Source organism: Cinclus cinclus, chromosome 13, assembly GCF_963662255.1.
Source record: "Cinclus cinclus chromosome 13, bCinCin1.1, whole genome shotgun sequence".
Lineage (NCBI taxonomy): Eukaryota > Metazoa > Chordata > Aves > Passeriformes > Cinclidae > Cinclus > Cinclus cinclus.
Window position 1 is genome coordinate 3,844,122 of NC_085058.1, and position 109,981 is coordinate 3,954,102.

Genomic DNA, 109,981 nt, shown 5'->3' on the forward strand with positions numbered 1-109,981 from the left:
GTTGGTGGTGCACCCCAGGGGTCAACTCTGTGTCCAGTCCTGGTCAACCTCTTCCTTACCGGTCCAGTTGATGGGGTAGAGTGTATCTGCAGTGACAGGGAGTGAGTCACCAACCCACAGTGATCCTGGCACCCCTGAAGTGCTGGGTCCTGTGCTGGGCTCTCCAGCATGAGAGACACAGGGACATACAGGGGAGACACCACAAAGGGCCACCAAAGGTCTGAAGCATTTCCCATTGGAAGGGGAGCTGAAAAAGCTGAGGCAGCTCAGCAGGGAGAAGGGAATGTCCAGTGGGATTTTATCAGTGTTTATAGGGGGGAAAAGAAGGTGGAGTCTGGTTCTTCTCTGTGTCTCCTGAGGGTTGGAGTCTCCAGGAGAGCGGCAGGGTCCCCAGGAAGGTCTGAGATCCAAGCAGGGTTGGGGTCCTCGGGAGGGCTGTGGGGTCCCAGGGAGAGCTGGAGTGAGTGTGTCTCTGGGCTGAAGATTAATTGCTGTCCATTAATTAGATGCTTTATCCAATTCTGCTACTTGAACCATGAACCATTTTCCCTCGCTGCCTCACTCCTGTGGGATGGGGTGAGTGCCTCTCCATCTGCATCAGCTCCGGGGCTGGTCAGCTGCCTGGAGAAATGACAGGGGGAATATCTGCCAATAGTACAAAGTATATGAGGAAAAAAATAAATCAAAGAAATGCAAACAAAATCTCAACTATAATATCAAAAACGGTATCTTATAATAGATATAACTTATAGTAATGTATTATATAATATATTACTGTATGAAACATTGTAATATGCATGGCCATATCTATAATAATATTTGTATTTAACATCTGTAATATAGTTAATATAGGATAGTATATCTAGTATATAATAATTCCTGTTATTGATAATAATATTACATATAAACAGCAATATATATAACAATATCTATAAGAATAATATAAATTAGCACCATACCTAAGAGAGTTAACAATTCAAATAGCATGCATCACATATACTATAATGTGGAATACAGATCATAAAATACTAAATTTTATCATGCAGTAGATAATACACAATACACGATATGCAACATGTTCTGCATTAAATGCTATATACTATATACTTGAATGAATATAATCTGCAATATAACATAGTATGACATACAGCATACAGAACATATTGCACATATCATATACAGAGTGTAGAATGTAGAATGTTTTATGAATTATCTATAATGTGGTATGATTGAATATGGCAAATATATAGTGTTGTGTAATCAGTGAAATCTGTAATATATTATAATGTCATGTAATAAACAACATACAATATATGGTATACCGTATGCAGCCTGTAATAGAATATATAAATTATGTGTAATATAGAAGTAAGCGTATATTCTGTATACTGCACACAGTGTTACACACAAAGTAATAATAAAATGCAATACGACAGCATATAACAATATGTATTATAACATCCGAACATATACAATTTACTATAACGTAATGCATTTTAAATATAACTATGATCTACATAATTGTGTTGTGTACATTTATTATAATTGTTATGTTATAGTTTTTTAAATTAATTATGATTATTATATTATATATGATGTATGATATATGATTATATAGTATATAGTATATGCTATATAGTATATGCTATATCGTATATAGTATATCGTATATAGTATATAGCATATAGCATATAGTATATAGTACATAGTATATAGTATATAGTATATAGCATATAGCATATAGTATATAGTATATAGCATATAGCATATAGCATATGCTATATAATATATGCTATATAATATATGCTATATAATAGATAATAGATTATCTATTATCTATTATCTATTATCTATTATCTATTATCGATTATATATAGTATATTATATATTATATATTGTATATAATATAGTATATAGTATATAATATGTATTATATATTATATATCGTGTATTATATATGATATAATATGATGTAATATGTCATATGTAATATAATATAAGTAATATAAGTAATATGTAATATAATATAAGTTATGTTATGTTATGTTATGTTATGTTATGTTATGTTATGTTATGTTATGTTATGTCTAATTATGATACACAATAATGTCTACTACTATAATCATAGATTTTCATGACTCTGGACAGGTATGCGTGCGGCTGTGAGCTCAGTGGCAGTCATTACACCACAGCTATGCTCCCAGCATCGCTCCTCCTAAAATCGCCCGCGTCCCGCTCCCAAACCTGTGCAGGTGCGGGGCTGCGCAGAGAGCCTTGCGGGTCAAAGCTGCCCCGGCGCTCCCGTTCCCGATGTCGGCGGGGGTCGATCCGGCCGGGCGCTGCCCTCGGGCCGGAGCCGGAGCCGGAGCCGCGCCCGTCCCCGCCCGCGCTGACATCAGTTCCCGCGTCCCCCCCGCATCCCGCATCCCGCATCCCTCCCGCCGCCATGGCCGCCAGCCCGGCCTACGGCGAGGAGAAGGGCGGCTCCTCCAGCCTGGGCGAGCCCGAGTACGGCCACGACCCCGCCAGCGGCGGCATCTTCTCCTCCGACTACAAGAGGTGGGGACAATGCGGGCGCGGGGGACAAGGACGAGCCTTGCCGTGCGGCCGCCGCTGCAGGCCTTCGCCGCCGTCCTCGGTACCCCAGCCTGGAGCGGCCCCCGACGTGGGGACGGGGATGAGGATGTGGATAGGGACAAGGATGAGGACGGGGACGGGGCAGGGAATGCGATCGCTGTCGCCGTCACCGTCATTGCGGGTTGCAAAGGCCGGAGAGGGTTTTTTGGGAACACCTCGGGATTTTGGAGATGGTGCGGTTGGGGGGAGATGTGCGGAGATGCCCCTTGAACCTCCCACCCTCGGGCTGGGGCATGCCGGGCACGATGTTCCCACCGTGAGGTCTGCTGTCTGCCGTGGCTCTCCGGAGCCGACACCCCCCGTCCCCCCACCGTGGAGGTTGTGGCTGGGGGGTGTTGGGTGCTGGGGGGTTGTTGTCACCCCTGCGTGGGACAGGCTCCTTGGGGGGGTGCGGCGGGTGGGCACGGGTGAGGAGGAATGGGGGGATGTGCACCTGGAGCTGCAGGAATGTCTATCTTGGTCCTCCCTACCAGTGTCAGTGTCCCCCACTCTGGCCGTGTCCCCCCCTCTCTGCTGCCCCAGCAGGAAACCGCTGAATCACTGTCTGACAGCATCACGCTCTCTACCCCTGGCTGTGTCCTCCAGTCCAGCAGTGTCCCCCCATCTCTGCCCCTGGGGTAGTATCCCCCCATATGACAGGGTCCCTCGAGTCCTGATTCCCTGGCAGTGTCCCCCACTTTGAATGTGTACCCCATCCTGACCTCTTGGCAGTGTCCCCAGTTTGGGAGTTCTCCCCAGTTTTGGGAGTTTGGGAGTGCTCTCCCTCTACTCATCCCTAATGCTGCAGAGTGTCCCCCATTCTGGATGCGTCCCTGATCTGCGACGTGCTGGCCGTGTCCCCATCTCACTGGATCCCCCCCTTCTCTGAACCCCAGCAGTGTCACCTTCTCTCTGATACCCTGCTAATGTCCCCCAGTATGAGTGCCTGAGGCCCTGGCACTGTCCTCCACTCTGGATGTGCCCTCCATCCGTGACCTGCTAGCATTTTCCCCATCTCATAGTGCCCCCCACCTCCTGATCCCTTGGTAGTGTCCCTTGCCACTGTCTGGCAGTGCAACACTCTGCCATTCTCTACCCCTGGCCGTGTCCCCCAGTATGACAATTTTCCCTAACCCTGATCCACTGGCAGTGTCCTCCAGTCTGGCAGTGCCCTCTATCCATGACCCACTAGCAGTGTCCCCATATCAGATGTGTGTCCCTCCCATGAGGCCCTGGCAGAGTCCCCCAGTTTTTCCAGGTCTCCCCTTCTCTGACCCCTCCTTGGCAATGCCTTCTGGCCTGGAAGTGCTCCGCTGCTCCCATGTCTGCCAGTGTCCCCTGACCCCCACTGGCAGTGTCCCCTACTCTGGCACCATCCCCCAGCCCTGACACCCTGGCTGTGTCCCCCTGTCTGTCGAGGTTACCTCAGTGATCTGCCATCAGTGCCTCCCATTCTGGCAGTGTCACCACCCTCATGGCAGTGTCACCTTAGCCCTGACCTCTTGGCAGCGTCCCCCACACCTATAGTGTCATTATAATCTGCATACTTCCCTTTGCCAGAGCCACACCAGGTCTGTCACCATTCCTGTGAGCCATCCATGGCATCCATGGCACCTGGGGCAAAGCAAATGCACCAAGTGTGACCCCACCACCCAGGTCGGACACACAGAAGTGCCCCACCGTGCCACCCTACCAAGCAGGTAGAGTGTCCCACCTAGATGTGCGTTTCCTGGCCAGGACTGAGCCACTCAGCACTGGGGAAGGAGCTCCCTGCAGCGTCCCCAAGTCCCACCAGCAGGTCAGATGTCACTTTGGATGTGACATCACAGGCTGGCCTCATCCACTGGGAACGGCATCCTGATCTAGGCTGCAACCCAACCCCAGCCACAGCGTCAGGTTTCAGCCCACTGTGCTGGGCAGAGGAGCGGGGCCACAGTCCTGTCACCATCCCCAGGGCCACTACTGCCAGTTAAAGCTATGATGTCCTTGCCGCCAGTGCAGAAGCTGCTGCGGCAGCTACCGGTGGGGCCGACTGGCTGGCCGAAAACACCGGAGGGTGGTGGCATGGCTGAGGAGGTGACAAGCCCGGTGCTGGCCACTGAGGCTGGACAACCCACCTGCTACAGCGCCCTGCGAGCTGATGAGCTGCAGCCCCTCGCTGGCACCAAGCCCGCAGTGGATGCTGGCACCGGGCCACCACCGCGGTAAGACTCCCCCAAGGAGTGCCCCCAGGACCCTCTGGTGATGGTGGCTCTGGAAGAGCATCATCCCGTGGGTGTCACCCTCCGTTGCTGCAAGTAGACACAGCCTTGCAGGTGCCCCCAGTTTAGGGGGGACCAGTGTCCCTTAGAAAAGAGGACAGTGGTGACAACTTTTCAAAAGACTGGTGGCATTTTCCCACCAGCCCAGGGAAGGGAACAGAGAACAGCTTTGCATCGGGGCGTGCTGGCACATCATGCCACTATGTCCATGAGGGGAAAAAGGACACCCAGCCAAGCCAGGATGGAGGTGGTGTTGGGCACGTGTGGTTTAGGGACAATGTAGGGTGACAACCACATTGGATGGGATATGGTTCTTGTCCCAGTGCCTGGGATGAGGATGGCACTGGGCGCTAGCACCATGCCAGTCCCTCTGTTTCCTCTTTCACCTGGCTGTAACCCAACTCCTGTCCCCATAAATATTTCACAATGAGGGGTTGGATTGCCAGCCTGATGCCAGGCTGGGAGCAAAAAAAAAAAAAAAAAGGAAAAATGTGAAAATGGGAATTTTTTTTTTTCCCCCGGTGTGGTTCAGGCATGATGACCTCAAGGAGATGCTCGACAGCAACAAGGATTCGCTCAAGCTGGAGGCCATGAAGAGGATTGTGGCGGTGGGTGTTGTTGTCACTGGTGGGGACCACTGCTGGTACCGAGCTGTGTCATGTTGTACCAGCCCCTGCTGTGCCAGCTGCTCAGTGTCACACCACTTCTTTTCTCCCTAGATGATTGCTCGGGGTAAAAACGCCTCAGATCTCTTCCCAGCTGTGGTGAAAAATGTTGCCTGCAAGAACATTGAGGTGAGAAAGATCTTGGGTGGCCCTGGCAGCATCCCAGGGTCTAGTACTTTCCTGGTTTTTGGGGTTTGGCTGGAGTTTGGGGAGCTCTGAGGTGGCACCTTCACCCTGCAGGTGAAGAAGCTGGTGTACGTGTACCTGGTGCGCTATGCAGAGGAACAGCAGGATCTGGCCCTACTCTCCATTTCCACCTTCCAGCGAGGACTCAAGGTGGGCTGCTTTGAGGACCCAGGGGAGGTCTGGAGGAGCACTAAGCCTGTCACAGCTGCACTGCAGCACCCCACATGTCCCCACAGGACCCCAACCAGCTGATCCGCGCCAGTGCCCTGCGGGTCCTGTCCAGCATCCGCGTGCCCATAATCGTGCCAATCATGATGTTGGCCATCAAGGAGGCCGCCTCGGACATGTCCCCCTATGTGCGCAAGACAGCCGCCCATGCCATCCCCAAGCTGTACAGGTAACGGGGAGAGTCAGATGCTAAATTTAGGGTATACCAGTAAGGGTCTTGGCTGCTTGTTGGTACAGTCAGGGATGGGGAGGAGTTTGGTCCAGCATCACCTGCACTGCTCCTCCCTCACAGCCTCGACTCAGACCAGAAGGACCAGCTCATCGAAGTGATCGAGAAGCTGCTGGCTGACAAGACCACGGTGAGCAGGGTGCTGTGTCTCCCCCACCTCTAAATCTGGGAACATCACTGGCCTGGTGTCCTCATGGGGATGGAGGTGTTCCCACCAAATTGGTGTCATCTTGGGGATGCAGCCATCCTCACAAGGCTGGCATCCTCATGGGATTCCATTGTCCTCACTGATCCAGCATCCATGAAGGGATGCAGCCAGCTCCCAAACCAACATCTTTGTGGGGATGCCACTGTCCCCACCAATCCAGCATCCTCAGAGGAATGCAGATATTCCCACCAAACTGGTGTCTTTGTGGAGATGAAGCCATCCCTGGAGAGCCAGCATCCTTGTGGGAGTACTGCTGTCCCTACTGGGCCAATATCCTCATGGGAAATTTGCCAACTCTACTGAGCTGGCATCCCTACAGGGAAGGGTTGCCCACCAGCACCTTTATGGAGATGCCACCATCCCCAGCAAACCAGCATCTTGTTGATTATGCCACCACTCCAGTAAGTGATCCTGGGCTTTCCCTCTGCAGCTGGTGGCTGGCAGCGTGGTGATGGCATTTGAGGAGGTATGCCCAGAACGCATAGACCTCATCCACAAGAACTACCGCAAGCTCTGCAACCTGCTCATCGATGTGGAGGAGTGGGGGCAGGTGGTCATCATCAACATGCTGACCCGCTACGCCCGCACCCAGTTCCTCAGCCCCAACCAAAATGTGAGTTCCGGAGCACAGGATGCCCTGGGAGCCTTGGGGTGTCCCAGGAGCCCCTAGGGAGGTGGGGTGAAGGGGGAGTGTTCTTGGGGATACAAAGGGTCCCAACTGCCAGCAGGAGTCCTTGCTGGAGGAGAACACTGAGAAGGCTTTCTATGGCTCTGAGGAGGAGGATGCCAAAGATGCCAAGGCAGAGGCAGCCGTGTTGGCCAAGTGCAAGCCCTACGTCATGGACCCCGACCACCGCCTGCTCCTGCGCAACACCAAGCCCCTGCTGCAGAGCCGCAACGCCGCGGTGAGACCCTCACTTGCACCCTGTTCATCCTCCAGGGCCACTGGTGGTATCCATCATCCTGGGCTTATGATGTCCCCATGGTCAAGGACTCACTGGGGTGCTTGAGGGACACCCAGGGATGGGTATCCTCAGGGTCAGGCTACCTCCAAGTGCTGAGAGTGGGACTGGGGGACACGGCCATTCCTCAGGGTGTCCGCCATTCCCACCAGGTGACACACACTATGGTGTGTGTCCACAGGTGGTGATGGCCGTGGCACAGCTCTACTTCCACCTGGCACCCAAGGCAGAGGTTGGAGTCATTGCGAAGGCACTGGTACGGCTTCTGCGGAGTCACAGGTCTGTGGCACCTGGGTTGTAGTGGTGTCCTACCCCTCCACCCCAGTTGCTGGTACCCACGGGGAGCTCCAAAACCGTGTGAGAGACCCCCCCCAAAAAGCCCATCTCTGGAAGGACATCAGGTTGGAGGCCTTTTTGGGCTGGCCCAGTCCAGACATGGGGTGACAGCATCCTGATGACACCAGCCTGGTGGTGGGTCCTGGCCTGTATTCACAGGGACTTGCTGAGGGTGTCTGGTCCTGCCCCACTGATCATGGTCCCTCTTTGTCCCCACAGTGAGGTGCAGTATGTTGTGCTGCAGAATGTGGCCACCATGTCCATCAAGCGGCGGGTGAGTCTCAGACTTGGTGTGGGAGGAGTTGACCCTGTTGACTCTGGAGGGGGATGAGGATTAGCCAGCAAGGACACCAGGGCCTGGAGATGACCTTGGCAAGGTGGGGGGGACAGAAATGATACTAATTGTCTGTCCATGCAGGGGATGTTTGAGCCCTATCTGAAAAGTTTCTACATCCGCTCCACGGACCCCACACAGATCAAGATCCTCAAGGTGAGCTGGAAACACCTAGCAGAACCTGTCAGGGGTGGGTTTGGGGCTTCATGGAGCCCTTTCCTTGGTTCAGCTGCCCTCATGCCCTGGGAGCAGGAGGACATCAAGGCCCCATGCCTTGTCACCATGCCCCTATGCTACCCATCTCTTCTTTCCTGCAGCTGGAGGTCCTCACCAACCTGGCCAACGAGACCAACATCTCCACCATCCTGCGAGAGTTCCAGGTATGGCCACGGCATGGCTCTTGGTGCCAAACTACCACCACGGAGGGGGGAGAGAAGAGGCCCTCCAGGAGGAGTGGGCTGAGGCCGTGCCAACTTCATCAGCTGTTCCAAAGGGACCCAATGTGTGCCCACTGCTGGGAGGATGTCCAGCACTGGCACATGGGTGACATGTCATGTGTGCCCTCCATTGCCTGTGCAGACCTACATCCGCAGCATGGACAAGGACTTTGTGGCAGCCACCATCCAAGCCATCGGGCGCTGTGCCACCAACATCGGGAAGGTGCGGGACACCTGCCTCAATGGCCTGGTCCAGCTCCTCTCCAACAGGGATGGTGAGTACACATGGCGGGGATGAAATGGGAGCTCCATTGCTATCAGGACAGGATGCAACTGAGGCTGGGTCTCTGCCCACAGAGCTGGTGGTGGCTGAATCCGTGGTGGTCATCAAAAAGCTGCTGCAGATGCAGCCAGCCCAGCACAGTGAGATCATCAAGCACATGGCCAAGCTCACTGACAACATCCAGGTTGGTTGGGGCATTACTGACCCACAGGAGAGGGGATGGCAGCAGTGCCACATGTCCAAGGGCATTTCACAGGTGCCAATGGCACGGGCCAGCATCTTGTGGCTCATCGGCGAGTACTGCGAGCACGTGCCCAAGATCGCACCTGATGTGCTGCGCAAGATGGCCAAGTCCTTCACCAACGAGGAAGACATCGTCAAACTGCAAGTCATCAATCTGGCAGCTAAGCTCTACCTGACCAACTCCAAGCAGGTACTGGGGATGTGATCCTAGGGTGTGCCTCAGTTTCCCTGTCAGGGAGGAAGAGGCCAGGCCTGAGCATATTATCTGACACAGAGCAAGCTGCTGACCCAGTATGTCCTCAACTTGGCCAAGTACGACCAGAATTATGACATCCGTGACCGGGCTCGCTTCATCCGCCAGCTCATCGTGCCCACTGAGAAGAGCGGGGCCCTCAATAAGTACGCCAAGAAGCTCTTCCTGGCCCAAAAACCGGCTCCCATCTTGGAGTCTTCCTTCAAAGGTACCCATCCCAGGCACAGGTCACTGGGACATGGGGTGAGCTGTCACCATAATGATGCATGGCTGTCCCTGAGTTGCTGCCTCCTCTCACCTCGTTGTAGATCGGGACCATTTCCAACTGGGCTCCCTGTCCCATCTGCTCAACGCTAAGGCTGTGGGCTACCAGGAGCTGCCTGACTGGCCAGATGAGGCCCCTGACCCTTCCGTGAGGAATGTGGAGGTGCGTGGAGCACCCTGGGTGTGTGGGGGAGGAGGGGCCAAGGTGGGAACACTGACTCAAGGTCTTGGAAGAGCCCCAGAAAGTACCCAGGTACTGCTCACCTGTCCCAGTTCCCTCTCTAATGCTCACACATCTGCTTGGGTATGGGGGGACAAGGGTGGCTGTTTGGATCCCCCAGTCATGGGTGATGGTCCTGCTCCATCAACCCTATGCCACCAGGTTCCTGAGTGGACCAAGTGCACCAGCCGGGAGAAGAGGAAGGAGAAGGTGGAGAAGCCTTTCTACTCTGACTCAGAGGGAGAATCGGGGCCCACTGAGTCGGCAGACAGTGGTGAGGACCTGATGGCATGAGACATTGGGCAGTGGTCACTGTGGCTGTCAGGCAGGTGCCGCAATGGTGAGGCATTGGACAGGGGACATGACAGTGGGGACACCCCATCCTGGGAGGGACATGGCAGGAAGATGTGGAGGAATGCAGTGGTGGGCAGTGGGGACACAGTGGAATGCAGTGAGACTATGCAGGGATGCAGTGGGAAGATGGAGGATGTAGTGGGATGAAATGAGAAATGGGAGAATGTGGTTGGACACAGCAGCAGGGCTGAGCTGTGCCCCCGCAGAGCCCGAGTCTGGCAGCGAAGAGAATGGCAGCAGCAGCAGCTCTGGAAGCTCCAGCTCTGGCACCGAGGAGGAGGAGGAAGAGGAGGAGGAAGACAGCGAGGAGCAGTCAGAGGACAAGGAGGAGGAGGAGGAGGTGGAGAAGAGGCCAAAGAGGAAGGATAAGGAAGGTTCCCATAAGGCAGTCTTGGGGAGCGTGGGCAGGTATGCCCTGGGAAGGCAAGGGGGTGCTCCCAGCAAAACCTCTGCCTCAGCCCCCTGAGCTGGGCTCTCCCCACAGCCCCAGCGAGGAAGAGGAGGAGGAGGACATAGGCACAAAGAAGGCCAAGAAGAAAGCTCCGCAGGGGAGGAAGGGCCGTGCTGAAACCTCATCAGAGGAGGCCAGCACCTCTGAGAGCAGCTCCTCTGTCTCTGACTCCGGCTCTGAGGCAGAGGCCAAACAGAGGAAGGTGATGAGGGCTGGGATGGGATGGGCTGGGATGGGGGGCTGCACAGGCATACCTGTACCCCCTATTGAACTCCCCATCTCTGCCCCCCTGCAGCCCCCCAGCAGCAAGGCCAGCTCCAAGGAGATCTCCCTGCTTGACCTGGATGACTGTGAGTGGCTGCTTGGAATATGCAAATTGCTGTGGTGGTGCTGGGGAAACTGAGGCATGAGCACTCACCCCAGTGCTATCAGGACTCCATGGGTCCTTTGGGAGCTGCAGAGTTGGGACAAGGATAGGTGTGGTGAGGGGTCCTTGTCCCCAGAGGATGGCTGTGGGACAGGCACCTAGCCTGTTGGATTGTCCCCATGTGGCCATGTACAGGGACATCCTACAAGCCTGTGTCTACACCAGTGGAGCTATGCCACTGGGCTGTCCTTGTGTGGCTCTCCCCATAGGGCCGTGCCACCAGGACTGTGCCCACATCGCTGTCCCCACATTGCTGTCCCCATGAGGCTGTCCCCATGAGGCTCTCCCCATGAGGCTATCCCCATGGAGTTGTCGCCATGGCACTATGCCACAGTGTCTGTCCCCATATGGCTGTCCCCATGCGGTTGTCCTCATGGGACTGTGCCACCAGGGATGTTCCCACAAGGCTGTCCCCATGTGGTTGTTCCCATGTAGCTGTGCCACCAGGGCTCTCCCCATGCTATTGTTCCCATGGCGCTGAGCCACTAGAACTGTCCCTGTGTGGGTGTCCCTATGGGGCTATGCTCACAGCCATGGGGCTGTGAGCTCTGTTAACCCTTTCCTCCTCTCTCCCCACCCTGCAGTTACTCCCCCTCCTGTCCAGCCCATCCCCTCCAGCAGCATCATCTCCACCAGCCTGGTGACCGACCTGGAGGGCCTCACTCTCACTGACAGCTCCCTGACACCCACCGTAAGCGTCCCCCATGCCCTCCTTGGGGAGGTCCCAGGCCCCCTGTCACCTGTGGGGGCTCCTGGGCCCTCTGCCACCCACAGGGGTAGCAGGGGGCCCTCAGCAGCTCCCGCTGTCCCCTGGTGCAGCTGCTGAGCCCGGCGTTCAGTGCGGTGAAGACCTACGAGTTGCTGCACCGCATGGCGGGCGAGGGGCTTGCAGTTGAGTACTGCTTCAGCCGCCGGCCCTTCCCAGGAGACCCCCACATGGTGGCCATCCAGATCCAGATCTCCAACAACACTGACACCGAGGTGAAGAACCTGCGAGTCAATGAACCCAAGCCTCTGTCTGGAATGCGGATACAGGAGTTCCCTGAGATTGGTATGGCATGGCAAGGCATGGCCGTGACACTGTGGGAGAATGGGGAGGGGGGTTGGGTGAGAATGTGGGATGTAGTGGCAGCCCTGTGGTTCCAGAGCACCTGGCGCCAGGGGACACAGCCACTGTGCTGATGGGCATCGACTTCTGTGACTCTACCCAGGCGGCAAACTTCCAGCTGTGGTGAGCATCTGGCACTGGGCAGGGCAGGATGGGTGTCCCCAGGGATCAGAGCATCAAGTGCTCCAGAGATGGAGAAAGTGGGATAGGTGTCAAGATCCCTCCACATAGCAGGGGACAGGGGACAGCAGAAACAGGGTATGGGGTATCCCACGGGATGGAGGACAGCAGGACTGCTGGGGAAGCCACCAGAGTCCTTCCAGGGAAGAGGAGACATTCAGATCGGCATGGGGTGGTTGGGGGACAGCAGGAAATGCACAGGCCTCCATGCAGGGGACACGGAGGCAGCAGCAGCTCCAGGTCCAGCCTGACAGATTCCCCCCCATTCTTGAGCCCTTTTGTACCATAGTTTCACCCAGTCACCCCTGCCCAGGGCAGGGATGAGAAGCAGGACATGGAGAGGGGACATATTCTGAGCACGTGCTCGTCTCATTGCCTGTCTCCCCAGCACGCACACACGTCAGTTCTACGTCTCCATACAGCCACCTGTGGGGGAGCTCATGGCCCCTGTCTTCATGAGTGAGAATGAGTTCAAGAAGGAGCAGGGTGAGTGGGGCTGGGGATGGATAAAGGGTGCTGCACAGGCATCCACCATTGACACTCACCCCCAATTTTGTCCCCTCTGCCGCCCTCGCTGTGGCCCTAGAGCACCTGGCGCGGCCAGGTGAGGGTAAGTGGCTGCTCAGCTAGCCCCTAGACTAGCTCTGTTCCCCTCATCCACTCCTGCACCCCCAGCCTGTGATGACCACCCTGGTGCCAGGGTGGCCTTGTTGGGTCCCCACAAAGTATGAAGGGCTCACACCACCCCTGGCGTTCCCAGAACTGTGTCTGGTGAGTGACACCCTGTGTTCCCATCAGCACATCCCCACCCTGACCCCATGGACAAGGGTCTTTGTTGAGTGGGGGTGCTTTGTGCCCTGCAGCACCTGGCCCGATTGCTGCCACTGTCCAGAGGAGCCCATCCCCAGGCATATGGCTGCTGCCACCAGGCAGGGACATGGGGATGAGCCCAGGAAGGGTTATGAAGGATTTTCCCAAAACCACTGAATCCTGAACCAAGAGCGAGCAGAGCAGCCAGCTCAAGATGTCACAGGGAACCTGAACATAGGGAGCTGGAGGGGCTTGCTTTGGACATGTCAAAGCAGGGCCCAGCAGGGTATGTGGCCAGAGATGGGCAGGTGCCTCTGTTACCTGCTCTAGGGAAGCTGATGGGCATGAGCGAGATCACAGAGAAGCTGACGCTGCCTGAGAAATGCCAAAGTGACCACACCATCGTCCAGCAACTGACCTCGGCTGCCAACGTGGGCCGCGTGCCCTGCGGTGCCAGCAATGAGTACAGGTAGCTGGACCCCCACACCTGGATCAGACAGGCACTGTCAGCTCTCCAATCCCACCTGAATCACTCAGGGCTTCCTTAAGGATGAGGAGCCTGCATGAACCCAAATGTGACAGTGGCTGTGGGTGGCAGGCACCTACCTGCCTGTCTCCACCGAAGCCTCCCATGGGACCACAGGGTGACAGGGGACAGCTTGCCTTGAATCCCTGTGTTCACCACTCAACAGGTTCGCGGCCAAGACGGTGACAAGCGGGAGCCTGGTGCTCATCACCCTGGAGCGGCGGGAGGGCTCCATGGCTCAGCTGACCATCAACAGTGAGAAGATGGTCATTGGCACCATGCTGGTGAAGGACATCATCCAGGCCCTGGCACAGTGACAGCCAAGTGGTGCCGCACCCATGGCCCTGTCCTCCCACCCCTTCTGCCCCATGCTGCTCCTCAAAACACTCCCTTACCCCCGTTTCCGCCAGGTTATTCCCTGCCCTGATCCCAAAAGGGGTGGCAGACAGCAACCCTTGGGCCAGCTTTGCTGCTGGGCGGAAGGAGCAGGATGGGGCATATGGGATGCAGGGAGGTGTCCTGCTCAGAGGGGCAGAAGTGGTTCCAGCCCCCACGGAGCACAGTGTGCCCCCAGTCCCTCACCATCATTTCCTAATGTAGCCCTTATTTATTATGTCCAGGATCTCCCAATAAAATTCTTCTCCAACCTGCTCCCTTTCCCTCCTCTGCTCTGTGGGCACATCAACTTGAGATTCCCCCCATGCCAGGCTCTGCTAGCCTCCCCAGGGCAGCCCACAGGGGACATCAGAGGACCAGCCATCCCTAAGGTGACTGGAAACATGCAGAGTCTCCCAGGGGTGGGTGGCTGCCGAGTCCTGGAGAATACCTGGCACATGGCATTGGGGTGAACCCCCTGGAGCAGGAGGTGCTCAGTTGGACCAGGCATCTGAGGAGTCTTGGGAGGGTTCCAGCTATTTATTCAAGGCAGAATTGCTCATGCTCCAACCTGCTATGTCAGTGCTGGGTCTTTTCTGCAGTGTCACTGGAGAGATTCCTGGGGCCAGTTTGGGAAGGGTTTTCATCTCCAAACTGGGATTACGAAAAAAAAAAAAAAATAAGGAAATCTGACTCTTAATATTAAGATCTCTCCTCCCAGCATGGGCTGGGTGGGATCTCAGTGAGCACTGGCTCTCTTCATCCAAAGCTGCAGCCCAGCACAGAGCCAGGCCTGGCACCAGAGGCAGAGGATGAGCAAAGGACATGTAGGAAGGCCTGAACCCCGAACTGCCTCCGCTGCCACAAAAAGGGTGAGGGGCTTTCTGCTTTTTCCGGGTAAGAGATGAAAAAAAATCTTTGTTTTCTGATGGGTGAGGAATCCCTGCCACTGGATTGGAGCAGCAGCACCAACCACTGAGTGTCAAGTGTTTGTTCCACAGGGAAAAGCCCATTCCCACAAGGATAGGGGCTGGAGCCACAGCTGCCCCACAGGATGCAGCTGGGAGCCACAACAATGCCACCACCCTATTTTCTTTAGGGAGGCTGATTTAACCCTTGGGGTCCTATCCCTTCATGGGCTCAGTGAGTGCCACAGCCTGTGTGTGGAGAGATGCCAGCACACTGAGGCCGCCCTTGAGGACCCCACCTTAACCTTCTGGGAGTCCCATTCCCTCATGGTGGGACGGGTGAGCACCACAGCCTGTGCGTGGGAGCTGCCAGCACTGAGGTGTCCCTGAGAGGGAGGCTGCAGACAGGCATCACAGTGCCACCACTCCATTCCCCTTAGGGAGACTGATTTAAGCCCTCGGGGGTCTCATTCTCCCGACTGAGTGTTGAGAGTGCTGAGCCTATGTGCAGAGAGCTGCTGGAGCCAAAGGGGCTCTGAAAGGGCTAAAGCCAGGCACCACAGCACTGCCATCATCCCGTTTTCCTTGGGGAACCCATTTTTACCCCTTTGGGCGGGTTCCTTTCTGCTCAGAGTGGGCTCAGTGAACACCCAGTCTGTGTGTGGGAGCTGACAGCACTGAGGTGTCCCTGTGAAGGCTCCGGATGGACACCGCAGTGCCACCATCATGCCATTCCCCTTACAGGGGCTGATTTAACCCCTCCGGGGTCCCGTTCCCTCATGCGGTGCTCAGTGAGCACCACAGCCAGTGAGTGGAGAGCTACTGGCACTGAGGTGTCTCCCAGAGGGCTCCATCCAGGCACTACAGTGCCATCATCCCATTCCCCTTAGAGGGGTTCATTTAACCCCTTGGGGGTCCCCATCCCTTCATAGGGATCACAGTGAATGCCACAGTTCATGTGTAGGAGCTGCCAGCACTGAGACTGCCCCTGGGGAACCCCATTTTTAGTCATGGTGTGTCCCGTCCACTCAGAGGGGGCTCAGCAAGTGACACAACCTGTGTGTGGAGAGGTGCTGGTGCTGAGGTATCCCTGGGGGTGTCCAGCTGGGCACTGCCACCAACATATTGCCTTCATGGGGGGGCTCATCTGAGAGCCCTTTGGAGTCTCATTTATCAGAAGGAGCACAGTGAGTGCCACAGCCCATGCATGGAGAGCTGCTGGCACTAAGACATCCTTAGAAGGGCTACAGCCAAGCAGTGACACCATTGCATTCCCTTTAGAGGGAATGATTTAAGCCCTTGGAGGTCCCATCCCCTCATGGGGGGCTCAGTGAGCATCACAGCCCATGTGTTTGAGTTGCCAGCACTGCGGCTGCTCTTGGGGAACCCCATTCCCCTTGATAGGAAAGACATGTTCTCATGTATTTACAAACAATTCCAAGGGTGAGGGTATGGGTATTAAGGTCTTTGAAATGGTTCTTAATGTCTCTACCAACTTGAAGCCGCAGGTTTGTTGCAGAACCCAGACAGTTTGGCTCCTGAAACAGACAAAGGGTCCGTACAAGCCTGAGTTTCTGAATTTTGGGGGGAAAATGATCTGTTTAAAGGGGGAATATGCAGTAGGCAGTTGGGAAAGGCTGTACCTTCCTAATACCTCAGGCAGTGGGCAAAGGAAGTGGGCAACATGCAGCCGGGAGTTCAGGGTAAAATGAGGTTGTGCCCTCCAAAACCGAGAGAGAAAACCCTGTGGGTGTATGTCCCAGTGAACAATCCCTCCTTTTATTCGAATAAAGTTGCAGGTCCCCTCTGTCTCCTTTATGGACACTGGCTTTCCATAGCGTGGTTTCCTGCACAGCCTCACAGAGCACACAGAGCAGTCTATGTGTGGTGAGTGGCCCCAGAGGTGCTGAAGCAAAGAGTCAGACCCACTACTATCCCAGACCCCTCAGATGGGCTGATTTAAGTCCTTAAGTCCCGATGTTGGCCCTTGGGGTCCTGTTCCCCTCAGATGAATATGGAGTGTTGCCAGTGCTGAGATGTCCCGGAGGTTGCAGCTGGGCACTGCCACCACCATCCCACTCCCTGAGGGAGGGATTTAACCCCTCAGGAGTCCCATTCCCTCCTGGGGTGTTCAGTGAGTACCATAGCCCAGGAGTGGAAAGCTTCTGATACTGAGGTGTACCAGAGGGGCTACAGCTGGGCACCACAGTTCCACCACCACCCCATTCCACTCAGAGCGGCTGATTTAACCACTCAGAGGTTCCATCGTTGCTGAGCGGGCCGACTCAGTACCACAGCCCATGTGTGAAGAAATGATGACACTAAGCCTGCCCTTGGGGACCTCCATTTAATGCCTAGGGGATCCCATTCCCCTCATGGAGAGGGCACAGCGGCAGAGCTGAGGTGTCCCTGGGAGGGTGGCCGAAGCCGGACAGCACAGCGCCGCCGCCGCCTCATCCGTCAGGAGGGCTGATTGAATCTCTGGGCATCACGTTAACCCCCGGGAGCTCCGTCCCCTCACGGCCCCGCGGGGTGGCGGCGGGAACCGCCCGACGGCGCCGGGCACACACTCCACGCGGCCGGCGCGTTCTGCGCGCATGCGCCGCAGCCCCGCCCCTCAGCGCCCCCCCCCCCCCCCCCCCCACCTTCCTCCCTGCCCCACTCCCCGCCCCAGGCGCGGCCCGCTCTGGCCCATAAAAGCCGCGGGCCGGGCACTGATCCCCGGTGTCCTTGGTATCGTCTTGCCTTGCCTTTCATTTGCTACGTTCCGGGACCGCCCGCTTGGAGTGCCGCCGATGGCCTTCCCGCCGGTGAGTGCGAGCATGTGCCGCCTCTCGAGGCTGCTCCGCCACGTGTTTGTACGCGGTGGTGCTGCTGGGGGGGGGGTGGCGTTCCCGCCTGCTCTGCCTGCGTGAAGAGGGGATGGGAGCCCTGAGCCCTCAGGAGAGCAGTGGATGGAACTCCTCCGCCTCCCGCTGGAGCGTTGATACGGGATCCCCATTCCGTTTGGACTGGCCCCGAGCGGGTCCTGCTGTTGAGGTACCCCCGAGGAACAGGGGGCTCTGACGGAATTCAGGCTCAGGAAAGCCATAACTGACCCCTGCTGTCTTCAGAAAAACTCCGGAGGAAACCTGATCCCAGCCTAGCAACCTATTATTCCCCTCTTCCCAGGGTTTTAGGCGGGATGAAGCTGGGCTCAGGTTTGGATGGCAGAGCGTGTTTTGGCTGGAGTGGGCACTTGCAGTCGTGCAAGTTGGGTTTTTGCGTGTTTTTAACCTACTTTTTTTTTTTTTTTTTAAGTGCATAAGGTAGCTGAAGGTGCTGTTTTATTCTTAAACCATAAGCTGAAAGCTCCATATCTATAGTGCCTGGCTGTGGCAGGGGGTGATGCAGGACACTCAGTTTGTACCTGAGTACAGGCAAAGGTGACTCTTCTGAGTGAGGAAAGTCTGTTGAAAAACAACTTTGTTTTTTTTTTTTTTTTTTTTAACCCTTTGCTATTCCCCAGCTGAAACCAATTAATGCTCATTAATGGTGCTTGTGTCGTGGGCTAACAAGGTGAGCTAACACCTGGTGTGCTGGTGAGGGCCTTCAGGTACAGCTGTGCTCATGGAAGAGCTCCAGGACCCCATTGCTTTACTGCAGTTTGTCTCAACTGCATAACAGTTGAATAGTCTCTCTAAACCAATTAAAACCTTATTTGGCTTTGACAATCTGATGCAACAGGCAGCTGTGAGTATTGCTCCTATATGAAGCTGCTTGGGAGTGATGGCTTCAAAATATTGGTTTTTTTTTGTTTTGTTTTTTAAATAGCTGCCTTGATGGTGAAATGCCTTTAAAACCAGGGATTTTAGCAGAACAGGTGTTGTTGTGAAGTCAGTGCTCCCCTCTGAATTAAGACCAGTCTTAATTCCAACCAGGTGTGTTCAATATGCCTCTACTCAGTAAACCCTGGGACAGCTGCTTAACTTTAACCTTGCTGATGGTGGGAGAGCTGGTGCAGCCTTGTCTAACCCTTTTTGGGGTGAGCTGGGGGTGGGAGTGTGATGCTTGGTGGAAACAGTTACACCTGTGTCCTGTTTTGCCTGGGTGTAGCTGACTTCAATTTGGGAAGCAAAACATACCAGCAAAAGAGGATTTTCTGAGCTGCCTTTCATTGACGTATGGAGCCATCTTGGCTTGGTTATTTTTGATATGGGCACCATTTTAACAGCATCTTAAATTTTGCCTTGGTGTTGAAGGCCCTTATGGCTGTAGCTACAGTTCCAACAGCCCTCTGGGCATCAGCATGATGCTGCCTGGGTGGGGTTTCTATAGAAGATGTAAAAATCAAGGTGGGATTGTAGCTGAGGTGGATGAGCCTTGCCTGCTCCACAGCATCCCCAGGAGCTAATGCACATCTTGGCCATGTTGGCAGCCAAGCTGTGTTTAATGACTTCCCCAAGGATTAGGCTATCCTAATCCTGTGCTGGTGATGTTGTGATGCTGCAGGTTCTGCCTAGCCCTGGGATTTCATTATCTCTAGGTTTCCTGCAGGTGTGTGTGCCTGAGGGCTGTGGAGTCTCCTCATTTCCACTGACCTTGGACAACTTTGGGGTGTTTTGCTGCCTCAGGTGTGTGTTGTGCCACCAAGTGCTGCTGGTTGTGCCTGGAGTAAGGCCCTCCTGTAGGTAAACTCTGGGGTCTGCTTGGGGCTGGTGGGATGGGAACTCCAGGGACCTGCCAACTTCCTGATGCACACAAGAGTTCTCTGCTGTGGTGGTAAGGCTTGCTTGGTGCTCTGTTATTCTGAGGGAGGGAAAACTCCTCCCTGGTTGTTGATGGTCCTTTTCTCAATTCTATGTGTTTGGGTTGCAAGAAGGGTCTGGAGCCTTTCAGTACCTTCCTTGAAACCTTGGTGTTCTGGGGATAAATTTTCCCACTTGGACACCAGTTCTTATTTGAGTCAGGATGTGGAGGGCTGCCCTCCTGCCTGAACTTCATCTTGCTATGTGTCTGTGTATGATGCTGCTTGGGTCTGTGTTTCTGACCTCCAATGAATTAACCTACAGTCTCAGAACTGTTTGCTCTGTGGCACTATGTGCCTGCTGCAGACATCTGAATTGCTCTTCTCCTTTGGTTCTGATCCTGATCCAGGGGCTTCCCTAGAAACTTCCAGCTCTCCAAGAGACTAGGTGTCTTACTAGGTGTGAAGTGGTGGTATTTGACTTCTGGTAGCTTTAAAGCACCTGTCAGCTGCATCAGCATCTCCCTTGATAAAACTGTTTGTGACTCTGGATTGGAATTGTGAGGTGTAGCAGGATGGAATGGCTGTTGGGTCACTGTTTACATCCCAGGGTGTCTCATGTGATTTGAGGAGGACCCACCAGCGCTGGACGGGTACCTCTGGAAGCAGTTTGTAGCTGCAGTGTGGAGGGCTTCCAGGGAAGCCTGGAGAGGCAGTATGTTGAATTTGCTGAATCCTTCCAGGTGGGACAGGGAAAGCAAATCCTGCCTGGGCTCTGGAGTGCTGTTACTCATCTTGGCTGGGGAAAATAGAGCAGCATCCGCTCTGGGGATGCAGCCTCAGGTGTGGTGTTTCACTGGGCTTTGCTATTGACTGGGACACAGAAGCACTCGGGTGGATTCTCCAGTTTGCAGACTCTTTCCAGTGTTCTCTCCAGGCTCTAAGTGCTCTGGAGACCCGCAGAGCTCTTATTAAAGGAATATCTTATTTTAGAGTTGAGAGAGGGGAGGGTGAGCCCCGAGCCCTTTCCTATGAGGGGTTGCAAGTGCTGCAAGGTCCCCCCCCTTACCCTGTGTGCAGGATGATTGCAGTATCCCGAGGATATCCTTGTCAATCTAGGGTTAAAAGCTCTCTAGCAGAAGGGGTTTTTGTGGAAAGGTTTGGTTGTGTTCTCGCTGGTTCCTGTTTGGAGCAGGACTGGTGCTGCCAGTTGTGGAGGCCAAACGAGAAGGGACGGGTGGGGCGTTCAGCTGGCTGCTCCGGGTTATTTTGTCTCGCTAGCGCAGATTCCTAGGGAAAGACTTTGCCACCTGCTGGAAATGGCTCTTTGACAGGAACAGGAGTAGAATGCAGAGTTTGATGCTTGTGCCAAGGTAGCCTGATGCGGCACTCCCTTTTTATTAAAGATGACTGGCAATGCTTCTGTACTCCAGCTGCTCTTTATAAAGATGACTTAAAGCACGCTCTCCCTGTTCTCTCAGCCTGCAGCTCGCCTTTAGCCTTACCTGTTCCACTTTGTAAATGTTCCAGAGTACCGGAGCCTTGTCTGGCGGTGGGCTCTGATGTGTGCTCATGTATTTACAAACAATTCCATGGGTGAGGGTATGGTTCTTAATGTCTCTACCAACTTGAAGCCGCAGGTTTGTTGCAGAACCCAGACAGTTTGGCCCCTGAAACAAAGGGTCCGTACAAGCCTGAGTTTCTGAACTTTGGGGGGAAAATGATCTGTTTAAAGGGGGAATATGCAGTAGGCAGTTGGGAAAGGCTGTACCTTCCTAGTACCTCAGGCAGTGGGCAAAGGAAGTGGGCAGCATGCAGCCGGGAGTTCGGGGTAAAATGAGGTTGTGCCCTCCAAAACCGAGAGAGAAAACCCTGTGGGTGTATGTCCCAGTGAACAATCCCTCCTTTTATTCGAATAAAGTTGCAGGTCCCCTCTGTCTCCTTTATGGACACTGGCTTTGCATAGCGTGATTTCCTGCACAGCTCTGAGCACTGCAATAGCCAGCCCTCAGCAGTGAAGAGATGCTAATAGTCCTGAACCGGCTGGAGTTCAGCAATTGTTCAGGTCCCGCCTGAAGGCACCGTGCTAGTTCAGTAACATATTCCTGCCGCTTCCAGGACTGGGTTTCCTTTGCGTTTTTTTTTTTTTTGTGTTTTTTTTTTAAGCTATGTGGTAGGTCGTTGGAGAAAGGATCAGGTCGTTCGCCTCTCATGTGACGAGGTGGGGGGTGGAATGTAAGCGCCAGGCATGGGCTGGGTTTATATTCCCGTCTCCATGTGAAGTTCAGTTTAGACCAGCCTCCTTGAACGATCAGCGAGGGACCATTTGAAAGTAAAACCAGCTCGGTGCTTCCGAGTGAAGCAGAGCAGGAGGTAAGCGAGGCGTCTGGAACTTGCAGTAGCACGTCCAGGCGGTGCCTGTGTTCAGTGTCGTCTTGACAAGTACAAATGGCCCAATTTACAGCTTCGGTGTATGTTGGAGAAGCAGGGGCTCGCCTGCCAGACTTGATGCTCTCTTCAGTTTTTTAGATTTAACTTGGTTTAAAGGCCAGTATTCTGCCCCGGAGGCCAGGAATGGTAGGTTTGTTCCTCCCTGCTCCTCTCTTTAAATCAGGTCTTAATTGCCGGCGATACCGATTGCTCAGCATGTTCGGGAGCAGAGTTCTGCGGTGGCTTTTGCGTGGTGGGTGGGCCTGTCCTCGGCCTCAGAACGTTGGTAGCAATCAATCTTGGCGTCTTCTAAATTGTCAGAGGCTCAAATGTGGTGCATCTGATCCCGAAAGAGCCTGAATGTTGGTGCCTTGTAAGCACAGCTGTGAAAGCACAGCTGCTCTTCCCAGTTCTCTGGACCAGTGGCAGGGTGCAGGAGGGGTTTGATGTTTCTCATCAGAAGATGAGAAAGGCAGAAGCTTTACATAAGTCATCATGTTTTAGGATGGTTGCAAAACCTTGATGCTGGTGGATCTCTGCCTATGGAGGGTTGTGCTAAAGCAGAGGTGGTTTGGGGTTACTGCCTTTGAGGTGAGGTGCTGCTGCCTGAAGGGGAGATCAGGATTTGGGACTGTTTGATTAGCTGGGAAGTAATGTTGTTCAGATCTTTCTGCAGACCTGAAGTGATTGCTACTGGCTTGAATCAGTTCAAGATACTGTTCAGATCTCCAAGATGGGTAGTGAGGTGAGCCTTGCCATGCGTGAAAGGAACTGCTGTGGTTCCTTGTGGTGTCTGCCTGGACCATGAGCATCCCACTTGTCCCTTGGTGTCAGGAAACTGATTTTGGGGTAGGTGCGTGCCCTTATTAGTCAGATTTCTGCTGTTGTCGTGATGTGCTGGAGAAAAGCAGCAGGGAGCTGTTCACAACCCAGCTGGGTTGGTGTGGCTGTCAATCTAAAGTCCATCTCTGGTACCTGTGTGTGATGGGCAGTCTGATCCTGTGTGCACATCACTGACTGGTTTGCTTAACTGCTTCTTTAATGCCAAGAATTGGGTTTGAGTGTTGCTAAGACCTAAGCTAATGTGAATATTGGAGGCAGTCCAGGCTTTCCACAATATGTTGAAAGCTGAGTACTTGCCTATTTGACACACATGCTGGTTCTTTTTTACCAGAAAGAAGATCCTGTGAGGAGCATAAAAGACTGCTGGGATAGCCCGAATGCCCCTGCACTTTCCACTTGCAGCAATGCAGGTATATTCCGCCGAATAAATGCCATGTTGGACAACTCTCTGGATTTCAGTGGAGTCTGCACCACGCCTGTCACAAAAAGCAAATGTGATGCTCTGCCAGGTGATGGAGGGCTGCTGGAGGGGGGAGGCACTTGATGGGGCCTGGTGAGCAGGTGGTGGTGGTAATCCTCAGTGGTGTGGGTGTTGGTATGCTTGGAACTGGGGGGGGGGGGGGGGGGGGGGGCTTTGCTTGTGTGCCTGAAATGAATAATCCATGTATTCCCTGGCAGCATGGAGGTGCCTGGGAAGGCTTGCTTGCCTCCCTGTGGTGCTGTGGGTCACTGTGGGCGGGATGTGAGTGCTCCCTGCCTTACTTGCCAATTCCTGGTGGGAATACCCCCAGCAGACTCCTTTAGTCTGCTTCTCCTGGAGGCAGGATTCATTTACTCTCAAGGTTAGCGAGGCTGAGTTGCTGCATACATTGAAATTGCAAAAGAATTTTGAAAAACCATGTTTGCCACAGGTCAGTTAACCTGCATGTAAGAGCACAGGTGAGTGCAGACTTCCCTGCAAAGCAAGCTTGGTGTGATGAAATCTGTGCTGCAAGCTTCTGTTTCCTCCAGGCTGAGGGGAGTGGGCATGTTCTGCTGCCTCAAGACAGAAGTTTTGTGCCAAAGCAGAGAGTGTTTAGTCTTATTTTTATCCAAGTGAAGGACGTGCTTTTGTCCCTTTGCAGCAGCCCAGGTCTGCCAGTAAATGTACCTGTGCCTGATCTTCCTTTTGCCAGCACACCTCTGAGCAGGAGTGCTTGTGCCAAGGATTTGGAAACTTGAAAAGGATCGTTCTCGCCTCTCCAGCCTCTGAATTGCAGGGTCAAGAAATATTTTGGCCATTACTGGAAATGAACTGGTCCCTCAGGATAGGTCCCAAGACCAAGTGGGAAGGGCTGAACCTCCCCAGCTGGTGACCCTGCAGGGTTCCATGGGCAGAGCAGGTTTCCCTGCACTGGTGTGGAGACAGGGTTGCCTTGGCTTGATGGGTAACCTGAGGTTTAATCAAATAGGTGTGGAAAAAAAGCTCTAAATGGTGTCTGGGCACCATGTGGGTCTGTTTGAATGCCTATACAGTGCAACTTTGTTCTGGGCTAGCAAAATGACTGCCACCAGATGACTTCCAGTGCAGCTTAATCTCCTGGGTATTTGAGGATTTAGCAGTGTTGACCGGGGGCTGATCTGGCCATGTGATCCTGTGCTGGCACTGCAGAAATATTAGAGGAAGTGAATGCTTGCTTCGAGGCTGGGATCCAGGGCCAGCATTGCTTGAAACCTGCCTAGTCAAGTGACACTGGGGGCCATGCTGGCTACTCCTGAGCAATGGTGTAGGGATTATTAGCCAGTTCATTTTAGTGGTGCATTTTTAGACTTTTGCTGCTGGTCTGAGCTGGTTGGCTATTTCTGTCTTCTGTCACAGTAGTGGCCAGTGCTGTATCTGATTTGGATGCGTTGGAAGCATAAAGGAGAAATAAACAAATACTTTTCTTTATCTCCTTGCAATGAGTTAATGAAAGAGTTATTTCTGGCTTCCTTGTTGACGTCTTAGCTATTACTCCATTTGGAATGGGAATATTTAATACAATCTTAGAACATGTTCAGGGTATTTCCTGATTGAGTTTCAGCTTGCCAAAGTTAACCTAGTTTATAAAGGAGATGTCTCTGCCTGCTAGAGCAGATAGATCCTGTGAAGGTGTGGGTTAATTTGGGGTTTGGGCTTAAGAGCTGGCACAGCAATTTTAACTTGCAGTACTGTATTTGACTTTGAAAACTCTTCTCTGAGGGATGGGGGTGTTTGCCTGGCACTGAAGTAGAACTTTTTACTGACCTGCTGTTTGCAGATCTCTGCTTGTTCTGTTGCTTACTCTTTTTTTTTTTTCCTTGGGGACATCTGGACCAGAGTGTGTTGCTGGTGATGCCTTGTCTGGAAACTCTTTTTTTGGTTTCCCAGTGGTGTTAAAGTGCTTGTTTCAGGGGATCAATAAGTCCTGTAGAAGACTTCACGGGGAGAGTACATTGTCACTTGGATGTTAAAAAAAAGAGCATCTTCCTCTAGCAATTATTTTTGCTGCTGGGTAACCAAAGCTGTGCTTTGGGGATACCCTAAGCAGTTTTTTTTTTCCTGCTCTGGCAGCTGAAGATCAGTCTTACCATGAGTCCTGGGGACCAGGGTGGGGGGCCTTGCTTGGCAATAGTTACCCAGACAGGAGGGTTTTAGCTTGTGTCAAATCCCTTGTATAGTGACACGAATGTTATGAGGAAAGAATTCCTCACTTCCCAAAGGATATTGGGCCCTGCTGAGGAGGGTTGCCTTGGGCTAATGGAAATGTGAAGGTACTGATAAGAGAGCAACCTGGGTCAGCAGTATCAGCTGTGAATTCATGGATGAGTCAGCATCTGCCAAACGTCGGCAGCTCAGAGTTACTGGTCTCCCTGCAGTCCCAGCTTTGTTTCCTTAATGTTGGAGCTGGAACCTCTGGGTAGGTAAGGAGGACCTGAATGCAGCAGCTTTGCAAGCTTTGTCCTATCTGAAAAGTGCAGGAGCTGCTCTTAATGTTTGATAGGTTGCTAATGAGAATTTTCTCCATTAAAAAGCTGGCAGTGTCAGCAAGGGTGTGAATCCTGGGGCATCTGTGATCTGTGGATGGGGGAATTACTTTGGTTCCTTGTCCCTGGCCTGGATTGTGCAGAAATTCACACGTGATGACTGTAAGGCTGAGCAGTTGATTGCTAAAATTCAGAGTATAGTGCAGGTACCTGGGCAGGTGGTTAAGCCCGGAACAGGTTGTTGGAGCTATTTGCCCTGCCCTTGAGTGAACTTCTGGATAGGTGACCAATGAAGCAGAGATGCTTAATCTCATGTGGTGTTTTGTCATTGCTCTAAGTCACTTCTGAGTTATTATTGAGTCTGTGGTGCTTTTACTTTGTGCAGGAACAACTGTAGTTAGACTAGATTATCATGAAACCCCTTGCTTGTGCAGGCTTAATGAATGAGATCCACCATGAATGTAGTAGCTATAACAGGTGAAAAGACTGTCTTTTTACAACTTACTCTTTTAATGGCAGGGCTTGGAAAGAGCACTAAATGCTTGGACTTTGTGGTCCTTCAAGCTTTTCAGTTGTCACCTTCAAGTCAAAATAAATTTATCCCAGCTTGGACTTTTGTTCAAGAAGCCCCTTTGAGCACTAAGAGGATTACACGTGGTAGAGAAGAGATGGTTCAAGTTCATGACCTTTCACTAATGCTATTGGGGAAGCATGTATGGAGACACTTTACTGGGCTGATAGTGAGGCCATGCTGGGATCAGTCCTGCTGCCTGAGCAGTGTGAGAGGACAGGCTGATTCAGCACTCCTGGATCCATGCAGTCAGAATGTTACCCTGTTCTGGGCAGAGCTGGGACTGCTGCTGCAGGTTCAGCTTGTCACACCTGAAGTTGGATCTCTTTAAAGATCAGTTTGCAGACGATGATAATCCATGGTGAACTTCATTGCGTCATCAAATCCAGCTGTGTTGGAGTGCCCAGACTGCCTGCCCCCCCCCCCCCCCGAGGTTTGTGAGTAGCTGCTCCAGGAGCCCTCCAAGCACTGGGCTCAGAGTGCTCTCACAAACTCTGGGGTGCATTGGGGAGAGCTGTCATTGTGGAACCTGTCTGGTGGCTTCTGGGACAGGGTCATGGTGCTTCACAACTACAGCCTGTCTAGCTGCCTCTGTCCTCTCTGGAGAAAACAGAACCTCCTCAGTGTGGGCCTTAATCTTTAGTGGCTTTTTGTGTGGTGCTGAAGATGGGAGGGACAGCGTGGCCTTGGGAGAGGCAGGAATCTGCAGCTCCTGACAGTGCTGCTGGAGCAGCTGCCTGTCCTTGAGCAGCTGCTGTGCAAGGAATGTGGTTTTTAAAGCTGTTGCTTATCTTTATCACTTCTCTGAATAAGAACATGAGTAAGGCCAGTTTCTTGACTGGTTGGTGGTTTGTTTGCCAGGCTTTAAAGCTGGGTGGAAGATGCTGCTACCTACACCAGCTTTTGAAACTATAGGCACAACTTCCAGTTTTGGCAGAACTGGGAGTAAAGCTCCTACGGGAGATTTTGCATGCCTCTTGCTGGTTTCAGCTGAAGGTAGTGCCTTGTTTAAAAGGAACTCGAAAGACCAAAGAAGTGTAGGTACCCCAAGTGCCCCAGCAACATTGATCTGTCATTAAGCTCTGCTCGTTTAACAAAGCAGCCATTATTTTGCTCTAACTTGACAGTCCATTGTGTGAAGGAATGGGAGATGCTTATATTACTTCCTTTGGATGTGAGGCTTCAGGTCCCAAGTTCAGTGTGTAAAGGCTGTTAGTTGTGGCCCATCAGACTTTAATGACTCTGTGGCAGCTTTATTTAGGGAAAACTGAAGGACAAATGCAAACCCAGGCTAGCTGATGACTAAATCGGCCTCTTGGTTTGCTCTTAATAACTGCAGTCAATCGCAGTTAACAACCTATCACTTGTTTAGCTGTCCAAAAAGTGTCTGATAGCAGTAATGTGAATTCTTCCTTCTGCTCTTCCTTTCTTGCAACCCCAAGGAAACATTGCAGGTAGCACTGGATGCAGCTGACCTGATGTGCATGGTCTTCAATCAGAGAACCAAATAGGATGCAGGGACCCCAAAGGTAGCTCTGCTTACCTGGAGGTACTGAGGCAGAGTGAGACTGTGTTAGCAGGAGCTCACCTGAAGTTGGGAGAACCAGTCATTCTGCCTGCCCCAAAGAAATGCTGGATGCCACATACACATCCAGAATAGGGAAATTCCATGCCTGTGCCCCAGGAAAAGCACACTTAATTCCCTTGTTCTTGTTGCCCTTTGAAGTGTCACATTGCTAGGTCTTTGCCTACACAAGCATGATGCTTCTCTCTACTGGGAAGTGGCTCTAGTAATTGGGTTCTGTATCAAATATGCAGATGGAAGCAGGTCAGTGTTCTGTGGAGCAGGGACTTGGCCAAAGGTGTTGTTCTGCTGTGGTTACAGATTGGTAGTATTCCCGAAGATCTGGCAGTTTTCTGATTTGTACTGAGCTGTGTTACTCAGGTTTTGGTGCTGTAATTCTGTGACAGTCTCTGTTACTCTTGGAAGAGGGAGAGATAGAGCAGCAAGACTGTTGCAGAGCCTCTTTCTTGGTTCCTGAAGTAGCTGTTTGCCAGCTGCTCAAGTGTTTGTGGTTATGGAATGAGGCAGACTCCTTCGTCTGGCTGCGGAACATCATGCAGCAGCAAGTGTCTCCACTTCAGGAACTTTTCAGATTACAGGGGAGATGCTTAGTTGTGTTTCAGAAAAACCACTTGTAACTAGTAGGTTTATGCTGAACAAGTGCTTTTCTGAGTCCCTGATGACCTCCACTGCACTTCGGGAATACCTTTGGCTCATCTGAAAGCTTTCAGTTGGATATGTTTGTCTTGTGTGCAGAAGGCACTTGAGAGGCTTAATTTTCAGGGATGTGATTCCCAGCCTTCACAATTGAAGGTGCAGAGAAGTGTGAAAGGCAAAGGAATGCTGGTGCTGGCTGCTGCCTTCCTGTTTGTCATCTGAAGGCTTCTTCCTCTGCTTCTGGCTTTTCCAGATTTGGTTTGTAACTTCAGCCTTGGTCAGAGCTCTAGTCCATGGGCTGAAACTGTTTTTGCCAGTGCCCGGAGCTTACAACTGAGCTGGGCTTATCATTCTGCTGCTGTCAGTGCTTGGGGCCCACATACAAGGAGAGGTTTCATCTGTACTCAGGCTCTGGTGGAAATCAGCACATGGGAACAAAGAGTTGTCCTGACTGTGGAGGTGGTAGGAATGAGATCTGTCTTGGTTCATGTTTGCTTAACCTTTCTGAGGTAACAGAGTAAGAAAAACCCTATTTGCTGGATTTATAGCAGGCCTTCCCAGATGTGGAAGGCTCAAATATCTGAACACCTTTGTGCTAGGTTGTAGCACCGTCTTTCCAGACTGATGGCACAGATGCTGCTGCTATGGATTGAGAACTGAATCATGCTCCCTGTTCTTCATGCTCCCCTTAACCTAGAGCCTGCTTGTGGATCACAGCTTCTGCTGCCAGGCCTTGTGGATCCCTTCAAAGCAAGCTTAGGCTGTAATTTCCTAAACATTTTCTTGTTTGAAGTACCTGGTTGGTGCAGCCATGCTACATAGCAGATCGGGGAGCAAAGCAGGCTTAAAATTAACTCCCTGTGGCTTGGTTTTTACCAGGTGAGTTCCTCAGCCCAGCTTCCTGTATGGAAACTCACCTGCCTAAAGTGGTGTGAGTGGGAAAGGTGGGCTGGGGTGGGGACAGGGGCTGGGGCAGTGGCAGCTGTCCTTCTCTGCAGGTGAGAGGTCAGCTGTGGAGATCTTCACCTTCAAGAGCCTTTGGAATGTCTTAAATCCAGGGCTCATGGTTAAGGTCTGGGAAATGAAGCTGTCCATGTGGGTAGTGGTGTGGAAAGCTGTCCAGCCTGTGCTGTGACTTAGCTGCAGGGATCTCCTGGACAGGCAGGAGGGAGTTGCCCCGAAGAGACACTTGCTCCAAGGCCAGCAAGGGAGTGTTTTGTTAAGTACTTTGTTCTCATCATGCTGTTGAAATCAAACCCAACAGGCTTGGGAGGCAGGAGCTCAGTCTCTCCCAGACTCTCGGGCATGTAGCCCAGCACAGTGGTGCTCCCTCTGCCAGGATGGTTGGCTTCCAGGGGCAACTCCAGGGGAAAATCCAGGTTGGAAGGGCTTGTGCTGGTGGTTGGTGCTTGGAAAAATCTGCAGCAAAGCATTTAGGTTGGGCTGTGTCAGGATGCAGAGTGAACTTTAGTATTTGGTCAACATTTAATTATGAATAATTTGAAGTTACGACTCTTTAGACTGAATTCTTGTCAGAAATTTAGTTCTTCCTGCTCTAGTATCTGTTTTTTTTTTCAGCCTACAACAATTGATTGCTTTGTAACAAATCTCCAGACACTTGACTTTTAAAAGTAACTACTCCAGAAATCTATTTAAGTTCTCTTTGTTTTTTGAGTTGATGTTTTGCCTGGATGACCTGTATCTATCTTTCAGCCTGGCTTGGGAGTATTAAAGGGGAAGCAGCTTGGGCTGGCTGTTGGCTTCTGATGGGAAAAGGTCTAATTAAAAACTTGTGTTTATCTGAGTGGATTCTCCTCTGTGCTTCCACAGTTAGAGCTGTAACTGGATTGCAGGGAGTTTGTTTTTAATGTAGATTGAAGTCAAAAGAGGGAATAGTGGATCTTTTACTTGACTCTGATTTGGTTCAGTTAAACAAAACAGTTTATTTCCTGAAAAGGGTGGATAGTGAGGGAAAAGATGGCTGGATGCTGCAGGGTGCTTCCTATCACAGATAAATTTGTTCCCTGTTTTATTTCTTTAGTTGTGGGTTTCATCCAGGCTGTTGGTATTCAAGTTGTGCTGTGTGCCAGTACTGTGTCCATGCTTTCCAGAAGATGAAGCTTGGTGGGAATTACTCTTGAGACCTAGCAAGATCCCTGGTCCCCAGAGGGGAGTCTCCTGCTACCAGGGATCTGTGCACAACACTTGTGCATTTTCATAAAGACAGCAATGTTACATATTCATATGGACAAGTTATGGTTGCTGTGGGAACTGAGTTGACTGAGTACTGTGTCTTGATCCTCTCCTCCCTATGTTAGAGATGTCCAAAACAAGCAATCAAAAAAATAAAAAACCCAAAAAACTGGGAAGCATTGATACAGTGAAATGATCTGCTGGAGATGCAGTGTGACACTGTCAAGAGAAATAGATGCTGTTACAGGTGCTTGGTAGTAATGTGACTGAAGTGGTACTACAGCTTGTAGTAGTGCTACTAGGAGTAGGAAACATTGGTGGATGCTAACCTGGTGGAATGATGTGGATGAGGCTGCAGCTGGGAGGGGGAAGGTGACATGTTGCCAGCAGGTTATGGTTTTAAATGCTCTGGTCATGCCTGCAGTGCCTCAGTTCCCTCACTGGGGTCTGGGAATGCTGGTGCTCCCAAATTGCCACGGGATGAAGGCAAGGGTCCTGCCTCTGGCTGCAGTGGGCTGTCATATATAGGTTACCCAGCTGCCGCCAGTCTTTGCCTGGGCTTTGCTCATGGGCATCTGGGTGGCATGGGATGTAGATGTGGGAAAGGAGGCCAGGAATGTTGTTGGGCTGTCTGGGATGGCTGGGGCTGCACGTGAGAGAGAATGTGACAGGCTGGAGTGACTGCAGTGCCTGCGGAAGAGCCGGGAGTGGTGTGTGGAGCAAGATGTACAGCTGATGGCACAGTGGGAGGCTGTGGGGGCAGGGGGAGGAGGAGGAGACAGCTGCTGCTTCTTGGGAGTTGGCTTATAAATGCCCTCTGACTCAGATTTTGGGTAGCACAGCTGAGCATCTTGTGGTTTCACCAGCCCCCAGATCCCTGTGTTAAACTGGAATTCTCAGACTATGAACCTGCTGTGTTTCCTTAGGCTGTTGGCAAGGGCTTAAACCAGAGAATCTGCATCTCCAGTCCTGGAGGCTTGTGAACACCCGGGAGGGGAGGGCTGGGAAAGGGGGGACCAGGCAGGTGAAAGGTAAACAGGCCATAAAAAATTCCTGATGTGAAATGGGTCCGCTCGGTCCCCTTCCTCCTGTACCAGCAGGATGTGCCTGCTCAGGCTGGACCAGGGATACTGTGCTGCTTTCTGGGTAGTGGGGGTTGAAGGTTATCCTTGTTACTCAGGGGTAAACAATGCCGAGTCAGTGAGGAACAGTGGCCAGGCTCAACCAAACAGATTATGCCAGCAGAATTGCGAAGCTTTGCATCGGCTCTGAATTGGAGCCAGCAGCTGGAAGCTGGCCAGGACTAAAGTGTTTTTGGGTTTTGTGGGTGGAGGGAGGCGGGGACAGGAGAGCTGGGGTAGCACTAAAACTAACTGTGCTCTGTTGCTGCTGCTCTCGTCGTTGCTGGGGGGATTGCTGCCTCCAGCCTGGTGTCTGCTGTGCCGACGAGCCCTGCTTTGTGCTGCCTGCCTCCCCTGATTTACTGGGAACTGCTGCTCTCTCTTCCTGCTACTGTCTTGTCTGTCAGGGGGAATCTTACCCTTTCTTCTTACCTTTATTTTGTAAGAGCTGATGCAGTTCTCTTGCATGGCTGAGTGACGTCACTGTCAGCACAGTAAGCATCAGCAGCCTGGTCACATGCTGACCCAGTCAGTAATGCAGACGGGATAGGAAGGTGGAGGGGCTGAGGGGGGTGGGGGGCTGGATTCTGGACATATGGTAGCCCTCCCTTTTGGGGTGCAACTGCTGGTTGCAGGAGCTGTGGCTTCAGAGCGACACGAGACCTGGCTTGGGGCTTAATGCTTTGGAAAACTCCTGCTTTAAAAAGAAAAAAGCAGCCCTGAACTCTCAAGCTTCTGTTTGTTCTCCATCCGAGCAGACATCCAGGACTCTGAAGAAGCAGTGGCAAGCAGGATGCTCTTCCCTACGTCCACGCAAGAGTCTTCCCGTGGCCTCCCAGACACCAACGATCTGTGCCTTGGCCTGCAGTCTCTCAACCTGACAGGGTGGGACAGACCCTGGAGCACCCAGGCCACTGACACTGCAGCACAAACCAGCACGCAGTCCGGTGAGTCTGCTGACACATGCAGCAACAGTTGTTGGATTCTGTGTGTTTTTGGCTGGTTTCAAGCTAATGTGGAGTGATGTGCTTGTGTAACAGGGCGCTGGCGGCGGCTGATGGGGGCTTCTCGAGCTGAGGTGCTTGTGTAATGTGACAGCTGAGTTGGGGAGGCTGTGGCTGCTTGTGCCACAGCCCCCTCTGCTCTGCTGTCAGCTCACTGCGGATGAGAAGTGCCTGGGGTTGTTTTGCTCAGAGCTGTAATGCTGCTGGAGGAATAACCTCACCAGGAGAGGAGAAATCCTCTGGCTGTGTTTGGAGGGAGTGGGTGGGGGGGTGTGGTGTTAGGAGGCTGAACATGCTGGGTAGGAGTGAGGCTGAACTTCACTCCAGCAGCCTGAGGAAATCCCTGGTGGCAGGGAGCTCTGCAGGTGGGGGGGCAGTGTGCTTGCGGAGGGACCCCCTGTGCCAAATTGCCGAAGTCCTGGCAGCCTCACTCGTCCAGCTCTGCTGTGGGGTGTGGTACAACCAGCACCCAACAACTTTAGCCAGGAGCTCCCTGGCTGGGTGGGAGACTTGGGGGGATCCTTCTCCACTCCCAGGCTCAGCTAGAAATAACAGGCTGTGCCTGGCTGCAGGAGGTGCAGTGGAATGGCTTCTTGTTTTAATTCTTCTGGTCCAGTGCAAATGTATGTGATGGGCAGGGTGTGGGCTTGCAGCCACGTGCTGCTGGCTGGTGTGCCCTTCCCCCTTGATCCTCTCCAGTCTGCTTTTGCAGCTGGGATCAGCTGGAGGCTTCCAGGAATGCTGGGTGTCCTCCCTTGAGTGATGTGAGGTTCAGTTAACTGTTTGAGACACCAGCCTTCCCTGTAAAATCCCGGGAGAAAGGAGCGCTGCATGCACAAACTCAATGCATCCTCTCAGCCTGGTGTTGGAGCAGAGGGGTGAAACAGGGAAGAGTTCACTTGCTAGCCTTTGTGTGTAAAAACCAGTTTCATAAACTGTGTGTTTGTTCAAGTATCAGTCTGTGGAAAGATCTAGTGCTTTGGCAGAGTTTGTACAAGTACAGCCTGGTTGCTACAGAAACTCTTCCCTTTATAGCAGCATGCTCCTGCTTTGTTAAAAGGGGAGTGCATCCGTGCGCCGACTTGGGTGACACAGAGGCCCCAGGCATGGAGTTGGTGCTGACAGGAGTATAGATTGCTTCTTAGGTGGGGGAGCTGGGCAGTAGGGTTTACCTCCGTAGGTGTTTGGTGGGGCAAGGGGTGCTGTCCTGAGCATAGGAGGAGCTTCTGGGACACATCCCTGAGTTGCTTCATGAGTTGTAAAGCAGCAGAAAAAAGTAATAGTGGGGTAGCAGAGCTTGAACAGTTTGATCTGCACAGCTCATTTGACTTTCTGCATTTAAGTTCCACAAGACTTGGCATGTGGAGCCTGGCATGGGCACTTGAGGTCTGCCTGCAGCCCAGCTGTGGTAGCTTTATTAAGCCTTGCTCTGCTCCAGTGATCAAACCTTCACATGGTCCTGTGGGCTTCCCCGGATGAACCAGGGAATACCACGCTCCTGCCTGTACTTTCATTGCCAGCTGAGACTTCAAAGAAGGAAGGAGAACCAAGTTGTTAGTGTGCAGTGGGCCAGCCAGGTGCCTCAGAGCTCTGCTCCGAGCCCCTTCTGGCTGTTGGCAGACTGGACGCCTGCTGTTCCCTGTGTGACAGGGTCTTTAATGGATGAAGAGCACACTTGGAGCAGGTGACATCCCCTGGAGCAACCCTTCTGCTCGTAGTCCTGGCACTGGGCTCAGCACACAGTGCACTGCAGAATGAGGCTGTCACATGTGAAGGCAGCCACTTGGTGCGGATGTCCCAGCTCCACCTGCTTCTCTGTAGCCATCTCCAGAGCTCTCTTGGCCAGCTTCCTGCCAGCCTGCCCTGGCAGAGGCATGGATGTCTCTGCAGTGCTCCAGCAGGCAGATGAGCAGTGCTGGCATGAGCCCTGGGCAGGCTCTATGCCTTGGAGGTTGGGTGGTGGGGCTGGCATGACCGTGCTGGTGGTGGGAGTTTACTGCTAAGGGGATGGTAGGGATGCTGGTTTCAGGAGGGAGGTTGAGTTGGAGAGGGTTTGAAGGTGCTCTGGTGACCTCCCTGCTCACAGAGAGTGTCTAGGGTTTCAGGTGCCCCCACTGACTGCAGTGCTTTGTGCTGGAGCTCCTGCCTGCCGCAGAGGCCTGGATAGAGCTGTAGAGGAAAGGATATTGCCTCAGACATGGCCCTGGGCTCTGATCTGTGCCCACTGGGTGGTTGTGGCAAGTGTGGTAACAGCTGGTGGAAGATGGCACCCAGTGCTGTCTGAAGAGGGCTGTTTCTTCACTTCTGACTCCTGGTATTCCCATTAGTACACAGAGAGGGGATGTGGGACCTGTACTGTTTGCACAGAGGAACCTCTGGCTTTCAGTGGCTGTGCAGGGGATCCATGCCCTGTGGCTGGGGGTGTTGTGATCCTGAGATACTGTTCTTCTCATTCCCACACATCCCTTGCAGGCGAGCAGTGGCTGGGCCAGGAGTGCTTGCTTCACGGTCTGGGCTGCTGCTGTTCTCCTGCTCTGAGAGCTGTGGGGATGGTATGTGCTGGCTGGGGAGATGAAAGGCTGATCCTGTGCACAGCTTTGTATGGCTTCAGCCACTCACACCTCGCATTTCTGTGGGGCCTTGCTCCTTCCTTAGGGCCCTGGTGGAGTGGCAGGGGAGCTCCTTGGGAGCAGAGAGCTTGTAGTTCAGCAGTGTTTTCTGAAAGGTTGTGGAACACTCTGGGTGGCAGAGAAGTGTCCTGTGTCTGAAAGCTGTGCGGGCCTAAGGAGCTGGCAGATGCTGGTGCTTCCAGGTGGTCTGTCCGTGCTGTGATGGAAAGAGGGAGGACATGGAGAGGATGCTGCTGTGTCTGAGTGCTGCTGAGGCCTGGGAGACTGCAGCTGGCCTAGCTTTGTAGGGCTGGGGTCTCCATCGGGGCGCCTTGCAGGCAGGTGAGGCTGCGGCAGTGCTGGGCTGTGGCTGGACGGGGGGAGGGCTGGCACTGCCAGGCAAAGCTGTTGTGCCACTGGCAGGCAAGCGTTTGGGTAGTTTCAGCAGTGACTCAGCTGTGTGGACCCGCAGAGAGGTGGCTGGAAGGGTGGAAATGCAACAAAATAGCTAACAATCAGTCTAAAAATATTGCTGATGTGGTTCCCTGCAGTGCTGTGCTTGAGTACTGGTGATCTGGGACCTCCTCTCTGCCAGCAGGGAGCTTCCTCAGCTTGGGAAGGACCTTTGGCTGCAAAGCCTTCGGGTGTCACCTTGTGTTCCTGGGGTGTTGTCCCCACACTGCCTTGGTGCAGCAGGAGCAAATGCCTGCTGGTGGAAAGTTAGAGAGCAGTGGGGCTGGTTTTTGTGCCCCAATCCTGCTTACATCCCCTGTTCCCAAAGGGCCACTGAACCCCTTGCTCTTAGACAGGGTTATTTGTGAGTTTTCCTTCTGCACCTGGCCTGTAATGCATGTAGGGCATGTGTAGAGCTCTGAGGAGCATGCCAGAGGCACTGCTGGTGCCTGGAGAGGCTCTCTGGAGGCAGTGGCTGCTGCAGGCTTGAACTGCTGGCACTTCCTGGCTGTAGGATTGAACTGCTGTCTCACAGCAGGCAGAGTGTCTCAGACCCTCTGCTGCCACTAGATCTGTCAGGCTGGAAGTACTTCAGCAAGTCCCAGCAATGTGCTCTGTGACCTGGGGAGGAACTTGTGCAGGAAACTGGCCTTTAACACTTCCAGTCTTGCCATTCTGTATTTCTTGAGGCAGCCTTTCTGTCTTTAGCCTCTCAGTAGGCAGAGATATCAGTTGAGAGGTGAGGAAGGGGTTAAAAGGCAGTGAGGTATGAGTGCCCTTGATGGTATCCTTTACCTTCACTGCCCTGTTTCTCAAGGGCTCCAAGCGAATGGGGTCTCGATCCAGTTTTTGCATGGAGAACAGCAATGCACAGCAGGTCTGTGTGCAGATTTTGGGTCTCCCTGCCTGGCTTTCAGTCTGTATGCCTGCTGCTTGGTCTGGCTGGCCTGTCCTGCCCTACATTGGGAGCTGTCCCTATGTGGGACAGCAGACTTGCCTGCCGGGAAATCATCCTGAAACCAGTCTATTAACACTAAGTCTGCAATGCTAACCTGGGAGTGTTTTTAGCAGGATCAGGTCTTCTGGAGAGGATGTTGGGCTCTCTAGGTGAGCCCAGCAGGTTTGTCTTCCTGATGGCATCTGATGGAGCACCTTGCTGTATCTGCCTCTCTGCTTGTTGTGTGATCCTAAAGCTGCTAGTGCAACAACAGATTTGAGGTTTTCCTTGGATCTTTTTCTTTTTTCAAGACTGCAGCTCCAGCCTCATCTGTGCCCTCTGCGGGGTGGCTGCTGCTGTCTCATTCTCCAGCCTGCAAGGTTGCAGCTCTTCTTGCTCTGGTTCTGGGGAAATGGGCCATGATAGGAAAGTGCTGCTAAATCCTCCCAATCCTTGGTTCTTCTGGTTCCCAGAGCACAGCAACTCATTTTTGCAATAAGCTTGCTTATCTGTAGTTACTTAAAATCTGCCAGGCTGGAGCTGTGGGCAGTCCTGTTGTGCATTGCCTGGCAGATAGTGATGCCTCAGAGCAATAATCTCTCTGAAGTCTTCAAGGTAAAAACCTGTCTGAAAGATGAAAGGAAGGACCTGTTGCATGGGAAGAATGGTTGTAGTCATGGATTCCTTTCTTCTTGATAACAGCAGGAGGGATTCAAAAGCTGCTCCCCAAGGTCAGGCTGTTTTGAGAGTGTCCTCAAATGCTGTGTGGTGGAGGCCACCTGAGCCCCCAGGGGAGAGTTGCTGCTCAGCCTGGGGTAGCTGTCTATAACTACAGCATGGCTGTCACTGGCTTTCCTTGAGCTGCTTGTTTGAGTGCTTGGATGCAGAGCTTGGGGCAGAGGATTTGGGTCCTCACTTCTCCATCTGTTTAATTTGCTGCTTGGCTAACCCATGCTAATCTCCAGAGCTCTCCTTTGTGCATGTCCAGGTCTCCCCCTGCCTTTTCTCCTGCTGTCTTTTGGACAAGTGGCTTCAGAAGACCTAGGTGTGTCCTCAGCTCCTGTGTATTCCTGTTTGGCTGTGTGTAAATCCTTCTTATGCTAGAGGAAGATTTCAGAGACTCATCCTGATGGAGAGCTCAGTGCCTGGACAACACTAGGTTGGCATCATAATATCAAAGAATGATTTATTTTTTTCCTGCTCTGTAATGAAAGGGGTGTGGGGGGAGACCACTCCACCTGAGTAAGATTTACTTCCATCTAAGCCCAAGTATGCCTAGAAGACTCAGTGAAAAGTTCCTTTGTGCAGCTGGGATGAAGAGGGAGGGGCAACTCCTGCTGACCTTGGACCTGTGCCTGGTTCAGGAAAATAGGTATCCAGAATTTTGGTGGTGGTCCTGAATTACATGTTCTTGGTGTCCTTTGCTCTTTAGAAAGGAGGATGAGCTTTTCCAGCAGCGTGGTTGTTTTGGGAGCAGCTTGCTAATGTTTAGAGTGTAGTAATGGAAGCACAGATGTGGTGGTGGTGTTGGTTCCTCTGCAGTTTGTGGATAACAGCATAAGGGCACAAAGCTGGGAGCTGGTTTGACTCTCTGGATTTCCTGTTGGGTGCTGGTATTCCAGGAGTACCTGAGACAGCCTTACTAAAAAGTTGTCCCATGCCATCCTAGTACTTGTAGCACTTTTCCAAGGACTTACTTGATGTGGCCTTACTTAATGGGCCCTTGTTCCTTGAATCTGTGTGTAGGCTGATTCCTCAGTGTTTAGCTCTAGCCACCTGTGCTGGGGAGTGGGAAGCACTTAATAGCTGCATGCTGCTCATGTGGCACGGTGTTGGATCCTTAACAGAATAAAATATGTATCAAATAAGTAAAAGAAGTATCACACCTGAGCTTGCAATCGGTTTCCAATGGAAGTTATTCTCAATCCAACTATTAAAGCTTCCATTTGAGCAGCTTCTCCTAAAACAGATTTATTTTTATCTGTGCTGATGCTGTAAAACAGAAGATGCAAATAGAGGAGTAACGGAAACAGGAACCCAACCAGCATCTCTCCTTGTATCCAGCCAGAACTGAAGTGGGTCAGGGCAGCTCCAGTCCTATGCTGGAGGCAGCTTGTGGGAGCAGGCGTGTGCCATCTAAAACCCTTGGCTTCTGTCAGAGAGGGGTGTTTGATTGTGGTCTTTGGAGCAGCACTGTGGCATTGTCCAGTGGTGATTTGGAGAACATTCTCTGGGCTTACTCTGGAATTGGGCCTTCAAAGGCATGTTCCCTTCCAAGGAGGGTGTTGGAGCTGCTGTTTGGTGGGTCTGAACTGCCCCAGGCAATTCATGGCTTAGTCTATCCTGTGATTGATATTGGAGGTGTAGCTGCAGGGAGAGTGGTTTAGTGTGTGCAAGCCCTGGCCTGGAGTAGGATTCATACCCAAAATTGCACCAGTCAAATGACAGATTAGGTTTTCCTCCAGCCTTTGCACTGCTAAGCATCTAAGCAGTAGATGTGGTAGTTCCTTGCTGGGCAGAGCTCACCCAAAAGGCTGTGCTGCAGCTCCATCAGGAGCATGGGAGCTCTCTAGAAGAGGCCTTGAATGTGTTTTTGACTCAGTGCCTTTACTGCAGACTCCACAGCACACACTGATGTGAGTGCTTCCACATGGAGCTGGGTAGGGAACAACTTTTGGACCTGTTCTCCCAGTGTGCCTGTAGTGGAGACTTGTGGGTGCTCTGCAGTGCTCTTGGCAGGCTGGGGTTTTTAGGGTAGCTCCAGTTGGAAGGGACCTCTTGAGTTTATCCAGTCCAGCTCTTGCTCAGAGCAGGATTAAGAAAGCTGCTGGAGGCGGGGAGAAATAATGTAGCCCAGGGGGCCTCCAGGAACTAATTCTGCCTAAAAACACTGTTTTAAGTGGGTACCTCCCCTTAGCTGTGTCAGAAATTATCCCCTTCGAAATTATGCTGGTCCTTGAACTGTCACTGCGCAGAGGCTGAGTGTAGGGCTGGGGGCACTGGGAAAGGCATCTCCAGCCATGATTGCACCTTCTATCCACATCTTCAAGCTCACTTCCCCTATGCCTGGTCCCTTAGGCACTGGCAAAACAGCTGAATCACAGGTGCTGTCTGTGTTGCTGCCAGTGGCTCTTGGGCACAGCAGCTGGTGCCATGCATTTGAGATGGCTCCCTCCTTGCTCCTCTGCCTGGTTTTCTCTCCAAAAATGTGGGGGGGAAAGTGAGGCAAACTCCCAAGCTGTGATGCTGAGGGGTGCAGACCTCTGGAAGGTAACTGGCAACCTGCAGGCATCACTGGTGGGGTTTGGGAGTGCCAGTTTAGCAGTGGCTGGCTTTGTCAGCTGAAGGCTTCGGTGAGGCTTGTGTGCCATTTCCCAAAGAAAATTGAGTTTGGGACTAAACTGTTTCTTTTCAGTTGTTTTTTCATTCACTGCAGCTTGCAGATGGGTCTGGCCAACACCCTGCTCACTTTCAGACAATCCCCCTTCTAAGGGTGGTATCCTGGCCCTGACATCCCTAAACTGTGATGCATCTGAGGATGAGTCACTCACCCTTATCACCTCAGGTAACAAACAGAGCACAGTTTGCACCCTAGATGTTGCAGCAGATAATTGAGAGGAGTTTGGTACTTAAATATAGAAGTGTTTGTTCTTGAGGCTTGTGAAGCTGAAGCTTGTTGTGCAGAATTTGACCTGAATATGTTGGCTTTTAAATCTCTCTGGGACTGATACATGTTAAAACCTGCTCTATTTCAGTGTTCTGATCTTTTTAGAGACAGCTGTGGTTGTGGCAGCCTGCTTAGTGAATTCAGTTACCTGGGCACTTGTAATTCTGAATTGCATTTTAGTTGTCTGTTCTGATTTTTATGTTTACCTTGGGCAGCTGTTTTGCCTTCCTAGAAACACACAGGAGTAAATTCCTTGCCTTAGGAGGCTGTGATCCTTGTCAGCCGGGTCCTGCTCTCAGTGGCAGCCGAGGACCAGTGCTCTCAGATGTTAATGCAATAATCTTCTGCTTGTTCCCAGTTATGCTGCTGTTTCCATTTTTCAGGGCAAGTGACTTACCATGTTGGTACCAGAACCAAGAATAGACTTCAGGTGTCCTGACTCTAATTCTGTGGTTCACCTGTGGGATCATGCTGCCTTTTTTTATTCCCCTGCCCCCTTCTTAGCAAACCAGAAATAGCTGCCTGAATATATTCAGTTTTTCTTTGCCCCAAATGAAGACTCTATGAGGGCAGAGGTTCCTCTTTTGTAGTTCAGGAAAAAAATGGGCTGTGCTGTGGATCCTACTTAGATAGTGGTTTCTGCTGGTTTGACTACATCTGCACTTCTGGCAACTGCTTTTCTCCAGAGCTGGTAGTTGGCTCAAGATTATTGGGACTTCTGTGGTATTACAGCTTGGAGAGACTGTGTACCTCAGACTTTGTCTCCTCTAATAACAGCACTGACTGGTTTTTTTTGTTTATTTTTTTTTTAAGTGGAGTAATGAGAATAGAATGAAATTTGGGGGGTTTGAGCTGGGCACATCCTCTGGATTTCAGTGTGCTGCTCAGGTGAGCTTCAGGGCTCTAAGGACACAGTTCCTTCCACATCTGGGCCTTATCCCATGGCTGCTCCACTTAAGAGGAAGAAAACTTTGTGCCACTGCTCTTGCTTGCAGGTTTTCCTTGGGTTTTTTGTTCTACTGTAAGTGTTTGGTAAACAGGGAGAATCCAGTGTCTGGCTTCCCTGTGCCAAGCAAAGCATATCCCTGTCCTGTGTGATCCAGCCCCATATCTGCAGCTGCTGCTGGCCATTTTTCAGTCAATGTTCCTGTGCTGTGGCTGTGCAGGCTCCTTGCAGGTGGTTCTAGCTCCCACAGCTGCAGGTGAGAAAGTGCTAAAATTTAGGATTCGACTAGAATGTTGGTCACTCCTTCCCTGCCATGAGATTTGAGCTATTTGGTGCTTGTGTATGAGGAGGATAAGCTCACCCTGGCAGCTTGTCTGGCTGTGTCATTGCTGGACTACAGCTGTAGGAGGTGGCTTGAGGTGCCCATTTGATTTTCAGACATGTGAGTGTTTCTCTTGCCATGGAGTTTCTCAGTGTCTGTAGGAGGTGCTGCTTTTTGGCTGACTAAAACATTCAGCTTGCTCCCACCCCACCAGGGCAGAGCTTGGCTGGGTGGTGAGAACTGCAGACAAGCTGTTTTTCTGGAATTGCAGCAGGCTATTGTTTAGGACATCAGCGCTTTTTTTCTTTTTTTAAACTTTACAAGCTTATTTGATGCATGACAAAAGAAAGTGCACTGTATTCAGTCTCCAGGGTCTCAGTCACACTGCTTCTCTCCTCTGCTTGCCCTTCCCTAAATATATATATATGGTGCTGCAGCCTCTGGGCATGGCAGGTGTCACTGAAACCTGAGTTTTCTGCCTTTCTTCTCGTAAAGTGTTCCTGTTGATCTCTGTAGGGAGATGAAGGCAGAAAGGTGGACTTTCAGTCTGTGTTGTAGTTGGTGGATGCAGGGGGTGGGTCTCAACAGCTTGCCATCCTTCTTGTGCTGAGTAATCTCCAAGGAGATTAACTTCTGGAGATGGCAGTGTCCCTCTGTTTAACCTTGCTGGGAGTGCCAGCCTGCAGAGGTGACCCTCTGAAGGCCCTTGCTCAGACAAGTCCTGGACTCTTCAAAGTAGGCTTTTTCCAGCCCTGTGGTGAGTTGCAAAAGGCTGGAACACATTTTCAGAGCATAACTTCTGGAAGTATACATGCTCCCCTGGTGCTGGGGCTATGGCCAGCGTGGTGCCAAGCTGCCTGTGCAGAGTCCATGGGTGCCTGACATGGCAGGCAGCTCAAGGACTGGGCCTGGCACGCTGCTCCTGCAGCAGGAATCCCTTGGCCCACTCTCCCTGTGTCTCCCGACTGAGGGTGTGGCCATGTGGCAAATGCTCTTCTCAGTCAGGGAGAGCTCATGCTGTTTGTTCTGAGTGTGGAGAAAGAACTTGAGTGGAAGGACCTGGGCATCTGCTGGATGACAGGAATTTTTGCTCTGGGCAAGACTCAGTTGCTGGATAATTTGACTAAACTGATGTGCCAGGGAGTGAAGAGTATCAGCACTGGTCTTATATGCCGTTGGCTAGGTGGTCTCCTGCTGAACTGAAGCATTTTGTTCAAAGGGCAGTGTGGAAGTGGCTGAGCTTCTGGTCAGCTCTGTCCATCAGGTGTAAATTCAGTGGATGCTCCATGTGAGATGTCTGAATGTGGCACTTGCTGCTTTGGACTACCTGGCAAGGTGGTGGTGACTGGTCAAAGGTTGAACTGTATCTTGGAGGTCTGTTCCAACCTAAATGATCCTTTTGCTCTCTTAAGGTGTTATCCAAGGTAATAAACTGTCATTTGTCATCAGCATAGTGCTTATTTTCTCAGAGCCCTTCTTTGCCTGAGCTGCCAGCACCAGCAATCCTTGGGGCTCATCTTTACATTCATCTCTTACAGAATAGGCATGGGCAAAGCCACTAGGGAGGTCTGCAAATCAAATGGCTGTGAATTACAGGGTGCAGGGAAGATCTATGTGCTCCAAGGTCCTTGACAGGTGCTAAAAATCTTAAATTGTGTGTCTTAATGGGTGGATGGAATAGTGAAAGCTATTCTTGGTGCTTGGATTGGGCATCTTGCTGTTGGGACACTTTAACAAAGTGTGCTCTGAATTGCAGCTTGTGCTGGTGGAGCTATCTGCTTGAGATAGGGCAAGTTCACATTCAGTGTGGTAGTTCAGTGGTTGGTAATGGGATTTAAAGATTAATTTGGGGTCTGCAAGTAGAGTTGGCTTCAAGAGTTGAAACCACCACTGCGGGCTCAGTGTAGCTGCTTGTTTCTGGCTCAGTGTATGGCTTGTCTAGCTCAGGTATGATGGGTCTGAGTCTTGAGTGTGCTCCCCTGGGCCTCCTTTGGGGCCTGGGGTGATGCAGGAATAATGGTGTGTCTGAACAGTGGTTACTAGGGAAAGCTTAGCTGAGGAGGAGGTGTACTTTGAAAAGTGCTCCTTCTCCAGGGCCTGACCTGTGTGGCCAGGCCCTGGCAATGCCATGTGGTGTCAGGGCTGTTCCACAGAGCTCAGACCTGCCAGTGCTGGGCTGGCACGCCCAGAGATGGAGTGGAGTGTGCTGGCTCTGTGTCAGGTGTTAGAGCTGCAGCGGTGAGTCAAAAGTCAGTGCCCAGATTCTATTAAAAGCTCTTTTTCTGCTGTCCCCTGCAGAGGAGCATTGCTTTGTGCCTCCCTTGCTGCATTGAGCAGAGGCAGGAAAAGTTGCAGAAGCTCTTAGTGTGTGAGTGGCAACTGTGGTCATGTTGACCCCTGAGTTAAAATTTCCCCTCTAGGTGTGAAAAGTACTTCTTTGCACTCATGTTCTTTTCTTACCCTGAGTATTTCCATGATATTTGCTTTTTCACTTTGGGACTTTCAGGGATGTTCTTGATTCCAGGAATTGCTGATGCATCTTGCATGTGTGTTGGGAATGATTTTTCCCTTATGTGAGCTGTCTGCTTGGAAGGGGAGACAAAGCCAACTCCTGAGGAAGAAGTATGGCCCCAATGCCTTGAAGGTTTTTTGGTTTGGTTTTTTTTTTTTTTTTTTTTTTTTTTTTTTTTTTTTTTTTTTTTTTTTGTTATTTTTTGTTTGTTTGTTTTTTGTTTGTTGTTTTTTTGTTTTTGTTTTGTTTTTTTTTTTTTGGTGGGCAGCCTGTATTGGGCTCTTGTGCTCCATTCCTGAGGAGGGGTTAGGTAGGTTAGAGCTGGATGCCTTTGGGATGGTGCTGAGGAATAGGACCTGGGTGTCTCATGCAGGTGTTTCTTAGGCTACCTAGACCGCACAGCCTGGTCACTGAGCAAGGATAAAAGAGGAAATGCTGAGTTGAGGTCATGGGTTTTCCCTCCCAATGTCCCTGTAAGCAGCTGTACCAGGTGGAGGCAGGGTACCAGGTGAAGCAGAGTCAAGCCCCCTGGAGTGATGTGGGGTCTCCCACAAGCTCAGTTTGTCCTGTAGGGTGTGTAATCAAGTGCTGCCAGTGCAGAGCTGTCCAAGCTGCTGGACTGGATGGAATCCATCCATGTTAACAGCAGGATGTCAGCACTTCCAGCACATGAGGTTAGGATCAGGACAGTTGAAGCTAGCAGGATTTTGTGTGGTGGTAGATGCCCAAACAGTAGAACCTTTTAAAGGCCAGTAATCCTGCCACTTCCGTGTGCTTCTACTGGCCTTACTGGTTTTGTAGCTGCTGTTGAGAGCGGAGAAATCATGGGAGAAATGTGTATGTGGTGGCAGAGATGAGGGTACCATAAACTGGGTAGAGCAGCTGGATCCTGTAATACCACTGGGAGCTCCCAATGAGCCCCAAACCCTTGCTGTTGCTTCCTAAATAGAGTTCTGGTTGCACATCTCTGCTGACAAGATGCGGGGCAGGCATTCTGGTAGCAGTCTGCCTGGCATTAGCTGCTGCAGGTCTCTGGAATGCTGTGCAGCTAAGGTCAGCACAGGGCTGCTGGCATTCCAAACCCACGGTCCTCACTGGCTGGGGGGAAGGAGGAGGGTGTCAGCGTGGGAGCGTTTGTTGGCAGCAAGGCTTGGGGCTGTAGGATCAGCTGCTTTGCTTTGCCTCTTGTGCTGTTTAGTGACTAATCAGATTTTGGAGCCTGTTGGACAGATTCAGCTGTCTCCCCAGAACAATACGCTGGCTGTATTTTTAAACACATCACGTGGCTTCAGAGAAGTCGGCAGAGCAGCGAGTGCAGCTTGCTGGGGCTGGGAGATGCTGTGTCCTGCTTGGAGCTGTGACTAGGAGGGAGCATCTCCTCTCTGGCTGTTTCACATTCCCTTGGTCCCAGGGCTCCTGCTGTCTGGCTCTGCCCAGGTAAGGACTGCTGGGCTGGCCAGTATTTTCCTGTGGCTGCAGGGCTGGGTGAGAATACAGGTGCTGCCTGTCCAGGAGAGCACAGAGCAGGAGGGACCTTTCTTAGTGTGGTCAGAGGTGAGTTCTTAGTCCCTTGATGTAGCCAAAACAGGAACTCTGGCAGGGATGAGGCTCTGCAAATGTGGGAAGATGTTGTGACTACTGCTGAGGGCTCTGCCTTGAGTTGAGGGAGATGCTTCAAGTAAAGGACCCACCTGTATGTGTGTGAAGACACTGTTGGGATGGTGAGGTTTGTCCCCAAGTGTGGAGCTGGAGATGCCAGCTTCATGGCAGGTGTGCTGCTGGATAATGCAGCTTGGGATAGGTTTATCCCAGCATCTCTCCTCAGTCGTGCTCAGCAGCTCTCCCTGGTGCTGACACCACACTGTACTGGTGTCTGACCATAGTGCAGTCGAGCACAATGGTGTTGTCACTCTCCTGATTTGGCTGGTGGTTTGGATTATTAATCCTCATCTGTATAGGATCTGCTGATAACCTGGGTTAAAACCTTGTGGTTCAGCTTGCTGAGATCAGCTGGGGCTTGGAGGATCTTGAGTGGATCCCAAATTTGCTTTGCTAAAAACTGAAAGCTTCAGGGTAAGCTGCCTTGTTTTGCAGCCTGTGAATAATTAAAACCATTTCTGAATGTTTTGCTTTTTTCGCTTGGCTTGGGTACACATTTGGCTTGCTGAGACTTGCTGTTTCTGAGTAGGCTGGCTGATGCTGTGCCCCTGTGGGCTCCCTGCCCTACATTCCCTCTCCTTGTGGGTGGTGGCTGCCCCCACATGACTGACCAGGATGTGACTTTATGGCCTTTGGATGGCCTGGTCTTCTGCTCAGAAGCAGTTCTTTGTAGGGAGGCATTTTCCTGGATTCTCCTGAGTGGGAGGAAAACCTGCAATGTAGGGGAAGCAGTCTGACATATCCTTGTCTGCAGGCTCTGGGGCAGAGGACTGACCAGATAGACTTGCTGTGAGCACACGCCAGGGATAATGAAGCCTCTGTCAGCAGCTGAGGCTGGCACCTTCCTGCTGCCCACAGCCAGCTCCTGGCAGGGATGATGTGAGCGGTGTCCCACCTCAAGAGTCTGAAAATTTGTGCTGGTGGGCCAGGTGTGCCTGCCAGTGGTGTGTGCCCCCATGCCTGGGGAGCTGCCCCCCCCGAGCACCAGCTTGGTCTGGGACAAGTGGCAGGGAATGGCATGGACTAGGCAGAGGGCCCTGTCCCAGAGCACTTCTGAGGTCCATAATGTGGGATGCAGGAGCTCTGAACTTCTTCCAGATGAAGTTGGTTCTTCTGGCCAGTCTGTCTCATAACCCACCTTCATGTTTGTCAGCCACACCAGGCTGCTCTGGGTTCTGTGCAGCACCATGGGCCCAAGTGATGGCAAACATGAGAGGTGCCACATCCCAGACATTGTCTGTGGGCTGACAGGAGCCCAGTGGCCTCCTGGGCCACAGGAGGAAGGAGCAGTGTTGTGCTGCAGCCCTGACAGACTCTGTCCCTCTCTGTTGCAGTTCTCGGCATGCTGAGTAACCCTCTTGGGAACGTCCTGGGGAAGCCCCCGCTGGGTTTTCTGCCTTTAGACCCCATGGGTTCAGACCTGCCTGAAAAGTTTTCCACACCGTCGCTGAGGAACTCCCGCTCCCTCCTGGACTCCCGCTCCAGCAGCCCCTCAGACTCGGACACCAGTGGGTTCAGCTCTGGTTCTGACCACCTCTCAGACTTGATTGTAAGTTTGGGTCCTGGGGTCTTGGGTTTTTGGTTTTTTTTTTGTTTGTTTTTTGGAGGAGCACAGAATAGCTGAGTGGAGCTGCCAGCTTAGAGCCCTGCCCACTCAGGAATGGGAGGGAATGCTGGGAGGAGCTGTTGTGCACACACTGGCACAGCCCGGGGTTTGGGAGAGAGGCTGCTCATATAGTCCTCCAGCACAAGCCAGCAGTATCCTCATATTTTTTTCTTCTAAGCTAACGTTCTGGCTTTTTGGGTCTGTGCTTGCAGCCCTACTGGGTTACAGTAGCTCCCAGAGGGATCTTGAGTTCTTGAGCTGGTATGTGGCAGGGTGGTATCTGTGCCCTGATCCCAGCAGAGAGGTGGCTGATCCAGCCTGGACTTCAGGAGCTACTGTCCTTGACTTCCATTACTCTTCCCATTTGCTGACTGCACTTGTCCATCTCAGGGTGGTTTCTTCTAGAGCAAACTGGGTCTAGCCTGCTCCCATTCCCTAAAGCACAGTTAAATTTGAAAGGCAGGGAGCAAGTGTCTGTCTGGCTGCCTCAGTGTGCTCCAATAGGTCCATGGTGGGTGCAGGTGGCAGCTCTGGCTGCCAGCAGGACAGCCTGGCTCCAGCCAGCTGTGGGATGCTGCTGTGTGGCCTGGCCTTGGCACAGGAGGATAAAGCCAGGAGCTGCTCCAGGCTCTGCTGTGGTGTGGCTCTGGCCTTGACCCCTGTGTTTTGGGATGGGTGTGAAGGACAGAGCTGACTGGATATGGGGTTGATTCTGCTGTGATTCACCCAGGAGAAGCAGGATGTGCTAAGTGACTGCAGCACCCAGGCAGTGATGGTGGCAGGTGGTGCAGGACACGGGGCTCTGTGCTGGCCTTGTCTGTAAAGGGAAGGACTCAGCATGGCCCTGGCGTGGGCGGCTGCTGTGGCAGCGAGGGACAGATTTGCAGCACAGCTGGCATGGAGCTGTGCAGCATCTTGCTTCCCTGCTGTTGCATTAATCTGAGCTTTCCCTCCTTCTGCCCTGGGAGGGGCTGTGGTCTGTGGGGCCCACTCCCTGGTCAGGCAGCCCTGGAGCTGGGCTGTGAGGGTGAGATCCAGCTGGTACCTGTGGAGTCCACGGGCACTTCCAACAAGCCCTCCCCGCTGTGGGCGCAGCACAGAGCGTGAGGCTCTTTCTGGGGTGGCTGGTGCTCCCCAGGGATGACACTGTTCATGAGGCTGTATAGCCAGGGTAGCTGTTGACTTGGTGGTCTGTGAAGTGCCTCCTGCTTAAGAATCCTTGCTGCTGATCATGGGCATGGGTTCAGTAGAGAATGGGCCAGGGCTTTCCTAGGGTGCCAGGGTGTTTTCTTGCCTCTGCCAGGCCTCAGAAGGGTCTCAGGAGATCCCTGACAGCTCCCTCTCTTGCCATGGGCAAGGGCAGGGCCCCAGTGTGATGCCTCACCTGCGGGTGGCATTATGTGCTCTTACTCAGAGCTGGATTTCATTGTGGCCTTTCTCTTGCAGTCAAGCCTTCGCATATCCCCTCCTCTGCCCTTCTTGCCTCTCAGTGGGGTGTCAAGAGACCCCTTGAAGATGGGTGTGGGATCCCAGCTCGATCAAGATCAAGCTGCCCTGGCTGCAGTAACTTCCTCTCCGGCCAGTGCATCGAAAAGATGGCCTGGAGCATCTGCGTGGCCTTCCTGGGATTTTCTGGACTCTCCAGAAGACCCCTTCAGTATTGAAAGAGAAGCCCGGCTTCATCGGCAGGCGGCAGGTGAGTTCAGAGGGGGGTCCAGGGGATGGTCCCACACTTGAGGGGAGGGCAGGTGTTCTCTGCGTAGACACTGGCTGAACAGAGTTTGTTCCAGGCACAAGCCTGACTCTTGCTCTACCTGTGAAGAGAACAGGTGGGTCTGGGCAGCTGCGTGTGGCTGTGCAGCTCTGCTCAGCTTGTAGTTGGGGAACATGGGAAAACCTGTCGGAGGGTGAGAAGGAAATGATCCTGTACTGAGTATTACTGTCGTCTTCTCCAAGCTGTGAATGAAGCAACCTGCGCCTGGAGTGGGCAGCTGCCTCCCCGAAACTACAAGAACCCTGTCTACTCCTGCAAAGTGTTCCTGGGAGGAGTCCCATGGGACATTACGGAAGGTAAGCAGCCCCTGGAAGGTGATGCCTCACACCAAGCCCTTGGGTGTTGACATTGAGAACAGAGCTTTTTCAGGTCCATGGGGGGAGACACTGACCTTTCTCCTTCTGTCTGTAGCTGGGCTGATCAACACTTTCCGTGTTTTTGGCTCCCTGAGTGTGGAGTGGCCTGGTAAGGATGGCAAACACCCACGCTGTCCTCCCAAAGGTAATATGCCTAAAGGTAATACCAAACACGGTAGGGTTATTTTTTTCCCATGCTATGTTACAGCACGGATGCTGGGATGGTGCAGCTGCATGCTGGTGACTGGTTGGTAAAGAGCACCTGGCCTAATGGTCCTGCCCTCACTTTGGTCTGCACTTAAACTACAGATCACTGGCACCCCAAACCCAGTGTCCTCACCCACCCCTAGCAGGGTTGGACAGAACTGTGGGCTGGGGATCCTTCTTTGGGTGTTTCTGGAGCCCTATGAAAGGCTGCAGCTCCAGAACAGCTGCTGACCCCACTGCCAGCATGTGCAGCTGGGCTGATATATTGTGTAAGCAGGAATTAGTTACAGGGTAGGAAGTTGCTGATTTAGAGGCCCCATAGTGCCTGATGGCCTCATTCAGTCACTGGAGCAATGTGAGGTAGAGTCCCTGGCATCCAGGGACTTTTAAAACCCTGGACTGTATTTGAGCCAGACAATCCTAAATATGAAGCAGGGTCTGTTTTTCTGCAGACCTCGTTGTGGCCAGGCTGGTGGTGCCCACCTGGCATGTCCAGGTGTGGTTTGTGGATGACAGATAGTGGCCCCTGTGGCCCTGGCCCTGGGTATCCTGCTTGTCATGCTGTGCTTGGGTTTGGGCTCTTCCCAGATTGGCTTATACACAAGAGCCTGCTGGCAACAGCAAGAGCTACCACACAGATACTTCAGGTGGCACCCAAGCGTGATTTTGAGGATGTCTACAAACTGGGATGATCTGTTTCTCCTCCACCACAGCTCTAACAGCTGCTTCTTTCCCTTCCCTTCCAAAAGGATATGTCTACCTGGTGTTTGAGTCGGAGAAGTCGGTGCGTGCACTGCTCCAGGCGTGCTCCCGGGACCTGCTGAGCCCCGATGGGCTCAGTGAGTACTACTTCAAGATGTCCAGCCGTAGGATGCGCTGCAAAGAGGTGAGCAGAGCTGTGAGAGCAGCCTGACATGGCAGCAGGACATGTGGAGGGAGATCCCTAGAGGAAAGAGAAGCAGGGCTGGAACAGCAGCCAAGGCATACTGGCTCCTGGATGGCTGAGTGCACTGTGCCTGTGGTAGGGGATCAGTGTGTCCCTCAGAACAGGTTATGTCAAACCAACCTGGAGCTCCTGGGCTGGTGGCAGACCCTGCCTTCAGGCTTCACTTGGTTGGGACAGAGCACAGAAACAGTTACTTGAGTGCTCTGTGCTGTTTCCATCACACCTTTGCTTGTAAAGGCAGACTGAGATCCCTCAGACACTTTGTCAGGCCTCCTCTGCTTGCAGAGCAAATGCTTGGCAGGCAGATATTTTGGATCCCAGGCTGCTCTCCAGTGTGGCCTTCGCTGGCTGACCTGTGTTTTGGGGTACTGTGGATGCCAGAGGATCCACTTGGGCTTATGGGAAAGGGGGACCTCAGATCATGGACAACTGCCTGAATTCAGGGAGTTACAGGATGGAGATGTAGCTCTTAATGTAGACAGGCACAAACTAATTGTGCTGTAGACAGCTCTCCTGGTGTCTGGCAATTGGAAGTGCTTCTGTGCTCGGTGATTTAGTTCTCCCAGAAGCTTCTCTCCACAGACCACCATCAGCTGCAGAGCAGATGGGAGCTCATGATGGAGCTGGCACTGGGTGATTATTCCAGTGTTCCCCTCCAACATCAGGCTCCTGTGCTGGCAGGTACCTGACTGAGCTGTAACTACTGGTGGAGGGATGTGGATTTTCCCAGGAAACTGCTGGTTTGAGTTCTAGTTTGGCTGGAAGCCGAGTTGGTTTTGTCCCCTTGTGGGCTGTCTGGAGCTCTAGATGGATGTGGACCCTAAGCAGCAATAGATAACAAATGACATTTGGAGCTTGGGGTGAAGTCTGAGTTTCAGGGGTGCTCCTGGTTGCAGGTGCAGGTGATCCCATGGGTGCTGGCTGACAGCAACTTCGTGCGCAGCCCCTCGCAGCGGCTGGACCCCAGCAAGACAGTGTTTGTGGGGGCCCTGCATGGGATGCTGAATGCAGAAGCCCTGGCAGCTATCATGTATGACCTGTTTGGAGGAGTGGTCTATGCTGGCATTGACACTGACAAGCACAAGTATCCCATAGGTAAGTGATGATTCCCCTGGGATTGGTGGTCACCCCTGCCGTGCTTTGAGGAGGCTGCGGTGTGCCCTTGGCTTGTCCTTCAGTTGGAGGTGCCAGGCTCAGAGTCAGCAGATGCTGACTCTTCTACAGTCTGTGCTTTTTATCTCCTGGCCCCGGGGGAGGCAAGACCAGCCTTGAAGAGGGCTGATAGAGCTGATGTGCCTGGGAATTGGAAGGTCCTGGATCATTCCGAAGCAGCCTGAAGTTTTGAATATGCCTTAAGGCGTTGAGGTTTTCTGTCCTTGTCCAGTGCTGTTAGAGGTTGCTGGATGCTGCTGTAGCTGCTTTTACATTACCAGGGTAGAGACAGCTGTGGGTCTTAACCCACTGTTGGGCTCTTGTCACCAGAGTTGAAACATGGTATGTCATGACATGGGTACTTCCCTGAAGACCTCACGGGCCAGGGGACAGCACTGAGGTGGCTGGTCTGTTGGAAAACCCCTACAGCCTGTGCCTGAGGATCAGCTTTTCAGGCTCAGGCTGCAGCTAGTCACGGATTTGGAGGGACCTGGTGTTGCCAGGCAGCAAGTGTCAGAGCTTGGTAGCGCAGAGCTGTCACTGCTTGGTCACTGTCCTTGGATAGCAATCAAGCTTTGCTGGGCAGGCTCAGGTTTAGGACACACACGTGGTGCTGCAAAGCCTCTGAAGTGCCTTTAGGGGGGACAGTCTCCCTCTTTTGGCCCTTTGAGATCCCAGTACATGACCCCAACCTCATGTGGTTCATGCCCAGGTTGCTCCAAGTGGGCAAGATCTGTCTCCCAACAGCTTGGTGGCACTTCCTTCTCCTCTTGGAGCTGTCCTAAAATCACAGCAATCAGAGCTCAGTTTTGGTAACTAAGCTGTACCTTGGTTGGTTGTGCTGACTGAGGGCATCTCCTGTAACCCCAAATGGGATCCAGGCCCCCCTGCCTGTGTTCTGTGCATTGCTTTGGGAGGGAAATGGATGGGTTTGGGGTGGCACTTAGTGCTGTGGCTGAGCTGTAGAGATCTGCCAGTGTCAGTCTTGGAGCTTAGCAGAATTTGGCTGGAAGCGAGCGGTGCTGGAATGCTGCTGACTAGCAATGAGACTGCAAAACACAAGGCTCTGGGGTGAGGGGGAGGCTGGAAATAAAATCTGTTGAACTGTCTCAGCAGTGGTGTATTTCAGGTGTAGTGTGTAGTCCTGCTTTTCCTGGGAATGTGGTACCTGGAGAAGGAGGCAGGAAGAGCCCCCAAGCCCTGGATACCAAATCTATGTCAAAGCTGTTCCCTGTCTGAGGGGCACTGGGGAAAGGGTGGTGCTGGCAGTGGTTCCCTCTTGATCTCTGCTGTTCCTCTCTAACAGTTGTGGTCTGGCTCATTCCAGGGTCAGGCCGTGTCACCTTCAACAACCAGCACAGTTACCTGAAGGCTGTGACTGCTGCATTTGTGGAGATCAAAACCACCAAGTTTACCAAGAAGGTGAGTGGGGCTGGTGAGGCAGCCCATGGAGGGGTCTGCATCATAGGTGGTACTGCTAGGAGCACCAGCATTCATGGACCCTGCCCAAAGTGGGGCTGCTGCTCTGCCAGCCCTAGGGGTGCTGCTGGGGATGGGTTTGAGGTACCCAGGGAGAGGGCAGTCTACCTGGTGCTCCATGCCCACTGCCTCCTTTTCCTGCAGGTTCAGATTGACCCGTACCTGGAGGACTCCATGTGCCAAGTGTGCAATGCTCAGCCTGGCCCATTCTTCTGTAGAGACCAGGTAAGGCCAGTTCTCCTGCAGCTTGTGCTTAGGGGTTTTCTTGAGGAGGAGCAGGCCCAGCTGCTGGATTTTGGGGATATATACACTGGTTCTTGCCCAGTGGGCAAGATGGGGCCCATCTGGGAGAATGGCCTTGTTTTGGAGTTGGTGCAGCCTTCCTGGACACCGCCTGCCTCTGAGCCAGGAGTGCTGCAGTTTGCTGGTACTGTGCCAGCACTGGGAACTAGTGTGGGAAGTACTGGTGCCCCTGAGGGCAGGGGAAGCTGCTGCTCTGTGAGCCATGATGAGCTGGGGTTGGGGTGCATGTGCCTGGGGCTGGCTGAGGCACAGGGAACTCTGGCTGACATTGCCCCGCTGCAGGCAAAGAAAGCTGGCTGGGCTCTGGCAGCTTCCTGCAGAGCTGGGATGGGATATGAGCAGGGGACAGGGATGCCATGGGAGTGATGGGAGCCCTGGCGAACTCAGCTGCTGCCCCAGTGCCCGGGGCCCGATTTCCAAACCTGTTCAAAAGATGGAAGCTGGGCACAACAGACCCTCCACAGCATCGCTGGCATTCTCTCCAACTCATGGATCCGCTGTGCTGGTGGATCCATGCGCAACCAGGCAGCGACGAAGAGGAGGAGTGGTTCTGCCGGTGTCCCTTTGCTGCTGGAGACACCCCAGTGTTGTCCCTGTGCTCTGCCCACAGATCTGCTTCAAGTATTTCTGCCGCTCGTGCTGGCACTGGCAGCACTCCATGGAGGTCCTGCGCCACCACCGCCCGCTGATGCGCAACCAGAAGAACCGGGACTCCAGCTAAGGGGCCGCTGTGGTGCGGGGCGGAGTCCTGGGAGAACCTGCCACGAGGAGAGCGCAGCGGCGCCTGCCGGAGCCAGCCCCGGCTGGGAACGTTCTTCCTGAGGACTGATGGGGAAAAAAAAAAACAACAAAAATCTTACATTCATGTTTGCACTTGCTGGTCTTTTTGTTTCTGCACTAATGCACAGTGAGTTTTGTTGAGGTTTGTTTGGGGGTGTTTTGAGAGGGGGAGTGCCCCTCAAGCCATTCTGCAGTTCCCAGACTTTGGTTCCTGGTTTGCTGACGAGAAGCAAAAATCAAAAATGAATAAACCCAACCAACCAAGGGCCATGTGTTGTGGAGGAGTCACCGCAGGCGCCTCTGCCCTGGTTTGTTTATTTTTTAAAGGCGCTTTTTTACATTCCTTGCAATACTGGTGGAGAGAGCGCAGGTCTCATTGGTCATTGTTTTGCCGTTGCCATACAGTGCCTTTCCATTCATTTACCCCCACCTGGATGGTGTGACCTGGGTGTTCAGCTGGCGTTTTTTACTGTAACAACAAGGAGACTTTGCTCTTCATTTAAACCAAATCATATTTCATATTTTACGCTCGAGGGTTTTTACGAGTTCCTTTTTACACTCTTAAAAACAGTTTTTAAGTCGTTTGAAATGAGGGACTTTTTTCTTTTCCTGGCAGCTTTTAACATTATTGCAATTTGTGTCTGGGGGCTGCTGACAGGACGTTGTAAACCTGGGGGTTTGCAACGGGACAGGACAGGCTTTTTTTTTTGTTTTTGGATTTGAAACTGGATGGGATGAGGATCTCTGAGCTGCTGTATATAGTTTTAAATAGTTTGTTGCACTTTTTTAAGTTGCACTTATGGGGGGTTGATAGAGGTTTTTAATCACACAAAGTCACAGGACTTACCTTTTCTTTTGTAACAAGCTAAAAAAGGGCTGCGTTTTGGTGGATGATGGAAGGTTCCTGGGAGCCCTTTCTCTTAGAGGGGACAAGTAATTTTCCTTTCCTTCCCGAGATGTTTGGAGTATCAGTGCAGTCGACTGAAATGCTGCTGCTGGGATTTGAGACCTTAATTATGCTGATCATTATTATTTTGTTACTTTCCCCTCTATTGGAAGCTGTGTGCCAAAGAACCAGTGTCATAATTTCTCCCTCTTTACTATGATTTTTTTTTTTTCCCTGCTGAGCTGATGTTGCATTGTTGCATATCCCAGCTGCTCTTTGTGGGGTTTTGTGAAGCTGTGTGTGAAGTCTCTACCTCATTGTAGTATATGCAGGCAAGACTGCACTCTCCTACAGACGTGTGGAGTAAGCTGTGGTGTAGTTTTTGGCACATAATAAACACGTTGCAGCAAAAAAAAAAAAAAACTTTCTTGTGCCTTGTGTCCTTCATGGGATCTCTACAGCTTGGAGGGCTGTGGTGTTGTGTCCTGGAGGTGTGGGGGAAGGTATGGATGTGCGTTGGGGGGAGGGAGGGGAGGGATGGACCTATGAAGGGTGGATGCTGTAGGTGGGTGACTCACCTAGGCGGGAACTCTGTCTGCTGGGCAATGCGTTTTTAGATTCCGTTTACCCGAGGTCTGAGTGTCCCTAATGGCAACAAGAAGTTGATGAGGCTTTTGGCGGTGCCTGTGTTCTCCCACTGTGGCGGTGGAGTTGTGCTGCTCTTACAGGGCGGGGAGGGGAGAAGGGACTCCCTGGCTCCTCTGTGGGGCTGGGGAGGGCTGAGCTGGACTTAGGCTGCTGTAGTGGACATCTTCTGTGCCCCAAGTCCCTGGAACCAGGGAAGGCTTTGGGATTCTTCCAGGTCCCATAGGCGACTCTGCAGCAGCCTTATTGTGGTCACCCCTCCTCCTTGAGGGCTGGGTGCCGCTTCCACGGGCGCTGTGAGTGAGTGCTCGGTGTCCCCCCGCGAAGGCCGGCTGTGGGCACCGCCGGTCTCTCCCTTCCCTTCCCTTCCCGGGCCGCTCCAGCCGGGAGCGCTGCGGAGCTCCCGAGCCCGCGCCGCGGCCCCGCCCCCCTCCGCTGGAAACCTCCGAGCCGCTAGGGGGCGCGCTGGGCGGCGTTGGTTTCCGGGGCCTGCCGCCATCCTCCGCTCTCTTTCCGCGGCTGCAGCTGCCATGGTGGGTCCGGGACTCGCCATCCGCCGCCATCCTCGGGCGGGCCCGCGCCCCTCGCGGCGGGGAGCGGCGGGGGGGACCGGACGGAGCGGGGCGAGGGGCAGTGGGCGGCGGCGGGAGCTGGGCTGGCTGGGGAAAGGGGGGGCTGAGGCGAGAGGCGCTGGGCCTGGGCTCGGCGGAGCCTGACCGCGGCTCTCCCGCCTACCCCGTGTAGGGGCGCGTTCGAACGAAGACGGTGAAAAAAGCGGCGCGGGTGATCATCGAGAAGTACTACACGCGCCTGGGGAACGACTTCCATACCAACAAGCGCGTGTGCGAGGAGATCGCTATCATCCCCAGCAAGAAGCTGCGCAACAAGATCGCGGGGTGAGGCACTGCCGGCCTCGAGTGGGTTTTGGGCACCACGGGGCCCCGGGTGGGCTTTGGGCAGCTGCGGGGGTCCCCAAGGAGTTTGGGCATCGGGAAGGTCCTGGGGGATTCAGGCGCGGCATGGGATTTCCTGCTGGGCCCTGCATTCGAAAGTGATTACGGTCCCGCCCGTGGCCGGGTCATTGATAGTGCAGGGAGAGGAGTGCGAGAGTTTTCCCGTGTTTGGGGGGGTCTGTGTCTCCCCCAAACCCTGTTGCTGTCGGACACTTTGTCTCTGATGTCCCCTGGAGGTGGTGGGATGATGCTGGGGTAAGTGGTGGGACGTTGCTGGGGTAGATGGTGGCAGCTGTCCTCATCCTGCTGTGGTTCCAGGATTTAGGGTGTGGGGAAAGGTGACATGAACTCTGGGAAAGCCCAGGACATCCCCGTGTCCCCGCAGGTATGTCACCCACTTGATGAAGCGAATCCAGAGGGGCCCTGTCCGCGGCATCTCCATCAAACTGCAGGAGGAGGAGAGGGAGAGGAGGGACAACTACGTCCCGGAGGTGAGGCTCCAGGTTCCCCATCGCTCTGTCCTGCCTCCCTGTATCTCCATAAACGGTCCCAAGTTTCTTTAAAACAAACCCTCGGCTAGGAGGAGCTGCGGAGGGTTTGGATCAGGGGGGCCGAGGTGGATCCCTCCAAAGCTTCTACCTGCGACAGGAAGGGCAGCTGGCTTCTCGTGGTGTAGTTTTCCTAACTTAAAATTCGGGGAAAAATAATTTGATGGGAAGTAGGATGCTATTTCAGAGTGGCTGAAAACCTGCCCTGTAGCTGGCATCCTCAGAATGGAGGGTTTTGGTAAAATCCCTTTGCCTGAATCCTCGGATGGATGGGGTCAAGTTCTCACCTGTCCGCTTGGGTGAGGTGGTCCAGAAGGGCTTCCCTTGTTATAGGAATATGATCCTGTTGCCCCTAAACCCTGTAGCCTTCAGGCACAGCACATCTTGCCCCTTTCCTAGATCTCCCCAGTCGGCTCCTGGCAGAGCTGGCGGTTTCTGTGCTGGTACCAGAGAGGGATTACAGGGAACGAGTGCCCGTACTGCAGCTGTTGGTGCAGTGTCAGCACACAAACCTGTACTGTGTGGTTTCTTATAAAAATCCTGGTGTTACTTTGCTCTTGGGGAAGGGAACCTGTAGAGTTTTGGGGTGTGGAGAGGGCTGGAGGAAGTTCTGCTGGGATTAAAGAGTAGGGGAGCACAGGTCCTGGATGCGGGACAGCCTTTGTTGGCACCATGGAGGACTTGGGTCACACAGCAGCTGTGAGTGCCACTGATGACTGTGAGGACTGGTGCAGTTGAGGGTCCAATGCCAGCTCCTTAGTAGCTTTGGCCTGGAGCAGGTTGGGCCTCGGTTTCCAAAGATCTGCCATAAAACAGGCTTTTCCCTCTACTGCCTCTTGTAGTGTCCAGTCAGAAAAGCTGTGTCCTATCAGGATGCTCCTGCCTCTGCTGCTGGAACTGTTCCCCACAGCATTGGGCTGAGACTGGAGTGGCTGTGGGGATTCCCAGGTAGTTGTGGGACTGCATCAATCATAGATTTTTCTCTCCCCTCTGTCCCCAGGTCTCTGCCCTTGACCAGGAGATCATTGAAGTGGACCCGGACACCAAGGAAATGCTGAAGCTCCTGGTTAGTGGCCACAACTGTTTCCTGCCCAGCTGCTGGCATATCCGTGGCACAGCTCCTGCTGCCCTCAGTGGCTGGATGGTGTTAAGGGCATCCTTCCACGTGGGGTCCTGTGGGAGGATTAATTCATGTATGGCTTTTGAAAGGGCAGAGGCGTGGGGGCTTTGCCACCGGCGGGGTGGGGGTGTTCCTTCCCCTCCATTCTGATAATTCCCTCACCAAGGAGTCAATCTCCAGAGCAGGATGGTCTCCCCTTCTTAAAAAACCTGTGTCCACCCTATGTGCTGCCACAGCACCTTCCCACTTCCCACACCTTCCTGGAGGAACTTGCCTCCACTGTCAGTGGGCAGGATCCTGTGACTGATCCCATCGTTCCTATGCTGTTTTCTAGGATTTTGGCAGCCTGTCCAACCTGCAGGTGACACAGCCCACAGTGGGAATGAACTTCAAGACACCCCGAGGAGCTCTCTGAGTTGGTCCCTGTGTGTCGCTTTTCCAATAAACGTGAGGAAACCATCTCATCCTGCCTGGTTTTTAGACACCCACGGGATGAGGGAGGGTGGGTTCTTGGGGTGCTGCATTGGAGCATGCGGAGGATTTAACACCTTCATGTGTGGCAGCATCGTTTTGTGTTCTTTCATGGCAGTCTGGAGTGTGAGGTGCAAAGCTGTTTTTTAGAGGCTCTCCTGCCTTTGGGGCAGCCAACCATGGCAGCTCCTTGGAGCTTGCAGGAGCCTGTCCTAGGTTTGCTTGTGCTTCTTCCAGGTGGACAGCCCAGGGTCAGGCTGTACCACAATAAAATAAGATTTTTATAACCCTGTTGGTCACTTTCAAGTGCTTAAATGGAAGGGAAAAGTTACATTTCCTTGATTAAATGAAAGTAAGGAGACGTTGGGTGTGTCCCTCCAAGGCAAAAGTGCTTAAACTAGTTGAACAACGCTTAAACCACCACCACCACCTCAACCCGGAATAAAAAGAAAATACCTTGTGTTTTGAGGAAGAATGGCTGTATTTATGTTTGTTGTGAAATTTAGTTTAAGTAGTTACTTAAAGAACCAAATACTACAATAACTGTAGCCAGTGCTTAAATAACACATGGAATACTCTGAGCTGCAGCGAGGTAATTTATAAATCATCTGGCAGCTCTTAAGAGTGAAGTTTTTGCTGCTCCAGCTACCTGTTCCTTACAATCTCCTCTTCATTTTGGTCTTCTTGCAGTAAATGCTAAATTTGCTTTGAACCCAGTACGCAGCGTAGCCCGAGGTGCCGGGGATAAAGTCGTGGAGTTCCCCCTCGTATTTCTTCATGTCCCGTGCAGAGGTGTAGCCTGCTGGGGGAAAATGGGCTCACTGAGTCCCTGCTCCATCTCCCCCATCTTGCAGCCTTTTCCAGGTGTATTTACCTGTCACCATGTTATTCATTGGGTATTCCTGGAGGGCACGGCATGGAAATTCTCCCTGGGCAGGTGCTTCGGAGTCTGTTTCGTCACTGCTGTATCAGGAGGGGAAAAAAATCTGCGTGTTAGTTCCTGTGTGTTGGGACTGCTTGGAATCGGGGTTGCACACAAATCCCACCACCCAAGGCAGGAAAATACCTCTCAGCCAGGTCTAGTGCTTCCTCCTCTGTTTCTTCCTCGCAGTCTTTTCTTGTCGCCTCCGGTTCATCTGTCGGGTTTTCGTTGGGCTGTAAATATCAGCGCAAGGATGAGTTACAATTGTGTCCTGGGTCACCTGTAGAGCACCTGGGACACACTCTTGAGTGCGTTAGTTTTTAGGGTTCATTATCTCAAGCATTATTCAGAGTTAAATTTTAAATCTAAGGGCATTCCTGCTTCAAAAGTGCTGGGAAGTTGCTTTGAGAGGAGAGTGGGCAGTGACATGGGGAAGGAAAACATCACACCAAAGGGCTGAGCTCAGCCTGTGGCAGTTGGAATCCCTGGAACAGCACTCTCGTAGGAGACTAGATATATCTGGGCAAGGGAGACAATCCTTCCAGTGCTGTCCCCCTGAGGATGTCATGCTGGGAGGGACACACAGCACAGCAAGCACAAGGAAGCAGAATTAGGTTGGAAAAGACCACTGAGTCCAACCAGTTGCCAATCACCTTCCCAACCAGACCAGAGCACTGAGGGCCATGTCCAGTCATTCCAGACAGCTCATTCCAATGCCTAATCACCACTTTTGGGAAGAAATTATTTCTGATGTGCAGCCTACACCTCTCCTGGTGCAGCTCAAGGCAGTGTCATACTGTCCCTTGATCCCTGGGAGCAGTGCCTGACCACACAGCTCCACCCTCCTGTCAGGGAGTTGTGCAGAGCCAGAAGGGCCCCTCTGAGCCTCCTTTTCTCCAGGCTGAGCCCCCCGAGCTCCCTCAGCTGGCCCTGGTGCTCCAGACCCTCAGTTCCCTTTTCTGGACCTGCCCCGGCACCAAAATGGCCTTCCTGAATTTAACTGATGGGTCTAGAACTGGTCACAGCACTTAAGTTGGGGCCTCAGCAGTGGGAAAAATCACTTCCTGGTCCTACTCCTGACACAGGCCAGGTGCCATTGGCATTCTTGGCCACCTGGACTCATGTTTGGCTTCTGTTGATCAGCACTCCCAGGACCTTCCTTACTGGGCTGCTTTCCAGCCACTCATCTCAGTCCGTAGCTCTGCAGGGTTTGTTGTGGCCAAAGTGCAGGACCCAGACATTGGCCTTGTTGACCCTCATATAAATGACCTTGGCCCATTGATCCAGCCTGTCCAGGTCCCTCTGCAGAGCCTTCCTAGCCTCCAGTAGAACCACATTCCCACTCAACTTGGTGTTATCTGTGTATCTGCTAGTGGTGGACTCAGTCCCCTCATTCAGGTTGGGAAATGGTGCCAAAAGCTTTGCTGATGTCCAGGTGGGCACATCCACAGCCTTTCCTTCCTCCACCAGGTGGGTCCCCTCATCATGAAAGGAAATCAGGCTGGTCAGGTAGGACCTGCCCCTCCTAAATCCATGCTGGCTGGGTCTGATCCTTTAGTTTTTCTGTATGTGCTGCGTGATGGCACTCAAGGTGATCCCCTCCATAACATTCCCTGCCACAGGTCACACTGAAAGGCCTGTAATTCCCTGGATCCTCCTTCCAACCCTTCTTCTGGATGGGTGTCACATTGATACCTCATCATCTGGGACCTCCCCAGTGAGCCAGGACTAATGATAAATGATGAAGAGTGGCTTGGCAAGCTCTTCCTCCAGCTCCCTCATCACCCTGGGATGGATCCCATCCAGACCCACAGACTTGTGACCATCTAAGTGGCACAGCAGGTCACTGACTGCGTCCTCCTGGATTTCTGGGAGTCCACTCTGCTCCCTATCCCTGTCTACCAGCTCAGGGGGCTGTTAGTCCTGATACGACCAGTCTTAGTGTTGAAGACTGAGGCAAGGAAGGTGTTAAGTACTTCATTCAGCCTTTTCTTAGTCTTTGGTGATGGACACTCCAATAAAAAATGGTTTTCCTTGGCCCTCCTTTTGTTAATAAAGTATTTATAAAAGTATTATCCTTTACAGAGGTGGTCAGATTAAGTTCTAACCGCGCTTTCACCTCTTTAGTTTTCTTTCTACATGACCTAAGGACATCCTTAAACACTTCCTGAGTTGCCTGCCGCTTTACCCAAAGGTGGTATATATCTTTTTTTTTCCCTGAATTCCTGTGAAAGCTTCCCGCTCAGTGCAAGCTCATCCTCCAGCACATACATGTGTAGTACAAATTTTTCATCTTACCTGTTCTTCAAGGGCATCTGCATTCTCCCAAATAAACCAGCCAATTTTCTTTCTGATCTCTGCCAAGAACAACAAAACTAGTGACTGTGAGAGCATCAAAGAGCAGGACTGTGGTGGTGGCTGCCAGTGTGATGCCCTGCACACGCCTCTGGGGACGAGCCTAGGTGCAAGGTCCTGCCCCTGGGCCAGGGTAATCCCAAGCACAAAATCAGGGTGGGCAAGAATGGATTGAAAGTAGCCCTGAGGAGAAGAACTTGGGGGTGTTGGTAGATGAGAAGCTCATGGATATGACCCAGCCACGTGTCCTGGGCTTGTCCCACAGTGTGGGCAGCAGGTGAGGGGAGGATTCTGCCCCTCTGGCCCACTCAGGAGCAGCAGTACTCCTCCAGCTCTGGGGACCCTTAGAAAAGGACGTGGAGCTGCTGGAGAGAGTTCAGAGAAGGCCATGGACATGCTCCAAGGACTGGAGCCAGACTGGGAGAGCTGTGGGTGCTTATCTGGAGAAAAGAAGGCTCCAGGGAGACCTCAGGGCCCCTTTCAGGGCCTAAAGGGGATCCAGGACCTGGAGAGGGACTTGGGACAAGTGCCTGGAGTGACAAGACAAGACAAGACAAGGGGAAAGGCTTCAAACTGAAGGCAGGATTAGATGGGATACTGGGAAGAAATTCTTGACTGTGAGGGTGTTGAGGGCCTGGCACAGGTAGCCCAGAGCAGCTGTGGCTGCCTCATCCCTGGCAATGTTCAAGGTCAAGCCATTCTGTGGTAATAGATGATCATACCCTGCTCTCTGGGAGGAAGAGCCACACCCAAGCAGAAAGAAAAGTCCCTCCCTACAGATAAGTAACTGTCAGTTCCTGTTTGCACCAAGGCTGCAATCAGGGGGGATTTCCCAGGGAAAATATCCCCAGATTAATTTTTTACCTGACCTTCTTGCAGGCAGGCAGGGGGCAGGACAAAGTGGCCCAGAACCACCGAGGGCTTCCCTCTGGTGCCAGTGTCTGCACACACCGAGAGGTAACGGGAGTGAAAGACTGTGGCTCTGCCCTCCAAGTAACTGAGGCTCTCGTGTATGCTGGAAAAGAGAAAGAGAGCTGCTTTCGAAAGGAGAACCTGGGAGCAAAACAAAACTGAAACGTTTAGAGGGCTATTGTCATTAAACCTGCTCTGATATTTTTACCAAAAGCACCTAATTTTCTGTGATTTTCCAGCTGTGAGACTCTATCAGTCATGTCCTATTACAGTCCCGGCTGCCAGCCCTTCCCCAAGGGCAGCCCAGAGGAGGGGAAAAGGTAAATGTATTTTTAGGGATTGCACAGCCCCACTCTGCTCTTGAGGTGAAACTACTGTGGGGAGAGCAAAGCCAGGATTTTTCTGTAATTATCCTTCATCACACTGGTTCCTGCTCTCACAGCTGAGAGGAGGTGGAGGGTGCTCCAGCCCTCACCGTCCTCCTTAGAGAGGAATTAAATCTTGTTTGCAGGGTTTAAGGATGTGCATAATGATTACATTTTTTCATGAGAAACTATCTAACTATATACATTGAATATATGTATTTTAAAAATTATCCAGAATTCCCCTGGGGGAACAGGCTGGTCCGGCAGCGTGTTTTTGCAGAAGTGTTTATTCTGTGTTTACTGGAATTCCCCATGCTTAGCTGGAGCAGGGGCTGAAAGATTCCAAAATTTGAAGCCAGTTTTAAGCACTGGTGTGTTAAATAGAAACTACTTAGTCCAGCCTACCAAAACCTAAAAGAAACATTGCGGCTTCCTTCCTCATAAATACGTTTACATTACTAAATAATGAATAAATACAAGTTTTCACTGATATTGAGGAAGTGAGGAAGATCCTGAAGACTTTCCTTATATTTGTACAAATATTCCATAGCCCTCTGTTTTTTTTATATTAAGCATTTTAGTCCTTTTCCATCCATATTTACCCAGTGCTTCCTTTTCACATTAATTCACGCTGGCTTTTTAGCACCAAGTTCCTTCTTTGGGAATTGTATCACCTCTAAGATGCTGATTTTCCAGCAGATAATTCACAGCCAGCAAGAAACCAGCACAATTAACTTAATATGTATCACAGTTAAGCCCCTCTCAACACACGGATGGTTTTTCTCTGATCTGAGAAATCTACAACTTGGTGTGGGTGTGAGTTTTTAGTGTGAGTTTTCCTGACCCCACTGGGCAGGATCCTGGTAGATCCACACCATGACTTTAAAAACACCCCCTTGATTTTTACGGGATGTCAGTATATCCATTTAATACTTTCCACTAAATACATTAAAAGCCTTCCTTGCCCACCTGCGGGTGTCGGGGTGGGCTGCATCGCTGCTGAAGAGGTAGTCAGCATCCAGCCAGTGGGTGATGGTGCCACCACCGTCTGCTGCAGGGGAGAACAGGGAGTGGGATGAGGGTGGGCATCCAGGGGGTTCCCACCTCGGGGTAACCTGGGATGGGCACAGCTGGTTGTGGGGCTGTAGAAACGGGCCCTGAAGCGATAGCTCCCCATGGCTGTGGGACTCCCATCACTCCCCTGAGGGTTGTTCAGGGGTTTTCCTCAGTGTGGGGGCACCACTGACTGGCCAGACTCATGCTCTGCCCTGCTGTGTGGGTCTCAGACCTACGAAGCTGTGCTCCCACTGCTGCGTCCTGCTGAGGAATTACGGGGCTGTGCTCCCCTTCTAATTCCCCCTGAGTGGTGACAAGGCTGTGCTCCTCCCAATTCCCCCGCGGATTCCTGCCAGCTCGGTGCCCCGGAGCTCCCCTGGACTTGGCCGCCGTCCGGCCCACTCACCCCAGAGCCCCCGCGGGCCCGGGCTGACGCTCTGAGAGAACCAAGCGCTGCGACCGCGGAACATCTCGGTGGGAACAGCCCTGAGGGGCTGGGGGGAACGAGCCTGAGGGGCTGGGGGAAAGCGGGAACAGCCCTGAGGGGCTGGGGGAGGCAGGAACGAGCCTGAGGGGCTGAGGGGAACGAGCCTGAGGGGTAGGGGGAGGCAGGAACGAGCCTGAGGGGCTGAGGGGAACGAGCCTGAGGGGCTGGGGGGAAGCGGGAACAGCCCTGAGGGGCTGGGGGAGGCAGGAACAGCCTTGAGGGGCTGGGGGGAACCAGCCTGAGGGGCTGGGGGAAAGCGGGAACCAGCCTGAGGGGCTGGGGGGAAGCGGGAACAGCCCTGAGGGGCTGGGGGAAAGCGGGAACAGCCCTGAGGGGCTGGGGGGAACGACCCTGAGGGGCTGGGGGGAAGCGGGAACAGCCCTGAGGGGCTGGGGGAGGCGGGAACAGCCTTGAGGGGCTGGGGGGAACAACCCTTAGGGGCTGGGGGGAAGCGGGAACAGCCCTGAGGGGCTGGGGGGAACGACCCTGAGGGGCTGGGGGAGGCGGGAACGAGCCTGAGGGATTCAGGGAGAGAGGAGATAACTGCCCGGAGGGGAAGCGGTGGTGGGAAAACGCGGCGAGTGAGAGCGGCTGAGCTGTGTCGCTGAGATTTAAGCTGGATATTACGGAAAGGTTCTCCCCCCTCCTACAGTGTGGCCGGGCACTAGAACAGCTCCCCAGGGCAGTCCCAAGCCTGACAGAACTCAAAGGGCATTTGGACTTGTGCTCTGAAGCACAGGGTGGAGTTTTGGGGTGTCTTGTGAAGACTTAGGAGTTGGAACTCGATCCTTGCTCTCCTAGAAGTTTTTCTAACAAAAAAAAAAAAAAAAAAGCCTTGCATTTTGCTGACTCTGGGAGCTGCTTGCAGAAAAATTGCTTGTATTTCATAAAGCACAAATGAGGCATGTTTCATGTTTCAAGCTTCCCAGGATATCTCTCAGGATAGCACATCCCCTGGGAGCTGTCGCCAGCAGCAATGCAGGAACATCCCCAGTACCTCAGAACCCTAAGAATGCTGGATAAAACAGAGAAGGTAGTTCTGGACATGGTCCTGAAATCCAACTATTAAAGAAAATCAGACTCCAGTGTGCGCTTGTGTTGTTCTCCCACAGACAGGGGATTTTTGAGTAAACCATCAAAACATTTCTTAAGAAAGAACATAAGAATCCCACAGATGCAATCAAGGCAAACTTCCCCATTGTGGGAAGATGATGTGTCCTTTGGAAACAGGATCATTTCACATAGCCTCCACAGAATCTTCAGTTTCTGCAGTCGACTCCACTCCTGCCCTAATTAGGATGAAGCTCTCCTGATGGAGAGGTTACCCAGCCATTATTGTGGTGCTCTTGAGGACAGAAAAGGTGGAGTGGAGGTGGTGGAAAGCGCCTTGATGGCCCTTCATGATCCATGGGAGGAGGCCAGGACATGCTCCACAGATCTTTGGGCTCAGACAGCAGTTTGTGCTGCTCCACTGGGGTCTCTGGGAGAGAAGCTGAAACTTTTTCCCCTCTCCCAGGCCACCTTCTCTCACCCAGAGACCACTGCTTGGGCTGCCTGGTCCCCAGAGTGCATCACTGCAGACAGAACTGCGTGCTGTGTCCTGCTGTCCTGTGCTTAGTGATGAGCACTGTGCACAACCACCCAGCCATGCCAGCCCTGCCTTGAACATCTCTCTGATGAACCCAAAGGGATCCCCATAAAAGGGCCTTGCCCTTCAGCAGCCTCCCACGAGGGTGTTGGAACTGCAACAGCCTGGATTTTCCTAATCCCTAACAACCAAAAAAAAAATTGGTTATAATGAAAATAGCTATGGAACAAGACAATATCCATCGAAAATCTCAACTGGATGTTCTGTAACACCATCACAGCAAATTTTAATACACCCAAGAAGAGACATGGGATGCCCTGAGTCACCAGGAACCTTGATCCCACACACGATCCTGGTTAAATCCATTCAGATACAATATTCCTCAAGCCATCATTCTGATTTCTTCATAAAATAAAAATGAGTTGATGGCAGTAGCATTAGTTTTGGGTACTGTCATCAATCTCCCACAGTACAACAGAGGACTGGCCCCAACTGTGCTTCTCCATGGGGTCAAGCACAGAGAGAAAAAGCAGAACTCCAATTCACCAACACACACATCTGCTTCCCCCAGGCTCAGCTTTGTACCACACACTCCAAGATGCATCAGCCTGAGCTCTACCCTTTGGAGTGAGCACCATTCCCCGGCATTGCACCTTCTGTGTCCCACCCTAGGTCCCCAAGGCTCTTAACTCCTTTTCAAATCTTGTACATTCCCTTCAGAGCCACACAGGAGCCAGGCAGATACCATATCAGAAAAAAAAAGGCAATAAAAAAACCCCAAAACTTAATTCTCTTTTTATTGATGGAAAAGTGCTCTTGTATCTTCTCAGTGGGGGGAAAAAAAAAAGCACAACTGACCATCGTGCCACCAGGGCTACATACCCACACACAACCCAGTGGCCATCACAGCCTGTGAAATCAGCTTGGGCTGTCAAATTACTCTGAAGACACATTTTAAGGACTAGCAGTTTATTAAGGCATAAGCATCCTGAAAAATTTGGAGCACCGAAGAGCTACCATTGTTTTTTAAGCAGTAATGTAGGCATTTTTAGCTACATGCTCAAAACGTCTGCAGAGATCCCTTGATGCTGTGGCTAAGTGATATTTTTAACAAGTCATATTGGCTAATTTCTGAAAGGAAGTTGATCACTCTTGTGGATATGATGAAGAATGGACACAAGCTTCTGGAGACTTTTGACTTGCAAGAAGAATTTCTCGGCTCTGCATGGAGAGAGTGGATTGACATCAGTCACTCTAGTGACACCTTCAACTGTAATTGTTTTAGGACTAAAAACCCTCAGAGCAGACTGACTGCAGTGTCCTTTCCGAACCACCTTCCAGTGAGATTTAGATAAAAATCCTGCAGAAACTGCTTTTCTGTCCCCTCCTTGGTGGAGTCCAGAGCTCAAAAAAAAATAAAAATCCTTTGTTCTCTACACCAGGGAGTTTGTCCTGCTCTCAACTCTATCCATACCAGTTCAGTAAATCCTCGTCCCCAGACCACAGCGAAGTCACCCGCATCCCACCTCCACCCAGACTTGTCATCCCTCACCAATGTCCCGCCAACCAAAGCCGTGGTGCTCTGTGAGCAGAGCACATTCCAAACCCTGCCTTGGGGTCAGGTTTGCACCCTCACTGCCCAAAGTTGAGTGACAAACCAGAGAAGTGACTGTATACAACTTTTTAGAGCTCTGCAGGAACTGGGGCATTTCACATAAGGGTCCTGTCAAGGCTTGTGCCAGGCAGAGAGAATCATTATCCAGCCTCTAACAGGGCACATAAACTGTTTCAACCAGGCTTACCTCAGCTGGGCCACATACACAGTTTCTTTTCCCTATCAAGTGTTAAACTAGAATTTCCCCGTTGCTAAGTCCAGATCAGTTACAGGCAGATAGTTTGAAGAACTTGGAGCCCTCAGACTGAGACACTTGTGAAAAAAACCCAAAAGTGTTTCTGGTTTGTGCCTCATGAATTCCACACTGCCACAGGGTTATAACAGCCTGCCATTCACCCTGTGGCACAGGGATCTCGAGTACAGTGACTTCCTGCTCCTCCCCTGCCAGGACACAGCACTTCAGGGGACCTGCGACAACCTTCTGTGCTATCTAGCTAGCACAGCAACAACATGCCGAGAAGATTTTCTCCAAACTTCTCTTTTTTTTTGGAGCAAAGGAATGCCAAAACGAGACCAAAATATTGGGCAGAAAGGATGCGGGAAGAGTTTTCTGTCCCGAATCAGTACTAATATTATCTACTTTTTATGTGTGGTTGCTTCTGTTCCTCAGCTTTTCAAACCATACCCCCCCCTACAGAAATAGGTCTGTGTTTCCCTTACTAGCACGACACACAGTATAGGAATAACTCACCATGAATTATCCCAGACACAGCTCAGAAGTCTGGTTCTGCAGGAAAGAAGCACAGAGCTTTAGAGTTGCTGGCAAATGGCACCCACATAAGGTTCCTCCCGGAAACAGCCCCAGTGTGGTAACCAGAAAGTTGCCCTCAGCTATAGCTGAGGCTAGGTTACCACCAGCACCCCAACCACCACATCCTTCTTTACAGTCACACAACATAAAGCAAAAATTCACTTTGACCCATCGCCTTCTAGTTAAATTCACCAAGGCAGCGATCGGGTGATGCGGTGTCACCAAATCCCTATAGATTAACACCAATACGTGTCCTCCCTGAATCCTTCACTTGTAACAGCCTTTTCAGCTACAAACAAGTTCATTTTCTACTTCTAACACAAGACCTTCAAACCCCACTCTGTCACAACACCCAAGAAAAGGAACAGAGACAGCATAGATATAAAGCAAAGAGCTCCAGCATGCAGGAGGGAAGGCACGGCATACCCCATCGGTAAGTGAGTGGCTCCGGCATGGTAGAATGCGCCACCCTGCAACTGAAGGTGTCCCCCCTTGTGGGGGTGAAGGGCACGTAGACCAGGCGCTGGAACTGCCACTTCTCGTTGAAGGACAAGTCTCCGTACTTGACGTCGGGAATAGGCTTCCCGTTCTTCAGGAGTTCGATGTCAATCTTGGGTGGGTGAAAGCCAGTGACGAAGCAGTGGAGAGTGTTCTCCTCTCCCTCCTTGGCCCGTGAACGGGCGTAGACGTCGACCTTCGGCGCCTCTGGAGAGAAGAGCGAGGGCATGCGAGAAGCGGGGCTGCGGTGGGCATCGCCTCGATGCCAACACTCGCCCACCCACCCACCCGGGCAGTGACCCGGACACGCCGGGACCCCGCAGCCCCTCACCCCCTCAGGACCCTCCGCACCGCCCCGGGCACTCACCACCGGCCGCCTCCTGGCCCAGCAGAGCCAGCAGCGCCAGCACGCCGAGCGCCAGAGCCCCCCGCGCCATCGCCGCTCCTCGCCTTTCCGCCGTTTCCCGGAATGTGCCACCCCTGCCCACACTCCGCCTTTTATAGCCTCCGGAACCCGCGGCCAATCGTGGCGCGGAGCGGCTCTGCCGTCATCAGTCTCCGAGCAGAACGGGAGATCTGGGGTTGTGAGAGCCAGAGCGGCGCTTTCGCTTTCAGTTCCGCGCTGGGTGGGGGGAGAGACCCGGGCAGAGACCCTGGAGCGTCGGAAAAGAGCGGCTGGACGTGAGCCCGGGTGGCCAATGGCACCTGGTCTGCACCGGCCCCGGTGGGGCCACAGACCCAGAGCAGCGCCCGTCCCCCGGGCACTGCTGAGACCACACCCCAAATCCTGGGGTCAGTTCTTCGCCCTTCACAACAAGGATACTGGGGAGCTGGAGCGTGTCCAGGGAAGGGAACAGAGCTGGAGAAGGGCCTGGAGCACCATGAGAAGCTGAGGGGGCTCAGCCTGGAGAAAAGGAAGCTCGAGGAGACCTTCTTTCTCTGCAACTCCCTGATAGGAGGGGGCAGCCAGGTAGGGTTGTGCTCTGCTCCCAGGGAACAAAGGTGACGACAAGAGGAAACAGCTGCCAAGTAGCACCAGGAAAGTTCTAGATTAGATCTTAGAGAAAAGTTCTTCTCTGAAAGAAAGGGCTGTCCAACCTCACCACAGGCTGTCAAGGCAGTGGTGGAGTTGTCATCCCAAAATGAATTTAAAAGCCCTGTGGATGTGGCACTTAGGGACATGGGTGGCCTTGGCCATGCTGGAGGAATGATTTGACTTGAAGGTCATAGAGAACCTTTCCAACCTAAATGGGGGTAAAAGTCACCTCTTGCAGAAGATTTTGCATCCAACAGTCTATGCTATGGTGGAGCAAGCCATTCACCTTCCTTTATAAACCTCTTTCAAAACCTGCATGAAATGTCTCATTCCAGCAGCTACAGGGTCAGAAACTGACTGTTGTTTGAGCACAGCACAGGCTCCCTGACATAAAATATGAGAATTCTAACACCAAATAAACAGGTTTTCTGGTGCTCCCACCAAAGCCCAGAGAGGCTAGGAATGTGTCCTGGTTTACAATACAACATACATATTCTATTACCATCTGAGAAGGGTGATCATCCTTATCTCTGTGGGAAGTATCTTCTGTTAATGGGCCATTGAGTCCTACTGTATAACTGATAAGATTACATCATCCCATTGGGAGATGCTCCAGCCAGGAGGACGAGCCAAGCCTTTCCTACCTAGATAAAAACTGAGGTTTAGAACGCCAAAGGCAGCCTTTTTCCACTGGATTCCAGAGGAAGAACCAGGTTTTTATCCACATCATCGCTGGACCCTTTGGAGGAAAACTGCACCAGCACCCTGACTGACAGGGTATCAGGTTGTATTCTGATTCTGTCAGTGGTTCTATTTTTTATTATTGCATGTATTTTGTTTTTTCTTTTTTTTTTTCCTCTTCCCTATTAAAAATTGTATTACTGACTTGAAGTCTCACTGGTTTTGCTGTTCAAAGCAGTGCATTTTATTGGCGCCCAATGTGGGGCACAAAGGTACTGAGAAAAAAGTCAGCATTACAATTTTGAATTGTGCCAGCCACCTATTCACCATGATTCTCAACATGCTTACGTGGGTTTTATATCTTACTCGCTATATTTTTCCGCACATGGGGAACTATCTGCCGGTTGTAATGCTCCTGTGTAGACCAAGGTATGGTATTAAAATTGCTTTATTGGTCTATTATGTCTATTGCATGATAACCTCTGAGGCAATGAACATCATTCGGAATATATACTCAACTTTGTTTGTTTGTCCTAGTCTAGGCTGCTACATCTGGGGTTTCAACAATCGCACCCAGCCCCTGGGGGGAGGGGAAAAGGATGATTTTTTCCAATCTTTCAGGCATGGCACAGCAGTTTTTGGAAATGTTGACTTCTCTCTGGATGCCAAGGACAGCATAATATTGTTGTTAGTTCTGCTTTGTCTTCTCTGCACAGCCTTCACACCCTGCAACATGCTTAGAAACAAAACACTACATGGTATAGTGCAGTGTATTCTTGAGGAAGAGGAAAAAAGAAACAAATCAACTGCGTCCATGTCTGCACAGACTGTCACAAAGGAGAAAAGAGCCAAAAGAAAAGCAACAGCATCCGTCTCTACACAGACTTTTATCCAGGAAGAAGGAACCAAAAGTGCCATCAGCATCTCCACACAAACTGTCACCGAACCAGAACAGCCCAGACCAGTAGCAGTTGCCCCCGTTCAGAAGAAGAAATCAAAGAGCAAATCAGTTCGCATAGTCACTGATGAGGACGTGGCAGGACCTTCGCACCCAGCAGAAGAGACAGAGCCAGAAATCATCACTCGCTCTCTATCCCTGGGTGAGCTGCGTGACCTGAGGAGGGAATTCACCCGCCAGGCAAACGAGTCCATCCTGACCTGGCTGCTCCGCATCTGGGACGCTGCAGCCAATGACACAGTTCTGGATGGAAGTGAGGCCAGGCAACTGGGATCTCTGTCCCGGGATGTGGTCATTGACCAGGGGATCGGGAAAACCCAAGAAACCCTCAGCCTCTGGTGGCGACTGCTGACAAGTGTGAAGGACAGATACCTTTGTAAAGAAGATCTCCAGGTGCACCAAGGAAAATGGAGCACAATGGAACAAGGTATCCGATGCCTGAGGGAATTGGCTGTCCTGGAGATCATTTTCTCAGAAGATGAGAGATTTCCTAAAAGCCCAGACTGTGTCCGGTGCACCTCACAGATGTGGTTGAGATTCGCACGGCTTGGACCAGAGATATACTCCCGTTACCTGGCAACGCTGCAATGGAGGGAAGGTGAGGACATGGTAGGCGTCTTGGCCAATAAACTAAGAATTTATGAGGACACTGTCACTGCCCCATTTCGTACCCATGTCTCAACTGTGGAAACAAGGCTGGTTGAGCAAGTCCGGAGCTTGATTGAAGAGGGCCATCAGAAGCTTAAAAAAGAACTTAAGGCAGAAAACTACCAGATCTCACCAGAACCAACAAGAGTCTCTGCCATTAGGAGCCGGCGTTTCCCAGCCAGGGAGAAAGGACACACTCCATGAGGTAACCTCTGGTTTTTCCTTCAGGAGCATGGAGAAGACATGAGGAAGTGGGATAGAAAACTCACCTCCTCCTTAGCAGCCCGGGTACGTGAACTGAAAAGAGGGACACCAAACACAAGAAGCTCATCTAGAGTCAACGCTGCTCCAGTCTCTCGTGCACAGAACTCCAAACAGTATCAGAACGATGATATGACTGATCCTCTTGAAGGGACCTTAAGAACCTATCTACAGGAAGAGAGCAACGTGTACCAAGACCAGGAATAGAGGAGCCCTGCCTCTAGCCAGGTAGAGGAGAGGGACAATCAGATCTACTGAACTGTGTGGATCCGATGGCCTGGCACATCCGACCCACAAAAACATAAGGCTTTGGTTGACACCGGCGCCCAATGTACCCTGATGCCATCAAGGTATGTAGGAGAAGAGTCAATCTCTATTTCTGGGGTAACAGGAGGATCCCAGCAGCTGACTGTAGTAGAGGCCGAAGTGAGTTTAACTGGGAAAGGGTGGCAGAAACACCCCATCGTGACTGGCCCAGTGGCCCCATGCATCCTCGGCATAGACTATCTTCGAAATGGGTATTTCAAAGACCCAAAGGGATATCGCTGGGCTTTTGGGATAGCTTCTGTAGAGACAGAAGACATCAGAAAACTGAATACCTTACCTAGTCTCTCAGATGACCCCTCTGCTGTGGGACTACTGGGAGTTGAAGAGCAACAGGTACCAATCGCCACAACAACAGTACACCGTCGGCAATACCGTACCGACAGAGACTCTGTGACTCCCATCCATGAGATGATTCATAAACTGGAAAGCCAAGGGGTGGTCAGCAAAACCCACTCACCCTTCAACAGCCCCATCTGGCCTGTGCGCAAGTCTGATGGAGAATGGAGATTGACTGTGGACTATCGTGCATTGAATGAAGTGACTCCACCACTGAGCGCTGCCGTGCCGGACATGCTGGAACTCCAGTACAAGCTGGAGTCCAAGGCAGCAAAGTGGTATGCCACCATTGACATTGCCAATGCATTTTTCTCCATTCCTCTGGCAGCAGAGTGCAGGCCTCAGTTTGCTTTCACCTGGAGGGGCGTGCAGTACACCTGGAACCGACTGCCCCAGAGGTGGAAACACAGCCCCACCATCTGCCATGGACTGATCCAGGCTGCACTGGAAAAGGGTGAGGCTCCTGAACATGTACAGTATATCGATGACATCATTGTATGGGGGAGCACAGCAGGGGAAGTCTTCGAGAAAGGAGAGAAGATTATTCAGATTCTGCTGGAGGCTGGTTTTGCCATTAAGCAAAGTAAGGTCAAGGGACCAGCTCAGGAAATTCAGTTTCTAGGAGTCAAATGGCAAGATGGACGTCGTCAGATCCCAACAGAGGTAATTAACAAGATCACCGCTATGTCTCCACCAACCAACAAGAAGGAAACACAAGCTTTCCTAGGTGCCATAGGCTTTTGGAGAATGCACATTCCTGAGTACAGCTAGATCGTGAGCCCTCTCTACCTAGTTACCCGCAAGAAGAATGATTTCTACTGGGGCCCTGAACAACAGTAAGCCTTCACCCAGATCAAGCAAGAGATCGCTCATGCGGTAGCCCTTGGTCCAGTCAGGACAGGACCAGAGGTAAAGAACGTGCTCTACTCTGCAGCTGGAAATCATGGTCTATCCTGGAGCCTTTGGCAGAAGGTACCTGGTGAGACTCGGGGTCGACCACTGGGATTCTGGAGCAGAAGCTATAAAGGGTCTGAAAACAACTACACTCCCACAGAGAAAGAAATTTTGGCTGCCTATGAAGGAGTTCAAGCAGCCTCTGAAGTAATTAGAACTGAAACACAGCTGCTTCTAGCACCTCGACTACCGGTACTGGGCTGGATGTTCAAGGGAAAGATTCCTTCCACACATCATGCCACTGACACCACATGGAGCAAATAGATTGCCCTCCTCACTCAGTGTGCCCGTATTGGAAATCTGAATCGCCCTGGGATTCTGGAAATAATTACAAACTGGCCTGAAGGTGAGACTTCTGGGTTATCTTCTGAAGAAGAGGAGCAAGTGGCACGTGCCAAGGAAGCCCCACCATACAATGAGCTACCAGAGACTGAAAGACGATATGCCCTCTTCACTGATGGTTCCTGCCGAGTTGTAGGCACTAACCGAAAATGGAAAGCTGCAGTATGGAGCCCCACACGACAAGTTGCACAGGCTACCGAGGGACAGGGTGGATCGAGTCAGGTCGCAGAGTTAAAAGCCGTCCAGCTGGCTTTAGATATTGCCGAACGGGAGAAGTGGTCAAAGCTCTATCTCTACACTGACTCATGGATGGTAGCTAATGCTCTGTGGGGATGGTTGGATCGCTGGAAAAAGGCCAACTGGCAGCGCAGAGGGAAACCCATCTGGGCCGCTGAGATTTGGCAGGACATTGCCACCCGAGTAAAGAAGCTAACCGTGAAGGTTCGACACGTGGATGCGCACGTACCTAAGAGTCGAGCTATTGAAGAGCATCACAACAACGAGCAGGTGGACCGAGCTGCCAAGGTAAAAATATCACAGGTGGATCTAGACTGGCAGCACAAGGGAGAATTATTCCTAGCTCGTTGGGCCCATGATGCCTCTGGTCATCAGGGGAGAGATGCAACATACCGATGGGCCCGTGACAGAGGGGTGGACCTTACTATGGACAGCATCTCACAGGACATCCAGAACTGTGAGACCTGTGCCACAATCAAACAGGCCAAGCGGGTGAAGTCTCTGTGGTACGGTGGACGATGGTCAAAGTACAGGTATGGGGAAGCCTGGCAAATTGACTACATCACCCTTCCCCAAACCCACCAAGGCAAGTACTGACCATGGTGGAAGCAATCACAGGATGGTTGGAAACCTACCCTGTGCCTCATGCTACTGCCCGGAACACTATCTCGGGCCTAGAAAGACAAGTCCTTTGGAGGCATGGTACCCCTGAAAGAATTGAGTCAGACAACGGAATCCATTTCAAGAACAGCCTTATCAACACCTGGGCCAGAGAACATGGTATTGAATGGATATATCATATCCCTTACCACGCACCAGCTGCCGGGAAAGTTGAACGGTGCAATGGACTCCTTAAAACCACCCTGAAGGCACTCGGTGGGGGAACCTTCAGAAATTGGGAAATGAACTTGGCAAAAGCCACCTGGATGGTCAACACCCGAGGGTCCATCAATCGAGCCGGTCCTGCCCAATCTGAACCCCTGCACACAGTGGATGGAGACAAAATCCCTGTGGTACACATGAAAGGTATTTTAGGAAAGACTGTTTGGATCAATCCCACCACAGGCAAAGGCAAACCAATCAGTGGGATTATTTTTGCTCAAGGACCTGGTTACACTTGGTGAGTAATGCAGAAAGATGGGGAAACCCGCTGTGTACCGCAAGGAGACCTTATTTTAATTCTGTATTATATGTATATATATATATAGGGTATTGGTTTGGGTATAATGTAGATGGTAATAGAATAAGGGGTGGATTATGCCCTGGTTTACAATACAACATACATATTCTATTACCATCTGAGAAGGGTGATCATCCTTATCTCTGTGGGAAATGTCTCCTGTTGATGGGCCATAACTGATAAGGGTGATCATCCTTATCTCTGTGGGAACTAACTTCTGTTAATGGGCCATTGAGTCCTACTGTATAACTGATAAGATTACATCATCCCATTGGGAGATGCTCCAGCCAGGAGGACGAGCCAAGCCTTTCCTACCTAGATAAAAACTGAGGTTTAGAACGCCAAAGGCAGCCTTTTTCCACTGGATTCCAGAGGAAGAACCAGGTTTTTATCCACATCATCGCTGGACCCTTTGGAGGAAAACTGCACCAGCACCCTGACTGACAGGGTATCAGGTTGTATTCTGATTCTGTCAGTGGTTCTATTTTTTATTATTGCATGTATTTTGTTTTTTCTTTTTTTTTTCCTCTTCCCTATTAAAAATTGTATTACTGACTTGAAGTCTCACTGGTTTTGCTGTTCAAACCAGTACAGTCATAGAGAACTTTTCCAACCTAAATGGGGGTAAAAGTCACCTCTTGCAGCAGATTTTGCATCCAACAGTCTATGCTATGGTGGAGCAAGCCATCCACCTTCCTTTATAAACCTCTTTCAAAACCTGCATGAAATGTCTCATTCCAGCAGCTACAGGGTCAGAAACTGACTGTTGTTTGAGCACAGCACAGGCTCCCTGACATAAAATATGAGAATTCTAACACCAAATAAACAGGTTTTCTGGTGCTTCCACCAAAGCCCAGAGAGGCTAGGAATGCCACTGAGTGTGCCAGTAATGCTGCTTGGAAGGAAAATAAAGGTAAAAGAAAGGAAAGTCACTATTAGTGGGGAGAAAAGACTAAGTCCCTTTAGGACCTGCTTTCTTAATGCACTTCTTAATGCAACTCATTAAAACACAAATTAAATTATTCAAGCATGTATGGAGAGCATCCCAAAGGCAGCAGGTAAATCCGGAGAAGCCAAGCAAAGGAAAATCTTGAGAACATTTGTTATCAGTTCCCACTGGCCCAGCTGCTGCTGGGTTTGCTGGCTACTCAATGAGCAGTGCAACTGAAAACAATGCAATGTTTTTCTCAGTGTAGGATAAGCAGACGCAGCTGTGGCCAGAGCCTTATCAAGGATCTCAGGGCTCCAGCAGAAATAATCCTTGAGTGCTACAGCGGTGGCAGAGCTGTTATTAGGATCACTACATGGGGAGTCGCCACCCCGGTCCAGCTGTCCCACGGGTGAATCTGGTGCTGCCCAAGAGGACACTTTCCCCCCTGCTCGGGGAAAGGACGGCAGGACATGGATCCTTTCTGGGCCCTCTGGGGATGTGGATCTCTGGCAATGACTCTACTGTAACCCATACCACCTGTCAGAATTTCTCAGTAAAGAGGAACACAACTCTTCCACATGATGTTTATAAAAAGCCACAATGACTTGGTTAGAGTAGCCAAATCTTCCACTTTTGGGACATTTCTGCTTTTATTAGCAGAATATCGGGAGGATTATTTGGGAGTGAGTGACATGACCAAGGTGCTCCTGGTATTCAGGGGGATAAGGACAACCCACTTTGCTTTGTGGGATGCAGAAATTTACAGTATTAGTGTTGACTCCTGTGCCGGGTGTTATCCACCAGAACACTCAATCCCGACAGGGACACATCCCACCAGTTTTCCTAACTCCTCAGAAGGATATCAGCTCTGAGAACACCATGGCAGTCAAGGAGCGACGCGAGCTGTGGGGAAAGCTGGGCTGGAACGTTCTGTGCTCCGAGAGCCGCAGGTGCAGTCACCAGACCGCCTCACCCTCGCTCCTCTCTCGGCTCCAGGCTTTCCTCCCGCGGGGGCACGGCGAGCCGAGTGCGCAGGCGCAGGACGCCGCTGGGAGCCGCTATGCTGTACGGCAGGCGCATGCCGGGGCGGCGGAGGCGGCCCATAAAAGGGGCGGCGGGACAGTGTCCCCTATATAGGGACCCGGGACGGACAGAGGGTGGGCTAGGAGGTAGCACCGGCACATGGCGGAGGGCGCCGAGCGCATTGTGAGTCCCGGCCCGCCCTGCCCCGCTACCGCCTCCCGGCGTCCCGCTCCCTCTGCGGCGCTCATTCTCCGGGGCTGGCGCTCCTCGGTCTCGGAGCAGACTCTGCCCTAGAGGTGCTGCTGGGATGCTCTCCCCTGCCTTGTACTCGCGTGCCGCTCGTGCCCTCGCAGCGGCTGTTCGCTCTGAAGTCTAGTGGCGTCTCAGCCCAGCCGCACTGGTGCCGGCAGCTTCCGTGGGCTGAGCCTGCGGGTCCTGTCCTCGCTGGCAGTGCCGCTGGCTCCCGCTTTTCCCTTTTCCAGCTTGGGTTGCCTGGCACCACCAGCAGAGTGAGGGAGAGGTTGGGTGCCTCCCCCCCCCCCCCACACTTTGGTAGTATGTTAGGGTTACCTTCCCTTAGTAAGGAATCTGCTGCTTCCAAATCCAGATCCTCGAGGATTTTCTGCTGGTGGAAGATGCGCTTCTGCTGGAAGAGATGGCTGAGGAGGATGATGAACTCGACCTGTACAACGAGATGACTTTTGGGTTAGGTAAGACCTCGGGGAGTCCTGGTGTTCTGGTGTTGGACAGACTTGCCAGCACCTAGGGGGAGCAGACACCCTGATGGGCACTGCTCAGGCATTCACCCGCCCTGCTGTGTGCTGCTTCCCCCCTCCAAGACCGAGACTCTGCAGAGGAGGATGTCCCAAAACTCCTGGTGATAAGCACTGAGGTGGCCAAAGCACTGGTAGAGGCAACTGGAAGAACAGCTGAGCAGCTGGAGGAACTGGCCGAGGAGAAAGGTGGGATAGATCCGGAGGTGGAGCAGGTTAACACTCAATTGGAGGAAGAAGTAGAAGACCTTGAGACTGAGGAACAGAAGGGCAGTCAGGAGTGCTTTGAGGAGCCTGGTGAACTGGGAGACCCAGCAGTGATGAGAGCTGTGCGGAGCAAACCCACGCTGGAGGTGATGTATGAGCAGACAGGGGGTCCTGCTGTTCCCCCTCCCTCCGCACACCTGTGGGTCCTGCCCCACAGAGGGCACTGGGGGCAGAGAGGCAGACTTTTAACAACCCTTTCCTTGCAGAGCCAGGACTCAGCAGTGCTGGACAGCAGGATTGATACTTGCTGGGGAGAGTCCGGCAAGGAGGACATGGTAAAAATGTCCCTACCCATCTGGTGATGAGGCGGGATGGCTCCTGTGGTGTCCCCTGCTCTCTCCTCCTGTTCACTTGCCTCATGCCAACATCTTCCTGTTTTCCAGCTGACAATGGATCCCACTGCATGGGGCTCCTGCCCTGGCAGTGTCCCACACAACCTCATGCTGGAGGTGGGTACCTCCAGCCAGGCCTTCAGGAGCTGGCTAAGGGCTCCCCACTACTCTAGGACAAGAGTTACACAGGGAATTTGGGACACCTGGAGGTGCACCGATGTGTCTTGAGTGCCCACCCAAAGCAGAGCTTGGGTTTGAAGGTGAAGTTGTTGAATTTGGGGGGACTGGGACCTCCATGTTGGGTGTTCCCATGGGTCCCCAGCTGCTCCACACTACCAGGGTGGGAGCCCAGCTGGTTTATGGTCTGCAATCACCAAAGGTTGTAGTGAGCTGACTGTTGCAGAGGGAACTAAACTGTTCCCACCTGTGCCCTGTTCCCACCTGCTGCCGCCTCTTCCTCCCAGCAGGATAAAGCCATCCTCCAGGTCCTGGAGAGACCTCCCCCATCTACCAACATGACCCTCGACTTCCATGGCTCTCCTGGGCAGAGAGGCTATGGGAGCTCTCCCCAGCTCAAGCGCCCTGACTTAAGACTGATGTCCCCCAAGCCTTTCCCACAGTGCTTTCTTCAGCAGGTAATAGGTTTGGGGGCTCTTTTGCATCCCTTCTTTCTCTGCTTCCCCTCCTTGGAGGTGCAACCTCTAGTACAGGCTTGCCTGAGTGATGCCCCCTGTCTCCTGTTCTGCACCAGGCACCCCTGATATCTCCTCGCTCTCCATGCTCTCCTCGACCCTTCTCACCAGCTTGCAGACCCGCTCCACTCTTCACTCCCAACCAGGTAATGTGATGGGCTTTGAGCCACTGAGATGGCCCTGGAATGGTAGGGGAGAGTGGCAGTATCTGGGGGTAGCACTTTGCCAGAGGAATGGGAGTCAGAAGCCAGCACAGAGCTGTCTGACAACTCTGGGATGCTCAGAGGGGAAGGCTCAGATCCTTGATGTCCTCTCTCTCTCTCTCAGACGGCAGGGTATGCGCCTCTGAGCCCTTTCCAGCCTGGGTCCCCCACTGTGGGAAGCCCACCAGGACCCCTGGGCGTGCACTTCAGGCCCATGTCCTCTTCTTTGGACCCTGCTCTCTTCTTCAGCCCCTCAGCCATGGGCCAGCTGAACTTCAGGTAGCAGGAGTGGGATGTTGGGGTGGGACTAGAGGGCCCTGCATAGCAGCTGTGGGTCACCTCACTCTGGGGGTGCCCCAAAGCCCCTCTTGACCCATGTCTGGTGTCCCCTGCAGCACACCTAGCCACATGACCCAGCTGCACCCCCAACACCAGCGCATCCTGATGCAGCAGCAGCGCAGGCAGGCGCGGAGGTATGGGGGTCTTCTGGGGGGGGGGGGGCCGTGGGTGGTCACAGTGGGCTGAGGTCTTCTCCTGTACCAGTGTCTCTCCCAGGAAGCTGTGGTCTCGTAAAGCAGACCCTTATGCTGGGCTGATGACTTCCAAGGAGAAGGACTGGGTTGTCAAAGTGCAGATGTTGCAGCTGCAGAGTGAGAATATGGATGATGACTACTACTACCAGGTGAGCACCTTGTGGCTGCACCTGCTGCTTGCTCTCCTCGGGGTGGAGAGCTGGAGAAACTCCCCAGAACTGGTAGAGGGGTCTCCTGGCTTTTCCTGTTGTTACAGACCTATTACCAGAGCAAACAGGCAGAGGAGGAGCTGCTGGGCAGGCGTAACAAACCCCCCAAGCTGGTCACGCCATTCATTCAAAAAGTGGAGACCTATGACTCTGGTGAGAGGTGGGGGCAGGTGCTGGGGGGCTGGGCGAGGAGTTCTGGGCTGTGGTGTCACCATGTTCCTGTTCTTCCACAGTGGTGCGCATCGCTGGGTCGCTGGGCCAGGTCACAGTGTCCACCTGTTACAGCCCTCGCCGGGCCATTGATGCTGTGCACCATCCTCTCATGGAGGAGGAGGTAGGTGAAGGGAAGCTGGGCTGGTTGGGACCCTAAATTGCTAGGAATGCTGCCTTAGGAGCTGCCTTGAGCAGTGGGATGGGGCACACAGTTAGAGGAGGTGCCACCTCAGCAGTGGCAGCTTATTCCTGGCCAAGGGGTGGGATTGGACTCTGGTCAGTTGTAGCTGGCCATGGTTTTGCCATGGGACTTCTGTGTCCTGAAGTCACCCCTGATCTCCAGGGAGCAGCTGGCCTAGCACGGGGCTGGTGGCAGTGTCTGGGGATGGCTGTAACCTTTGTGCCTTCCTTTCTACCCTCCCAAAGGCTGCAGGGACCCACCGGTTACGGGCGCTGCACAAGATTGAGAAGGTGAGTGGTGATTTGGGGAAGGGCAGGATGGTCCAGGTGTTCTGTTTTCATCTAGGGATTTCTCTAAGGGGACATCTACCTAGGTAGGGTCCTGGATAGCCAGTTGTGCTCTAAGCTTCCTCCTTACCTTGTGTTGTTTCTCCAGCTCTTCCTGCAGCTGCTGGAAGTGGAGGAGGTGCAACAGAAAATGTCCCTGGCCGTGAGGGAGCAACAGCCCCACAGGCAGGAGGAGAAGAGCCAAAAAGTGGACAGTATCTACCAAGCCTTGAAAATCAGGGCTTGCAGCAGCGAAGAGTGAGTCTGTGTCATGGGGAGAGGGGGAGCAGGCAGCATGTCCTGGTCCTTGTGGATCTGAGGTGATCATTGATTAGCAGGTCTGTGTCACAGGAGGATTTGGTCCTTCCTTCCATGTGTCACTTCAGCCTGTGCTGACCTTGCCTGTGAACCCCATCCTCCAGTGGAGCTGATGCTGGTCCTTTTGGATGGACAGAGATGTTCCAGGTCCCTTGGGATTTGTGCCAATGGAGCCTTTGTTCCCAGGGAGGCAGAAGATGAATTCCTGCAACTGCTGTGTGTGCGGAAGGGCAAGAAGCTTGTGGCCCGGCTGCTGCCCCACCTGAATAGAGAGCAAAGGGAGAAGATCCTGCTGACCATCACCTACCACCTGCCCTTCCTCATGAAGAAAGACATGCTGGATGAGGCAAGCACCTTCAGTCAGGGCAGGGATGGCCTGTTCCCCTTCCTCCTCTGTTCTTGCTGGAGGTGGCACCCTGGGCAGTGAGGGAGACCTGTCTTGTGGGTTAGCATGAGACAGGAGCCTCTTCCCATCCTTGAGGAGGAGAAGGTCTTTAGGAGTCAGCCACCATCAGTCCTGATGGCAGTGACCTTCCACTCCAAGTGCTGGGATGGGGATGTGGCTGTGACAGGTCCAAGGATCTCAGATTCCTGCTCTCCCCTCTGCCCTGTCCAGTCTCTCCCCCTGCTCTACAGCCCATTGAATGAAGTGGTGGGTGAGATGACTTTCAGCAAACTCATCGAGGTACTACAGGGGTTCACCCGGCCTGTACCTGAGTCTTCGGAGCTCCCCCTCACCATGGCCTTGAAGAACCAGGTATGTGGCCCTGAGCCTCATTGTGTCCCTGGGGTGCCACTGCTGCTGGCTCTGACACTCCTGATGCTTTCCTGCAGTTTGGCATCTCCTTGCTCTATGCATTGCTGAGCCATGGAGAGAGGCTGCTGTCCTCCCATGTGCCACTGAACCCATGCAGAGGGGACTTCGAGGCATGGTGAGGGACTCTGAGCTGGGGGGAGGGGGGGAGGTTTGACACCATTCCATGGGGTGCTCAGCCCCTATGCTGGTGCCCCCAGGACGGATGCGGTGTACCTGATGTCCCAGGAGGTGTTGCACCTGCCTACGGCCTCACTGGCAGAGCCTCTCTTCTTGCCCAGCAACCTTGTCTTGCTCTTCTGTCGCTACCTGGACAAGCAGACTGTCTACCAGCTGGCAGCCAAGATGGCTGAGTGAGTACTGCCTGGAATGGCTCCCTGCTTCTCCTGGGATCCCTCAGGGGGAGAGGAGCACACAGCACTTGGGGGCTCACTGCTTCCCTCCTCCCTTGGAATTATCTCCAGATACCTCCTGGGCTGAACTGATCCTGGTGCCGTTCCTCCCACTTCTTTGGGACAGATCAGCAACATCCAACACACTCCAACATAATCCTTTCCCTGCAGATGCTCCCCGCTACCCACGGAGGCTGACAGGTTCTGCTGAGCTTTGGGGCTGAGGTCCAGAGCCGGTGGGGCTGGGAACAGGCAGGGCTGGATGCCGTTGCTTTGGAAGTGAACGCTTACCCTGGTGTAGGGCACTCTGGGTGACACGGGCAGTGCCAGGACTCACTGATGTCACCCTGTCCTGGTGCCCGGGAGCACGGGGGTTGGGTGGGTGTAACTTATTTTGGCCTTGCCCCTGCAGTGGTGGGTGCTGGCTCAAGGCAGGGGCCAAGGCGGGCCACAGGGGCGCTGGGAGCACCTGGTGGGGGGGGGGGGGGGGTGGATTTTGTCTATGGCACGTTCTGTACAATGCTTGAAACAAAATAAAAAGGTGATTTAATGAGCTCCTCTGGCTCCTGGGGGCAGCTTCTGTTGGATGCACAGTGGTCCTTTGGGCACTGCTGGGCAGGGAGAGCCCTGGCCTGGGACAGGCATCTGACAAGGAGAAGGGAGGGATGCTCAGAGGGTTGAGGAGGAGAAAGGAGCATGTGGAGAGAGGGTCAGAGGCCCCACACACCTGAGCACACAGGGATGGGAGTGGGCTGGCAGTGATTGGGGCGTGGTGGGCAAGATAAGTCAGAGCTTGTTCTGATAGGGAAGAAAAGACTTGTGCAAGCATCTGGCACCACATGGGAAGGATATGCGGGGGAGGTCTTAAATGTATGAAGGTGGGTAATAAAGCCCCTCTTGTCTCTGAGGAGCTCCCAAAGGCTATTTAGTATGAAGTCTTCCAGTCATGGTCACAATGAAGTACCTTGAGCCATCTTTCTAAGCAATTCTGACTACCCCAAGCTGGCTGATCCTCACTTCTGTATCTGAGGCTGAATGTGTGCTCATCTCTGCTCTATGTGACTCTTGGTAGCTCCTGCCTGTTTTTATGGTGGGATTTCCCCTAATCCTATGGGACAACTGGACCACCTCCACCCAGCCAGAGGTCTAAACCTGACACCCAAAGCCTGGTGTATAGTCAAAGAGGTTGGCAGCAGAAAGTTCTCATCTTCAGACTGCCCAAGGCCCAACCCTGAGTGGGTAAAACTGCTCCTTTAAAAGGGGATCCCTCAGAGGCCGAAGGGAGGTTTTACAGAGAACAAGGCTCTAAGGGCTTAGCGGGGGGGATTTATCTCCACTGCTCATTGAGGTAGCTCAGTTTCTTCTGTGTCAGGGTGTGCAGTCCAGCTGGCAGGACTTTCCAATTCTTCTGGCAGCTGTATCTCCTCCTGCAGCCTCTCCTGCTCATCTTAAAGGATGTATATGCTTCTCATGCTCTATCCTTAGGGATTTTTTTTTTTTGGACAGCCATCCTCTTCAAAAGATTGATACTGCAGGTGCTCCTTAGGGTGTGCCTCTCATTCCAAACCCACTGAGGCAATCTGGGAGGATTCCAGTGTGGGGTCTCACCTGCTAGTGAAAGAACAGACCTTGCTGTTGCAAGTCCCAGAGAGAATTTGAGGTAGGAGGGAATTAGCAGCTGCTCATTGATAGTAGGAAGTGGGGAGGACACTAGCAAGTCCTTCAGATAAGGATAAGCTGTGTTCTGTTTTCTGTTTGCTCCGTGCCTGGCAGCCAGTGTGGATGAAGGATGAAATGTGGCCTGGCTGCAACCATGTCCTAGACCAAGTTCTCCAGCCTGGAAGGTTGGAGATCTCTGCTGGATTTTGCTCCTCCATTACAGGAGACAGCTGAGGGAGAAGAAGGAATACCCATCTCTTTGTTACTCTCCCACAACCAAGTGGCTCAAGCACCTCTGCTTCCCACCTGCAGAAACAGCCCCCTCTCCATGGGGCAGCACCCAGGATTTAATATTACTGAGGGGTGTCTTGCCAGTCAAGGACCCCCAGATCATTCATCTGCATCTGGATGTTCTCCCTTACCCTAGACTTCTATCAGATCCTGATTATCTGATCTGCCCCGCACCTCCTGGTGCTCTCCTGAGAGGATTATTGGTCCTGCAGGATGGTGGTGACCCATGACCGTGGACTGTCTCTCTCTTGGGGGGGGGGAAGGGTGTATGGGGCTCATCCTGGAATGTTTTGGGGTGTATGGGGCTCATCCAGTGCTACCTTGGGTATTGCATGGGGTTAATCCTGAATTATCTTCCAGGTGTGTGTGTCTCATCCTGGCATGTTGTGGGGATTGTGTACAGGGCTTATCTGGGAATGTCTTGTTGGGAGTACGGTGTTAATCCTGGGATTTCTTAAGGTTCTGGTGCTCAGCCTGGGATGTCTTGAAGTTATGGAGCTCATCCTGGGAGGATTTGGTAGGTGTATGGGGTTAATCCTGAGGCATCTTCAGGGTATGGGGCTCATCCTGGGATGTTCTGGGGGGTTACAGGTTCATTCTGGTCTACCTACGGTGTATGAGGCTTATCCAGGGATGCTTTTGGTGGTATAGGATTTACCTTGAGAAGGTATGGGGTATGGGTCTCATCCTGGGATGTCTTGGTGGTGTATAGGGTGCATTCTGGGCCTTTTTAAGGTCTGAGCCTCATCTTGCAAAACCTTGGTGGGTCTATGACTCATCCTGGGATGACTTAAGTGGTTTAGGTCTTATCCTGGGATGTCTCGGTGGTGTATGAGGTTTATCCTGTGACATCGTCAGGGTCTGGGACTTATCCTGGAACATCTTGGTGGCGAATGTGGTTCATCCTGGGACCTCTTCAAGGTACGCGGCCTATCCTGCGATGTCCGGAGTGGTATAGGGCTCATTCTGGAGTGTCTAGGAGTGGGTGCGGGTTTCACGCTGGGACCTTTCTAGGTTATTTTTTCAGGGCATACAGGGCTCACCCTGGGATGGTTCTTTGGGGGGAAGGGGGCTCAAGCTGGAGTGCTCCCCGGGCTGTCATGAGGACGTGGGCTCACCGCCCGGGCTGTCGCGGGACCGCAGCCACCTCCGCCGGGGCGCTGAGGGGACGCGGCGCTCTGAGCTCCACCACATCTTCCAGGGGGAAAAGCGCCCCTTTGCGCCGGCGCAATGGCACGGCCGGCACCCCCCGTTTCCATGGTGACGACGCTGCCTGTCATTGGCTGTCGCTGCCGGCGGGGGCGGCGCAGGCTGAGACGCTGCCCAATCCGAAGCCCGTCCGCCACCGAGGCCCCGCCCCGCGGGTTAGGGCGTGGCGGGCGCTTCCGGCGTGGCGGGCGGAAGCGGCGGCGATGGCGTCGGGTGGCAGCCCCGGGTCCCGCTCGCCCTCCCCGGCCGAGCGCCGCCCGCCGCCCTTCCCCGAGCACCGCGGGCTGGGGCCCCCCGACAGCGACTCGGAGGGCGAGGACATCTTCACCGGCGGCGTGAGTGCGGCCGCGGGCGGCGCGCCGCCCCGGGGGCGCTGCGGGGCCGGGCCCGTGTCCGAGGGATTGCCTGGGGTATCTTCCGGGCTTGGTGAAAATCGTGCGAAACACCCCCAAATCCCCCAGAGTAAAGGAGGGGGGAAAAAACCTCTGGACTCGTGCCTCTTTAGGGGGAACCTTGTAGGGGGGCTGCGAAGAGGGAGCCGCGGGGCCGGATGGGGGTCATAGAGTGGCTCCAGTGGCTGTGGGATTGAGAAAAGTCCTGTGCTCGGCTGCTCCGCGTTTCCCCGGGGTTGTAGACTCTCTGTTCTTGCAGAGCTACTGCCTAAAGCCGCGTTGGATAGAGCTTGGAGCAGCCTGCTCTGGTGGAAGGTGTTCCTGCCCATGGCGGGTGGAACGAGGTGGACTTCAGTGTCCCTCACGACCATCCTCCAGTAGCAGCCAGAGCTCTTTGCTGCGTAGCTTGTGAGGCTTCACTGAGGGAAGAAACCCCATGTGCTTTCCCGCAGCATCATCAGCTCTGGTCCCCTCAACATCCAGATGGTGCTGGCAGGGCTGCCGTGGTACCTTCAGTTTGGGACTGAGGGTGGTATGGAGGGTGAGATGACAGAAGGCAGCCAATGTCCCCTGGTCCCTAGGGCTTTGTGCGGGGCTGCAGGAGGGTCTTGGAGGGTTTGGTGGTATTTGTTCAGCAAACCATGCACAAATCCATGCTGAAGGTAGAGGTGTGAAGGGTGTCAGTGTCTTTCCCAGTTTCCAGCAGTCTCCTGTGCAGGAAGTCCGGGTTGCTGAAAGCTGTTGGCAGTAACTCGTGCTGGTGTTGTCCCAGGTTTGCTCCAGGCAGTGACCAGCAGGCAGGAGGGGAAGTAACACACTGGTTAGTGCTTTCCCAAGCTGAATCCCTGTCAGCAGAATTTCCCCAGTCAGCCACTGGCCTCTGGTCCTTGGGATCAGCATCTTCATGGAGCAAGATATCAGCTAGAGGGGTTGCAGAATCTCTTCCAGCAGCCTGGAGGCTGGAATGCTGTGAGGTTGATTCCCTGAGCTATGGGAGCCTCTGCCTACCTCGCCCAGACTTTTTCCAGCCTGCCTGATCCAGCTGGCAGTGCAGTTGTTGGTGTGTGTGGCAGAAAGTTCTCCAGGAACATTCTGCAGTTTTCCAGCCAAGGGGGGCCTTGAGCAGGAGATTGTGGTCATGACCAAATGAACCTGCTAGGGATGATCTGTCCAAGCTTCTCCTGCCACTGACCCGAAGCTGAAGCCTGTCTCTGCCCTGCTTCTGGTGCAGCTCCTGCCTGATGTCTGAGCTGTGCTTGTGTTTCCCCTTTGCAGCAGGTGATTAGAGGAATGTGGATAGATTGTGACCGTGTGAGGGTGAAACTCACACTGCTCTGGGCAAAACAGCAGCTGGGTTGTATGTTTGGAAACCTGGGAAAGTTCAGCCCTGGGCCTTGCAAGAGGATGGTGCTGGTACCTATGGCAGACACCAGGTCATGGAGATGGTCTGGAGCTTCACAGGACTTTTCTTTGGTGAAGAATTGGAGGATGTAGGAGGTAGCTTAATGGTTTGTGGCCCCATCAAGAGGGGTGAGCACTGAGTGCCATGGGATTTCATGGGAATCACACATCCCTGTGCTGGAAGGGGAGGCTGATGAGCCACAGTAGCTTATCAGGTGTTTGGTTTTGTTGTGGAAGCCACTGTCGTATCTAATACGTGACTGTTCTTGTGACCTGGTGGCTTTGCTTGTCTCTGTCCTTGGAGGTTAGGAAAACACTTTCTGGGAAGTGAGGGAGGCAGGTCTGCCTGGCTGCTGGCTTTCAGGTGGCTCAACAGCACCTGGGTATTGCCAGCAAGGAAGCTTTTGGTCAGACCTGAGTAGAACCAGATATGGAGCTCTGTTGACAGAGGTTGGATCCCTGTGTGATCGCAGCCCTTTCTTGGGGATGCCCCCAAGGACCAGCTCTTCCCAAACAAGTTCTCTTTCCCTGTGGTGAATGTCAGGCTGGCAGGGGGGGGACCTCTGTCCACACGTGTGATGTTGAGGAGTGCTGAATCCAGTCCCAGAGATGGCTGGTGTCATGTCATGGGCTGATCTAACAAGGCCACAGCTCCTCTGCAGCAGTAGATGGAGAAGTAGGAACAGGGTGTGGTGCTTTCATGTCTGAGGAGCTAAATTTAAGGTAAACTGGGAAGCAGTTGTGGTAGAAAACACTTTGTCCATGCGCAGTGGGGCTCTTTATGAGCCTAAAGATTTCCTGAGGAAGCAGAGGAGCTGCTTCCTTTCCTCACAGGTCACTACTGGTACCAGTCCTCTTGTTGGCTTGGACACTAGTCTGAAGAACCCTGGGGGGATGTTTGTCATGGAGGGTCTCTGATCCCCACTCTTCATCACTAACAAACACAACTCATGCCTTTAACTGCTGTGATCCAAGCTGAGAACAGTCTCTCCTCTAGGAAAACATCCTAAAATACAAGAGCTTTTGCCATCAAGTGAGTGTTCTGATGGCTATTTTGTTTTTACCACCTGAAGACATGAGCCCACCTCAAATAAAAGCTGCCTCAGCACAGCTTCTCTCCTTCAGGAGCAATGTGATCCGATGGTACTTCCTTGCTGGAGAGAGTGCCAAGGAACTGCTGGTTTGGAGTCTCTAATAGAGCTCCATTTACTGCCCATCAGAGACCTGTTCTGTTCTCTGCTGGGTCCTACAGAATAGCACTTGCTGTCCCATTCTTTCTTGGGATATCTGTCTGCCTGCAAAATGAAGGATGATTTGTGATGCAGGCGTCTGTAACAAGAATGCTGGAGCAGCTCTGTCTTCTGGTGGGGAGTAACTGGTTGGCATAAAAGCTCTCGGGTGGGCTGTCCCCTTGTCCCCAAACTTGCTCCCAGCAGCCAGGATGGTCCTTTCTGGGTGGAAACCGGTTCCAGAGTTTGGTGTGACACTTGTTGTCCTTAAAAGTGGCAGAAGGGGTGATGCTGAAGGGTGAGTGAAAGGGCACAGGGTGGTGGATGAGGAAGGTGACATGTTTGCTCCTCCACCCCTCAGTGTAAATGACCTGGTTTTGACCTTTTAATCCTCTCACAGAGCAACTCCCCAGTCCTGAAAGAAGAATCTCCTCTCCCTGTGAGCAGCTCCTCCAAAGAGAACGGAGTTCATGTGGAGCAGGATGATCAGGATCTATTTGCAGGTGAGTCTGCATGTGCTGAGCCTCTCTCAGCTCCAGGCCTGGAGTGACACTCCTAAAATATCCATAACCAAAAGCAGATCATAAGTCCTTATCTCAAGCACATGTTTGATTCTACTTGCTCTGGTGTTGTGTTTGGGAAGGTTGGAGCAGCCTCTGCCAGGTCTCTAGGATAATCCTGCCACAGGACTAACTGTTTGGGAGCTGAAGAAGATTAAAATAAGGGTTGCTTTTGTTGCCCTAAGCACTGAAGTGGTGAGTGTCTCCTCAGAGTTAAAGGATTTTCCTTCTCCACCTTCTCCTGACTCCAAGCCAGTGAAGGTGCATCTCTAGTAGAGACCTAGCTGTTCCCAAGGAACAGGAAACACAAACTGCCTCAGCAGGGGAAAATGAGGAGGGTCAGCTGTTCCCCAGCCATGGCATGATGGGCTGAGAATCAGTTCTAGATACATCTGCTAAGAGGTGGAAGTTTTTACATCCAGGTGGAGAAGTGACCTGGGAAGGAGCCTTCCTCCCAGGCTGCCTCATGTACCAGGTAAAGTCTGTGTGGCTTCAGCTGCTCCAGGGTCCAGCTCCTGTAGCACACACCAAGAAGGTGATCAGTGAGAGCTCATGCCTGGATCCTTCTGGAATAAGAAGTTTGTTGGATTAACATAGTGACCTCCATCAGGATTGATCAAATAATCTTACTGCAGTGACAGTGCTTTCTTGTGCTCTTCCCAGTGCTTACAGGTGTCCTCCCTATGGATTTCTTTGCTAATTAAGACTGTTCCTGGATCCCACGAATAAGAGAATACTGTGATTGCCTTTCCAGAAACCCCAAGAGAGAGGCTGACCCTTGCAAACTTGTTTTGACAGATGCCACTGTGGAGCTGTCCCTTGACAATGCTCAGAACAACCAGAAGGAGGTGGCCAAAGCATCCAATCCTTTGCCCTCATTAGACATAGCAGCAAGTTCTTCAAGAAACCTTTCAAAGACTTATGAGGAGGTGAGAATTTCTCTTTCAAACTGTCTTTGACAGGAACCTCTCTGTGTACTCGGTTGTAAACATGAATCTTAAATTATATAATTGACATGTAGTTGTCTTATTGAATGTCCTGATTTATATCTCAGGCCATCAGTCTGAGACTGATACCACTGGGGTGGGATTCAGGTCAGCCTGGAGGTGTTCCTGCTCATGTGGAGGTCCAGATTGCTTCCAGACTTGTAATAGTGGTGGATCTGGATGAGGGTCCAAGCTGTGAATTGGAGCTCTGAAGTTTCTTCTTGGGGCTAAGCAGTTTGTGCATCAGTCTGGGCAGATAGTCTGGGCTAGGAATGACAAACAGAGTTTGGGATCCTTGCCTGGACACGATGAGAAGCTGGAAGGCTTTATAGAACGGTCCTGGCCAGATTAAGGTGCTAGAGGTGGCCTGGCAAGGGGGACATGCTCACCATAATGGTTTAGGGTGGGTTGAACACTGGTTTCCTGGTTTTGACTTGTTGTCCCTATGTGCTTTCTCGAAACAGCTGGAAGAAGAGGAGCAGGAGGACAAATTTGACCTGACTGTGGGAGTGAGTGACCCGGAGAAAGTTGGTGAGTTACTGTCCTGCACGGTGAAAGGTTTAGTGCAACCAGCTCTGGCCTCTGGGCTGTCTCTAAGCACAAACCTCATCCTTGAATAACATCCCCAAGGCTTCCTCTGGTATCTTAAATGATGCTGCACAAAGCCTCTGCACAAAGGCAGAGGTAGGTCCTAGAAAGCCCAGAGCCAGGTTTTTGGGATTCTTAGTGCCTGGCACTGGGGTGACCAACTTGGCATGACCTCCAGGCACCACTTCCCTGTGAAGCTGCCACAGGGTAAGTAAAATTCCCTTAACCTGAAACTGATTCATTATTCTATGCTCTGGCACGTTCTCAGCAGGCTTTCCAGGGAAACAACTCTGGCTTCAAAATGAGAAGCAGGAAGGTTTCTGTCTATTGAACGAGGGGTCAGAGTGTCATGACCAGCCATGTGGAAGTTCCTGGGGTGCAGAAAACCCAAGGTGATATCTGATCCCAGCCAGCAGAGCAGCCTCATGAGTGGCAGCTCTCCATTCCATGGGGAATGGAGATGGGAGGTGTAAATCAGTTGTATCTTAAGAGTAGCAGAGGAGCTTGGAGGATGCCCTTCAGATGAACTGTCAGGTGGACAAGGGGATTTCTGTGTGAGCTGGAGCAAACTGCCTGTGGTGTTTTGGGATCCAGTCCCATCCAGCCTGACTTGCAGCACATGAATAGACTGTTTCATGTGCCCCACAGCCTCCCAATTGTTGGGGTCTGAGCAAATGTGTGGAGCCAGCCCAGATGCTGCTGGCACAACAAGTGCCCAGTTATCAGTGCTGGCTCCAATAGGAAGTGTGGGGAGGCATAAGCAGGTTGGGAAGTGGCTGCTGGGCAGGAGTCCAGGGTCAGGCAGCGGGATGCTGCCTCTGATTTTGCAGGAAGATCCAGGGCTCCATCAGACCCAAAATCAGGATCACCAAGGCAGTAAAAGGTCAGGAGCCTTGTGCTTTGTGTTCAGGGAGTAGTGGAAAGTGCTAATGTTGTGATACCAATACTTTGTTTCTGTTTTCCTTAGGGGATGGCATGAATGCCTACGTAGCCTACAAAGTGTCAACACAGGTATGTCTAACTCCTCTATGTCTAATTTTCCATTGTTTTTCCATGCTTAAAGGCAGCTGAACTGTATATCCTTAGCCAAGCCAGCAGTGACCTAAATAAACAGGAGGCCTGAATGCCTCGTTCTGTGGATTCAGAAGTTATAATCCACAAAGGATGAGCCTATCTGAGGAATAGGGTTGGTATCTATTTGAAAGGAGACTGGATTTATTTTCACAGCCAGTTACATCTTTGCAGCCTTGGCTAACAGGGATGCTCAGTATTGGAGGGAGCAGCAGGAATGATAGCCTTTGGGAGAGTTCCTGAGCCCGGGGCTGCTGCTGAAGGTTCTGTGCCAGCAACAGCATCAGATTGAGCTGGAGCTCAACGCTCTCTGCAGAGCTGCTACTGTAGTTGCATTCACATCAGGACCTGTTCCCCTCAGTTTCCATGAGAAATGCAGCTGCTGGAGTGCTTTGGAGTCCTGGGCTGGAGTCTGGAAAGTTGCTCCAACTACCTGTACCATGTCTGCTGGGCTACAGGCAACCTGTGGTCTGAATAGGAGACTAAAGGACTTGTTATCCTTAATTCCTGCTCTGCAAACTCAGTCCAAAGCAGTGGTGGCCCCTGTAGTCTTTAGGTGACCTGAGGGGTGTGTTCCTATTCCTGTGTGGAGCAGGGATGATGGGATTAGACAGTGGGCAGGGTTTAGTAAGCAGCCCGTGCTGCAGGAACAGCTGCTCATTATTTAATGCCATTAATGCTGCTGCTGGCTCCAAGGAGAACCCAGCTGGAAGGGAAACTCTGGAAAACCTGGGCCAGAACTTGCTCTGTCCACTGCTCACGTCTTGCAGAGCTGGTACTGTCCCACTTCATCCCAGAGGTGCCAGCAGGCAGAGCTGGCAGGGCCAGGCTTTCCTGAGGGAGTGTGACCCAGCTGTCATCTCTTCCCCAGACCAGCATGCCGATGTTCAGGAGCAAGCAGTTCTCAGTCAAAAGGAGATTCAGTGACTTCCTGGGGCTCTATGAGAAGCTATCAGAGAAACATGCCCAGAATGGCTTCATTGTCCCTCCGCCACCCGAGAAGAGCCTCATAGGTGAGTGAGGAGCTGCACAGCACCTGTGTTGGTCCTTCAGAGCTCTTGTGAGTCCTTCTGGTGGTGAGCTCTTTGTATGAGGACTGGCCTACAGCAGTCTCAGAGCTGACAGGGAAGCTGCAGAGTAGACAGGGAAAATAATCTGGTTGTGTGGCACAGACGAAGCTCTAGCTCCATACTTGGAGCTCTGGACTTAAATCCTTGATAGAGTTTACAGATGCCTCCCCACCTGCTTGGTGAAGAGCAAAACCTCTGTGGTGTCACTGAATTGCTGCTGTTCACTTGAGTCCAGCCCATTGCTTTGCCTCTGTTCTGGGTGTTAATTCCTTGGGTATGAGCAGATTTTGAATTCCCAAAGTCTAATTCCTGTTATATAATACTCCTCTCCTCTGCTGTCACCCTGATACTCTGTCTGTAATAAACCACTTTACCTTGTGGATAGAGTTTAGAGCAGCTCATTAATCACATCTTTCTGTGCTAGGCATGACCAAAGTGAAAGTTGGGAAAGAAGATTCCTCCTCTGCAGAGTTCCTAGAAAAACGTCGGGCTGCTCTAGAGAGGTATGACCCCATTGGCTGTCCCTGAATTGAGTGAGGGACCTCAGAGAGGTCTGGCAGGTCTGGTCTTCATGCTGGCATCACCAAATTCCCCAGGGAGATAGGAGAACCGGTGGATGAATTAGAACAGTTGTTGGCTCTGATTTCCAGCTCCCCAACTGCTATTCTGGAGTGAATACCAAGCTGTGTCGCTGTGATGGCTCAGAGCTGGATTTGTTACAGCCAGAGCAACTCCTGGAGTTGTTCCTCCCACAGGTACCTACGGAGAGTGGTCAGCCATCCAACCATGCTGCAGGACCCGGACGTCAGGGAGTTCTTGGAGAAGGAGGAGGTCAGTAGTGTGGAATAAGGTATCCTTGGAAGTGCTGAAGGAAATGGTACTTGAGCAGCTAATGAGTTAGGATCCTGCAAAGCTCAGTGGGCAGAACCCTGTAAGAGTGGGAACTAATGCTGTCACCAGGTGCCCACCAAAGCTGCTGAACCATCCCTTCAGCTGGACATGAGGGAGAAAATAAATAAAAGCCTTGGGGGTTGAGGTAAGGGCAGGGAGAAATCACTCAGCAGTTACCTCATGGGCAAAACAGAATCATGGAATGTCTTGGTGTGAAAAGGAGTTTAAAATTGCTCATCTTGTTCCGCTCCCTGCTATGGGCAGGAACACCTTCCACTATCCAAGCCTCATCCACTGGCCTTAGACACTTCCAGGGATGAAGGAGTCACAGCTTCTCTAGGAAACCTGTGCCTGAAATCTGAGCTGCATCACCCTCACAGCTAAGAATTTCTTCCCAATATCCTATCTGTCCCTGCCCTCTGGCAGTAGAAACCCATTTCCCCTTGTCCTGTCACTCCAGGTTTTATTCAGAGTCCCTCTCCAGCTCTCCTGAAGCCCCTTTAGGCACTCACTGGGGCTCTAAGGTCTCCCCAGAGCCTTTTCTTCTCCAGGTGAACACTCCCAGCTCTCCCAGCCTGGCTCCATCTCCTATGGCAAAGCAAACTTTTCTATTCCTTTCTAGCTCCCAAGAGCAGTAGGAACCCAGACCCTGAGTGGAGCAGGAATAATGAAGATGTTCAACAAAGCTACAGATGCTGTCAGTAAAATGACCATCAAGATGAATGAATCGGACATCGTAAGTGTTGGGGCACCTCAGGGTTGTCCCTGTCCTTGCTCTGGAGCCATATGCTCTTCCCAGCTCCAGCTTTGGGTGCAGGGAAAACCCCACCTATGGGAATCAACTCTGGATTTACCCATTGCAGTGGTTTGAGGAGAAGCTGCAGGAGGTGGAGTGTGAGGACCAGAGGCTGCGGAAGTTGCACGCTGTGGTGGAGACACTGGTGAACCACCGAAAAGGTGACCAGCACCGTGTGCTCTGGCATTTGGGCTGGGACAGTCACACCCTGTGCTGTGCCTGGAGGGTTTGCCAGGTGTCCCAGGGACACTTCCAAGGAGGTGGGACAGTGCTGTAAAGGACTCTCTTCCTCCTGGGAGACAGATGTAAAATGGTCACTCCAGTTCTTCTGTCCAGCTCCACAAGCTTGGGATGGTAGTGTGGAAGGGAACCTGTGGGATCATAGAATCCCAGGATGGCTTGGGGGCTAAAAGGAACTTAAAGTCCATCACATTCCACCCCCCGCTATGGGCAGGGACACCTTCCATTATCCCAGGTTGCTCCAAGCCCCATCCACCCTGGTCTTGGACACTTCCAGGGATGGGGCAGCCACAGCTTGTCTGAGCGACCTGTGCCAGTGCCTCAGTTCCCTCACAGGGAAGAATTCCTTCCCAATATCCCATCTATCCCTGCCCTCTGTCAGTGGGAAGCCATTTCCCCTTGTCCTGTCCCTTCATCTCTTGTTTCAAGTCCCTCTCCAGCTCTCTTGGAGCCCTGTTAGGCAGGGGCTGGCAGGGGCTCTGAGGTCTCCCTGGAGCCTTCTCTTGTCCAGGCTGATCAACCCTAATTCCCTTAGCCTATCTTCATGGGACTGAAGGTTGCTGTAGCAAACCTGAGCAGAGATGACCTTATTCCTTCTGAGACATCCTCTGGGATTGGGGATATTTTCCTTCCTGTGCATGTTCTGTCTGACTTCTGCAATGCCGTGCCTGTCCTCCTGCTTGCTTGCTTCCCTTCTCTTCATGGCTGGAAGATGCTAGCTCTGACTGAGTCAGTGCTGGCTCTTCCAGCTTCCTTCCTGGAGCTGTGGAAAGGCAGATCCAAGGGCTAAACCTTCTGCTGGGAAGCTCCTGGTGCAGCCAGGCCCATCTCCTGACCCTTGTCCTGTTCCCCAGAGCTGGCACTGAACACAGCCCAGTTTGCCAAGAGTCTGGCCATGCTGGGAAGCTCAGAGGATAACACAGCCCTTTCCCGGGCATTGTCCCAGCTGGCTGAGGTGGAGGAGAAGATTGAGCAGCTGCACCATGAACAGGCTAACAATGACTTCTTCCTCCTGGCTGAGCTCCTGGGGGACTACATCCGTCTGCTCTCCGTTGTAAGGGTAAGGACTCCTTTGCTTCTGCTCCTCATACCCATCTTGGGCTTGGGGATGCCAGGAGGTCTTCCAAACTCAAGGACAGGGCACAGCAGAGGGCATGTAGGGCATGGCCTCTTCAGGCAGAGGGAAAACTTGATGATTGTCCAGGTGTGCATTGGTTAGATCGGAAAATAGTTGTAGGTGAGGCCTGGCTATGCTGCTGTTCTCCGGAGGGGATGTGGAGCAAGTTCATGGCTTGTGGGGGACCCCAGCTCTTCCAGAGGTGAAGGCTGAAGTTGTAAGCTGATAATCTGTGATAAAGGTGGTCAAAATCGACCTGCCAAGTGCCTGCTGCAGCAGAGCCTGAGTCCTGAACATGGGCATCAAGTCCACACAGCCCGTGTGGTGCACTGGGAAGAAGCAATCCCATGGGAGTAGCAAGTCCAGCAGGCTCATCCCTTCCTGCCCTTAACAAATGCTGCTACAGAGGCCAGAACACCATATCCTTGGTCCACTTGTCCATATGGGAGCTGTGGCTGCTCCAGAGCAGGACCCAGTCTGTGCTGTGGCTCAGCTTTGGTCCAGGACTTCCACTGTCCCCTTGTCAGGAGACCGCTGCCTCTCCTTCCTTCCAGGGAGCCTTTGACCAGCGCATGAAGACCTGGCAGCGGTGGCAGGATGCCCAGACCATGCTCCAGAAGAAGAGGGAGATGGAGGCCAGGCTGCTGTGGGCAAACAAACCCGACAAGCTGCAGCAGGCCAAGGATGAGATCTCGGAGGTAGGGAATGGAGCGTGGGGGTCTCTGCTCTGTTCCTGCCCTCCGTGCTCCAGTGGGGGACCCTCTGGGCTGGGGAAGGGATCTTCTAGGCTGGGGCACACCTCCCTAAGCAGGAGGGACAGCTGCCTGGCCAAGTGGCAACAAGGGCTAAGCCAGCCTTGAGTGAGGCTGCAGAAGGGGCTGCTCGTGGTCCCGCCTCCTGTCACCTCCATGCCAGGGTGGTGACAAGGGCTGAAAAGACTGAGCTCTGCTCCAGCAACACCTCTCAAATGTACAGCTGTGGCTCCAGATCCCCCTGGAGAGGGGGCAGGAGTTCCTTCTCCTGCCCCCAAACAGTGCACTTCCTGTCTCTGCAGTGGGAGTCCCGGGTGACACAGTACGAAAGGGACTTTGAGCGGATTTCTGCTGTCATCCGCAAGGAAGTGATGCGGTTTGAGGTACGTTCAGGGCTGCCTTGGGGCTGACCTGGGCTCCTGCCCCTCCTCCTGGCACAGCAGCATCCCTAAATCTCAACATGTGTGAGCTGCTATATGCTGAGGGCTTTTGGCTAAGAGGGGCTTCCCCACAGGGAATCCATTAAAATGAAGCTTGGTGGGCAGAGATCCTCTGTGTCTGGTGTGCTGGTCTCCCTGTGGGACCCCAGGAGGAACAGGAAAATCCTGGTGGTTTCTCCTTCCCCCTCCCAAAATCTGGAGGGTTTTGGTGGTTGGTCCAGCCTAATGCCCATCTCTTGCAGAAAGAGAAATCTAAGGACTTCAGAAACCATGTCACGAAATACCTTGAGACATTATTAAACTCTCAGCAACAGGTGAGTGGCCCCTGATGTGGTTTTGCATCAAAGTTCAGGCCAAGCTTGTGAATCTCTCAAGCATGACCCCCTGTACTGCAGCTTTGTCCTGAAAGCTCTTGATTCTCTCCCTCTCCTCCCTGCAGCTGGTGAAGTACTGGGAAGCATTCCTGCCTGAAGCCAAGGCCATTTCTTAACTGGACTGAGAAAACAAACCTGAATTTTGCCTTTTTGGTTTTTTTTTGGTTTTTTTTATAAATATACACTATACCTCCTCTTTTCCACGTGAGCAACCCCTCATTCCACATGCTGGAGCTGGTAGAGGTGCCACCCCAGATGAGCAGCTTGCGAGCCAGTAACTCTTCTAACTGTATATTTTTCATTTAGCAACTTATATTTTCTTACTGAAGAGAAACTAGTTTCCTGCTTCCAGACCAGAGCCGCAGCCAGGGGGTTAATGAGATCTGGCAAATATCTATTTTTCAGGCTGGGTTTTAAGGCTCTAATGAATTATCTTACTCCTGCAGTGCCATTAAAGTTGTGTAATAAAACTTCTATCAGGGCAAACAGGCTCTGGGTGTTCAGGGTGTTGGGAGTGGAGACGGGTAACGGTGGATGGTGCATCCTGTGGAGGACGAGGGAAGCAGCACAACCTCCCCCGTGTTGTGACGGGACAGAGGTGACCTTGGACGCTGCTTTGGCCACTTGTCCCCGCTCTTGATTAGGCTTTGGCTCTCTGCCTTTCTTCTGGCAGAAGCCGTTTTTAGGATCTGAGCTCACCGATGCTCTATAGCTAATCTCTCTTTATGGCATTCCCCAGAAATCCAGGGTGGAGTTCTTAGGGGTGGGGTGCTCCTACCCCACCCCCGTACCGGGGGGTAGGTTTGCCCCTTTTCCCTCCTCCCCGGCCTCGCATGTGCGTTTTATCAAAACCGATACCCTTTCTGCGTTAAAAACGAGAAAAGGCAACTTGGGCTGACTTCCCTCTTTCTTTTCCCCTTATCCTTGTAAACCGGGTCCCTGCGGCGTCTCCACGGCTCCCTCCCCTTATGCTGGACTTGGGCCGCGGGATCGTCCCCGGGGTGTTCGGGGACCGTGTCCCCGCCATGGGCGGTCCCTCCCTCGCTGTCGGCCCCGCTCCCTCCCCGGCTCCCCCCGTGCCCCGGGCCATGATCTCCGTCTCCGTCGCCGCAGCGGAGCCCCCGGCTGTCGCTCGCATCCCCGACCGGGCGCACACGGTGAGGGACGGTGCGGTGCGGGGTGCGGGTTTGGCTGCCTGCAGGGAAGGGTGGACGAGGGTGTCTCCTTCTGCACCGGGAACTGGAGGTCGCCAGTTGTCCCCCAAGTGTCCCCCACCCTGCCCGGGAGTGTAGGTCCCTGCCTTTCCCGGTGGGGAGGTGTCCCTGGTCTGGGGGGGTCCCAGCTGCCCTAGGACTGGAGGCCCCTAAGTTCCATGGGGGAATCACCCTGTGCTCCGGGGCGGGGGGGGGGGGAGGGATTTGTCTCCTTCTGCCCCAGGGGTTTTCCACGTGCCCGGGGAGCGGAGGTCGCTGCCTGTCCCTAGGGAGCGAGTCCCTGCCGGTGGCAGACTCTGTCTCTGAAAGGGGGGGGTCTCTGGTGCCTGGTGTGCGGGATCCTGCCTGCCCCTGTCCCCGCTGGCTGTGGGGGTTGGAGGTCTCTCCCTTCCCGGCGGTTGCTTCCACCCTAACCCAGGGGCTGGACGGCTCTGCCTGTCCCCTCTCCCCCGTGTCCTGTTCGTCCCGAGTACTGCCGTCTGACCCCGGGGTGGGGGTGTCCCTGGCCCTGGGGTTGGAGGACCCCAAATACACCTGGGAGAGTCCCTGACAGACACAGAGGGGTCCCTGACCCCGGGGTTCCAGGCGGAGGTCCCCGCAGGGGCCGCTGCCGATGGGGACCCATTGCCCTCGAAGGAGGGGACGGGGGACATGGTGACATTATTTCGGCCTGGGGGAGGGTTGCGGGGGGAGAAGCCTGTCCCTGGAGGGCCCCAGACGGTGGGAGCACAGACCCTCTGCCTTTGAAAGGGGGAGAGGTCCCTGTAGACCCCATGATGGGGGGGGGGGGTTCCCTTCCTTCCCTGGGATGCCCCACCTGCTCTGGGACTGAAGATCCCCTCGTTCCCCACTTCAGGAGACCCTGAAGTGTCCCAGCCTCAAGGGTTGGAGGTCCCCAAGTATCCTTGGGTGGTCCCCACCCTGCCCCATGGGTCGCTGCCTGCCCTGGGTCCTTGCCGAGGGCACCTTCTGCCCTTGAAGGCAGGAGTGTGTCTGTCCCGCAGCTTCCGTGCAAGGTCCTGCCTTATCCCCAGGGCACATCCCAGGGGTGCCTCCACTTGCCCCTGCCTGCCCTGGGGTTCTTGTCACTCCCACGGGGTCCCCACCTGCCCAGGACGGTATCTCCTTGTGCATCAGGGTCTGAGGCTCCCCAAGTGGCCCAGGGGCCACCCTCTGTCCTTGGTATTGGGGGTGTTCCTCTATCCTGGGAGTCCCCTCTGACCTTAGAGGGTTACAGGGTCGTCCCTGTCTATCCCTGGGTACCCCCACCTGCCCCAGGGATGTGTGTCCCACATCTGCCCGGGGGGTGGGATGTCCCCAAGTTCCTGCCCTGGTGTCTCCAAATGTCCAGGAGTGGCTGTCGCTGCCTGCATCCAGAGGATCCCTGCTGAGGCTAGAGGGAGGGATAGGGAACGACCCTCTACCCCCAGAAGGGGTGGGGAAGAGGCATCACTGGCGAGGGTGTTTCCTCGGTTCCCAGGGGGTCCTTGTCATATCCCTGTGCACCCAGGATGGAGACGTGTCCTCCCCCAGGAGTGCAGGATCAAAGTGCATCCCTGTCAGAGCCCTCTTTACACCTGGAATAGCAAGAGTGCCCCTGGCCCCAGGCTGTTGGTGGGTCCCTGTCTGTCTCTGGGTGCCCCCTCTGCCCTGGGGGTGAGGGTGCCTGCTTGCCCTGGATGGTAGAGGGTGTGGAAGTCTTCATGTGCCCACCAGGGTGTCCCCACATCCTCCAAGTGCTGGGGTGGTTCCCAGCAGACCTTACATCCTCCCAAGGGTCCCAACTATCCAGGTGAGTGAGGAGGCAGTGGGGGTAGAGGGGCGGATGGGACCGTCTCCCATGAGGAGGAGAGGTCCCCAATTGTCCTCATGGATCCCCTTCTGGCAAGGGGGACACAAAGCCCTTGAAGGGGTGGGGATGGGGGTCCCTGTCCCAAGGGGTGCTGGGCAGAGTTCCCCACAGAGTTCTTTTCTGAGGTGGGTCCTCTGCCCTTCTACCTTGGCCTGGGGGTCCCTGTGTCACTGTGGGATGGAGGTGCCTCAGGGCCCCATCCTTGAAAGCAGGGGCTGTCCCTGGCCTGAGGGATCCCCACTGGCCTTGAGGAGTGGAGTGGGGGGAACCCTGGTCTGGGGATTTCCTCTGGCTATCTGAGGAAAGAAGAAAGAAAGGGGGAAAGAAGGGGGTCTCCTGCCTTCCCCAGGAGGGTAGAAATCCATGACTATCCCTAGGCAGGTGGCCTCACCTGTTTTGGGGAAAGATGGGTTGTCTCCCTCTGTCCTGTTGGTTTGAGGTTCACGTGTGCCCGTTCCTGGTGTCCCTGCACACCCCAAGGTGTTGGGGGTCCCTGCCAGCTCCGGGGTCCCAACTGTCTGGCAGGGTTTGGTGGGGGTTGGGTTGTCACACCTTGCTGTGTTCCTCTTGGGAAGGGAGAATTGTGTCCCATCTGTTTTTGGGGGGTCCTGCCTGGTCCCATGGTGTCCCCATTGGCCATGGGGGTGTTGGGAGTCTGCCCTGGGAGTTGGGGGTCTCTGCCTGTCCTAGAGAAGTGGGGATGGAGTGTCCCAAGTGCCCTTCCCAGGTCTGTGAGTTAGTGGCTCCTACCTCCTCTAGGAGGCTGATAAGGATGGTGAGGCTGATGAAGATGGTGAGGGTGATAAGGATTGTGAGGACGGGGAAGGTGGTAAGGATGATGAGGACAACGGGAATGGGGAAGATGATGAGACTGGAGCTGGTGAGGATGATGAGGGATGGTGAGGGTGATGAAGATAGCGAGAGCAACTAGGATGGTGAGGCTGGGGCTGATGAGAACACGATGTCTGTTCCCACTGCAGGTGTTCCGGGTGGAGGTGCTGTGCAATGGCCGGCGGCACACGGTGACCAAGCGCTACAGTGAGTTCCAGGCACTGCACAAGCGGGTAAGACCCCCCAGCCCTGCAGGAAGGGGAACGTGGGAGACCTGGGCTCATCCTCTGTGGCCTGCCCTGATAGCCCCACACTCTTCCTCAGATCAAGAAGATCTGTAAGGTCCCTGACTTCCCCCCACGCCATGTTCCCAACTGGATGCCCAAAGTGCTGGAGCAGCGCCGGCAGGGCCTGGAGGTCTACCTGCGGGTGAGGAGCGTACGGCAGGTTTAGGGTGGGTTTTTAGGGGTGAGGAGCGCGTGGTGCTGGGCTTGGAATGGGTTTTTGAGGGGCTGACACCCCTAGGGCATTGCAGGGTGTGCTGTACGACAACAAGGAGCTGCCCCAGGACGTCCTGGACTTCCTGAAGGTGCGGCAGTGCCAGCAGAACCCCAAGACCAGCAGCCCTCCGTAAGTAGACGAGTTCTGCTGGCACCAGGATTATTTTACATAGCACCGGGATTGTCCCCCTGCCCTGTGTTAGGCACCCTGAGTACATGGGGTCGAGGATGGTGGGGACAGGCTGAGGGCTGATGTCCCCTCTCCCACAGCAGCACCAGACTCCTGCCCTCCCAGCGCCCCGTCGTCAGCTTCTGCTCAGATCCCTATGTGCAGCCACACAGCACTGGTAAGGAGCAGGGCCATGGAGCAGGTCTACAAAACCTCTAAAAGGCTCTTCTGGGCCCTGCAAAGGTGCTTCTCCTTTAATGGGGGCCAGGAGGGAACAAGCATTACAGCACCCCCATTTCCTTGCAGACCTGCTCCCTAACACCATCCTCAGTGGGGTCCTGCAAGGTCTCTACCTCCCCCTGAGCTGTGTCCCCAGCCAGGCAGCACCCCGAACCTCTGCAATGATGAGCTCCCAGGCACCCACCCAGCACCCAGGGATGCAGTGGTGAGGAGAAGATCCTTGTGGTGAAACAAACTCATCCCTGCTGGGCTGGGGCAGGGAAATGGTGAGGCGACCCAAGGGGACAGGGGGAGAAGCCAAAGGGATGTTGGGAACTGCTCTCCCACCACCACGCAAAGTGCCTTTTGTTGGCAGAGCAGGAGCTCTGCCTTTGCCCCTGCTGTTTTGGGCTTGCAGTGCAAGCCTCTGGATGCTGAATGGTGCTGGAAATCCTCTTTGCATCCAGGTTTTGGTGCAATAAATCTCCTCAATTTGACTGAGTGGCAAAATACTGTGCTGTGGAATTCTGCAAAGCAAACTCACTCGGGGCCAACTGTGGCACTGCTCCCAGCTGGATGAGATGTGGAAGAAGGAAGCTTGGAAGGGGGCCTGGAAAACTGAGGGGTACATCTGGGTGAGTGATACAGAGCGATCTGCACCCCTCCGAAGGCAGGAGAGGCAGCTCTTTAAAAAACACATTGGTCACATTTATTGGTGCATGTGCTTCTTACAAAAGTGATGGAAGAACAGCCTGTGCCCTGTCCCCACTGACTGGGAGGCAACACGGAGAGGGGCCAGGCACTAGGACACAGCAGGACCCAGGCCCCAGGGTAGGGGAAGCACAGCAGCCCCCATTCCACAGCCCCTCACAGCCTAGCAGGGCCCGGTCCCCTCACTCTTTGGCAATGGCAAACGGCTTCTCCACCTCGATGGTGCCACAGTCGACGATGGTGACATCCTTGAGAGGCTTGTCCCGGCTGTCTGTCTTTGTGTTCTCCACCTTCCGCACCACATCCTGGGTGGAGCAGAGTGTGAGAGTGGGACACACGGGCAGAGCCAGCTTGGCTAAGGCCTGCCCGGTCCTGTTGTCCCCAGAGCACCGGCCCCTTTCCCTCTCCCATCTCTCACCATGCCCTCCAGCACTTTGCCGAACACCACGTGCTTCCCGTCCAGCCATGGCGTCTTCACAGTGGTGATGAAGAACTGGGAGCCGTTGGTGTCCTTGCCAGCGTTGGCCATGCTTACCCAGCCTGGCCCATAATGCTTCAGCTTGAAGTTCTCGTCTGGAAAACGGTCCCCGTAGATGCTTTTTCCTAAAGGTGGGGACAAAAAAGCCATAGTGGAGTATGTCAACGATGGTGGCGGTAGCTCCAACACAAGCTGGGTGAGGGAATGAGCAATTCCAGAGCAGGGGCTAGGACGGATGCCACAGGGATACCTTAGACATGGGCTGCTGCAGGGAGCTGGAAGCACCCCAGGAGCTGGGCAGGGGCCTCATGCCAAGGGACGAGAGCAGGAGGCTCCCAGCACCCTAGTTACCCCAGCACTCAGCTCTGCTCCAAGGCCATGTCTTTGTGAGCTCCACACCCACTTGTTTCCACCAAGGTCCAGCTTTACATTGGCCCCAGGGCTCTGCAGTGGTTGGAACTGTAGCCGCTGTCTCACTCCAAGACAGGGGCTTGGATCTGCCACGTTACCTCCAGTGCCATCACCGCGGGTGAAGTCTCCTCCCTGGATCATGAAGTCTTTGATCACACGGTGGAACTTGCTGCCCTTGAAACCAAATCCTTTCTGGGGGTATGGAGGGAGAACATGCAGTGAGGTGAAGGGACAAACCAGAGCTCTGTGGCCCCAGCCCTGCCCCAGGACACCAAGCAGGACCCGAGCTGGGGCAGGTGAGGCCCAGGGCACCACGGACCCCTCACCTCTCCAGTGGCCAGGGCCATGAAGTTCTCTACCGTCTTGGGCACTGTTTTGCCAAAGAGTCCGATGACAACACGGCCTGCATCCTCCTCACCGATCCTCAGGTCGAAGAACACCTTGGGGGAAGGGGTGGAGGAAGGTTGGGGGGGGAGAATCAGGGGATCCAGACTCACCTTGCTGGACCAATCCACCCCCCAAAAGTCCAATTCATCAGCTCCAACTAGGCCGAAAACCTTAAGTGAGGTTGGTTGGTACCCCACTTTCCCGGCTGCATCCCCCCAGCAGCCTAACCACTCACCCCAGCGTGATGCCGCCCCCTCTGAACCCCGGCCTTCAGCCCAGGCCCCTCACGTCACCTTCCCCAGAGCTGGGCCAAGCCGTCCCCAGGCCTCCTCCCCGCTTTCAGATGCCCTCGACACCCTCCGCGCTGGACCCTCCCTCCCTCACGGCTTTACCCCACCCTGCCCGTCTGGGCCCCTCAATCCCAGATCCCTCCAGCCCATCCAGTGCCCCTCACCCCAGCTTCCCCTTCCCCAGGTCTCCACCGCCCCACGCGGGCTCCCCCCACACGGAGTCTTTCCCAGTTCCCCCCCCCCCCCCCTTTCCCCCGCCGGCCCCGCCTCGGTCCCCCCGACCTTGGCGGTGACCTTGGGTCCCTTCTTGCGCTCGTCGGCGCGGGAGGCTGCGGGCAGCAGGAGCAGGAGGGCCGCGCCCAGCGCCGCCGCCGCCACCAGCACCTTCATCCTGCGCCGCTCGCAGCCCGGCCACAGCGCCCGCCGCGCCGCCGGCATCCGGCCACGCCTGCCGCGCACCCCCGCCCGCACCGCGTCTTGGTACCGCCCGCACCGCGCGCCCGCCCGCTCCGCCCGCCCGGGCGCGACCAACCGCGGTCACGGGGGGGGGGGAAGGTAGCACCTTCCGGCCAGGCCGGGCGCAGGCGTATGCCACGTTGCCCCTCGCGGGGCGGCCGCGGCGCTGCCAATCAGAGCAGGACGCCGCCATGATTGACCGCTGAGGGAGAGGGGCGGGCCCTCAGGGGACACGGCCGGACGGCGGGAGCTGAGGGGCGGAGGGGCCGCGTCCCGGTGGGGGAGCGGAGGGGCCGCGTCCCGGTGTGTCCCCGCTTCGTCCTCCGGGCCCTCCGCCCCCGGGGCAGGGAGACATCGAGCGCCCGAAGCCGGTGACCGCTCGGTGTCCGCGCCCGGGGCGGGAGGACGAGCCGAGCCCCCGGCGAGCTGAATGGCTGCGGGTCAATGTGTGAACAGTCGCGTTGAAGAGATGCCAAAGCACCTTTGAGAAGAGCTGGCACTGCACCCACTCAGAGACACTTGCACCTGAACCAGAATGTTCCCACGCTTGGAACTTGCTCCGCACTGTGATCTCTCGTGTGACATTCCCCCCCCTCAATTCCCAGCCTTCAAGGAACCATTTTGAGCATGAGCTTTCATTTCCTGTTCCCGAAAAGTTGTCTGGGGACACATGGGGACCTCAAAGGTCCCCCCTCTGACCCTTGGAACCCACATCTACACCTTTGAGATTTATCTTTTTGGGGATTGACACTGACCCAGACCTGATGAAAACCTAACTCCCACATGTTCAAATAACTCCAGGATGTGCAATCACAGGCTGGTTTGGGTTCAAAGGGACCTTGACAAGTTTTGACCCCTGCCATGGGCAGTGGCACCTTCAGTGATGGTGCCAAGATGAACACAGGCATCTGCAACACCACAGGGAACCCTGTGTGCTTACAGCCTAGCCTTTAAGAGGAACTGGGGCTTCTCTCACTCCTTCCTTCAGTTTTTATGCCACAGCTTTGCCAGGAGGACAGGTCCCAGTACCCCTCTCCCTACAGTCAATTCTCAAGGGCTGCCTCAGGACAAGGCATCCCATGTTCCAGGACATCTGAAGTGGCAATGTGTGGGTTCAGGGAGAAGGGAAATCAGTGCCACCATGCCTTGGCCAAACTCTGTAGGGCTGAACTGCTCGTGGCTTGTAAAGCACGAAGCGTTGAGGAGGTCCCACCCATGCACTGTCCTATCCAAGGGGAGCACAGGGTGACACCAAGTGCCCAGTAGAGCCAAAGGAAGACAAAACACAAGTGCCATGGTCAGGCTGAGGTAATAAATACTTCTATTAATGGAGAACAATGCAGCAGTGCAATGTTTTATTGGAAAAAAAAAATCATCTCACTTGATACCTCAGAAGACTGCATCGCAACGTTTGTGGGCTGAGAGCCGCGGCAGAGGCACCTGCACCGGGAGCCCCCAAGAACCCTCCCCTTGCCTGGGGTCTCCTGGCTACCGACTGCTCCCGGCAAGGAGAGGAGGGATTGCTCAGGTTAATGCCCTACATCCTACCACAGCATGGCTGGCTCAGTCTGGCTGCATCTCCCGTCACCTCACAGCTCCCTGGGGACAGCGGTTTCCTCAAGCACAGGACTTGCTGGTAACCTGCTTTATTTAATTTTTTTAAAAAAAATTTTGTTAAAAAGCCACCCCACATCTTTGCCCATTTTTTTTTTGAAGAGTCCACCGTACGATTATAGTGCAAGAGGGCTTGGTACAAGTGAGCATTACCAGCATGCCGTGGGGGGACAGTCCTCCCCTACAAACACATCATTGTAGGATTAAAAGAACACCGTATCTCCGGAGAGAAGCTGTAGTGGGTCACCATGAAACAGTTTTCAAACCAACCCACTTAAAAACAAGGTCAGGAAAGTTTCTAAACGATCAAATACATTCACTTAAAAAAAAAAAACGAAAAACAAACCTCAAAAAAAAAAAAAAAAAAAAAACAACAGAACAAAAGAAACCAAAAACATTTAGAAACAAAACCTGTTGAGACGGCCCCTTCCCCCCCCCCACCCTCCCTCTCCCTGCAAACACTTACATATGCTGCAACTACAAGCTGCTCCTTGAGTGGAGACAGCGAGGAATGACCAAACACGGCAGGAGATGCAGAAGGAATTGAGTTCTGGTGACAGGCACTTAGTGGGGCTTGGGAGGGCAGCAACAGAAGTGTCTCAGGGCCCAGCTCCATCAGCAGCAGCCAGGGCAGCTCCCCGGGGAGCACCTGTGCCCCTGGACCCCCCTCCCAAGATGCCAAACCATGGTTTCCTACAGCAGAGAGGAATACCTGTGCCAGAGACGCAGCTTCTGGGAGCCACTGGCAGCGGAGGAGTTTGGAAAGGGAAAGGTGGTACGTGCCCATGGCTGTGTCTTCCCTGGGGCAGGAGGGGACAGGGCTGCATGCCTAGCACGTGCCTGTGGGAGGTGAGTGGACCCTTTCCTGCCCTGTTCCTGCCCTGGCCCATGGCCTGGCTGGAGGAAAGCGCTTTGATGAGGGGGAAGGAGGTGCATGCCTGAGCTGAGGGCTCTGCACCTCCGTCGTGCTCACTGTGGTAAGGCATGGAGCGAACGAACGCAGCAGAGAATGGGGAAGAGATGCCCTGCAGGGATCCTGGCCAGGAGGGAGGCTTTTCTACCCTGGCACCACACCAGTGTCTGCCTGACTCAGGAATGCATGAAAAGCAAGCCCAGAGCTCACTGCCCAGGCTGATCTCCTGCCCTCTAAGCCTGCTCCTACCCAGCCAGGGAAACTGAACCCCCTGCTCTGTGAACTGCTCTGTGAACTGCAAGCTACACAGATCAGCATAAATCGAATAAACGATAATGAGATCTAGTCTCTTCCTTTCCTCCCTTCATGCTCTCCAGGATTTTGGGGTAAGCCAGGCCCAAGCTTATGACAAGTGAACCATTCCAGCCTGATCTGATGTCATACATGGAAAGACAAAGTCGAACAAACCTACTTATAATCTCCCCAAAACTGCTCGAGTTCCCCCATAGCCCTGCCACCTCTTCAGTAACTGCTGGCAGCCTCATCTCCTCCAATTTGGGAAATGCTGCAGTTGGATGCAAGATTTCACTGTTTTTCTGGGTGTACAAAGCACCCCAAGCCCTTTCCTTGATAGTGGTTTTGCTCAAAGTGGTGCAGGAGAACCGTGGCTGCTCTGGGGGTGGGATGGTATAGGTGGACTTACACCTGCCCCACTGCTCACAGAGAGGATGTAAAGGTGATTCCAGTAAAACCTATCTAACCATCGGGACATGGGATCAGTGTTAAGGCATGAAGTATCCTTTCC

At 53.1% G+C, this 109,981-nt stretch overlaps 8 protein-coding genes and 1 non-coding gene across 18 annotated transcripts; 6 read left to right on the top strand and 3 right to left on the bottom strand.

Moving 5' to 3' along the window:
• The first annotated feature begins 2,446 nt into the window (after nt 1-2,446).
• Nucleotides 2,447-13,898, top strand: AP3B2 (adaptor related protein complex 3 subunit beta 2). Of its 6 annotated transcripts, none has more exons than XM_062501215.1 (28): nt 2,447-2,559; nt 5,410-5,485; nt 5,597-5,671; nt 5,783-5,878; nt 5,965-6,125; nt 6,249-6,315; nt 6,824-7,006; nt 7,122-7,298; nt 7,537-7,634; nt 7,911-7,965; nt 8,110-8,181; nt 8,343-8,405; nt 8,605-8,737; nt 8,820-8,929; nt 9,002-9,178; nt 9,263-9,449; nt 9,550-9,668; nt 9,888-9,999; nt 10,286-10,487; nt 10,564-10,732; nt 10,826-10,880; nt 11,542-11,648; nt 11,777-12,008; nt 12,104-12,188; nt 12,634-12,731; nt 12,832-12,855; nt 13,386-13,524; nt 13,748-13,898. In XM_062501215.1, the coding sequence occupies exons 1-28, from the start codon at nt 2,447-2,449 to the stop codon at nt 13,896-13,898; spliced, it is 3,336 nt and encodes a 1,111-aa protein (XP_062357199.1). The 6 variants fall into 6 exon arrangements, with proteins under 6 accessions (XP_062357199.1, XP_062357200.1, XP_062357202.1 ...); XM_062501216.1 differs by having other exon boundaries at nt 10,570-10,737; nt 10,828-10,880; XM_062501218.1 differs by lacking the exon at nt 12,832-12,855 and having other exon boundaries at nt 9,550-9,686; nt 10,286-10,467; nt 10,580-10,732.
• A 3,761-nt stretch (nt 13,899-17,659) lies between these two features.
• CPEB1 (cytoplasmic polyadenylation element binding protein 1) lies at nt 17,660-54,607 on the top strand. 5 transcript variants are annotated; one of them, XM_062501229.1, is made up of 12 exons: nt 17,660-17,674; nt 23,195-23,372; nt 32,713-32,901; nt 47,398-47,612; nt 49,116-49,365; nt 49,626-49,739; nt 49,855-49,959; nt 50,756-50,892; nt 51,849-52,047; nt 53,432-53,526; nt 53,728-53,808; nt 54,497-54,607. In XM_062501229.1, exons 1-12 carry the CDS (start codon nt 17,660-17,662, stop codon nt 54,605-54,607), a joined length of 1,689 nt encoding a protein of 562 aa, XP_062357213.1. The 5 variants fall into 5 exon arrangements, with proteins under 5 accessions (XP_062357213.1, XP_062357214.1, XP_062357212.1 ...); XM_062501230.1 differs by having other exon boundaries at nt 49,855-49,944; XM_062501228.1 differs by lacking the exon at nt 17,660-17,674 and having other exon boundaries at nt 23,174-23,372.
• Nucleotides 54,608-56,667: 2,060 nt separating this feature from the next.
• RPS17 (ribosomal protein S17) lies at nt 56,668-59,279 on the top strand. Its single transcript, XM_062501298.1, has 5 exons — nt 56,668-56,730; nt 56,942-57,093; nt 57,536-57,641; nt 58,699-58,764; nt 59,153-59,279. The coding sequence occupies exons 1-5, from the start codon at nt 56,728-56,730 to the stop codon at nt 59,231-59,233; spliced, it is 408 nt and encodes a 135-aa protein (XP_062357282.1). The 5' UTR covers nt 56,668-56,727; the 3' UTR covers nt 59,234-59,279.
• LOC134049408 (small nucleolar RNA SNORA71) lies at nt 57,235-57,362 on the top strand. The gene has a single exon (XR_009933606.1). It is a non-coding gene; the product is annotated as a small nucleolar RNA SNORA71 (small nucleolar RNA).
• A 656-nt stretch (nt 59,280-59,935) lies between the features above and the next one.
• Nucleotides 59,936-65,369, bottom strand: TERB2 (telomere repeat binding bouquet formation protein 2). The gene is made up of 7 exons (XM_062501528.1): nt 65,306-65,369; nt 64,813-64,894; nt 63,436-63,581; nt 62,510-62,568; nt 60,356-60,444; nt 60,164-60,252; nt 59,936-60,088 (listed from the first exon to the last, which is right to left on the bottom strand). Exons 1-7 carry the CDS (start codon nt 65,367-65,369, stop codon nt 59,946-59,948), a joined length of 672 nt encoding a protein of 223 aa, XP_062357512.1. The 3' UTR covers nt 59,936-59,945.
• A 2,384-nt stretch (nt 65,370-67,753) lies between these two features.
• Nucleotides 67,754-76,325, bottom strand: B2M (beta-2-microglobulin). The gene is made up of 5 exons (XM_062501696.1): nt 76,314-76,325; nt 70,266-70,440; nt 69,827-70,105; nt 69,341-69,376; nt 67,754-68,195 (listed from the first exon to the last, which is right to left on the bottom strand). Exons 1-4 carry the CDS (start codon nt 76,323-76,325, stop codon nt 69,363-69,365), a joined length of 480 nt encoding a protein of 159 aa, XP_062357680.1. The 3' UTR covers nt 67,754-68,195; nt 69,341-69,362.
• A 2,524-nt stretch (nt 76,326-78,849) lies between these two features.
• Nucleotides 78,850-84,276, top strand: PATL2 (PAT1 homolog 2). The gene is given in 21 exon segments (XM_062501558.1): nt 78,850-78,914; nt 78,916-78,939; nt 78,941-78,995; nt 79,420-79,522; nt 79,652-79,938; nt 80,059-80,127; nt 80,236-80,301; nt 80,652-80,819; nt 80,936-81,022; nt 81,204-81,358; nt 81,475-81,552; nt 81,623-81,761; nt 81,869-81,974; nt 82,055-82,155; nt 82,461-82,505; nt 82,651-82,799; nt 83,046-83,205; nt 83,476-83,616; nt 83,694-83,791; nt 83,874-84,026; nt 84,237-84,276. Coding segments are annotated over 21 exon segments (2,289 nt in total).
• A 3,148-nt stretch (nt 84,277-87,424) lies between these two features.
• On the top strand, nt 87,425-99,276 carry SNX1 (sorting nexin 1). The gene is made up of 15 exons (XM_062501710.1): nt 87,425-87,559; nt 90,647-90,749; nt 91,605-91,735; nt 92,257-92,323; nt 93,348-93,391; nt 94,323-94,464; nt 94,946-95,024; nt 95,277-95,352; nt 96,035-96,148; nt 96,276-96,369; nt 97,303-97,508; nt 98,120-98,263; nt 98,620-98,700; nt 99,000-99,071; nt 99,197-99,276. Exons 1-15 carry the CDS (start codon nt 87,428-87,430, stop codon nt 99,245-99,247), a joined length of 1,536 nt encoding a protein of 511 aa, XP_062357694.1. The 5' UTR covers nt 87,425-87,427; the 3' UTR covers nt 99,248-99,276.
• A 5,326-nt stretch (nt 99,277-104,602) lies between these two features.
• Nucleotides 104,603-106,631, bottom strand: PPIB (peptidylprolyl isomerase B). Its single transcript, XM_062501711.1, has 5 exons — nt 106,476-106,631; nt 105,843-105,956; nt 105,615-105,708; nt 105,046-105,230; nt 104,603-104,932 (listed from the first exon to the last, which is right to left on the bottom strand). Exons 1-5 carry the CDS (start codon nt 106,629-106,631, stop codon nt 104,810-104,812), a joined length of 672 nt encoding a protein of 223 aa, XP_062357695.1. The 3' UTR covers nt 104,603-104,809.
• Nucleotides 106,632-109,981: the final 3,350 nt, after the last annotated feature.

What these genes read in the sequence shown, in the direction of transcription:
- AP3B2 (XM_062501215.1), top strand. Translation starts at nt 2,447, where the DNA reads ATGGCCGCCAGCCCGGCCTACGGCGAGGAGAAGGGCGGCTCCTCCAGC. An exon ending in TTCTCCTCCGACTACAAGAG is followed by an intron (nt 2,560 to 5,409) that starts GTGGGGACAATG and finishes GGTGTGGTTCAG; the next exon opens with GCATGATGACCTCAAGGAGA. An exon ending in AGCTCACTGACAACATCCAG is followed by an intron (nt 8,930 to 9,001) that starts GTTGGTTGGGGC and finishes GGCATTTCACAG; the next exon opens with GTGCCAATGGCACGGGCCAG.
- CPEB1 (XM_062501228.1), top strand. Translation starts at nt 23,174, where the DNA reads ATGCTGGTTCTTTTTTACCAGAAAGAAGATCCTGTGAGGAGCATAAAA. An exon ending in GCTTCATCGGCAGGCGGCAG is followed by an intron (nt 49,366 to 49,625) that starts GTGAGTTCAGAG and finishes GTCTTCTCCAAG; the next exon opens with CTGTGAATGAAGCAACCTGC. An exon ending in CAAAGGTAATATGCCTAAAG is followed by an intron (nt 49,960 to 50,755) that starts GTAATACCAAAC and finishes CCCTTCCAAAAG; the next exon opens with GATATGTCTACCTGGTGTTT.
- RPS17 (XM_062501298.1), top strand. An exon ending in GGGACAACTACGTCCCGGAG is followed by an intron (nt 57,642 to 58,698) that starts GTGAGGCTCCAG and finishes CTCTGTCCCCAG; the next exon opens with GTCTCTGCCCTTGACCAGGA. An exon ending in AGGAAATGCTGAAGCTCCTG is followed by an intron (nt 58,765 to 59,152) that starts GTTAGTGGCCAC and finishes GCTGTTTTCTAG; the next exon opens with GATTTTGGCAGCCTGTCCAA.
- TERB2 (XM_062501528.1), bottom strand. Translation starts at nt 65,369, where the DNA reads ATGTTCCGCGGTCGCAGCGCTTGGTTCTCTCAGAGCGTCAGCCCGGGC. An exon ending in CAGATGCCCTTGAAGAACAG is followed by an intron (nt 60,445 to 62,509) that starts GTAAGATGAAAA and finishes TGATATTTACAG; the next exon opens with CCCAACGAAAACCCGACAGA. An exon ending in GCACTAGACCTGGCTGAGAG is followed by an intron (nt 60,253 to 60,355) that starts GTATTTTCCTGC and finishes CTCCTGATACAG; the next exon opens with CAGTGACGAAACAGACTCCG.
- B2M (XM_062501696.1), bottom strand. An exon ending in GGGCCAGGAGGCGGCCGGTG is followed by an intron (nt 70,106 to 70,265) that starts GTGAGTGCCCGG and finishes TCTTCTCTCCAG; the next exon opens with AGGCGCCGAAGGTCGACGTC.
- SNX1 (XM_062501710.1), top strand. Translation starts at nt 87,428, where the DNA reads ATGGCGTCGGGTGGCAGCCCCGGGTCCCGCTCGCCCTCCCCGGCCGAG. An exon ending in TTTCAAAGACTTATGAGGAG is followed by an intron (nt 91,736 to 92,256) that starts GTGAGAATTTCT and finishes TTCTCGAAACAG; the next exon opens with CTGGAAGAAGAGGAGCAGGA. An exon ending in CGTCGGGCTGCTCTAGAGAG is followed by an intron (nt 95,025 to 95,276) that starts GTATGACCCCAT and finishes TTCCTCCCACAG; the next exon opens with GTACCTACGGAGAGTGGTCA.
- PPIB (XM_062501711.1), bottom strand. Translation starts at nt 106,631, where the DNA reads ATGCCGGCGGCGCGGCGGGCGCTGTGGCCGGGCTGCGAGCGGCGCAGG. An exon ending in GACCCAAGGTCACCGCCAAG is followed by an intron (nt 105,957 to 106,475) that starts GTCGGGGGGACC and finishes CCTTCCCCCAAG; the next exon opens with GTGTTCTTCGACCTGAGGAT. An exon ending in GCAAAGTGCTGGAGGGCATG is followed by an intron (nt 104,933 to 105,045) that starts GTGAGAGATGGG and finishes TGCTCCACCCAG; the next exon opens with GATGTGGTGCGGAAGGTGGA.